The sequence below is a fragment of the Acanthochromis polyacanthus genome, chromosome 15, assembly GCF_021347895.1.
Source record: "Acanthochromis polyacanthus isolate Apoly-LR-REF ecotype Palm Island chromosome 15, KAUST_Apoly_ChrSc, whole genome shotgun sequence".
In the NCBI taxonomy this organism is placed as follows: Eukaryota; Metazoa; Chordata; class Actinopteri; family Pomacentridae; genus Acanthochromis; species Acanthochromis polyacanthus.
In genome coordinates this window covers 28,077,967-28,222,145 of record NC_067127.1, presented here as the reverse complement: position 1 = coordinate 28,222,145, position 144,179 = coordinate 28,077,967, and the positions used below count along the sequence as shown (strand labels likewise).

General features: G+C 42.2%; 2 protein-coding genes and 1 long non-coding RNA gene across 5 annotated transcripts; all 3 read right to left on the bottom strand.

The window, feature by feature from the left end:
- Positions 1-17,600: 17,600 nt before the first annotated feature.
- Positions 17,601-23,076, bottom strand: LOC110969367 (integral membrane protein GPR155-like). The gene is made up of 7 exons (XM_022219434.2): positions 22,928-23,076; positions 20,547-20,754; positions 20,088-20,235; positions 19,851-19,980; positions 19,568-19,746; positions 17,848-18,000; positions 17,601-17,742 (listed from the first exon to the last, which is right to left on the bottom strand). The coding sequence occupies exons 2-7, from the start codon at positions 20,702-20,704 to the stop codon at positions 17,671-17,673; spliced, it is 840 nt and encodes a 279-aa protein (XP_022075126.1). The 5' UTR covers positions 20,705-20,754; positions 22,928-23,076; the 3' UTR covers positions 17,601-17,670.
- A 956-nt stretch (positions 23,077-24,032) lies between these two features.
- On the bottom strand, positions 24,033-94,956 carry wipf1b (WAS/WASL interacting protein family, member 1b). Of its 3 annotated transcripts, XM_051959646.1 has the most exons (11): positions 94,824-94,949; positions 76,668-76,888; positions 72,834-72,941; positions 45,868-45,970; positions 35,961-36,090; positions 35,662-35,811; positions 32,900-33,605; positions 29,894-29,994; positions 29,506-29,730; positions 27,843-27,956; positions 24,033-25,321 (listed from the first exon to the last, which is right to left on the bottom strand). In XM_051959646.1, exons 4-11 carry the CDS (start codon positions 45,925-45,927, stop codon positions 25,269-25,271), a joined length of 1,539 nt encoding a protein of 512 aa, XP_051815606.1. In that variant the 5' UTR covers positions 45,928-45,970; positions 72,834-72,941; positions 76,668-76,888; positions 94,824-94,949; the 3' UTR covers positions 24,033-25,268. The 3 variants fall into 3 exon arrangements, with proteins under 3 accessions (XP_051815606.1, XP_051815605.1, XP_022075125.2); XM_051959645.1 differs by lacking the exon at positions 76,668-76,888 and having other exon boundaries at positions 94,824-94,956; XM_022219433.2 differs by lacking the exons at positions 72,834-72,941; positions 76,668-76,888 and having other exon boundaries at positions 94,824-94,956.
- A 34,325-nt stretch (positions 94,957-129,281) lies between these two features.
- Positions 129,282-132,777, bottom strand: LOC127537419 (uncharacterized). The gene is made up of 3 exons (XR_007947041.1): positions 132,652-132,777; positions 129,830-129,951; positions 129,282-129,686 (listed from the first exon to the last, which is right to left on the bottom strand). It is a non-coding gene; the product is annotated as an uncharacterized LOC127537419 (long non-coding RNA).
- Between the last annotated feature and the right edge of the window lie 11,402 nt (positions 132,778-144,179).

Below are 144,179 nucleotides of genomic sequence, written 5' to 3'. Positions count from 1 at the left end.
GACTTTTTTGTTTGCAATGACGTGCTACATATGCATGCCAAATTTCATAGTCATAGGTGAAAGTCTCTGTGGAGGCTATTCTTAAAAATGCTGTAGGGGGCGCTACGGAACATGCTGTGAATGTATTTTGGCCAATAAATGTGATCAGGACAGGACTGTGTTTAATCATGTGAGGTCTGAGGTAGATTGGAGCATGCAGAGGATAGTTAGGTAGCACTTGATGTTTCATGGCAAACCATCAACATTGAGGAGGTCGCCATGTCCACACCGTTTGACTCTGCAAGAATCCTTTGATAACTTTTGATCAGAACATCGTGTTGTATATCCTGGCAAAATTTCAGCTCTCTAGACCTTAACCCCGAGGAGGAGTTCGCTCTCAAAAATGAAAAAAATACAGAAATTTTATCCACTTAATTCAAAATGGCGGACTTCCTGTTGAGTTTAGGGGATGGCTCCAAGAGGCTTTTTTGTGTGTCCTGGTGTGCTCTATAGGCCTCCCAAATTTTGTGGATGTAGGTGAAACATGCTGCCGGGGCTGTTTATTAAACATACTGCAGGGGGCGCTATAGCACATGCCCTGCAGAGATGCATACAGTGTTATTCCTTGAGACGACTGTGATGTGTGTGTAAATTTTGGTGAGCTGTTGAACATTCTAAGCCTGTCAAAAAGTACTTTGTTTGTCACAAAAACAACGCGTTGCCACGGCAACAGCATTTCATCAAATATCAAAATCTTCACACTGTGGTATTGTCTGGGGGTGAAGAATCAGCTGACCAATTTTCAGAATGATATGAAAAAGTTTGGAGCAATGGTGTGTGCAAATGTAATTTCTAAACTTCTTGTTACCAATAGGTGGCGCTATGATTTTTTCCAAAATTTTCACCGTGGATGACCTCACACTGGGAATGGTGTCCAGCACATGAAGTTTGGGGCAGATACGATTAGGATTTGCTGAGATATAAACATTTTAGTCGTCATGGCGAGACATCTAAATTCGCCGCGCCGCCACAGACACACCTTTTTATGACACGTCACCATTTTCACTGTGAATAATCATCAACATGTTAAGGTTTATTTCACCACATTTGAGGTGAATCTGAGCAAGAGACAAAGAATAATACATCAAAGTGTAAAAAATGACATTTTCTGTTGCCAGCAGGTGGCGCTCTGACTGTGAATGGATTTCATCATATGGATGTGATCAGGGCAGGAATCTGATCATACATATAAAGTTTCAGGCAGATTGGAGCATGTTCAGGGCATTTACACACAACTTGAAATTTCATGGCGAAGGATCAAAATTCCACAGACCGCCACGGACACGCCCTTTGACTTTTGAAAAAGATTTTGATAACTTTTGCTCATTAAGGCCTCCTGTATGTACTGGTTGAATTTGAGGCGAATTGGAGTTTCCCCCTGGGAGGAGTTCGCTCTGGAAAAAAATGAAAAATGGGCAAAATCTCACATTCAACTTAAAATAGCTCACTTCCTGTTGGGTTTGGAATATGGCTGTCACTGACTTTTTTGTTCAGTCTGATGTGCTGCATATGTGTACCAAATTTGGTAGCTGTAGGTGAAACATGATGGCCGTGGGAAAGTGTAGGGGGCGCTATGGAGCCATTTTGCCACACACCTCTACAATTCCTTTAAAATATGAAATTTTTCACCAGTCCTGATGTGTGTACAAATTTTCATGAGTTTTTGAGCATGTTTAGGCCCTCAAAAATGCAATTGTTCTGAGAGACAAATAATAATAATAATTAAAGCTGCGAGCAGCGTTGAACGGGTCCTCGCATACTTGCTGGTCGGCGACCCCAAGCATCTCCACCAGGCAATGCTACGACTGAGAGTGTATTTAGGCCCATGAATGTCACAAAGGCTGGATTCTGAGCACACAGGTCAAATTTCAGGCAGATTGGAGCATGTATAGGTTATTTATGCAGCACTTTGTGTCCATCCACCAGGTGGCGCTATCTCTGTGACTGTATGTTGGTCTATGAAACTCATCAGGACTGGACTCTGATCAAACATGTAAAGTTTGAGGCGGATTGCAGCGTGTACAGGGGATTTACACAAGACATCCTGCTTCATGTCGTAACATTAAAGTTCAGTTGGCCGCCATGGCCACGCCCTTTGAGTTTTGTGAACAATTTTCGCAAATATGCAACCTGAAGGCGTTTCTTATATATTTTCCCAAATTCAGGTGTTTTGGAGTTATTGCTAGTGACAAATGAATTGTTGAAAATGACCAAAAACACCAAAAATCTGACATTTAATTCAAAATGGCTGACTTTCTGTTGTGTTAAGAGAATGACTCCAAGAGACTTTTTTGCTTGCACTGATGTGCTACATATGCATGCCAAATTTCATAGTCATAGGTGAAAGTCTGTGTGGAGGCTATTTTTTAAATTCTTTTAGGGGGCGCTATGACACATACTGTGGATGTATTTTGGCCTGTAAATGTGATCAGGACAGGACTGTGTTTAATCATGTGAGGTCTGAGGTAGATTGGAGCATGCAGAGGATAGTTAGGTAGCACTTGATGTTTCATGGCGAACCATCAAAATTCTGGAGGTCGCCATGTCCACACCCTTTGACTCTGCAAGAATCCTTTGATAACTTTTGATCAGAACATCGTGTTGTATATCCTGGCAAAATTTCAGCTCTCTCGACCTTAACCCCGAGGAGGAGTTTGCTCTCAAAAATGAAAAAAATACAGAAATTTTATCCACTTAATTCAAAATGGCGGACTTCCTGTTGAGTTTAGGGGATGGCTCCAAGAGGCTTTTTTGTGTGTCCTGGTGTGCTCTATAGGCCTCCCAAATTGTGTGGATGTAGGTGAAACATGCTGCGGGGGCTGTTTATTAAACATACTGCAGGGGGCGCTATAGCACATGCCCTGTGGAGATGCATACAGTGTTATTCCTTGAGACGACTGTGATGTGTGTGTAAATTTTGGTGAGCTGTTGAACATTCTAAGCCTGTCAAAAAGTACTTTGTTTGTCACAAAAACAACGCGTTGCCACGGCAACAGCATTTCATCAAATATCAAAATCTTCACACTGTGGTATTGTCTGGGGGTGAAGAATTAGCTGACCAATTTTCAGAATGATATGACAAAGTTTGGAGCAATGATGTGTGCAAATGTAATTTCTAAACTGCTTGTTACCAAGAGGTGGCGCTATGACTTTTTCTAAATTTTTCAGTGTGGATGTCCTCAAACTGGTTCTGGTGTCCAGCACATGAAGTTTGGGGCAGATAGGATCCTTTGCAGCTGAGATATGAACACTTCAATTTTCATGGCGAAACATCAAACTTTGCCGTCCCGCCACAGACACGCCTTTTCATCACACGTCACCATATTTTCTGTGCTTCATCATCAATGTGTTCAGGCTTATGTCACAACATCTGAGGTGAATCTGAGCAACAGGCTAAGAATAGTACATGAAAGTCTAAAAAATGTCAAATTCTTGATACCACAAGGTGGCGCTGTGACTGTGAATGAATCTTGCTGTATGGATGTCATCGAGGCAGGTCTGTGATCATACATGTAAAGTTTCATTCAGATCGGAGCATGTTCAGGAGAGTTACACAGCATTTCCTGTTTCATGGCGAAGGATCAAATTTCGACAGGCCGCCACGACCACACCCTTTAACTATGGAGGAAGATTTTGATAACTTTTTCTCAGGAAGGTCTGCTGTATGTACTGGCAAAATTTCAGATCGCTCAGACTTTTCCCCGAGGAGGAGTTCATCATAGATTTTGTACAGTTAACGCATGATGGCGCACTTCCTGTTGGGTGTAGAGCATGGCTGTGATTGACTTTTTTGTGTTTCCTGATGTGCTGCATATGCCTCCCAAATTTTTTAGCTCTCGGCCAAATTCCCTCCGAGTTGGCCTAATACCACTTTTTAAAATTTTGTAGGGGGCGCTATGGAGCCATTTTGCCACACACCTCCACATGCCCTAAAAATATGAAATTTTTCGCCAGTTCTGATGTGTGTGCAAATTTTCATGACTTTTCGAGCATGTTCAGGACCTGAAAAATGCAGTTGTTTTGGCAGAATAATAATAATAATAATAATAATAATAATAATAATAATAATAAAAACCCTAAGGTTCCAATAGGGTCCTTCGGCACCGTTGGTGCTCGGACCCTAATAATAAACCGTAGGGTTTCAATAGGGTCCTACGGCACCGTTGGTGCCTTGGACAGCCGGTGCCCTTGCACCGCCTGTCCTCGGCACCTCGGTGCTCGGACCCTAATAATAATAAACCGTAGGGTTTCAATAGTGTCCTACGGCACCGTTGGTGCCTTGGACAGCCGGTGCCCTTGCACCGCCTGTCCTCGGCACCTCGGTGCTCGGACCCTAATAATAATAATAATAAAAAACCCGAAGGTTCCAATAGGGTCCTTCGGCACCGTTGGTGCTCGGACCCTAATAAAAAACCCTAAGGTTCCAATAGGGTCCTTTGGCACCATTGGTGCCTTGGACAGCCGGTGTCCTTGCACCGCCTGTCCTCGGCACCTCGGTGCTCGGACCCTAATTAAAGCTGCGAGCAGCGTTGGACGGGTCCTCGCATCCTTGCTGGTCGGCGACCCCAGGCATGTCCACCAGGCAATGCTGCGACAAAGTGTATTTAGGCTCATGGATGTAACGAGGACTGGATTCTGAGCACTCAGGTCAAATATCAGACAGATTGGAGCATGTACAGACTATTTTTGCAGCACTTTGTGTCCATCCACCAGGTGGCACTATGTCTGTGACTGTATAGTGGTCTATGAAACTCATCAGGACTGGACTCTGATCAAACATGTAAAGTTTGAGGTAGATTACAGCATGTACAGGGGATTTACACAAGACGTCCTGCTTCATGGCGTAACATTAAAGTTCAGTTGGCCGCATGGCCATGGCCATGCCCTTTGAGTTATGTGAACAATTTTCACAAATACTCAACCTGAAGGCATGTTTTAAATATTGTTCCAACTTGAGGTGTTTTGGAGTTATTGCCTATGAGAAATCAATTGTTGAAAATCAGCAAAAACACCAAAAATTTGACATTTAATTCAAAATGGCCGACTTCCTGTTGGGTTTAGAGAAGGAGTCCAAGAGACTTTTTTGTTTGCACTGACGTGCTACATATGCATGCCAAATTTCATAGTTATAGGTGAAAGTCTCCATGGAGGCTATTTTTAAAAATTCTGTTGGGGGCGCTATGACACATGCTGTGGATGTATTTTGGCCTATAAATGTGATCAGGACAGGATTGTGTTCAATAATGTGAGGTCTGAGATAGATTGGAGCATGCAGAGGATAGTTAGATAGCACTTGATGTTTCATGGCGAACCATCAAAATTCTGAATATCGCCATGGCCACACCCTTTGACTCTGGAAGAATCTTTTAATAACTTTTGATCAGGAGATTGTGTTGTATATCTTGGCAAAATTTGAGGTCTGTAGGAGTTAACCCCGAGGAGGAGTTCGCTCTCAAAAATATCAAAAAAAAGAGAAAATCTGTCCACTTAATTCAAAATGGCGGACTTCCTGTTGGGTTTAGGGGATGACTCCAAGAGGCTTTTTTGTGCGTTCTGATGTGCTCTATAGGCCTCCCAAATTTTGTGGATGTCGGTGAATCGTGCTGCCGGGGCTGTTTATTAAACATACTGTAGGGGGCGCAATAGCACATGCCCTGCAGAGATGCATACATTCTTATTCCTTGAGACGACAGTGATGTGTGTGTAAATTTTGGTGAGCTGTTGAGCATTCTAAGCCTGTCAAAAACTACTTTGTTTGTCACAACAACAACACGTTGCCACGGCAACAGCATTTTATCAAATGCTAAAATCTTCACACTTTGGCATTGTCAGGGTGTGATGAATCAGCTGACCAATTTTCAAAAGGATATGAAAAAGTTTGGAGCAATGGTGTGTGCAAATGTAATTTCTAAACTTCTTGTTATCAATAGGTGGCGCAACAACTTTTCCTAAAATTTTGAGTGTGGATGTCCTCAGAGTGGGCCTGGTGTCCAGCACATGAAGTTTGGGGCAGATAGGATGAGGATTTGCTGAGATATAAGCATTTTAGAAGTCATGGCGAGACATCGAAATTCGCCGTGCCGCCACAGACACGCCTTTTGATGACACATCACCATTTTCACTGTGAATCATCATCAACATGTTAAGGTTTATATCACCACATTTGAGGTGAATCTGAACAAGAGACAAAGAATAATACATCAAAGTGTAAAAAATGGCATTTTCTGTTGCCAGCAGGTGGCGCTCTGACTGTGGATGGATTTCATCATATGGATGTGATCAGGGCAGGAATCTGATCATACATATAAAGTTTCAGGCAGATTGGAGCATATTCAGGGCATTTACACAGCACTTGAAATTTCATGGCGAAGGATCAAAATTCCACAGACCGCCACGGACACGCCCTTTGATTTTGGAAAAAGATTTTAATAACTTTTGCTCATTAAGGCCTCCTGTATGTACCGGTCGAATTTGAGGCGAATTGGAGTTTTCCCCTGGGAGGAGTTCGCTCTGGAAAAAAATGAAAAATGGGCAAAATCTGACATTCAACACAGAATAGCTCACTTCCTGTTGGGTTTGGAATATGGCTGTCACTGACTTTTTTGTTCAGTCTGACGTGCTTCATATGTGTACCAAATTTGGTAGCTGTAGGTGAAACATGATGGCCGTGGGAAAGTGTAGTGGGCGCTATGGAGCCATTTTGCGACACACCTCCACATGCTCTAAAAAATATGAAATTTTTCGCCAGTTCTGATGTGTGTGCAGATTTTCATGACTTTTCGAGCATGTTCAGGCCCTGAAAAATGCAGTTCTTTTGGCAGGATAATAATAATAATTAAAGCTGCAAGCAGCGTTGAACGGGTCCTCGCATCCTTGCTGGTCGGCAACCTCAAGCATGTCCACCAGGCAATGCTATGACTGAGAGTGTATTTAGGCCCATGAATGTCACAAAGGCTTGATTCTGAGCACACAGGTCAAATTTCAGGCAGATTGGAGCATGTACAGGCTATTAATTCAGCACTTTGTATCCATCCACCAGGTGGCGCTATCTGTATGACTATATATTGGTCTATGAAACTCATCAGGACTGGACTCTGATCAAACATGTAAAGTTTGAGGCAGATTGCAGCATGTACAGGGGATTAACACAAGACGTCCTGCTTCATGGCGTAACAAAGTTCCGTTGGCTGCCATGGCTACGCCCTTTGAGTTTTGTGAACAATTTTCACAAATATCCAACCTGAAGGCGTGTTTTATATATTGTCCCAAATTCAGGTGTTTTGGAGTTATTGCCTGTGACAAATGAATTGTTGAAAATGACCGAAACTACCAAAAATCTGACATTTAATTCAATATGGCGGACTTCCTGTTGGGTTTAGACAATGACTCCAAGAGACTTTTTTGTTTGCACTGATGTGCTACATATGCATGCCAAATTTAGTAGTCATAGGTGAAAGTCTCTGTGGAGGCTATTTTTTAAATGCTGTAGGGGACGCTATGGTACATGCTGTGAATGTATTTTAGGCTATAAATGTGATCAGGACAGGACTGTGTTTAATCATGTGAGGTATGAGGTAGATTGGAGCATGCAGAGGATAGTTAGATAACACTTGATGTTTCATGGCGAACCATCAAATTTCTGGAGGTCGCCATGTCCACACCCTTTGACTCTGCAAGAATCTTTTAATAACTTTTGATCATAACACCGTGTTGTATATCCTGGTAAAATTTGAGGTCTCGAGGAGTTAACCCCTAGGAGGAGATCGCTCTCAAAAATTAAAAAAATAGAGAAAATTTATCCACGTAATTCAAAATGGCGGACTTCCTGTTGAGTTTAGGGGATGGCTCCAAGAGGCTTTTTTGTGTGTCCTGGTGTGCTCTATAGGCCTCCCAAATTTTGTGGATGTTGGTGAAACATGCTGCGGGGGCTGTTTATTAAACATACTGCAGGGGGCGCTATAGCACATGCCCTGCAGAGATGCATACAGTGTTATTCCTTGAGACGACTGTGATGTGTGTGTAAATTTTGGTGAGCTGTTGAGCATTCTAAGCCTGTCAAAAAGTACTTTGTTTGTCACAAAAACAACGCGTTGCCACGGCAACAGCATTTCATCAAATATCAAAATCTTCAGACTGTGGCATTGTCAGGGGGTGAAGAATCAGCTGACCAATTTTCAGAATGATATGAAAAAGTTTGGAGCAATGGTGTGTGCAAATGTAATTTCTAAACTTCTTGTTACCAATAGGTGGCGCTATGATTTTTTCCAAAATTTTCACCGTGGATGACCTCACACTGGGAATGGTGTCCAGCACATGAAGTTTGGGGCAGATACGATTAGGATTTGCTGAGATATAAACATTTTAGTCGTCATGGCGAGACATCTAAATTCGCCGCGCCGCCACAGACACACCTTTTTATGACACGTCACCATTTTCACTGTGAATAATCATCAACATGTTAAGGTTTATTTCACCACATTTGAGGTGAATCTGAGCAAGAGACAAAGAATAATACATCAAAGTGTAAAAAATGACATTTTCTGTTGCCAGCAGGTGGCGCTCTGACTGTGAATGGATTTCATCATATGGATGTGATCAGGGCAGGAATCTGATCATACATATAAAGTTTCAGGCAGATTGGAGCATGTTCAGGGCATTTACACACAACTTGAAATTTCATGGCGAAGGATCAAAATTCCACAGACCGCCACGGACACGCCCTTTGACTTTTGAAAAAGATTTTGATAACTTTTGCTCATTAAGGCCTCCTGTATGTACTGGTTGAATTTGAGGCGAATTGGAGTTTCCCCCTGGGAGGAGTTCGCTCTGGAAAAAAATGAAAAATGGGCAAAATCTCACATTCAACTTAAAATAGCTCACTTCCTGTTGGGTTTGGAATATGGCTGTGACTGACTTTTTTGTTCAGTCTGATGTGCTGCATATGTGTACCAAATTTGGTAGCTGTAGGTGAAACATGATGGCCGTGGGAAAGTGTAGGGGGCGCTATGGAGCCATTTTGCCACACACCTCTACAATTCCTTTAAAATATGAAATTTTTCACCAGTCCTGTGTGTGTACAAATTTTCATGAGTTTTTGAGCATGTTTAGGCCCTCAAAAATGCAATTGTTCTGAGAGACAAATAATAATAATAATTAAAGCTGCGAGCAGCGTTGAACGGGTCCTCGCATACTTGCTGGTCGGCGACCCCAAGCATCTCCACCAGGCAATGCTACGACTGAGAGTGTATTTAGGCCCATGAATGTCACAAAGGCTGGATTCTGAGCACACAGGTCAAATTTCAGGCAGATTGGAGCATGTATAGGTTATTTATGCAGCACTTTGTGTCCATCCACCAGGTGGCGCTATCTCTGTGACTGTATGTGGTCTATGAAACTCATCAGGACTGGACTCTGATCAAACATGTAAAGTTTGAGGCGGATTGCAGCGTGTACAGGGGATTTACACAAGACATCCTGCTTCATGTCGTAACATTAAAGTTCAGTTGGCCGCCATGGCCACGCCCTTTGAGTTTTGTGAACAATTTTCGCAAATATGCAACCTGAAGGCGTTTCTTATATATTTTCCCAAATTCAGGTGTTTTGGAGTTATTGCTAGTGACAAATGAATTGTTGAAAATGACCAAAAACACCAAAAATCTGACATTTAATTCAAAATGGCTGACTTTCTGTTGTGTTAAGAGAATGACTCCAAGAGACTTTTTTGCTTGCACTGATGTGCTACATATGCATGCCAAATTTCATAGTCATAGGTGAAAGTCTGTGTGGAGGCTATTTTTTAAATTCTTTTAGGGGGCGCTATGACACATACTGTGGATGTATTTTGGCCTGTAAATGTGATGTACAGAGTATAGTTAGGCCCATGGATGTAACGAGGGCTGGATTCTGAGCACTCAGGTCAAATTTCAGGCAGATTGGAGCATGTACAGTTCATTTATGCAGCACTTTCTGTCCATCCACCAGGTGGCGCTATCTCTGTGACTGTTTATTGATCTATGAAACTCATCAGGACTGGACTCTGATCAAACATGTAAAGTTTGAGGCAGATTGCAGCATGTACAGGGGATTAACACAAGACGTCCTGCTTCATGGCGTAACATTAAAGTTCAGTTGGCCGCCATGGCTACGCCCTTTGAGTTTTGTGAACAATTTTCACAAATATCCAACCTGAAGGCGTGTTTTATATATTGTCCCAAATTCAGGTGTTTTGGAGTTATTGCCTGTGACAAATGAATTGTTGAAAATGACCGAAACTACCAAAAATCTGACATTTAATTCAATATGGCGGACTTCCTGTTGGGTTTAGACAATGACTCCAAGAGACTTTTTTGTTTGCACTGATGTGCTACATATGCATGCCAAATTTAATAGTCATAGGTGAAAGTCTCTGTGGAGGCTATTTTTTAAATGCTGTAGGGGACGCTATGGTACATGCTGTGAATGTATTTTAGGCTATAAATGTGATCAGGACAGGACTGTGTTTAATCATGTGAGGTATGAGGTAGATTGGAGCATGCAGAGGATAGTTAGATAACACTTGATGTTTCATGGCGAACCATCAAATTTCTGGAGGTCGCCATGTCCACACCCTTTGACTCTGCAAGAATCTTTTAATAACTTTTGATCATAACACCGTGTTGTATATCCTGGTAAAATTTGAGGTCTCGAGGAGTTAACCCCTAGGAGGAGATCGCTCTCAAAAATTAAAAAAATAGAGAAAATTTATCCACGTAATTCAAAATGGCGGACTTCCTGTTGAGTTTAGGGGATGGCTCCAAGAGGCTTTTTTGTGTGTCCTGGTGTGCTCTATAGGCCTCCCAAATTTTGTGGATGTTGGTGAAACATGCTGCGGGGGCTGTTTATTAAACATACTGTAGGGGGTGCTATAGCACATGCCCTGTAGAAATGCATACAGTGTTATTCCTTGAGACGACTGTGATGTGTGTGTAAATTTTGGTGAGCTGTTGAGCATTCTAAGCCTGTCAAAAAGTACTTTGTTTGTCACAAAAACAACGCGTTGCCACGGCAACAGCATTTCATCAAATATCAAAATCTTCAGACTGTGGCATTGTCAGGGGGTGAAGACTGAGCTGACCAGTTTCCAGAAGGATATGAGAAAGTTTGGAGCAATAATGCAAGCAAATGTAATTTCTAAACTACTTGTTACCAATAGGTGGCGCTATGACTTTTTCTAAATTTTTCAGTGTGGATGTCCTCAAACTGGTTCTGGTGTCCAGCACATGAAGTTTGGGGCAGACAGGATCCTTTGCAGCTGAGATATGAACACTTCAATTTTCATGGCGAAACATCAAACTTTGCCGTCCCGCCACAGACACGCCTTTTTATCACACGTCACCATTTTTTCTGTGATTCATCATCAATGTGTTCAGGCTTATGTCGCCACATCTGAGGTGAATCTGGCCAACAGGCTAAGAATAGTCCATGAAAGTGTAAAAAATGTCAAATTCTTGATACCACAAGGTGGCGCTGTGACTGTGAATGAATCTTGCTATATGGATGTCATCGAGGCAGGTCTGTGATCATACATGTAAAGTTTCATTCAGATCGGAGCATGTTCAGGAGAGTTAGACAGCATTTCCTGTTTCATGGCGAAGGATCAAATTTTGACAGGCCGCCACGACCACACCCTTTAACTATGGAGGAAGATTTTGATAACTTTTTCTCAGGAAGGCCTGCTGTATGTACTGGCAAAATTTCAGATCGCTCAGACTTTCCCCCTAGGAGGAGTTCATCATAGATTTTGTACAGTTAACGCATGATGGCGCACTTCCTGTTGGGTTTAGAGCATGGCTGTGATTGACTTTTTTGTGTTTCCTGATGTGCTGCATATGCCTCCCAAATTTTTTAGCTCTCGGCCAAATGCCCTCTGAGTTGGCCTAATACCACTTTTTAAAATTTTGTAGGGGGCGCTATGGAGTCATTTTTGCACACACCTCCACATGCCCTAAAAAATATGAAATTTTTCGCCAGTTCTGATGTGTGTGCAAATTTTCATGACTTTTCGAGCATGTTCAGGCCATGAAAAATGCAGTTCTTTTGGCAGAATAATAATAATAATAATAATAATAATAAAAAACCCTAAGGTTTCAATAGGGTCCTTCGGCACCGTTGGTGCCTTGGACAGCCGGTGCACTTGCACCGCCTGTCCTCGACACCTTGGTGCTCGGACCCTAATAAAAAACCCTAAGGTTCCAATAGGGTCCTTGGCACTGCTGGTGCCTTGGACAGTCGGTGCCCTTGCACCGCCTGTCCTCGGCACCCTCGGTGCTCGGACCCTAATAATAAGGAAGAAAAATAAAAAACCCTAAGGTTCCAATAGGGTCCTAGGCACCGAGGGTGCCGAGGACAGGCGGTGCAAGGCCACCGACTGGCCAAGGCACCAGCGGACCCTAATAATAAGGAAAAAAAAGAAAAATAAAAAACCCTAAGGTTCCAATAGGGTCCTAGGCACCGCTGGTGCCTTGGACAGTCGGTGCCCTTGCACCGCCTGTCCTCGGCACCTCGGTGCTCGGACCCTAATAATAATAATAAACCGTAGGGTTTCAATAGGGTCCTACGGCACCGTTGGTGCCTTGGACAGCCGGTGCCCTTGCACCGCCTGTCCTCGGCACCTCGGTGCTCGGACCCTAATTAAAGCTGCAAGCAGCGTTGAACGGGTCCTCACATCCTTGCTGGTCGGCGACCCCAAGCATGTCCACCAGGCAGTGCTGCGACAGAGTATAGTTAGGCCCATGGATGTAACGAGGGCTGGATTCTGAGCACTCAGGTCAAATTTCAGGCAGATTGGAGCATGTACAGTTCATTTATGCAGCACTTTCTGTCCATCCACCAGGTGGCGCTATCTCTGTGACTGTTTATTGATCTATGAAACTCATAAGGACTGGACTCTGATCAAACATGTAAAGTTTGAGGCAGATTGCAGCATGTACAGGGGATTTACACAAGATGTCCTGCTTCATGGCGTAACATTAAAGTTCAGTTGGCCGCCATGGCCACACCCTTTGAGTTTTGTGAACAATTTTCGCAAATATGCAACCTGAAGACGTGTTTTATATATGTTCCCGAATTCAGGTGTTTTGGAGTTATTTCCTGTGACAAATGAATTGTTGAAGATGAGCAAAAACACCAAAAGTCTTACATTTAATTCAAAATGGCGGACTTCCTGTTGGGTTTAGAGAATGACTCCAAGAGACTTTTTTGTTTGCACTGATGTGCTACATATGCATGCCAAATTTCATAGTCATTGGTGAAAGGCTGGAAAGGTGGAGGCTATTGTTTAAATGCTGTAGGGGGTGCTATGGTACATGCTGTGAATGTATTTTAGCCTATAAATGTGATCAGGACAGGACTGTGTTTAATCATGTGAGGTATGAGGTAGATTGGAGCATGCAGAGGATAGTTAGTTAGCACTTATGTTTCATGGCGAACCATCAAAATTCTGGAGGTTGCCATGTCCACACCCTTTGACTCTACAAGAATCTTTTAATAACTTTTGATCATAACATCGTGTTGTATATCCTGGCAAAATTTCAGCTCTCTCGACCTTAACCCCTAGGAGGAGTTTGCTCTCATAAAGTTTAAAAAATAGACAAAATTTTTCCACTTTATTAAAAATGGCGGACTTCCTGTTGGGTTTAGGGGATGGCTCCAAGAGGCTTTTTTGTGTATTCTGGTGTGGTCTATATGCCTGTCAAATTTGGTGGATGTAGGTGAAACGTGCTGCAGGGGCTGTTTATTAAAAATACTGTCGGGGGCGCTATAGCACATGCAGTGCTGAGAAGCATACAGTGTCCTCCCTTGGGTCAACAGTGATGTGTGTGTTCATTTTTGTGAGCTTCTGAGCATTGTAAACCTGTCATAAAGTACTTTGTTTATCAAATCAACAATGCATTGCCATGGCAACAGTGTTGTCTGAAATATCAAAATTTTCACACCGTTGTACGGTCATGGCATGACGACTCAGTGGACCAATTTTCAGATTGATATGACAAAGTTTTGGGCAATGGGATGTGTAAATGTAATGCCTAAATGTTCTGTTACCAATAGGTGGCGCTATGACTTTTTCCAAATGTATCAGTGTGGATGTCCTCAGAGTGGTCCTGGTGTCCAGCACATGAAGTTTGGGGCAGATAAGATCTTTTGCAGCGGAGATATGAACACTTCAATTTTCATGGCGAAACATCAAACTTTGCGTCTCGCCACAGACACGCCTTTTTATGACACGTCACCATTTTTTCTGTGATTCGTCATCAGTGTGTTCAGGCTTTTGTCACCACATCTGAGGTGAATCTGAGCAACAGGCTAAGAATAGTACATGAAAGTGTAAAAAATGTCAAATTCTTGATTCCACAAGGTGGAGCAGTGACTGTGAATGAATGTTGCTATATTTATGTCATCAGGGTAGGTCTGTGATCATACATGTAAAGTTTCATTCAGATTGGAGCATGTTCAGGAGAGTTAGACAGCATTTCCTGTTTCATGGTGAAGGATCAAATTTCTATAGGCCGCCACGACCACACCCTTTGACTATGGAGGAAGATTTTAATAACTTTTGCTCAGGAAGGCCTCCTGTATGTACTGGTCAAATTTCAGGTCTGTTAGACATACCCTCTAGGAGGAGTTCATCATAGAGTTTTTAAAGTTAACACATGACGGCGCACTTCCTGTTGGGTTTAGAGGATGGCTGTGATTGACTTTTTTGTGTTTCCTGATGTGCTGCATATGCCTCCCAAATTTTGTAGCTCTCGACAAAATGTCCTGGGAGTTGGCCTAATACCACTTTTTAAAATTTTTGTAGGGGGCACTGTGGAGCCATTTTGCCACACACCTCTGCAGGCCCTAAAAAATATGAAATTTTTCACCAGTTCTGATGTGTGTGCAAATTTTCATCACTTTTCGAGCATGTTCAGGCCCTGAAAAATGCAGTTGTTTTGGCAGAATAATAATAAAGAAAAATAAAAATAAACTCTAGCATTCCAATAGGGTCTTAGGCACCGTTGGTGTCTTGGACAGTCGGTGCCCTTGCACCGCCTGCCCTTGGCACCTTGGTGCTCAGACCCTAAAAAACCCTAAGGCTTCAATAGGGTTCTAGGCACCGCTGGTGCCTTGGACAGTCGGTGCCCTTGCACCACCTGTCTTCGGCACCCTTGGTGCTCGGACCCTAATTAAAGCTGCAAGCAGCGTTGAACGGGTCCTCGCATCCTTGCTGGTCGGTGACCCCAAGCATGTTCCTCAGGCAATGTTTCAACTGAGAGTGTATTTAGGCCCATGGATGTGATGAGGGCTGGATTCTGAGCAGTCAGTTCAAATTTCAGACAAATTGGAGCATGTACAGACTTTTTATGCAGCACTTCCTGTCCATTCACCAGGTGGCGCTATCACTGTGAATGCATATTGGTCTTTGGAATTCATCAGGGTGGGATTCCAATCACACATGTAAAGTTTGTGCCAGATTGCAGCATGTACACGGGATTTATACAAGACTTCCTGCTTCATGTGCAAATTTTTCAAATATTCAACCTGAAGGCGTGTTGTATATATTGTCCCAATTTAAGCTCTTTTGGAATTACTACATGTGAGAAATTAATTGCTAAAAATGACCAAAAACACCAGAAATCCGACATTAAATTCAAAACGGCGGACTTCCTGTTGGGTTTAGACAATGGCTTCAAGAGACTTTTTTGTTCATACTGACGTGCTTCATATGCATACCAAATTTCATCGACGTAGGTTCATCTTTCTGTCGAGACTACTTTTTAAAATGCTGCAGGGGGCGCTCTGGCATTTGCTGTGAATGTATTTAGCCATGTAGATGCGATCAGGACAGAACTGTGATTAAACATGCAAAGTCTGAGGCAGATTGGAGCATGAAGAGGATGCCTCTCAAATTTTGTGGATGTAAGTGAAACGTGCTGCGGGGGCTGTATATTAAAAATACTGTAGGGGGCGCTATAGCACATGCAGTGCCGAGATGAATACATTGTCCTTCCTTGGGTTGACAGTGATGTGTGTGGTAATTTTGGTGAGCTGCTGAGCATTGTAAACCTGTGAAAAAGTACTTTGTTTGTCACCGAAACCACGCGTTGTAAGGCAACAACATTGTATCAAATGCTAAAATCTTCACACTGTGGCATTGTCATGGGGTGAAGAATCAGCTGACCAATTTTCAGAATGATATGAAAAAGTTTGGAGCAATGGTGTGTGCAAATGAAATTTTTCAACTTATTACCAATAGGTGGCGCTAAAACTTTTCTTAAATTTTTTAGCATGGATGTCCTCAGACCAGACCTGGTGTCCAGCACATGAAGTTTGGAGAAGATAGGATCAGGATTTGCTGAGATATAAACATTTTAGTAGTCATGGCAAAACATCAAACTTTGCCGCCCCGCCACAGACACGCCTTTTGATTACACATCACCATTTTTACTGTGAATCATCATCAAAGTGTTTAGGTGTCTGTCACCGCATTTTAGGTGAATCTGAGCCAACAGGTTAAGAACAGCACATCAAAGTGTACAAAATGACATTTTCTGTTGCCAGCTTGCGGCGCTCTGACTGTGAATGGATTTCATCATTTGGATGTGATCAGGACAGGATCATTCATGTCAAGTTTCAGACAGATTGGAGAATGTTCAGGGCATTTACACAGCATTTGAAATTTCATGGCGAAGGATCAAAATTCCAGCGGCCGCCACGGACACGCCCTTTGACTTTGGAAAAAGATTTTAATAACTATGGATGATTAAGGCCTCCTGTATGTACTGGCCAAATTTGAGGTGAATTGAAGTTTTCCCCTAGGAGGAGTTCGCTCTTGAAAAAAAATGAAAAATGGACAAAATCTGACATTCAATGCAAAATAGCTAACTTCCTGTTGGGTTTGGAATGTGGCTGTCACTGACTTTTTTGTTCAGCCTGATGTGCTGCATATGTGTACCAAGTTTGGTAGATACACCCCCTGTCAAAAGTTGTAGGACAGGTTCTACTTTATTTGAATGAGAAAGTGTCCTAAAACTTTTGACAGGGGGTACACACAGACACAGACACACAGACACAGACACACACAGACACACACAGACACACACACACACACACACACACACACACACACACACACACACACACACACACACACACACACACACACACACACACACACACACACACACACACACACACACACACACACAGCTCTACTCAATCTCAGCTTCCTTCAAGCGCGTAATCTCTAACCAGATGTCATGAGGCATCACAAAAGTCTTTGTCATGGTGCCCGTTGCTACCTAAACCCCTACTGGAGCTGTACAATAAGCTTTTCAGTTGTCAAACATACACACTGGCTTGATTTTTATTTAGTACTTGAAGTGCTTAATATCATGGAATATGTATCAGATTGGGACTTAGTATTGGCAGATGCTGAATATTCAAAGACTCGGACTGAACTTGGGAAAAGAAACTTAAATGGGATGTTTACCAATGGACAAATAATTAAAAACACAGTTGAATATAATGCAGTCCAATCCAACCACTAAGCTAAGACTACAGCCCTCATCTTCTATCATACACACGTATACACACTCCATCTCACCAGTTCACTTACAGTTTGGCTGTAATGAGCAGAATCAAGGCTACTCCAGTGTCTCTGGTCAGTTTTCTAAGTTGACCAACCTACAGCAGAAACACACAGCTGATGATTCCCTTCATGGTTCACGTGCGTTAAAAACAGATGATATATCGGCTTTAAAAACATGCAAAAAATAGACATTAACTCACCATAGTGAGTCCGAGGTAAAACAACGCTGCCCCTCCAAAAGAGTTAGCCAGACCATCTATGAACTCCAACAGCACAGCAGGTATCCTCTGACCGAGAGCAAAGTGAGAGATGATTCCTACAATCACCATAAACACTATCGGGTTCTTCAACACCTGCAGGAGTGACATTCAGTGTGTTAGTAAAAAAAAAGGAATATAACAAAAACTCCAGTTCCTGAAAGTAATATCAAAATAGTCTTGCTTTGCCAAACCATTCTCTAGCTGATAAAAGTCTGTGATTCTGCTACTCTGCACAATACAAATCCTCAGCAAAAACTTGAAAATTTCAGTGTAGTAGGTTGCTGCCTAGAGGCTGTGGCAAAAGAGGATGGTAACACAAAGATAGCTGAAATCCCCTACATCCTCAGCTGAACAGATCAGGAGATTCTACCGCTGTAGTATAATGGTCTAAGTCAAGGTTCAATGTGGTGTGGTTGAGTTTTTTGTGTTGTCTGAAAAATCTGAAAAAATGACTGACCCCCAATTTCCACATAAGGCGAAAGCGCCGCGCCGCGCAGCACTGCGCTCTTGAATCGTAATGCGCAGCACTTAGAATCCATTCTCTTCTATCAGACAATTTCCATTGCACGCGCTGCGGAGCACCAGCGTAACGTCCCTGAAGCGCCGGCGCGCGCCATGGCGCTGGGGATTCACTTCTTGTCTATTTTCTGTGCCGCCGCTTCAAAACCTCGTAAATTCACTGTCATTGAGAAAGCACCAGACAGGAAGTTAAACCAGAACTTTCAAAATAAAACATAATGCACGACCTCTCGGACTATAAATCACAGAACAATGTGTCTGGGATGAGCAGAGCGACCTTGTAGAAGCGAAATGAGGTGTGGTTTATTTATTTTCTGTTTATATCATGTGTTATTATCGTGTGATATCGCTATTCACATGAGAGCCTCTCCGAGGAGCAGCCCTCCCTCTCCGGACGCGCTTCCAGTGTGCTTTGACTTTCGGAGCAAGACGGCGGTGCTTCGCTCCACGGCGCGGCGCTTTCGCGTTATGTGGAAATTGGGGGTTAGGCTTTTATTCTAAGACGGTGTCGAAATGACACTTAAAAGACATATTTGCGATGAGGATATTCTCAATTATTACATCTTTATAATCTATCATTTAAAGAGTTTAGATTGAAGCAGTTTCTGCTGGACTTGGTCACGTTTTCCCCATCAGTGGTGCCCAAACACAGTGGGAAGATCTAAAATCTCCAGAAATCCACCAACTGTTTTGAGAACACCTCAGATATAATAATACTGACAGGATGTTACAATCTAGTCTGATAATAGCCGTTATATCCTCTCATACAGACTCTCAGAAACATCCATAGGAGCCCAGAGTGTTTGTCTATGTGCAATATGAGGGGTAATGGGTCCTCAAATTTTCAGCAGTTTTCTAAATAAATAATTATTAGCATTATTAATCAATTAATCAAATTTAAAGAAATTGCCATTTAGGTCGACAGACGCGCAAAATGTACTGCAAAGGTAGTTTCCTTGCATTAACATTAACCCTGACATTCTGAAAAGCAGTTCTAGTCAATCCCAACTTTCTTCAAACACATGAGGTCTGACAGCATGTCATTAAGCGTCACAGATGTCTTTGTCATGGTGCACAATGCTAGTGATACCGAGACAATGCTCTCTGCTTGCCAACATGAAGCCACTTGTATTTACAGTACCTGTAACACTACAACTCCCAGGACGCCGGCAGTACTGTGTTGTGGATGGCTGGCCTGCTTCCATCTCTGTACCTCGCAAAGAGCAAAGCCGATGGGGTTGAGGAGCATTAGGGAGACCGGAGCAACTAGATAGATGTACTGGAGGTATTCTGGATACGTGCTGCGATACAAAGCATCAACTAAAAAAGAAGAGACAGAGAAAGAAGCATACCATTTGTGTTAAGTTACAGTATTTTTCTCCACTGGTAACTTGTATGAGCAGTTAGTGTTTGTGTCACTTTACCTATTGGGTATCCCAATGCAAAGTCATTACTCTGAGTAGCAAAGATGGCGTACAGACCAGCTTTACTGTATCTGCTCTCTGGACTGGCCACCATCAGCGTCAGGACACACACCAGCACGAATACTGTCACCTACAATTTAAAAAAAAAAAAAAAATAAAATCACATTTTACTTTTCTGGAATCATCTCAAACTGCCACGATACAAAATATAAGCTATATACATGTGCATACACCAACCTTAGTAACCAGGACACTCCAGAGAAACGCCCAAATGACGTTTCCAAAGTCCAACAGAACCATGTTTTTAAAGAGCAGAGCTGGAAGAGCAAACCTGGACACAAAGTTCCCCAAACCCTTGGCCTGGCTCTCAGGAATGATGTCAGCCCTGTGGGGAGGAATCAAAGGAAAACACACATGAAAGCTACAGTAGCTGTCAGTTAGTACTTTACTATCATTCAGCATCTACAGATTTAATGCAGAGTCAGATGACGGCACGCCTGAAGAACTGAGGAAACAAACTTGCCATCTCAATTTAACTTCGATATTTGATCTCCACAAGCACTGAAGATATTCTAGCAAACTAGGGTAAGAAAATGCCACCAGTTGAATTTCTGATTATTTTAATTAAAGAAATATGAAATTTGAATTGAAACTCTTGGAGATCAGCCATCAGCCATCTTTCCCCTACACACATACCTGCCAGCGATATAACCACACAGTATGATGCCAAAGCACTCGAGGAGAGCCGGGAACAACTTGTCGATGGACATGTGGGGTCCCACTGCAGAACCTGCCAGGGTGTTATGGGAGATGTTCTTCCCATGGATCAGCACGTAGCTGTTGGCCATCTCCATGGTGACGATGGGATGGAGGCCAGAAGAGTCAGGGGATGAATATCAGCAGTCTGGAGGCAGACAAGGAGGGGAAACAAAGCTGAAGCAAAACAGAAAAATACAGTCTGGCAATAGAGAGCAAAGAATGAGAGTAAGGGCTTACAGTTGATGTGTAATGTCCACAAAAAAGAACATTTTAACTTTCTGAACCTAAAAGTCAACAGCAAGTAAGAATAAACTTACACTTTATCAGCCAAAAACAGGATAAAATGGGGAGAATAGTAAGATGTTCACATTTCTGACTGGTTATGACATCATGTTCTGGTGGAAATTTGTCCAAATCTAAGTTTAAACTCAGGAAAATCTGGTTTATTTTGTAGCAGTCCTTTTCTCCTTAGGAGCTGGGATAACATGCCAAGCCAGAAGCTGTAAAAACAGGAAAAAAAAACATTGGATTTTCAACTTCCAACTGTTCTTGATCTACTCATCTGTGATGTACAGTTCCATCAGAAAAAAAGAGAATATTTTAATCTTCTGAACCTCAAAACCCACCAGCAGGTATTAATTTTATTTTTTTATCATTAGTTGCACAATTTATCAGTCAGAAACTGTAAAAACAGAGAGAGGAGTAAAATTTTTTAACTTTTTGACTGTTTCTGATGTGGTTCTGGTGGAAAATTATCCAAATCTCAGCTTAAAGTCATGAAAATGTGGTTATTTGTAGTTTTCTTTCCCCTCCCTTATGAGGCTGATGTGTAATGTCAAAAATATATAACTGGATCATTTTTTATCTTTCTGGTGATGATTGCACTATTCAGCTGAGCCTGGGATCTTTCTGCATGGAGTTTGCATGTTCTCCCTGTGCATGCGTGGGTTTTCACCAGGCACTCCGGCTTCCTCCCACACTCTAAAAACATGCTGAGGTTAATTGGTTACTCTAAATTGCCCGTAGGTGTGAATGTGAGTGTGATTGTCTGTCTGTATATGTAGCCCTGCGACAGACTGGCGACCTGTCCAGGGTGTCCCCTGCCTTTGCCCGAGTCAGCTGGGATAGGTTCCAGCAACACCCGCGACCCTAGTGAGGATAAAGCGGTGTATAGAGAATGGATGGATGGATGGATAATGTCACGATTTATCTGGCAAAAACTGTAAAAGCAGAGAGAAGAGTAAGATTTTCAACTTTTTGACGATTTATGATGTGCCGTTCTAAAGAAAAATTAACCAAAACTTTAGTCTGAAATTGTGGTATTTTATCGAAATCTCTTTATTCTACAGGTCTCACTTAAAAATTGGCCCAAAATAACAATAAATAGAAATAACGATACAGATTCTGTCAAAAAATTCTCTGCATATATGCCAATAGTGACTAAGCTTTGGCCAAATCTCAGTTTAAAAATAACTTTTTTTCTTCATGTGTCTTTTAAAAAAATAGCCAAAAATAGATAATTTGCACTAATAACATTATGTTAAAAAAATTCTATGCAACTGTGAAGCTATTAGGGACTCCGCTGAAATCAACAGAAACTTAAGAAAAATTCAAAGTTTCCAGCTGAACAAACAGAAAACAAACTCAGGAACCAATTTCAGTCAGTAAGTCAGTAATAAAATATTTATAGCATGTATAGTAACTGTTTTCTCCCCAGTGTTGGTAACAGCAGTGAGCACTTGGGAAATGTTATACATGCCATGTTTTATTTTCATTGTTGTTGCAAATTTAGTTATGAAAAAGTTCAACTTTCCTTTCTTTTTATGATTTATGTCATTACGATTTCGGTATATTGCACGAGACCTTTTTGCCTCTCTTTACTTCGAGTCATGGTTGTGCTGCTTCAATAGAGGTGCAGGATTTTATACTGTACTGAAAAATGGGCCCACAGTGAGCAAAAATGTGACAGGAGTAGAAACTACTAATTGGAGTTCAGAGGGTTAATGCAGAAGGCTGGTTGAGTCGGACGCCCAGAATCTCTAGTTACGCATCTGCATTGACAGTAGTTCTGTTAGCGAAGTCAGTTCAGGCTGCTACACGCACTGAAAGCAGAATTATTCAGTTTAACGACACAATAACGACATTAAATCAGTGTAATGTGCCAGTTTGAGAAGCTAACAGCAGCGTTGCCACTGCCAACTGACCGTTAGTGCTAGTATAGGTGCAGGCTAAAAACAAATCAGAGGACGCGGTGAGAAATACCTCCCACATCTGGGTTGTTTGAATAAAATTACTGTATTTAAAATTCTATTTCTTACCTGTTTGTGTTAGAATGCTATCGTTACACAGGAAAGTAGCGGATTCATCGGCGCTGTTGGGTGTTAAAGACCGTGTTTTTGTCGTTTGGTTCTTTGCTCTTGAATCTGACAGCTGCTGAGAGTGGCGACGCCTTTTAGCGTGATTGGCCGACCATCCGGCAAATCAGCACTGAGATACGCGGGTGGCGATTGGATGAAAAATGCAACGGTATGTCAGCATCAGAGGCTCTGGTCAGCATTAAATCAATGAACCTTAAAGCTCAGTTGTAGCTTGAAAAAAATAAATAAAAAGTAAAAATAAAATGAAAGAAATATCTTATATTATTTTACAAAGATTTTACCAAGATTACATTTCATTTAAATTAATTAAGTTTATCTTTTTTCGTAGTAATGTATTTAAATTATCCAGTTAAAGAAGATTAAAATAATTTAATTTGTATTGCACTATCACAAATTACTAAACTTGTGGTTTTGCTTGTTTTTTGTAATTCTAGCAGAGATTTTTTTCTACTAATCATTGAACTTTTGTGTATATTGTGTGCTAATGTACAGATTCAATATCACATTATATTTTGTGTTTAATTGGGTGAATAATAATATAAATTGTATAATTCAGCTTTCGACCATTCTTTGCAAATTCGACATCCACAAATAGTCTGTCTAAATCCTGCTTTGGTTTTGAATTCAAGCAATATGTCACGTATGAAGAACCAAAAAGCTGCAATATTTTAAAGAAAACAACAAAAAAAACATTTTATTACAAATTTGCTCATTATTGTGTTACTCTGTATTTTAACTATAATAGTTATCTCTAAAATTACCACTGAGGGTGCAAGAATAAATAATATTTTTAAAATTTATTTAATTTTATTGTAATGTTATAAAAAATTGCCAAAAAATGCAAAAATAATAATAAATACCTGTAACATTCAGATTTTTTTTTAGCTGATTTACATATGGTAAAACAGTGTCATTTTAATCTCAGTTTTAATTTTTATTTGCAAAAATACGCATTTTGATTGGGACATTATGCACAGTTTTGTCCTGTTGTTTTTTGTTGTTGTTGTTCTGACAGTACAATAATAGACAAAAAACAGCCAAAAACTGTATTTGATGACACTCTTGTATCACTTTATTGCCTGATTTTATTGCACAGATATGTAAATGGTGCATATTGTTTATCTGATAATACAAAACAAGTCCCTTCGCTCGGACGCGACTCCACATCTCACTGAAAAATCAAATCACTTCCGACATACAGTCCAATAAAAGCAGCCCGTTCTCATCCCGAATAGAGCGCATAAAGCATCTTAAAGCATTTTATTTTCTCACGTAAATAGGTTTACTTCCATATGATTGTCTTTAAGAAAAGGCATCCTCGACACATGATAATAGTAACATCACGTATACAGAAGCAGTGCCGTGTGAAGCCAAAACATAATACTGCACATTTCTGGAACATAATGTAAAATAATACCGTCCTCCATCATACAAACACAGGCCCTTCATGGTGAGTCTGGGAAGCTCTGACAGAACAGAAAAAATAAGAATCAGCTCCTTTAAAACTCTATCATAAACATCACATATCAAATAAAAAGTACCGCTCAGTGGAAACACTCAGATGTAAATCCACACTTGCGAAGGCACGCGTGGCTTTGGCACATGAAACACCCACAATTCCACTTATTCTATACAAAGATCTGACAAAATTTCCGTCAAATTTACATCATCAGAGGTGACTCAATCCAGCTGAAAACAAACACATAGTTTAAGGCACAAAAGGCATCCTTGGTTAATTCACTCTTTAGGCAGCCTTAAGTACAATCCTGAATAGAAAAGGCAAACACTGGTTTAATAACTAAGAAAAACAGCTCACACCTTCTCAACACTTGAAAGGGCGATTTTTTTCTTGCATAAGTTGCTCCATGAAAACCCAGAGATTGTAAAATGACCATGAAGATGCTAAATGAGTCACATGTTGTACCTGCCATGTTTGTCAAGTAGATTCTTATTTAACTGGCCGATAAAACAGATTTCTGGTGACCAAACCAGTAAAGACTGAGAAGGTTAAAGGAATAAAGTCACAATAGATCAATGACTAAGAGCAACTAAAGGCCTCAGACTCAAACATCCTTCAGTGTGTAAACCTGAACAGAAACAGTGTACCAGAGAATAAACAGGCTTTGGTTGCGGTGAGATTTTGGTCCTTTTACTTGGTCGACTGAACTTCAAGTTCGTTTTAAAAGCTGCAGTCCGGCAGATTGAAGTGACAGAGAAAGAAAAAGAGACGAGGAGAACAGGAGGTGGAGATCCAAGTGTTGTGGAGGCTGCTGAGGCTTCTTCACCTGGGAATCGGAGGAAGAGGAGGAGCTCCTCGTTCCTTTTTACCAGAACCTGAGAGGAAGCAGAGGACGAGTTAGAGAACATCCCAACATACAGACTATTAAAATGTAAGATTTAACAAGTCCTAAAACACAGCAGGTCAAATGTAGCATACAGTTAAAACACCAGGATCTTCTACTACGCCTGGTTGCATTTTGCATTATGCAAGCTGACATGCTTTTATGCTAACTAACAAATTAACAAACTAACAAACTAACTACATTTAAATACTGAAAAAAATTGAAATTTATATTTAGTTTTTTTTACAAATTTTTGCGCATTTTTGATATACACTATAAATATAAATAGCATTTTAAAAATGAACTGAATTTACTTTTGTGGTGGAAAATAACACTAAAAACCAGTAACTGTCAGTAACATATATCTTTTTTAAAAAGAAAAATTATTTGACAGAAAGATTTTAGTTTGACCAAAAATATATATTTTTGTAATTTCACAAGTATTTCTATAAAAATAAATTAAAAAAACTGTAAATTTATAAAAAAAAAAAATTTGTTTTTCCCTTTTTTAAAAAACACATTTACACATACACATTAATTTATCTTTGTGGTGGAAAATAAAATAATTATTTCTGACATAAAAAGATGCTTTTTGTAGTTTCACGAGGATTTACTTTATTGCTTTGTGAAGAAGAAACAATCAAATAAAAACGGTAAATATATTAAATTTTTCTTGTTTCTTTCGTTTTTAAACACATTTTTCTGTATTTTTGAAATACACTAAAATATAAATAAAATTATAAAAAATAAACTGAATTTAGCTTTGTGGTGCAAAAAAATATTAAAAACCAGTACTTTTTTTCATACATACTTTTTCCTCTTTTAAGAAAACAGTTTTTTAAAGAAAAAGATTTTTTGACAGAAAAGAGTTTTGATATAAAAATCTAAATAAATATAAGTATAAAAGACATACAAAAATATGTTTTTGTTATTTCACAAGTATTTCCTTTTTTACTTTTATGGCAGAATAGTTGAAACACTTAAATTCAAGTTCAATTCTGTAAATATATACTAAATATTTATGATATACAATTATTGACAACATTTTTTTGGAGATGGTATCTTCTGTTGTTTTCCAGTAAATTTTGGTGCCCCACCAAATGATGGGAAGGAAGCAAATGAAGAAATTTATCATTTTCTTCCTCACAGACGTCTTATTGTCTCATTTGATTAAGAAGCTGAGACACAGATAAACAAGCCAGAAGGTCAAACCTTAAGGGGTTGGATGGTTTATTATGAATTAGGAAGTCCCAGTTCTACAGTACATCTTTTGTAAAAGCAGCTGAAGCCCTTATTGCAACAGAAAGTAAGTGATAAGTGTTTTCCTGAATTTTAAAGAACACATTTTCTTCCAGCAGGTGGCAGAGTGTCACAGTAGAGCTGGACTGATGAGTCAAAAGTTTGAATTTTAACCTGAACAGGAAGAGCGCCTCATCAAAACTACTTAATTTTAGTTTCAGTGAATTCCAAGTTTAAATTCAATGAGCTTGAGATCATCGTAAATGTATTATTAGAAGGTCTTTCTGTGGGCTTCAGCAGATCTGAAATAGAATTGAAACTGACCATTAAAAATTATGCCAAGTAATCAGACAAGTGGAGAAAGAAATGAAAAACAATTAACGAAATGAGAGAATTAAATGAAAGCCGCAACCTTTAACATTAGTCAGCAGATTGATGGAGAACAAATGACTCCAGTAGATTTAAGAAACCACAAGTTGTAACTGTTGACAAAAAGAGTATTTTGGAGAAATATGGTTCTAGAGATGGAAGAAATATTGAGCTTTGGGGCAGAAAACAGATTACTTGCTTTTCATCTTAAAAAGGTAAAATTTAGAAGGATAAACATTTAGTGAAATTTTTTGAGATCATTATAGTGTTTTGCAGGAACCTCCTTCATCCATGTGACTTTGGACTTATTAAAAGGGTAAATAAAATGACTTATTTGATAATGATCTCACATTAAACAAAGAGCTTTCTACCAATATTTAGTTTATAAGTTCTATTTAAAACACACTTTTACTCAGGAGTTTGTCTTCTGAACCTTTACTGTTCTCATGTTCATTTTTGTTGTTATTTTTGCAATTTATAGCATTTTTATTGTCAGAATCATCACCATCGCTATTCCTCAGTATTGTGTTTTGTCTCCTTTCTCGTCTGTGTTGCTATAAAACTCTTTGGATCAATAGTGTTGTGAGTAAACTGTGTTATAAATAAAGTGGATTAGAGCAGTTGTTGGTTTTAGTGACTGCTGAAGGAACTAAGAGCTGCATGTAGTCGATCTAGTAATCTGCTCTGGAGTTATGATGGAATAAGGTTATAAATAAAAATACATAAGATGTGCATAACGGGGACTTCCTCTGAACTGAGGGGGAGGACACAGAGAGAGAAACAGAAATGACTATGACTTGACCAACATGTGTTTTGGTCAAAATTCTTACATTTCTTAATTGTATTACTTTTACTTGACCTCTAAAACAAGGCACGTTTCATGAATGGGAGCCTGTGCAACTCACTCTTGCCGTCGGTCTTGGCGATCTTACTGGGGTAGGTCTTCTGGAAGGGAACGTAAGGTTCAGGTGGAGGGAGGTCCAACACAGGGTGAAACGTGAAGCGACACTCCCAGTCATCTGTTAGCAGGAGAAAAATTTAGGTTTAGCCTCCATCAGAGTCTCTAAACTAAACAGGAAACACAACGGAATACAAATGACAAACTGATTTCTAAACAGCACAAATGGACACCAGTGGGTTTTCTGTCACAGCTGAGGTTAAGAGAGTTCACTCAAACTGAAAAAGGCGTTAGGTTTCGTTGCTGCAAGCAGTTTCTGGGCGTTTTATTTGCTATGATCACATTTTATCTCACTGTGGGTTCATTTTTCACTGCAGTATAAAGCCCTGCACCTCCATGGACACAGAACAACCATGACTAGAAGTAGAGAGAAATGTCTAATGTCCAAAATGACATAAATCATTAAAAAAGTCTAATTTTTTGATTCTCTATTTTAAAAACAATTGAAAAACTGTAATCAACACTTACAATAATCATCCAAGTGCCCACAGCTGTTACCTACAAAAAAAACTGACTCTACATGCTACAGATATTTTACTATTTACATTTTTATCACTAGCATGATGTAGTCACACTGTTCTCCACAATATTTCACTATACTGAATGTTGGCTAATGCCAGTTACTTTCTCCTTAGTTTATTGTACAGGATTTATTTATGTTTTGCTCTAAATATCTCCCATTCCCAATTTTAATTTAGAGTGATTTTTTAAAATTTATTTTATTATTTATTCGACCAGTTGGGTTATTTCCTCTGGTTTTGTGCCATACATTTTAACTATTTCTATGGTCTTGTTTCAGTTTTACAAAAAAATACCATATCTAAGATGCTTCATATTCATTCTTAGTAATCAGCGTCAAAGCCTTTATTTGCATCTCTAATTGGTTTCCAGAGTTGTCTCCGAAATGCTCTGTGTAAAACGAGCTGCAGTTTAAATAATATAAAACAACTGTATTTGTTAGTCACAGTCAAGTGAAAATACATGCAGTAAAGGGCCATGAGCGGGAATTGAAGCCAGGCCTGCTACGTCGGGGACTCGCCCCTGTTCATGGGTTGCCCGCTCAACCAGTTGAGCTATCTGGATGCCTAGAATTTTTTGTTTTTAACAGAATCTGGTCAGTACAAATCATTAATTTTTGGAGAATTTTTAAATGAGGCATATAGAATAAAGTGATGCTGATGAAATATGATTATATAAACACTTGAAGGAACAGCACGACATGAAAAATCTGCTAAATCTTTGTTTCTTGACTTTCAAGCTTCAATATATGATGGAATTTTGGGGATTTTTAAAAGATAAGCTGCTTTTAAACTTGTGGTTCAGGGGGTTAAACAGAATGTATTCAAGATTATCCTGAGTAATGAAATTCTTATATTGCAAGTTCCCTTTAAACAACTGAAAAAAAAACAAATGAAATGAAATAAAATAAAATAGTTTAAAAAAATAAATTCTTTGTGCAAATGTTAGCATCTTGTGCAATACTGTCATATGTAAACAATGCAATACTACACGTATGTACTTCAGTACAATTCTCCTCAGTGATTGGTTTGTTTAAGCATATTTTTCAGCTCGACAACAAGCCAACCCGGGACTTCCTGGCGATTCCTCACCTTGCATCTGGTTGTGGTGAGAGTTTTGGAAGCCGTTGCCCATTGGTGGTGGAGGAGGAGGAGCTCCTCCAATCCCTGGTCTGTCGGGAGGAAGAGGAGGTCTGCCCCCGGGTCCACTGCGAGGGGGCTCTGGGCTGGGCCTACCAATAGGTGAAGGAGCTGGCGATGACCTCACACTGCCCCCGCCCATGCTTCGACCTGACGGAGGCGGAGGAGGAAGAGGACCTGTGGGGGGAGAAATAAAACATTAGCAGACAACAAGAAGAAGTTGTTCCTTTCTGACCATTCCATCCAGCATTCCTACACAACATACAGCAGCTCCTGATGTGAAGATTTGCGACAATAATCCATATTCTCAGCTTTCAATTAATCAATTAAGTTCATCCACCTGAGCGTACTGACGACTGGTTCCTTCCCAGAGATGGTGGCCTCTCACTGGGTGGAGGAGGAAGAGGTCCAGTCCTTGGATGAGGTGGTGCTGGACCGTGGCTGCCAAAGATAGACAGTTTTAATATAAGCATCTTTTTTTTTTTAAAGTGCCCCTTTTATCAGAGCCAGAAAGTATAAAAATACAAAGAATCTGAGGATTTTCAACTTTCTGACAGCTCTTGACTATATCATGGCTGATTTAGTCAGCAAAATTAACCAAATCTTAGCTTCAAATTGTCATATTTCACTAGATCACTTTATTAATGATTTCCTTTATTTATTTATTTCTACAAATGTTTCCATATCTTTGATATACATTAAAATATAAATACAACTTTAAAAATGAACTGAATTCACCTTTGTGGTGGAAAATAAAATTAAAAACCACTAACTGATATTACCATACTTTTTTAAAGAAAATTGTTCTTTTTTGACAGAAAATGATTTTTTGTGTAATTTCACATTTCCTTTTTACTTTGTGCAAAATAAAGAAAAAATGTACCTTTTAAATTTTTTCTTATTTCTTTCTTTTTAAACATGTTTTTATAACACATTTTTCTGTATTTTTGAAATACATTAAAATATAAATACAATTTTATAAATAAACTGAATTTACCTTTGTGCTGAGAAATACAAGAATTATTTCTGACATATTTTTTTTTGTAGTTTCAGAAGTATTTTCTTTTTTACTTTGTGAAGAATAAACAAATCAATAAATAAAAACTGTAAATTTATGAAATTTTTCTATTTTTTTTCTTTTTTTTACACCTTTTGTATTTTTGAAATACACTAACATATAAATATTTTTTTAAATAAACAAAATTTACCTTAATTAGGAAAATGAACCAAATCTAAGCTTCATAGTGTCGTATTTTATTCAATAAGTCTCATTTAAAAATTCCCCAAAAATAAACCATTTGCTCTAAGCAGATTCTGCCAAAAACAAAAGATTTTGCTCTCCTCAGCACAACTGTGGTGCCATTCGTGGCTTAGCTGCAACCAACAGTCACAGAACAATAATAATATTAGAAATTCAACGACTTCTCGGTTGAACTGCAGGATGTGTTGACGCAGAACAGACAGGAGACAAACATGGAAACAAAAATGTCAGTAGTAAAATATATATATTATGTCACCCTTGTGAGAACTTGCAAAAATGTTACACGTTGAGTCCAAGCTTTTTAATTTTTTTTGAAAAATGAATAATTGAAGATATTCCAATTTTTTAAAATTTTCTATGATGTATGGTATTCTAACTGTGCAATAGTGCACAGAAAAAAATCTCTGCACCTGTAGTCATGGTTGTCCTGTTTCTGCAGATGTTCAGAACTTTGTATTGGTGTGAATAATTAGCCCACAGTTGGTAAAAATGTGACAGCAGCGACAAAAAATGCAAAAAACAAAAAACTGTTTGAGGTCCAGATGGTTATGAATGAAAGAATGAATGAATGAATGAATGAATGAAAAGTTTATTTCGAACATTGATTAAAACAAAAGAAAAAAAAGAGAAAAAAAGAAAGGAACAAATCAGCAATGTCCGAAAAGGAGTAGGAAGAAGTGTAAAACTTATAAAACTCCTACCCCTCCATTACCAATCCAACAAGATAATACGATTTACCAAAATTGTACATATATATACATACATACATACACATACACTCACACATATATATATATATATATATATATATATATATACATATATCTACACACATACACACATATATACATACATATACATACATACACCCGTACACATACGCACAGCTCACAGAAAACGCATTTCGAAATTATAATTGAAAACTGAAAACAACCTGAGGCTCACAAGGGCCATTTTAAAACAGAGACGCCTAGACAGTGGGTCAACACAGGCTCCCCTCATCCCGATATCTCCCAAATATAAGATTTTTATATATTTTCTTGAAGTGGTTCATGTCAGGACTGCACTGCACCTGTGCAGGCAAGCTGTTCCACAAATTCACTCCACAAGTCGAAATACACACGCACATAAATTTTACTTTTAGATTAAGCCCACGTCTTAGGTTATATCCCCCCTCTCTATCACTGAACATTTTTTGTAAATTACCCGGCAGTAAATTGTTTCTCACTTTAAACATAAATAATGCTGTTTTATACTCTACAAGATCCATGAACTTCATGGCGCGGGAATGTTGAAACAGTTTATTTGTGTGATCCAGATATCCTGCCTTGTTAACTATCCTGATGGCTCTTTTTTGTAATATGCATCTGGCTTTAAATTAGTTTTGTAGGTGTTACCCCAAATCTCCACGCAATAGTTGAGATACGGCAGAACAAGTGAACAATACAGGAGGTATAATGATTTGTAGTCCAAGATATGTCTTGCTTTACCTAGTACTGCAATACTGCGTGCAATCTTTGTTCTTACATGTCTTATATGGGCTTTCCAGCAGATTTTGTGGTTCAGTAATACACCTAGAAATTTGTTTTCATACACTCTTTCAATGTTAATATTGTCTATATTAATTTGTACTTGTGTATCTTCTTTACGGTTTCCAAATAACATGAATTTCGTCTTGCTCAAATTTAATGATAATTTATTTATATCAAACCAATGCTTTAGTTTTTTTATTTCTGTAGTGGTGACCTCCAAGAGCTGCTGGAGATTTTCCCCAGAACAAAAAGCATAAGCAAAAGTTATAAATAGGCAGTTCTGTAAAATCGAAGTCAGACGTAGGAATCATAGGAATCAAGTTAAACTTCCAAAACGTGACTGTTCTTGCCATCAGGAAGCGACATGAAGACGTTTGCATAATATGTGAAGCTCACCTCAGAGCAGCTACTAGATTTAAATCTATGCAAACTACGACAGATACGACTATCAGCGACATTCTCTCAGCATTTGATGTCTGACAGGAAACTGAACAGAGCTGCCAGGATTGTGTTCACCCATCAACCCTGAACCAGGACAAAACACAACTGGTACCTGTTGAGTGAGCTGTTCCTCTGGGGCAGGCGAGGGGTGCTGTGGTCGTCTCCTACAGCTGGACTTGGTGGGATTGGAGGAGGACCTGGTCGGCCCGGCGGTAGAGGAGGTGCACCTCCACCTGCCAGGGAGCGAGAGGATGAGGAGGAGATGGAGGAGGCAGGTTTGGAGTTGACAGACGGGGGAGGAGGCGGCATGTCGCGGGGCATCGACGGGCGATTACCGGGGGCCGGAGGCGTCGGACGGTCATCAGGGAGCGGCGGCCTCCCTCCTGGCGTTGGTGGTAACGGAGGCCTGCTGTTGTTTGGGGGTGGAGGCGCAGAGAAGCCCGGTCGAGGCCCCAGCGAAGAGCCTCCCGGTGGCGGAGGGAGAGGTCCGTGCCTGCTTGGGGGGAAGCTGGGTGGTGGAGGAGCACAGGCTGGGCTGGGTCTGGGTCCGGAGGGCAGCGACGGCGGAGGGGGACCCCCACGGGACTGGAAGCTCTGGGTGGGTCGAGGGGTGCTGGGTACTGGAGGAGGGGCTCCTCCTGGAGAGTCTTGTCTGGAGGAGTGATTCGGGCGGCCCTTTGGAAAATCAGGGATGATGCCGCGGCCGCCAGCTGGGGCACCTGGGAACTTAGGAGGGCCACTAGAGCCTCCGCCGAATGGGGTTGGGCCAGCGGAGCGACCGCCTGGAGGGAGGACGGGTCCTCGACTGGGTCCCGAGTCTGGGGGCAAGAAAAAGAAAAATTACCTTTGATGTCTTATTACATGTTGTAATTACATGTCTCAACCAGGGGTGAAAGTAGTTTTAAATTCTTGCTGGTACTATTATCAAAACCCTCGTCTCGCTCTAACTTCATGTATTTCAAAATAGCAAAGTTAAAACACAGACAAATAAAAACATATTAATATTTTACTGTAGGCCAATGGAATAGGTAGGAATTAATAACACTTGAAAATATGGTAAACTTTTTGCTTTAATTGAAACACTGATAAACATCCAGAATACAAGGCTCTAAGAACAGACATGAGGTCACGAGCAAACACTTCAAATGGAACTAAACATCAAAACACATCACCTAAAATATTTTACACAAAGGCCTAAAGTAGTTATAGTAATAGCAGTTAGTTTCTGATTTTCTGTGGTAACCCTTCTTCAGTGTCCCTGTTTTTTCTTTTATTCAAAAAGATTATTTCCTCTGCATTATTACTTTGACAAAAATATTTTTTTTGACTGTTTTGTAGTGCTTCTCTCCGTTTTTATTTAGAATATGCATCTGTCGATGATAACCGCTGTAAATCCAGTTTAAAGTCTTTCAGCCAATCACAAGAACGTGTGGAATTTCAAGTGTAATTTACTGCTCGCCCCGTCCCGGGGCGCAATCGGCGCTTGTTGACGTCTATTGACGAGTTGTCAAAGAAATGTCCCAGTGCAATAAATCAAGCCACCTACTTGCTATTGGCTGCTATTGGCCATAGCAGTCGCTGTGCTACGGAAAGTAGACACACATGCACACTCACGTACTGCTGAATGAACGGTCAATAGCAGGCAGCTGGGCGGCGTACCCACAGATACCGGTGGAAGAGCGGCGTTCCACCACCGGATCTTTTCCCGGTACTGCGTACTGCCACCAGATCTTTAGCCGGTACGCAGTACCGGACCGTTCCGGCTTACTTTCATCCCTGGTCCCAACCCATAAACACTGAACCTCAGTTGGGTTTATTCTTATGACAAATTCTTCTGACAAAATTTCTGGCACCTAACTCATCCCGCAGCTATGAGGAAACCCAAATAAAATAGATTTCAAAACATGGGGCTGAGTCAGTAATGGTGTGTTATGACTTTTGGTAGCAATTTGCAAATTGCAAATTTGCAAAAACAAAACAAACAACAACAAAAAAAAAACAGCATTAAAAATCCCTATTGAAATGAATGGGAAGCCGAGCAAACAACTACCAAAATTCAGCCATATTTGGAACCCTGAAGCTCTGGAATACTTTCCAGTAGAAACTTGACTTTAGGTTTAAAATGATCACAAGGCTTTACATGTTAATCCTCTATATCCTTGTTTTGATATCTTTTATGGTTTTTACATGATCACAGTTAAAGTTTTATGATTTATAAAGTTGAGTTAAATTTTGACCGTATACATTGTTTTAAATAAATGTTGCCGTTAACCTCGTCACTTTCTCACAACTTCAACTCCACATGAACAATTTATACATACAAATATTGTCATTTTCTCCTCTTTCACTCAGTGAGTCTTAGTGCTGTAGGACTTATGGTTTATTCTTAAATCACCTCGGAACACAGGGTGCACCGACCACATCTCTCCATTTAGCTCCAAAATTATGTGTGAAAATCAACAACAGTGAGTCTTTTTAACCTACCACTAAATCTATATAATAACACATACGGACATGAAAATACATTAACTTGTTCAAAACAAGATTCTACTTCACATGGTGAAAAAATTTTTTTGACATGATTTATAGTTTTTGAGCTGTGACTGTTTGTTCGAGAGTCTAGTCCTCAGCCTGCTCTGCTCACTGCAAGGAACCGGTGACTCACAGTTGATAGGTTGATTGATAGACTTTCAAAGTAAAAGCTCAAAGATGTTGAGCAGTACTGATGAGGGTTTGTGAAACATGCTGGCTTTTCTAAATGAAATTTTCGAAATAAAATGTATTTATTATATTATTATTACACCTTATCTATAATTATAGCAGGAGATATTAACCTCCATTGTCACACTCTAGTTATTATTCTAATTTATTTACCATTAGAGTCTCTGTTGGCTGCAGACCTCAGTTTTGGCATCCCTCCTGCAAACAGGCCGCCTAAACCAGCAGGAGAGCCGCCACCAAAACCTCCTCCACCACCACCTCCACCTCCTCCTCCACCTCCTCCTCCAACACCTCCTTTAGGCTCTGAGACAAAAAGCAAAACAAATCTAACATTAATCACTGGCTGGTCTTAGTTTTTCAACCAACTATCCACACATTTAGATTTTTAAACCTTATTGCTGCTCTTTATCTGAGAAATGATCCCTTTCGCCACTGTAGAGTTATCGACTTACTGTCCAACACTGGTCCACTGCGGTCATTTGTAACAGCTTTCTTTAGTCGGGCACCTTTACAAATATCGGATAACAGAGCGTTTCTTCCATGTTGTTCTGAACGGTTTAGACTTGGCTTCTCGGTGTTAGCCTGAAACACATACCAGAATTAGAATCACTTTAACAGCAAAGGAGGTTCTCTATCGTTCAAGGCTTCCCTTCACCCAGAGATATATGAAGTATATATCTATTGGAGTGCCTGAACCCTTGGGTCAGGTGACGTGGATAATTTCTTTAAGACACCCCACCTGTGGTCGTGGCTGACAGCCTATTTAAACCCCTGTCAGCCACACCCCCAGTGATTTTTCTGATTCCACTTGGAGCAGCGTGGCGTGTGATCGCAGAGTTTCTTTGAGCTGATCATAAGCATCTGATACACACAGTCTGTGCCGCTTACCTTCAGTAAGTTTGAGAGAGTGAGTGTCTCTCGTGGTGGCTGTGTGCGTTAGCGTGTGACGTCCTGCCTGTCACATTCTCTGTGTTGGCATACGGTCTCTGTGGAGGGGCTTCTGTGCCGGATAACACAAGGATCCTTTTTCCCAGTCCCGCTTGGGCGATGGGAGAAGGTTCCGTGGGTTTGTGGATAGCGCAGGATCTCTCGTAGCGCGTTATCTTTGTACATCCTGTCGGTCGCATTCTCAGTGTCGGCATAAGGTCTCTGTGGAGAGGCTTCTTTGCCGGTTAACACTAGGATCCTTTTACCCGGTCCCGATTGGGCAATGGGAGAAGGCTCCGTGAGTTTGTGGCCAAGTTAGGCTGATAGTTAGAGTGGGAAGAGCGTTCGGCGCACTTCTGCATCGTGATCTCGTGCAGGTTTCTCGCGAGATCTGGGCGCTATTCCTTCTGTGAGTCCTTTGTGTGTGTCTCTCTCTTGGCTATCTATATATATATATATATATATATATATATATATATATATATATATAATTTTTAAAAAAGAAATTAAATACACACAGGGTGTATATATATATATATATATATATATATATATATATACACATTGCTGTCATGGTGTCCTTGGACCATTGCTGTGTGGTGTGTGGGATTCAGCTGCCCATTGAGGATGGTCATGACATGTGTGTGCGGTGTCTAGGAGAGGAACATGCGGCAACAGCTGTGACCAATCCGTCATTATGTATGGATTGTTCGATTCTGCCAAAGCGATCCTTGGAGGCTCGGCTCTGTGTTTTTAGACCCAAGCGCAGCAGTATGGTTATACCACCTCCTGCTCTCCAGCAGACCAAACGCCTTAGGTTAGGGGAACTGGAAGGTGGGTCCTGTAGGGATCCCTACATAAAGTTTCCTCCTATGCTTGGTGAAAGAAGCGAGGGGGGTCTTGAAGCCAATCACCAGGAGGATTGTGAAATTGATGTGTGGGGAATATCAGATGATGGTTAGATTGAGGGAATGGCTGGGGAGGATGAACAGACCAAGGAAAATAGGTGCCAGCAATTTAGGGGTCTGGTTCATAGGGCTTCTCAGGCCCTGGGGCTTGGACCGGTGTCAGGTCAGGTTCCTCCCCCGTCCCGTTTTGACGATGAAGAGGATCTCACAGAGGTCAAGGTGCCATTTGGGGTGCCTCTCCTTCCTGATATGGAGGACCTGATGAAGAAATCATTTCAGGTTCCCACCGCTAAGCTGAGTTTTTCAGCTACTGGCCGTCGTATGTCTGCCATGCAGGACAAGGAAAAGGTGGGCTGTGGTTCCTTGCCTCAGTTGGACCAGACTTTGTCTGCTCTCCTGTTTCCGTCCAGCTCGGTGTTGGGGCCGGCTAGTCCATCAGGTGAATGCAAAATGCTGGATGCTTCACTGGCGAAACTGCATCAGACAATGGCGGTTCAGACACAGCTGGCAAATATAGCATCCATATTGGCGCTGTACCAGCGGCAGTTGGTTCGTCAGCTGAACTCTGGGGCGGATGCCCAACTTGTTTCAGAAATACAACTAGTGTCGTCTATGTTGACAGCACTGATGAAGGAACAGGCGCTGGTCGCTGGGAAGGGCATGTCATCGTTCTGGGTAACGCGGCGCCAGCTGTATCTATCTAAATCAAAACTTCAGTCGGAGGATAAAGGGCCCCTCCTGAAGTTGCCTTCAGCTATGTTCGGGCCTGGTGCCACTACTCTTTTGCAGCAGGCGCAGGAAGCCCGCCGCTGTGGTAAGGAGGTTTCTGGCGCATTGACTGCTAGGCCCAGGGCTAGATGGTCTGGTCCATCGGGCAGTAAGAGAGCGGAGGCTCCCGTGCTGCCGCAAGGGTCAGGCTGGGGCCCTGGTGACCTAAGGGCTACTCTGGAGGCACGGCGTGGGCGCGCAGGTGCTGCCAGAGGAGTAGCCAAGACTAGATCTGGCAAGGCTGGGGGCAAGTCTAAGCCCCCGTCTTCTTCCTGACGCTATATTGCTTCCGGCCGGGGTTCAGCCAGTCTCAGGTCGGGCGGCAGCCTAAAATCGCTGGGTGCGAGCCCCTGGGTGGTTTCAACCATGACCCAGGGGTATCGTATTCAGTTTGCTCAGCGTCCCCCTACATCGAGGACTCCAACAGTGGTCACGGTAGTGGATGCGGAGAGGACGGCTGTCCTTCAGACAGAGGTTGCTGGAAAAGGGAGCCATCAGGGAAGTACCGTGCGGCAACAGACAGGCTGGCTTTTACTACCGTTATTTTCTCATCCCCAAGAGGATGGGAAACTACGACCCATTCTGGATCTGAGGGGTCTGAATCGGTATCTCAGGCGCTTACCATGCAAGATGCTGACCATCCCACGGGTGAGGAAGGAGGACTGGTTTGTGAAAGTGGATTTGAAGGATGCCTACTTGGCCTACTGGCCTACTGCCTACTTACACTGGCACTTTCTCCACTTTGTATTCGAGGGCAGGGAATACGAGTTTCGGGTCCTGCCATTCGGTATCTCTCTGGCTCCACGAACCTTCACGAGGTGTATGGAGGCAGTTCTGGTGCCACTGCGGCAGAAGGGGATACGGGTGCTGAATTATCTGGATGACTGGCTCCTCTGTGCGCATTCAGAGGCCCAGTGCCAGGCGCATCTGGCTATTCTCCTCGATCATGTCCAACACCTTGGCCTGTGACTCAACATGGAGAAGGTCATGTTGGTGCCGTCTCAACAGACGCAGTTCCTGGGTCTAGTGATAGATTCCCAGGCAGGGCTGCTGACGCTGTCACAGGACAGGCAGATGTCCCTCAGGACATGCCTCTCCTGATTCAGACTAGGGGCCAGAGTCACAGGGAGGCTGTGTCTCCGTCTCTTGGGTCTGATGGCGACTTCAGTCCAGGCGGTCCCGTTAGCCCTCCTACACATGCGCCCGGTACAGAGGTGCCTCATGTGCTGGGGTTTGGGTCCCCGGAGTCATTTGAACACATTAGTCCTGGTCACCAGACGGTTGCAAGCGTCTCTACGTTGGTGGAACGACTGGGAGAATCTTGCCAAAGGCAGCATGTTGGGTCCGGTTACACATCGTCATTTGGTCATGACAGATGCTTCACTGGGGTGCAGTGTTCAGGGGAAGCGGGGTCAGCCGCCGCTGGGATGCTCCCCACACTCCCCGCGACGTCAACGGCTTAGAGCTGATGGCAGTCTATCTCGCCCTGCGACATTTTCTGCCATATCTCCAAGGCCAGCAAGTGCTGGTGAGGACGGACAGTGTGACCGCAGCCGCGTATATCAACAGGCAGGGCGGGCTGGGTTCTCCTCGCCTCTGCAGGTTAGCGCACCGCTTGTGGCTTTGGGCACACCCCAGGTTTCTGTCCCTGAGGGCGGTCCATGTGCCGGGGGTGGAAAATCATGCAGTGGATCAGCTGTCCAGGGGGGGCCCAGACCCAGGTGGGTGGAGACTGCACCCACAGGTGGCCTCGGAAATTTGGCTCCGCTACGGACGTGCAGAGGTCGACCTGTTCGCGTCGGAGGAATCGACCCACTGTGCCCTTTTCTTCTCCCTAGGGGGAGACAATCCTCCCCTTGGGGCGGATGCCCTAGCCCACCCATGGCCACAGACTCTTCTGTATGCGTTTCCCCATTTGTTCTCCTTCCATCCCTCCTGCAGAGGGTACAAAGGGAGCAAGCGAGGCTGATTCTGGTTGCTCCAAATTGGCCACACATGACCTGGTTCTCAGAAATTCCCCCATTGCTGGACGGGACTCCGTGGGAGCTCCTCCGACGGCGGGACCAGTTGTTTCAGGCGCACGGAACTCTGGTTCATCCCTTTTCCCAGGGCCTGCGGTTATGGGCATGGCCCCTGAGGGGTCTGAGTTCCTAGCTATGGGGCTGTCCCCTTCGGTGATTTGCACTATGCAGGAAGCACGTGCACCGTCGACAAGGGCTCTTTACGCCCATCGGTGGCGGGTCTTTTTGAATATGGCGTTAGAACAGTCTCATAATTCACAAATGCACACAGAAGAATTCACAAATGTAAACTGCAATCCACAAATGCACACAGAAGAATTCACACATGTGAACTGGGGTTCACAAATGTAAACTGCAATCCACAAATAAATTAAGAAAGTTCACAAATGTATTTCTGCATTCACAAACTGCTTTTGTGTGTGAATCTTTTTGAGACTGCTCTGCCGTCAGCTCGATCCACAAATGCATTTTTTTCAACATGGAAGTTTCTGTAGCCAATCAGATGTCTCCCTCCTTTCAGCCAATCACAAAAACTCACCCCACGTGGGGGTGGGTGTACTGTTCAGCCAATCATATGAACGCGTCCGCACAGCGTTATACTTGACCGTGTCATTGGGCTGAAGAGTGAAGCTGCCCGTCGGAGAGACCATGGCGTCTGATGGGGACAATAGACCCTTTATTTGTTTACAAACATTGTGACGTTTTTTGTGGCCGGGGCTTATGCTGGAGGCAAAAGCTGAGCGAGAAGTCAAGCAGGACTGGGAGTATATAGTTTGCGCTGGGAGTTTGCAGCGCAAACTCGAGCATTTTTAACCCGTTAAACTTCAGTGTACCGCCGGCGGTACACTTACTAATTTGCATAGGAATTTAAAGAATGTCCGAAGACTGCAAACGCGAATATATAAACATTATACGCCAATGGAAAGCTTAGATTCTCATGAATCCGCCGGTATAAACCACTTTCAGATGTGATTACCACAGCGGGTAATATAAACACACTTGTCCGACAAACAATGAATATCCATCCATCCTTTCTCTGTACACGGCTTCAACGTACACAGCGCGACTCACATTTCCGGGTTCATTATTACACACACAAAAAAAGATTCCACAAAAAACGGCCATAATCCAACCTTGGACATCCAGATGACACAAGCCAGTAAACTATTTTGTCCAAAACATGTCTTGAAGTCGGTATATAATCCACGAATCGGTCGTTTTCAAGGAAATACACCTCGCGATGCGCGTCCAATATGCCCTGTATTTCTCGTCATATTTTGTTTATTTACAAATAGAATATTAGCGATTTTTTGTACTGAAAATGGCTGGAATTGACTGCAGCCAATCGTCTCTGGAGAGACAACAGGTCCGATTTGTGGCACTGGCAGCGAGCAGTGACACTTTTTGTGGCACCGCTGCGGTGCCACGGTTAATGCCACTGTTTGGGCGAGATGCCACTGCCGCAGCGACATTTCCAGTGGCCTCTGGAGATGCCAGCAGAGATACCACGGTTAATGCCACTGTTTAGGGAACATGCCACGGTTAATACCAGTACTTTTACCGCTGTTTAGGCGAGATGCCACGGTTAATGTCAGTATCAATGTCACATTGAGCCTAGTCACAAAGTGATAGAGACTAGGCTCTATCAACTTTTCTAAAATGTCGTCCTGCTGTGTTTTTGGATGCCAGAATAGGAGGAATTACATTGGCGAACGCAAATTAAAGTTTTATAGGATTCCACCGAACACTCGTGCTCAGAGGGAACGAAGACAGTTGTGGTTAAATGCACTGAGGCGAAAAGACTGCACAGAGACGATCAGCTGCAGTCAATTCCAGCCATTTTCAGTACAAAAAATCGCTAATATTCTATTTGTAAATAAAAAATATTAAATTCAATTCAATTCAGTTCAGCTTTATTCCAGACACTGGGTCCAAATACACACACCATAAGGACACAACAAGACACACACAAAAAAATACAATCAAAAACAATAACCCGTTAAATATGACGAGAAATACAGGGCATATTGGACGCGCATCGCGAGGTGCATTTCCTTGAAAACGACCGATTTGTGGATTATATACCGACTTCAAGACATGTTTTGGACAAAATAGTTTACTGGCTTGTGTCGTCTGGATGTCCAAGGTTGGATTCTGGCCGTTTTTTGTGGAATATTTTCATCTGTGTGTAATAATGAACCCGGAAATGTGAGTCGCGCTGTGTACGTTGAAGCCGTGTATAGAGAACGGATGGATGAATATTTGTTGTTTGTCTGACAAATGTGTTTATATTATCCGCTGTGGTAATCACATCTGAAAGTGGTTTATACCGGCGGATTCATGAGAATCTAAGCTTTCCATCAGCGTATAATGTTTATATAATCATGTTTGCAGCCTTCGGACATTCTTTAAATTCCTATGCAAATTAGTAAGTGTACCGCCGGCGGTACACTGAAGTTTAACGGGTTAAAAATGCTCGAGTTTGCGCTGCAAACTCCCAGCGCAAACTATATACTCCCAGTCCTGCTTGACTTCTCGCTCAGCTTTTGCCTCCAGCATAAGCCCCGGCCACAAAAAACGTCACAATGTTTGTAAACAAATAAAGGGTCTATTGTCCCCATCAGACGCCATGGTCTCTCCGACGGGCAGCTTCACTCTTCAGCCCAATGACACGGTCAAGTATAACGCTGTGCGGACGCGTTCATATGATTGGCTGAACAGTACACCCACCCCCACGTGGGGTGAGTTTTTGTGATTGGCTGAAAGGAGGGAGACATCTGATTGGCTACAGAAACTTCCGTGTTGAAAAAAATGCATTTGTGGATCGAGCTGACGGCAGAGCAGTCTCAAAAAAGATTCACACACAAAAGCAGTTTGTGAATGCAGAAATACATTTGTGAACTTTCTTAATTTATTTGTGGATTGCAGTTTACATTTGTGAACCCCAGTTCACATGTGTGAATTCTTCTGTGTGCATTTGTGGATTGCAGTTTACATTTGTGAATTCTTCTGTGTGCATTTGTGAATTATGAGACTGTTCTAACTCCATATTTGAACTGGTGTGACGACCGTCATATTGACCCCCTAGCTGCCTCTGCTCCAGTGGTCCTTCAGTTCCTGCAAGGACTGCTGGATGCAGGGAAGTCGCCCTCCACTCTGAGGGGTATGGTTGCGCCAATTAAGGCAGCTCGAGTGGGGCAGTACCAATTGCCTGAGGAGGCAGAAAGACTGGTCTCCCAGTTTCTTAAGGGCGCTAGGAGGAGGGCTGGCATGCGGTCTCGGCCCTCCCTCCTGCCCTGGGACCTGGAGCTGGTGTTGCGGGCTCTTGAAGCACCCCCGTTTGAACCTTTGGAATCGGTGGACCTAAAGTGGCTGTCATTTAAGTCTGCGCTTCTTTTAGCACTGGCCACAGCGAAACGGGTGGGTGAACTCCACGCTCTCTCAGTGCATGAGAACCTGTGCAGGTTCTTGCCTGAAGGGGCAGGGGTGATCCTGCGTCCAAACCCAGTATTTCTTCCAAAGATCCTGCCTGCTTCTCTGCCCGATTCAGACATGGTGATACGGTCTCTTTACTCTGCGTCAACAGAGAGTGGGGAGCGTAGACAGTCGCTTGTGTGCCCAGTCAGGGCCCTCAAGGTGTATCTGCAGCGGACAAGGGTCCATAGACAGACAGATCAGTTGTTTGTTTGTTTTCGGCCAGATCTCCTGGGGAAGCCTCTGTCAAAGGCTCGTCTTTCCCACTGGATTGTGGAGACTATTCAGCAGGCGTATACGGGGGCAGGGGTGCACTTTCCAGCAGGGGTGCGGGCGCACTCCACTCGGGGCATGGCGACATCCTGGACATCATGGCGCGGGGCTTCTCTTAGTGAGATTTGTGCAGCGGCCACCTGGTCTGCACCGTCTACGTTTACTTGATTTTATCTGTTTAATGTGGCTGCAGGCACGTCGTTCAGTGAGCGAGTGCTTGGTGCAGCGCATCAGTAGGTCTTCCTTGTCAGGCAGCCTTGGGTGGGCTGATTGAGTGGCCTCCTCACCTCCCTGATTTGGCCCTTGCGACTTGCAGGGCCTACTAGCTCTTGGTTGCATCTGGCACCAAGGCTTTAGGCTGCAGCTTCCGGCTTCTTGCGGAGCTGACGTGCCGGGGGTGTGTATATAGTGTATATAGTTTGTTTGCACACACTGTTGTTGTAGAGCACTTTGGTGGTGGGGATGTCTCATTAGAATCTCGCGTATCCCAGTGTGGGATGTCGCTGCTCTATCCCATTGCGGTGTGTCTTACAGGTCTCCAATAGAGGTATATACTTCATATATCTCTGGGTGGAGGGGAAGCCTTGAACGATAGAGAACGGAAGGTTACATGTGTAACCAAGGTTCTCTGAGTGAAGAGGCTTCCCCTCCACCTCAAGGCCGCTCAGGGATTCGTTCCATCACATTAATATCACTGGGGGAGTGGCTGACAGGGGTTTAAATAGGCTGTCAGCCACGACCACAGGTGGGGTGTCTTAAAGAAATTATCCACGTCACCTGACCCAAGGGTTCAGGCACTCCAATAGAGATATATACTTCATATATCTCTGGGTGGAGGGGAAGCCTCGTCACTCAGAGAACCTTGGTTACACATGTAACCTTCCGTTTTCACATATGAGGAATTTGAGATGGTGAAGGCAAGTAAGAAGTGCTAAAAGTCAAATAAACAGCAGGTGCAGCAAATCCAAGGATAAAAAGCAATAGAAATAGACTTATTTACAGGTATGGAGATGCAGAAACAAAATTGAATGAGGGGACACAATATAATACAATACAATATATACAATATGGTGCAACTTTTTACATTTACAAATTTGAGGGATACAGCTATGCAATTTCTGTATTTTGAAATATATGTAAAAAAAACTAAATTATTTTTCTTTTTTTAGGTTTATTGAACTTATAAGCAATTTATTGTAGCAGTTAAGACATAAGTCAATACATAATATTAAAACTTGGGAGATAAGGGTTATATTGATGTAAAGCAAATGTAAAGAAATAAAAATACTCCAAAAAATTGCACTACAGCATATAAAAATGTAAGAATATGTCCTGGCGGATTTGCACAATGGTAGGTCTTAAAGGGTTAGACATGAAAACAGTAAAATGCACATAGTATGTCAAGACATCATTCTTTTTTTGCAGCGTTGGTGACACCTGTGGACACTTCGAAAAATTATATAGATGTTGGCTTCATTTTTTTTTAAATCATAAAAAAATAAATAGTCAAACACGTAGCTTCAATTTTGTAAAATAAATAATCTGAGAAATGTCATTTTTTATATCTGTGATTTATGGAATAACTTCATATCACAAACCTTTTAATGACTCAGTTCTAACTAATGTTCACATGACACAAATTCTGTGACTTTTTGGCCAAACTTTACGATTTATGACATTATAACTGTGCCATGACACAAAGTGCAGAGTTCTCTCTTCTTCTTCATGGTTTTGTTGTTTCCATCGAAGTTCAGAACTTTATATTGTTGTGAAAAATGAAGAAAAATGTGAGAGGAGCCAAATAAAATGCCCAAAATGTCTTGTAGTTCAGGGGGTCAAACCATAATATTGTGATGACAGAGCAGGTAGAAGATCCTCACAGACCAAGTGACAGAAACTATGTTGGTTAATCCACTAGACGTCTCTGCTGAGCAGTATCAGGAGGACGGAGCTCAGATATCAGTTAACAAACAGCCTGAATGACTTACAGCAGCAAACGTGGGAGGTGGGGGAGGCCCTGGGGGTGGTGGGGGAGGCGGGGCTGGCATCTTCCGCTCTCTTCTTCACTCTATCTGCAACGGACACCGCACCCTGGAGGAAACATCACACAGAGAATTAATAAGACAGAATGGCAACACAAAGAGGCTCAGAATGAAAGATGTTCTGATAAACTGGGGACTTAAAGCAGCTCCAGAGTTTCACTAAAAGTAGCATAATCCCAGCTTTACTTAACGATATAGTCAAAAAAAAATTTTGGCTGTAGCACAAAAAGACAAAAAAAAGCACTCAAATGGACATTTATCAACCAGTTTTGACTAGCAGGGATTCTCACGCTGTTATTTAGCAAAAGAAAAAGAAAACAGAGACATGCAGTATTTTGTATTTTTGTATAAATACACAAATTTTCCCTGCATGACTTGATAACTCTTTCAGTGAAGAATTAGAACGGAATAGAATAGAATAGAATAGAATAGAATAGAATAGAATAGAATAGAATAGGCTTTATTGTCAATATAAAGTGTATAAAAAGATTGGAGAGCTTCTCCTCTTCAGTGCAAACAGGAAGGTACAAGACAAAAACCTTCAAAATCATAAAAGTAGTGCAACCAGTCTCTACAAATATTCAATATAAATAACAGTGAATACTGAGGAAGTGTAGAGCAGCAGCAGAAGAGACATTTTACATTATATTGTTGGCTGGGTTGTTACACGTGAGAGTTCAGGGTGGTGATGGCTCTCGGAAAGAAGAATTAGAATAAGAGACTTCAAAATGATGAGCTTAGGTGATTTTGTAGAAGAAAATATCTGCACAGACACTAACATTTTATTTATGAAAGCTGTAAAATGCTGTTGTATGATATCAAACTTTTACAAAAAATTCTGCTTGATCATCTCAGATTTTCCTCATAGTTTTATAGCATAAAATGGGAATACTCATGAAGATATCTGATGTCAAATACTTTCTTAGATAAAATGCTTTTTTGAACCCCTTTCAGCATGTGAAATTTGAGGCTGTTTGAACGACAACATTTCAGGAAATATTAAAGATAAAAGCCTGAGATTTTCACTCTTATTTCTCATCATGTCATTCATTCAGAATCTGTAATATTGAAGAAGTAGATCAAATAGTCTCTGGTTACGAGTGAATTGAAATATGAAAAATTTTGACTCCATCGTGCAAAGTTCCATTTTTAGGCTCAAACTAACAAAAATAATCATAATGCTGTCAGGGCTCCCTCCTCACCCCCGTCCTCCCCACCTGGCATCCAAAATACCCTTTTCCTATCTGTCTCCCCCTTTTATTCTCCCTCTGTCTCTCCTCTCTCCCTCTGCCTCTGTTTTCCCTTCCCAGTCAGACTCAGTCTCATGGCTGCCTCCACTCAGGTAATTAGCCATCCCCACGGGACCCAGACAGCTGCACCTTGTCATCATGATTACTCCTCAGCAATAAGAACCGGCTCATCCCTCCATAGCCTGCCAGATTGTTGTACTCGACTTACGAGTCAGTCACGCTCTAGCCTCTCTGGATCTTCCTGCTTGTGAAACTCTGTTTAACGTTTTGTCTCTTCTGCCTCATTCAGATCCAGGTGTCTGGGATCCCTCCCTCCGTGTCTCCCTGACTCCCCTCCTGGACCTCTTCGGCACCAAGTTTTCCCCTCCTGGATCCCCCTACTCGGGTCGGCTCCTCTCCTGGACCCCTCTGGTGCCAAGTTCCCCCCTCCTGGATTCCCCTACTCGGCTCGGCTCCCCTCCTGGATCCCTCCGGTACCAAGTACCCCCTCCTGATCCCCACCTGGCTCCCCACCTGCGTTCACCGGATCTACCTGCCACTCCCCGGCTCCGTCCCTCCTCTGGCTCCCCACCGGTTCCTCTCCCACTTCCGGCTTCCCTCCTCTGTGTCCCTCTCGAGGCTGTGGAGTCGTCAGCTGCCTCCTGGGCCATCCTCCACCTCGGGACCCCGGATCGTCAGCGTCTACGTCCCCCACTCCTCCTGCGTCTGCCTCCCCACCGGCTCTCCGTTCCCCACCTGCCTCTGGCTGGCAGGGATCCGTCCACCACCACCCGCCGCACTCCGGTCCCTCCAGAACCGATGGCGACCACCGATCCCTGGCTCCGGAACCCCCAACCTGGACTCACTTTGCCCTCACCCTCCCTCACATACTCCGGCTCCTCTCACCCCCTCCACTACTCATTCACCAGCAATAAAACTCATTTTCCTTTCACCCCACCTTGGTAGTGTGGTTCTCTGCTCGGGTCCAACCTCCTAGAGCTGTGACAAATGCAGAAGTCGAGAAGTGATATTTTCTGAACCCAGAAGTCAACAAGTGATATTTTCTGAACTAGGTGTAGCTGAATGTCACAATAATACGATACAAAATGTATAGAATACTTTTAAATATGAAATATGTTTTTAAAAAGCTATTTTTGTTGAATTTTATTACTGATTGAGCAGTAAGTTGTGATATGGGCTTTGTTTTTTTTATGGTGACACATTCATGGAGGAAATGCTTGCTCTTTTGCCACTGACTGGTCAAACAAGTGTTTGGCACTCATGGACTTTTTCTGGGGACCAGGGAGAGAGATTGATTTGGGGAAATTGGTGTCAATTACCACTGACGGTGAACCGTCAATGGTTAGAAAAGAAAGAGGGCTTGTTGCATTAATAAAAAAAGAAGACGCATTTCCTGACTTTTTGTCTACCATTGTTCACCAAGAACAGCTCTGCTGCAAACTCAAAGCTGGTCAACTGAAAACAACGATGGGTAAGGTGGTGAAAGTTGTTAACTTCATTAGAGGCCACACTCTTAAACACAGACACTTCTGCACCTTGGTCAAAGAATATGACACAATATCAAGACCTGAGGCTGCACGCCGAAGTGCGATGGCTGAGCAGAGGTATTGCATTGGAGAAGTTTGTGGATTTACTGCCGGTAATTAGAGCCTTCATTGCACAGAGAAAGCATGTCGAACTGTATTATGTCAACCATGAGAAGTTTGCATTGGAAGCAGCTTTTCTGGCTGATACAACCAAGCACTTGAACTCCCTAAATTTGAAGTTCCAGGGAAACAACAAATTGCTACCTGACTTGGTGAATGATGTTTCTGCATTCATGGAGAAACTGTCTCTTTATCAAGACCAGCTTGGTGACAATGATTTCACACTTTTCCCAAACCTATGTTCACAGATCAGTCAGTTGCACAGCATCTCATTTGAACCTGCTATCTGTGTTCAGTATTTGGGTGAACTTGCCAGTGAGTTTTCCAGTCGTTTTAATGACCTACGGGCGATCATGCCAATGACTAAAATGGTGGAAAATCCATGTAACGCTGACGTGAGGGATATTTCACAGCACTGTGAGAGGTTTGGTGTTTCAAAGGAAAATTTTGAGGGACAGGTGATTGAATTAAGGAGCAATCATGCTTTAAAGCAGAAGCATTTGGATGAATCCATGGTCACTTTCTGGATGTAATCCGTACCCACTACTTACAGCACCATCGCCCTTGTGTGCAAAGAAGATCTTGATGTGTTTTGGATGTGTATGAAAGTGGTTTTTCGACGATGGGAGTAATCAAGTCAAAGCAGCACACCTCTCTCAGTGACAAGCACCTCTGTGACTGTCTGCGCGCAGCAACATCTACATACCAGCCAGAACTGAGGTGATTAGTGGTGAAGATGCAGAGTTAAGTCTCACATTAGGTAACTAAAACTGATTTACTTGTTTTTGTCTTTTACGATTAAGCATAATAACTGCGAAAACAAGAATAAAGGTAACTTGATTTTTATTATTCTTTTTTACTGTATTTACAGACATGCTGGAGTTCAGCCTGTCAAGCAAGCATGCACTGGAAGTCCTTTTTTCAATTTATCTCTAAGACACTTTAGAAAGTTTTTTTTTTCTTATTTTGAAACCTACGTGAATTTGACTTTGCTTTTCTATGCAAAGAAATGTGATACAATGCCCTGATTTCCTGAGTGTAATTGTTTTAGTTTTGACCTCTTCTTCTGTTTGTGCATCCAGGGCTGCCACAAATAGATCTATAAGGCCAAGTAAAATATATTTTCAACAAAATCTTATTTTACTTTTATAAAAGCCTAAAGAAATTATTTTAGTTTTGTAGTGCATTTAAAATATTTTGTTATTGAATATTACCCTGATTATTTAAAAGTCTTTTAATTCAGTCATATTAAATTAGTAATTTTAGGTTGAGGCCCACGTAAACAGAGATATTTTTCGATGTGGCCTATGAGCAAGTAGCCCTGGCCTAAACATTAACACATGGAGAGGATGATTAAATCAAATTCCACTATTCCTGATTGAGCCATTTAATTTTACATCATTTTAAGAGCTAATGACACGTTTGTAGTTTTGGAGCAAGAAAATGTTCTTCTATAAATCAGATTTGCAAATTAAATCTCTTGGAAAATCAAAACCATGAGAGTTTTCTTTTGGCATTAAGCAGCAAAAAATAAATAAAAGTTGTAAGTTATCATCCCGACCAAATATAATTATTATTAACTATCTGAAACATGCTGTAGTTTCTGGGAATCCCTGAACTTTTTACTGTTTGCTTTTAGCGCCGAAGAAGTCGTGGTTAGAATAGTTACTTTCATTTCCTTAAATGTGTTTTGGCGACAAGTTCGAAAATCTACAGAAAATATGCATACAAACAACGAGGGACCATGAAGAGGTTTAGTTTTTTAGCTGCTAATTAAAACAAACAAAAAAAGGACAATATTCTGTATTCAAACTAATAAAAATATGAAGCTAAAAAAGGTTTCAAAACATAGTTTCTCATGCAGCTATTCAATAATTTCTGTGCAGAATTTGTTGACTTCAGAAATGCAAAAGTCTCCAAACTGAAAAACTGCTGGACAATACTTATGCTAAAATATGGTTATATTTTTAGAACTACTGTTGGTTATTTCTACAGTTTTAAATAGTCTTATTACTTATGTGACGTTATGTGACGATCGGCGTACATTTGTCCGTCTGTTATTCTGTCTGTGCACAACGTTACTCAAAAACAGACTAATGGATTTGGATGAAATTTTTAGGGAAGGTCAGAAATGACACAAGGACTAAGTGATTTTATTTTGGTCGTGATGTGGTTTAGCAGGATGTAGGCTAGTCTAGATCCACGGATCTGTTAAAGATTTTTGTATCATTGCCAGATAGTAGCACGGCGTCACTGTAACTATGACATCAAGTGAACTGCCTGCGGACAATCACGTGATTACGATTCTACTACTAATCTACCGCTGTGGACTTATCAGGACTTATCCATCAGAAATTGTACAATGAACAGTTGATTAAATTGGGGGAGTGTTTCGGAGTCCTATTAATTCCCACCACCCACTACATATTTAGGTCATGCAATTTGGTATCCGTACATAACGTACACATACAAAATACACGCCTGTGCTCAGTGCACGGTCATTTTGTTTGTGGGGAGATCCATATTAAATGGACACATTCTATGTTGCCACAATTTCTGATCAATAACTAATAAAAAATGCTGGATTTCTACATAAATATGCTGCATTTCTGACAACGTCAGATGGGGGAACGAGCAGCCTTGGAGGAGTACTGCGTTCTCTGAGTGCTTTTCTCTTTTTACCAATGTAAATCAGTTAAAAATTATTTCCAATCCCTTAGAGTGCAACACACATACTGATGGTTGCATCATCAAAATAACACACAGTTATAGTTTTAATAACATTTTCAGCCCATTTAGAAGGAAATTTAATGCATTACAAAGTTACTACTGGTTTATACACCAGCCCAATGGAGGATTTTCTAAAAATGCACCACTTTAGACAATGAACAGAGACAGTTTAACAGTGATTTCAGTCTTTCTTGTTCCCCACACCTCAGCTCCTCCCTGGTTTCATCTAGCACAGCAAATCAAAACTCCAGAAACAGCAAATTGCTATCAGCAGTCAGACAGACACAACTTCAGGTTTCAGTAACTTAATAACCGAAGTCCTCGTCTTCCCATCAGTTCAGATTGTGGTTTTATTTTGGGTCTTTTTTCCTCATAAATGTGGTTCTGAATTGGAAAACTGCAGTAACTGATAAAATTGGCAACCGCTCTTCCATTTACATCATCTTTAGCGGGACATTTTCAAGTATTTGGCAAAAAAAAAAATAGAGAACCTCTCCCAAATTCCATCCAGATTATTTTATTCTTGCAAGATGTGTTTACCAGGTAGAGAACTCATGGAGGAACTGAAAGTAAAAGATTTAAATACTCAGAATATGTGAGGAATAGTGGGCGATAAAGACAAATTAGCTGATACTGAGCAATAACAGATGTGCTGTAAATGCTTCATTTAAGAGGAACTTCACTGTTTAGTTCCCTAAAATATGATGCTAAAATATGGTTTATTTCACACGGACAGAAGGTAATTTTTCACCATCACTCAATGATGGAGTGTAATATGTTGTGAAGGACAGATACTGAATTTCCATTACGTGAATAAGTCATTAAAGGGGAACTTCGGTTTTTTTCAACCTGGGGTCTGTTTTCATTTGTCATTTCATACATGTGAGTGATGGAGAAATGAATTTTCGACATAGCTCCAGTATTTAGCCAGGCAGGTAGCTTAGCAGCTCAGCTAGCGAAAAGTATGGGGCAACTTGCCCCCCCGCGTCAAAGTCTAACGTGCTTTTTTTTCCCACACTGACCGGCTCGAATAGTCTCAACGAGTGTCCCACAACATACGAGAGATGAGAAGTGAACGAAAACGTCCACATTACTTGGCGATCGCTATTTGTTGTGGTCTGTATCCAAATCTCAGGACGCTAGAAAGCAAATCTCGTTCCGAAATTGCGCGATAGCTCGTGAAATCACGCGATAGCTCGCAGCAAAACACCGGTGTTGGCGCGAGCTATTGCGCGATTTCGGAACGAGATTTGCTTTCTAGCGTCCTGAGAATGAAGTTATTCCATGTGAGTAAATGCAGTAATCTTGCTTTACAGACTCTCATATGGATCCTGATGCTGTATTTCATAAACTCAGAGGAAATACTCATAAACATCTGGAGGCAACAAACTAAGCTGTGACTCTGTATCACAGTTCAATTGTCTGTTGTGGGAAAAAAAAACCACACAGTGTGACTCGCTTTTATATCCTGTCTCCATGTTGGGGATAATTTACAATTACAAGTTATTTATGAAGTTAGCAGCACTGTTGTTCTGTTGTTGTGTAAATATATGCAGCTCTCATGTGTAGAGAAGCTCATAGATTCTTATACTGATGTCTGATGCTGCAGGTATTTAATAAACTCAGAGGAAATAGTCCTAAACACCTGGAAGCAACAAGCTAAACTGGGACTGTATAACAACTCATTTGTCTGATGCGACAAAACGTATGAAGTGTGACTTTCTGTTAGACTTTTTGTTCTGAACAGGACTAATCCTGTCTCCATGTTGGGGTAATTTATAATTACAAGTAATTAATAAAGTTAGCTGTGTTGTTGTGTGTAATGTGCACAACTTCTTCGCTTTGGAGATGCTCATGTTGATTCTGCTGCTGTCTGATACCTCAGGTATTTAATAAATGCAAAGGAAATAGTCCTAAACAGCTGGAAGCAACAAACTAAATTACAACTCTGTGTGACAGTTCATTTGTCTGATAAAAAGAAAAGTACACAGTTTGACCCACTGTTAGATCCTCATCCAAACTAATCATGTCTCCATGTCAGGGTCATTTGTAAATACAAATAATTACTAAATTTAGCCATACTATTGTGAGCAATGTGTGCAACACTTTCGCTTTGGAGACGCTCATGTTGATTCTGCTGCTGTCTGATGTTTCAGGTAATTAAGAAAACGCAGAAGAAAGACTCCTAAACAGCTTGAAGCAACAAAATGGACTGCAACTCTGTGTGACAGCTCATTTATATGATGCAAAGAAAAATTCACAGTTTGACTTTCTGTTAAATTCTGACCCAGACTGATAGTGTCTCCATGCTGAGGACAATTTGCAATTCTAAATAATTAAGGAAGTTAGCGGTGTTGTTGTGTCCAATGTGTGCAACATTCTCGCTTTGGAGATGTTGATTCTGCTTTTTGATGCTTCGGGTAATTAATAAATGCAGAGGAAATTGTCCTACACAGCTGAAAGCAACAAACTAAACAGCAACTGTGTGTCAGTTCAGTGTGACTTGATGTTAGATCATGACCTCGACTAATCCTGTATCCATATCAGGGTACTTAATGACTAAATAATTAATTAAGATACCACTACTGTTCCATATGTGGGGACATTCATGTGAATTCTGTTGCTGTCTGATATTTAATAAACTCAAAGGAAAAACTCTCTCTGTGGTGTTTTTGGATGAATATCAGTGCTGAATTGTTCGCAAATCCATCTATTAGACATGTCTGTCCGTTAATATGAAGGCGCAGGTCGGACTGGAGCAGTGTTGAAAGAGGAAGTTTCTAACCTGGCAGCACAACTTCTACATCAAAGCGACCATTCAGGCATGTAGAAGACGTGTTTAGATGCTGTTAGACTACCAGAAAAGAAGTGCAGGTCTATAATCAGGTTCACACAGAAATCAACCTGCTTCAGCTCACATAAATACTCTCTCACAGCTCGACAACTCTCTTCATTGTAAGTCAAACAGTTCGACAGTCCTCTAGAGGCCTCTCACTTCCTGCATGCTGCTGACAAACAGGAAATCACCACGCACCGCCAGGACCGCAACCATCCGGCTGCCAGGATGATCATGATACCTCCACATCGCTGCGACGTCCTGACATCCACCTCCTTCTTATTTAGCAGTAGCTCTCACATTACATTTGTTTAGTGCCTCTCCTTCCTCTTTTCTTGCCGTCTTGAGATTCTCCACCACCAGCTTTCCTCTCTGAACTCTCCTGATCATCTAATGCCCCCCTTACTATCTCACACTGTAAACTGATGTTTAGATTTTGACACTGATCTGGTATAAAGTGAAGTTCCTGCTTTGTCATAACAACTTAAAAGAGGAACTGTGAATGTATGGGTTGCAAATATTGCAAACATTAACAATGTAAACACCTAAAACTAACACAGAATGTTCAAAATGATTGTTCATATGTAGCTTGTTAGAGATAAGCAGCTTATTTTTATCTTTTGTGAGACCGTCACTAATTTCCCAATATGGACAAGGATGGAAAAAAAATTCTAAAATAAGCTTAAACGCTGACCAAGAGCCAAACATGTACAGCATGTACAGAACACATGGCTTGGTATCACAGCAGGAATCCGCAGCACTTCTAATGGAGACTAAATACATATGATGTCTAAAGCATATTATTTAAGACACAGCACTTAAGAGGAAGCTGGAGTTCATGGAAACTTCACACATTCTGTGGTCATATTTCACTCAGTGAAGAATCTAAACTAGAACAAAAGAGGTCAAGGCAAAAGAGTGTAGATTTCAAAATAGATAAAGAAATGATTGGCTATAGGGTACATCTGATTTCTGACAGTTTTGAGATCAGCATTTAATACTATTAATTAATTTAACATGCACTCACTGGTGCATTTGGATGTCATGATCCTAGGACCTGACATTTGAGCTGTAGCTTCATGTATGTGGAACAATCAGTGTTACAAACCAGTCGTACTGATCTTAAAATACAGGAGAGAACAGCCACAATCTATTTTTTAACCTCTACCTGGTTACAAAATACCACATTTAAAGTTACTGTTCAAGTAAAGAGACACAAAAGACTGAGTTTGAAGGGCAAAAATTAAAAACTAAAATGATTGCCATTTTCACCAAATCAAATTCAGCAGTCGACATTAATTATATCAAATTACCTTAATCCTCTGAACTCAAGCAGTTTCTGTGCATTTTTACTCACTGTGGGCTAATTTTTTAACAGCAATATAATGTCCTGCATCTCTATAGAAACAGAATAACCATGACTGGAAGCAGAGAGAAAACTGAAATGCCTATTGCATTGCATGACACAGTTATAAAGCCATAAATTACACAAGAAGGAAAAACGGCAGACTTCAGAGGTGCTGTCATATACAAAATATTTTCCACTGACATAGCACAAGCACAGCTAGAAGTCCTAAATTCTCCAAAAATCCTGTGCTACATCCGACTAATGTGCTCGACACACTTCAGAAATATTCACTGACGCCATGAATAGATCAGTGTTCTGATTCAGTCTGTAAGCAGCTTGCTGTGTCCTGTAAAAAATGCTGGTGTGTTTTTCTGTGTTCCATAAGAAGGAAGACCAAAACGACATCTGTGCAGCAGATTAAAGCAGCGAGAACAGAACCACGTGCACATCTGCTTTCCAAGTCAATCTGCACATTAGGACGTGGAAACATGAATATACAAGTTTCCAGTCTGGACTCTGGTTCATACATGCACACAAGTTTGATATCTATACATACTACCAGTCAAAAATTTTGGGTTACCAAGGCAAGTTCATGTTTTCCATGAAAACTCACATTTTTATTCATCTGCTAACATAATTGCACAAGGGTTTCCTAATCATCAATTAGCCTATCCGATTAGCTTACACAATGCACCATTAGAACACAAGAGTGATGGTTGCTGGAAATGAGCATCTGTACTTCTATGTAGATATTTCATGAAATATTTCCAACTAGAATAGTCATTTACCACATTAGCAATGTCTAGGCTATATTTCTGATTCATTTAATGTTATCTTCACTAAAAAAAATTTTTTTTCAAAAATAAGGACATTTCTAAGTGTTCCCACATTTTTGAACTGTAGTTCAAAAATTGTACAAATGGAAACTACATTACTTGTCCCTACAAAGCTCTTTGTACAAACTCTGCTTTTTCCCCAGCCATCATACTGCAAAACAACCTGGTCACAAATTGGCATCAAACCTGTTGATCCACTTCATTTGCAGTGTTTTAAAGCAGCATCAAGGTTTAGCTGAAGCCTCCAAAAAATATTCACCACCAATTATCATCTTCCTTTTAATTTACAGATTTAATTTAGTATCTCACACTGATGGATGTTTAAGGTTTGTATTGTTTTATGTTCTGTAGCTGTTTTCTGTTTCTGTACCTGCCCAGGGACAACAAATGCAGATTAGCTGCTAGCTTGCTAGCTAACTGCTATCTCTTTTATTTCTGTAATTTTTATTTAACCAGGTAAGTTAGTTGAGAACTGATTCTGAGGCATCATACAAACAAGACGAACAACAACAACAGACTACAGCAAATCACACAATATTACAAAACAAATTAGGCAATGACTTGTAAAATAGAAAGGCTAAAAGCAGGCTCAGTGGCCCTAAAGTGTTTCTTTAACTGATTTTACAAACAAGTAATAAACAAACTCTGGTGCATTAATTTTTAATTGTGCAGTGTCCCTGCAAAAAACTAAACAAATAAATGAAATTAAGTAAAGCTACTGCAGAGCATGTGCACCTACGGTATGTTTAATGTAGGTGCCTTGCAGGTCCAAATTTTGGAGTAAACGAAGACGTCAACGAAGCGCCCTTTCAGATTCTTGTGGGCTTGGGTAGATGAAATTTATATCATGAAGACCGTAGCAATCCATTGCACACCCATAACAAATATAACACTGGCCCTAATCATATTAAAATGTGTGTCAAGGACTGTAGATTACATTAAAAAAATCTCTTTGCAGTAATGAAAACAGCAGCAAGAAAATTATAGCGGTGATAGATTGGAGCAACTTCCAGGAATTGGACTGGGCCATGAAGTATTGTAGTTGAGTAAATGTTTATTTTTATAACTAAAGATCTTCGTTTAAATGTCACTTGTAACTGTAATGTTACTTGTAAAGTGCTTTTGTTACAGGGGTAAAAATCACACTATTTTCCTTAAACTTTTGTGTTCCCCACACTTTTTGAGACCCTGAACTCACCAGGTCATGTGACACACCCACATGACCATGGGAGCCAATCTTGTGCCACCAGAGCATATTGAAGCTCCCCTTGCTCCTCTCATCCTCGGTTGTTGGGAGAGAAGCAAGGAGGAAGCAGCTGCAGGTCCATCCTTCAAACAAATTGTTTGGCAAAATACTAATCATGTCTTGGTGACGAAGTTTAATATTTTTATAACTTTAGAACCAGACCATATGCTCGTTGGGGACCTCTGTTGTTTTGTGTGCACTCTTGCTATCTGAACTGGTGAGTTTGAATTTGTCTTGAGTTTTGTCATTGCTCATGTTAGCATTAGCCATCAGCCTCAATGCTAATGCTAACATGTGGCTGATTGAACATTTTTATATATGAATTTTTCATTTTCCTTAGTTTTAGTTCATATGCTATCATGCTAACTTTAGCATGCTATGGTTAAGATGCTAACTATGGTTGATAATAATGGTGATCATCTTATGAATTCATTTTTTGGGAAATTTGGATAGATTATGGCATGCTAATGTCAGCTTAGCTTTAGCTTCACTTAGCTTTGTTTGATTTTGTGGTTTGGTCCGTACTAGAGTCCCTATAGACCCTTTATTTGTTTACAAACATTGTGACATTTTTTGTGGGCGGGGCTTATGCTGGAGGCAAAAGCGGAGCGAGAAGTCAAGCAGGACTGGGAGTATATAGTTTGTGCTGCAAACTCGACCATTTTTAACCCGTTAAACTTAAGTGTACCACCGGCGGTACACTTACTAATTTGCATAGGAATTTAAAGAATGTCCGAAGGCTGCAAACACGATTATACAAACACTATACGCCAATGGAAAGCTTAGATTCTCATGAATCCGCCTGTATAAACCACTTTCAGATGTGATTACCACAGCGGGTAATATAAACACATTTGTCCGACAAACAACGAATATCCATCCATCCTTTCTCTGTACACGGCTTTAACGTACACAGCGCGACTCACATTTCCGGGTTCATTACTACACACAGATGAAAATATTCCACAAAAACGGCCATAATCTAACCTTGGTCATCCAGACAACACAAGCCAGTAAACTATTTTGTCCAAAACATGTCTTGAAGTCAGTATATAATCCACGAATCGGTCGTTTTCAAGGAAATGCACCTTGCGATGCGCGTCCAATATTACCTGTATTTCTCGTCATATTTAACGGGTTATTGTTTTTGATTGTATTTTTTTCTGTGTCTTGTTGTGTCCTTGTTCTTATGGTGTGTGTATTTGGACCCAGTGTCTGGAATAAAGCTGAATTGAATTGAATTGAATATTTTTTATTTACAAATAGAATATTAGCAATTTTTTTGTACTGAAAATGGCTGGAATTGACTGCAGCTGATCGTCTCTGTCCATTCTTTTCACCTCGGTGCATTTAACCACAACTGTCTTCGTTCCCTCTGAGCACGAGTGTTCGGTGGAATCCTATAAAACTTTAATTTGCGTTCGCCAATGTCATTCCTCCTATTCTGGCATCCAAAAACACAGCAGGACGACATTTTAGAAAAGTTGATAGAGCCTTGTCCCTCAGTCTTTCGCCTTTCTGTCAAGCCGCGGGCTTCCTCTTTTGCCTCCAGGTAAAGCTGTGACGTCATTCGTGACGTGGGTCATTTAAGGGTCTATATTAACCACAGTAGCGACAACTGGGGATTTGACGCCATTTTGTTTCCATTCACTGTGCCACGCACTAATGCACCTGTGACTGTGTGTGTACTCGCTTAGCTATTTGTGGATTGCTTACTGATTTCAAGACATGTTTTGGACAAAATATTTTACTGGCTTGTTTTGTCTGGATGTCCAAGGTTGGATTATGGCCGTTTTTTGTGGAATATCTGTGACTAGTTATGAGACTTCAAAGGCGAGTTGCGCTGTTTACGTTATTTGCTGTTTGTTGGACAAATGTGTTTATATTACCCGCTGTGGTAATCACATCTGAAAGTTGTTTATACCAGCGGATTCATGAGAATCTAAACTTTCCATGGGTGTAAAATATTTCTATCATCAAGTTTACAGCTTCGGACAGTTTAGCAAAATACGTTTGCACCCTGTTAGACTTCAGCGGCCCGTATTTCATGCATCTCCATGCATGAAAATGGTCAAAGTCAAAATAACCACAACTGTCGAAAATCACATCAAACTTTTCTGTCATTCACCCATACATCATAACATGAAAGTACATACATGGGACTAACCTGGCACAAAAACGATGATGAAGTCGGTTTCCATCCCACTCTCTGGACTTTATTTTCCCACAGATTCCTTCTTTCACTATGACTGGGAAATCTCAACATGTGGAATCCCTTCTCCGATCGATTTGTGCACCCAAAGGCACAACAGCCCGTCATTTTTCAGGTATTTAGGAAGCGAAAAAAGGCCTAGAATTACTCTCTGCGGTGTAAACAACGTTAACAGGAAACCCCGGCGTTCATGAATAGGAAACAAAATGGCGCCCATAGATCACGTGATCAAAATTTTTTGGACCCGTCATGTCGCTACTCTGGTTAATATAGGGACTCTAGTCCGTACAGGCCAGGTGCCCCTGCTTTGCCTTACGCTGCCATGTGGTCCAACCACAGATGGCGAGCTTGAACAAGGCCAGGAGCCTACGGAAGCCCGAAGCAACTCGACCCAATTCCACCATTAATGGTCTGGTAGGAGGCTTCTGCAGCCTTCCTCAAACCATAGATATAAATAGAAACTAGATGCCTCGCTGGCCAATGAGCGATGCGTCAGTGCGCTGCCATCTTGGAACGGGAGCGAGCAGGAGTAAACAAACCAGCAATAAGCGTGTTTATCACACACCGATTGACAACAAATCTCAAAATGCCACAGTCTTGTGCAGCCTGGGGCTGTACAATACAACGCAACCCGAACACAAGGGCACAAGGAATCACATTCCACAAGTGAGTATGTCCTTTCCATTGAATTTTTCACAGATTTCACCAGATATTGTAGCAGAAACCCATGGTATGATACCAAGACGTTGTCAGTCTGTCACTTCCTGATGTGGCTATATCTTTGGAGAAGTGCACACAGAGAATTGAAGAATTTAGGCATGGTTCCAACTTTTGTGCCAGCTATGTGCTGTTATTGTTGTTCCCTTTTTTCTCAGAGTGAGGAAAATATATGCCTGTGAATACTGAATGACTTACCGTTTGTGTTATTGAATTGAGCAAGTACGATGCTGTTGAGTTTGATCTTGTACTATTTTCCGCGACCGCAATGCTAACCGTTAGCATGCCAATGTGTTTTCCCATCGAAATTAGCATCAAGCTAGCGGACTTTGTTTATATGCGTATTTTCGTCTATGTCGTTACTTATTGTATTTTTCTTGTCTTTTCAGTTTTACAGTAATTCGTGTGGAGATAATAAAGCGTGGCCTGAACCCACAAAGCGTTGTCTTTGTATGAAGACTGTTAACTACCTGCCAACTTGACAAGACGTTAGGGAGGGCAGAATATCTAGATTTTTTTCATGCACGCATGGAACACAAGTAAATTGAAGAATTTAGGCATGGTTCCAACTTTGTGCCAGCTTTGAAAATTCTTTAGTCATAAAGCACTGAAAATGAGAAAAGAGAAAAACCCTCAAAATTTTTATTAACTTAATATTAAACTTCAACATAATTTCAAGATAATTGTTCAAAGATGTTAATCCCATATGGAAACGCGGCACAAAAAAGGAATAACCAGTTGACTAAATAAATAAAACTTAGAAGCTGCTTATCATGGTGATCAGAGAAACCTGACATCACAACAGGTCAATACAACAAACAGTTACAGGAAAAGGGTCCCTAAAACTTGTTGTGCTGATTGACACCATCTATTGGGGAGTGTAATCAAAAGACGACCTCGTAAGCTTTCAAATGAGCCATACCATGTCGAAATCTATGCATTACAAGGAAAGTTATGACCGGAAAACTGTGGCTGTGTAATGGTCTCGCATGTACCAGACGTTGTTTGTTTACAACTGCGCTCCCGTTCCAAGATGGCGGGCGGTGACGCATCGCCAGCCTATGCTGGACAGTGGCGCGAGGCTTCTATGATTTCTATGTCTCAAACTCTCTCACCTCCTCAATCGAGCCATATTCCCCCACTCACTCAACTCTTCCTGGACATTCAGCGCTTTATCTCCAACTACACTCTTCTTAATAACTACTCCGCTCGTATGGGACAGGTGTACCGGACCTTGGTTTTTATTTAAAACCTGGAACTGGAATGAACCGTTTCTCATTGTGCAGATATGATTTTGCCGGTTTGAAATTTGTATGCTTTGTAAATATTTTTTTTTTTGTCAAATCACCTTAATAAAATTTCACGCAACTTAATTTTCTTGGTTGTCTTTATTTACTGCACTGCTCTCCAGTAGCCGAACTAAGATCTTCTGATTGACTCCACCAGCCAATACATTAGTAGTAACACAGCACTTACAAAGTAACAGCAAAAACATGCTACATTTCATAAATAAAATGTATTATTATTATTAGAATTAAGATAAATCACACTTCAGCAGAGCCTAATGTGTCCAATTTACTTCCTCAATGCCCTCAAAGAACACAATATACAAAGAAAAGTAAGCAGGGAATACTTGGTTGTTTAACTTGAACTACAGGCTGTTTGAAGTCATGTTTAGGCAAACTAAACAACCTGGCTGAGAGAAAAAATATGACAAATTACAGAACAGAACATCTCTGCAAAAGGTAGAGACACATTTAGAAGATTTAGATCCAAATTTACTGCACATAAAACCCGCATTTTAACACAAATGTTGCTGGTTCACGGTGAACTTTAAAGGGTGGCTGGTCATCATACTGAGAGTCGCACATTAATCTGCGGTAAAGTTTGTTAGAATATGACCTGGCTGCTTTCACGCATCTGCTCAGGATGCAGCGGGCCAACATGTCAACTCATTTCCTGACGAAATGACTGAATGCAAAGCAGCAGATGGGAGTTTTTTAAGGGAGGCGGGAGGAGACTTTGGAGACTGTGGCAGAAAAACCCCTCCCTGCATTTTAACCACCTTGAAATAGACCAGAAATGCTGCAAAAAATTGACCCAACTGCAGTTAAAGTCGAGGTTCATTTGGTGCAAGATTCAAAGCAGCTCTGAGCAAGAAAAGACTTCCGGAAACAAGTCCGAGTGTCAAAATTTAAAATGCACTGCACAACTTCTGCCTCCATCCCTGACTCACAGACTAATATTAGCAGAGTTCACAAAGGCTTCTGTGATGGACGGAGGTAGTAGGAGGGATGGAGATATGAGGGTTTAAAGGCCATGCATCCTTTGAAGAAACACACAAACACTGAATATGGTTCACATATGTTTCAGTTTACAAATGCCCTTGAAAACAACCAAAAAAAAACCAACCTCCTAAACTCCACGACCTCATCAGACTTGCTGCTCACCTTGTGTGTGATTGGAATTTGTCAGTTAAAAGTTGAGATATTTCTTAAAAAGGTGTTTGCTTATGCATCAGAAACACCTTCATGCTCTTATTTCTAATCTGCTGAGGGCCAAAAACAGGATCGAACCGGCAACCCTTCGGGTGCAAGACGGCCACTCTACCCACTGAGCCATGCCGCCCCACAAAAAAAAAAAGAACTCCTGCAAAGTTGAAAAACCAAAGTTTGTTTTTGTTTTCAGAGTTGCGATGAAATCGTCTTTTTTGCTTAGAAAGGTTCCTAAGTGAAATGACCTGGAAATATCATTTACAATATTGTCACTAAATAATCTGGACATTTTACTATTTAGGGCCCGAGCACCAAATGGTACGAAGACCCTATTGAAACCCTTGGGGTTTCTCTTATTATACTTTCTTCGTCCACCATAAGGAACGCATTTTTGAGGTCCTAAACATACTCGAACACGTCAAAATTTGCACACACATCTGGACTGGCAAAAAATTTGATATTTTATAGGAATTTTGCAGGTGTGTGGCAAAATAGCTCTAGCACCCCCTGCACCTCCCCACGGGCAGCACGTTTCACCTAATGCTACCAAATTTGGTACACACATGCAGCACATCAGGCTGAACAAAAAAGTCTGTGACAGCCATATTCTAAACCCAACAGAAAGTGAGCTATTTTGCACTGAACATCAGATTTTGTCCATTTTTTATTTTTTTCTAGAGTGAACTCCTCCTAGGAGGAAACCCCAGTTCATCTCAAATTCTGCCAGTACATTCAGCAGGCCTTAGTGAGCAAAAGTTATCAAAATGTTTCGCAGAAGCCAAAAGGCATGGCTGTGGTGGCCTCTGGAATTTTGATCCTTCGCCATGAAACATCAAGTGCTGTGTAAATGCCCTGAACATGCTCCAATCTGCCTGAAACTTTACATGTATTATCAGAGTTCTGCCCTGATCATATCCATATGATGAAATACATTCACAGACGCAGCACCACCTGCTGGCAACAGAAAATGTAATTTTTTTACACTTTGATATACTGCTCTTATCCTGTTGGCCAGATTCACATCAAACATGGTGACATCAACTTAAAGATGTCGATGATGATTCACAGTGAAAATGGTCACTCCTCATCAAATTAAGTAATCAAAATGTTTCGCAGAAGCCAAATGTCATGGCAGCCTTCAGAATTTTGATGCTTTGCCATGAAACATCAACTGCTGTGTAACTATCCTTTGCATGCTCCAATCTGCCTCAGACTTTACATGTATGATCAGAGTCCAATCCTGATCACATCCATCGGCCAAAATACACTCTCGGTCGCAGCACCACCTGGTGGAGGGACAAGAAATGCTGTATAACTATACTGTACATCCTCCAATCTCCCTGAAACTTGACAGATGTGATCAGAGTCCAGCCCTCATCACAACCATATGCTGAAATACAGTCACAATCATAGCGCCACCTGGTCGATGGACAGGACGTGCTGCAAAACTAGCCTGTACATGTTCCAATCTGGCTGAAACTTTAAATGTTTGATCAAAATCTGGCCCTCGCCATATCCATAGGCCAACATACACCCTCGGTCGCAGCGGCACCTGGTGGACATGCTGGGACTCATTGACCAGCAAGGATGCGAGGACCTGTTCAGTGCTGCTTGTTACTTTTTTAATTTCCTCTCTGCTCTGTGTAAACACTACCTGCAGTTCAACCGAGAACTCCCTGAGTATTTGTCAAGTGGCTGTTGGTCACAGCTGAGTTATCAGTGGCTTCATGATTGTGCAGAGAAATGCAAAATTTTAATTTTTTAACAGACTCCGTTTACTGCAGTTTAATTTTGAAGAATTTTTAAACGAGACATGTAGAATGACGCGATTTTAATGTAATTTTGGTTAATCGTTCTAGAAAAAAACAAAACCACTGAAGTTAAAAATCAAAGGTTTTTGATGAAATTATCTTTTTTGCTGAGAAAGGTTCCTAACTAAATGAAAGGACTTAGAAATATCATGAACAATATTGTCCCACAGGTGTTACCAATACTACAAAAATTGTGACACTAAATAATGAAATGACCTGAAAGTATCTTAGTGTCAGAGGGAGCTGCTTGACGTACCCAACTGCAAATAAAAAGCTGCTTCAGTGTTTCCCTTCTTATCTCCTTTATTGTAGGATGCAGTGGAATATCCTTTATGAAAAGAACTAACGATAATATCGTCCAATCCTTCCAAGCACTACATTCACAGTTGCGTCATTATATAGTTTAGTTGGATTCTGCTTCACATCTTTGTCGCTCATGACGTTCTCCATCAAGGTCAGAAAAAAGCTTTCAAAAAAAGATGTAATTTTTGGGACAAGCCTACCACAACTGAGGTAGCAGTTTGGAAAAATACGCAAATATCGAGTCCAAGAGCAAAGTTATACAGATCGATAAAGTAGAAAGTACTGGCGCTGGAGGCTCGGTCACATCGCTCCAATGTACGGCTTGTTAATTTACCTGAGGGCGCCGAGGGTGAAGACACCTGTAGATTCCTGGAGAGCTGGATACCAGAGGTGCTTGGAGCTAGCTCCACTCCGGGGGAAAATTACGGTGGAAAGAGCACACAGGGTTGGTCCAAAAAGACAACAGAAAACTCACCCCGCAACTAGACCCCTTATAAAGAAGTTCCTGAACTACAGAGACAGAGAAGCTGTGATGAGAGCGGCGAGAGCGAAACGACAGATCCTCTACAAGAACCAGCCAGTGAGATTTTACCGAGACATGACAGCAGAGATGCACAAGAAGGTGAAAGAGTTTGAGGAGGCAAGGCGACAACTCCAATCTCTGGGTCTACGGTATGGCATCATCCCTCCAGCCCGGATCATAGTGACCTACAAGGAACAATCACACATCTTCAACACCACCGATGAAGCCGAAAAATTCATTAAAAATATCCAGTCGGATAATCAGATGACACCGCGGGAAAGGTGATCTAAAACTGCTGTTGGATCACTAGTCTGATATCCTGAGGCTTTAGAGACAGGAGTACAGTACAGAGTGAAAGTTAATCTGTTGCACAGTTCTGATTTCTCTCACTCCTGTTTATGGAGAAGGAACAATCCATTGATTTAATATGCACTGTTCAATTAAGAAAATATGGATGAGCTTTTCGTTTGTTGAGCTGTTTTAAAAGATTTATCTGTATTACAGTAGCAGAGTAGTTAGACTTATTTTGTATTTTATTTTTCCATCAGCATAGTTATACTGTTCCTCACACTGTGTGAACCAGCTCTTTGCTTTCTGGAAGTCTAGTCGATAAGGGGGGGGGATTCCAAATCATTTATCCATATGTCTGTTGACCTAAAGGTTAAAATTACATCCTGGAACTGCAGAGGGATACAAAAAACAAACAAACAAAAAAAATCAAACAAGTTATGAACACGATTAAAACATTACAGTCTAATATAGTATTCCTTCAGGAAACCCATCTAACACAAGAAAATGAGCCTAACGTGATGAGGAGGTGGAAAGGTAAAGTTCTATCAGCCCCCTTTACCTCTCAGGCAAGGGGGGTCATGATTTTGTTTCATGATTCTATTCCAGGGTTGCACAGTGGTATAGTGGTTAGCACTTTCGCCTTGCAGCAAGAAGATCCCCGGTTCAAATCCCGGGGTGGGCCTGGGATCTTTCTGCATGGAGTTTGCATGTTCTCCCTGTGCATGCGTGGGTTTTCTCTGGGCACTCCGGCTTCCTCCCACAGTCCAAAAATATGCTGAGGTTAATTGATCACTCTAAATTGTCCGTAGGTCTGAGTGTGAGTGTGATTGATTGTCTGTGTGTGTGGCCCTGCGACGGACTGGCGACCTGTCCAGGGTGTCCCCTGCCTTCGCCCGAGTCAGCTGGGATAGGCCCCGGGGCCCTAGTGAGGATAGAGCGGTGTATAGAGAATGGATGGATGATGGATTCTATTCCACTACAGATTCACAATGTTATCAAGGACAAGGCAGGACGATACTTGATTATCCAGGAAAGAATTCCTAGGGAACAATTAATTCTGATAAATATTTATGCTCCAAATACAGATTAGCCCAAATTTTTCCAGAACTTATTTCTTACTATTGCGTCTTTACCCGGTGCTTGTATTACGGCAGGTGACATTAATTGCACTTTAGATCCACGTAAAGACAAAAGTACAGGAATGAACCAATCACATTTGAGAAGTAGAGAAGTAATTTATAATTTCATGAAAGAAATGAATTTAGTTGATGTTTGGCGAGCCGATAATCCCAATGGGAAAAAATACTCATGTTACTCCAGCACACACCAGTCATATTCCCGCATAGATTTCTTTCTGGTTTCAGCACTACTAAGATGTAAAATAAAGAATGTTTCCTATGATGCCATTCTCCTGTCAGACCACGCTCCAACCTCTTCAGTCTATTATGATCCCAGGTTGACTAATAATCTTCCCAAATGGAGATTTAAAACTAAATAGATGGCAGAGACTGGCTTTGTTACTTTCCTGGATGAACAAATTACACACGTGGACAAAATTGTTGGTACCCCTCAGTTAAAGAAGGAAAAACCCACAATTCTCACTGAAATCACTTGAAACTCACAAAAGTAACAATAAATAAAAATTTATTGAAAATTAAATAATCAAAATCAGCCATCACTTTTGAATTGTTGATTAACATAATTATTTAAAAAAACAAACTAATGAAATAGGGCCGGACAAAAATGATGGTACCCATAACTTAATATTTTGTTGCACAACCTTTTGAGGCAATCACTGCAATTAAACGATTTCTGTATTTGTCAATGAGCGTTCTGCAGCTGTCAACAGGTATTTTGGCCCACTCCTCATGAGCAAACAGCTCCAGTTGTCTCAGGTTTGATGGGTGTCTTCTCCAAATGGCATGTTTCAGCTCCTTCCACATATGTTCAATGGGATTCAGATCTGGGCTCATAGAAGGCCACTTTAGAATAGTCCAACGCTTTTCTCTCAGCCATTCTTGGGTGTTTTTGGCTGTATGTTTTGGATCGTTGTCCTGTTGGAAGACCCATGACCTGCGACTGAGACCAAGCTTTCTGACACTAGGCAGCACATTTCTCTCCAGAATGCCTTGATAGTCTTCAGATTTCATCGTACCTTGCACACTTTCAAGACACCCTGTGCCAGATGCAGCAAAGCAGCCCCAAAACATTACTGAGCCTCCTCCATGTTTCACCGTAGGGACAGTGTTCTTTTCTTCGTATGCTTGGTTTTTGAGTCTATGAACATAGAGTTGATGTGCCTTACCAAAAAGCTCCAGTTTGGTCTCATCTGTCCAAAGGACATTCTCCCAGAAGCTTTGTGGCTTGTCAACATGCATTTTTGCAAATTCCAGTCTGGCTTTTTTAGGAGTTTTTTTCAGCAGTGGTGTCCTCCTTGGTCGTCTCCCATGAAGTCCACTTTGGCTCAAACAACGACGAATGGTGCGATCTGACACTGATGTACCTTGGCCTTGGAGTTCACCTTTAATTTCTTTGGAGGTTGCTCTGGGCTCTTTGGATACAATTCCAACGATCCGTCTCTTCAATTTGTCATCAATTTTCCTCTTGCGGCCACGTCCAGGGAGGTTGGCTACTGTCCCATGGGTCTTGAACTTCTGAATAATATGAGCCACTGTTGTCACAGGAACTTCAAGCTGTTTAGAGATGGTCTTATAGCCTTTACCTTTAAGATGTTTGTCTATAATTTTTTTTCGGATGTTCTGGGACAATTCTCTCCTTCGCTTTCTGTTGTCCATGTTCAGTGTGGTACACACCTTTTCACCAAACAGCAGGGTGACTACTTGTCTCCCTTTAAATAGGGAGACTGACTGATTATGAGTTTGGAAACACCTGTGATGTCAATTAAATGACACACCTGAGTTAATCATGTCACTCTGGTCAAATAGTTTTCAATCTTTTATAGAGGTACCATCATTTTTGTCCAGGCCTGTTTCATTAGTTTGTTTTTTTAAATAATTATGTTAATCAACAATTCAAAAGTAATGGCTGTTTTTGATTATTTAATTTTCAATACATTTTTATTTATTGTTACTTTTGTGAGTTTCAAGTGATTTCAGTGAGAATTGTGGGTTTTTCCTTCTTTAACTGAGGGGTACCAACAATTTTGTCCACGTGTGTAAATACTATTTTGAAACAAATACAATAGAAACCTCAGGAAGTATTAGATGGGAAGCATTTAAGGCTTTTATTCGGGGACAAATAATTAACTTTCCGAGTTCTAAAGCCAAAGAAACCTATCGGAAAACAAATCATTAGAAACAAAAATTAGGAAATTCGAAGAAGAATATTATCAGTTATGTTCTAAAGATACTCACCAAGCATTACTTCAAATTAAAACACAATATAATGAAATATCTGCTACAAAAGCTTCGTCAAGTTTATTACGACTTAAGCAGCTCTACCCCCGGAGGGGCCCCCGGCTCCAGCTCTGCCCCCGGAGGGGCCCCCGGCTCCATCTCCGCCCCCGGAGGGGCCCCCGGCTCCATCTCCGCCCCCGGAGGGGCCCCCGGCTCCAGCTCCGCTCCCGGAGGGGCCCCCGGCTCCAGCTCTGCTCCCGGAGGGGCCCCCTCTCCAGTCCCGGCTCCGGCATCACCGCCGGAGGGGTGTCCGACTCCGGCTTCAGTTCTGCCCCCAGAGGGGTCCCCAGCTCCCGTGTCGCCCCCGGAGGGGTCCCACCGCTGCCGGTTCCCAGTCCGGCCTCCGGAGGTCCTCCGTCGGATCAGCTGCCGGTTCCCAGTCCGGCTTCCGGAGGTCCTCCGTCGGATCAGCTGCCGGTTCCCAGTCCGGCTTCCGGAGATCCTCCGTCGGATCAGCCGCTGGTTCCCAGTCCGGCCCCCGGAGGATTCTCGCCGGATCAACTGCTGGTTCCCAGTCAGGCCCCTGGAAGATTCTCGTCGGATCAGCTGCCGGTTCCCAGCCCGGCCTCCAGAGGGTCCCCGTCGGTCCAGCTGCCGGATCCCAGCCCAGCTTCTGGAGGATCCCCGTCGGTCCAGCTGCCGGTTCCCAGCCCGGCCTCCAGAAGGTCCCCGTCGGCTCAGCTGCCGGTTCCCAGTCCGGCCTCCTTAAGATCTCCGTCGGCCCGGCCATCAGTTCCCTGTCCAGCCTCAGCCTGTCCAGCCCCTGGGCCATCCTCCGGAGCAGTCCCTCCCGCCTGTTCGGCCCCGGCCTGTCCAGCCCCCAGGCCGTCCTCCAGAGCAGTCCCTTCAACCTGCCCGACCTCAGCCCACCCATCCCTTGGGCCACCTCCCGGAGCGGTCCCTCCTGCCGGATCCCTGCCTTTTCTTACGACGCCCCACCGGTACCCCGACCAGCCTTGTGTGCGACTGGAGGCGCAACTTGAGGGAGGGGTGCTGTCATGGCCCCACCCTCTCCTGCGCTGCACTGGCAATTAGCACAGCTGCTCTCGATCTGTAATCAGCCACAGTTAAAAGCCTGGCTCTGTTCACAGCTCACTGCTGGATCATTACACGCTGCACACCGCCACATGCAAGCCGCTCTCAGTCATACACACACAGCTCCCTGAACTATCTGGATTTCCTCGCCTGCTCATCACCCCTGCTCTGCTCTACACCCCTCCTCCGTCTGCTCTTGGACTGTCTGCTCCTCGGTCATCGCCTCGTCCACACCACCAGCTCACTCAGCTCTGCCCCCCACCTTGTCTCCAGATTCCCCGGACACTCAGTGAGTCACCTTTCTCCCTGTTTAGTTTAGCCCCCGTCGCTGCCAAGAACCATCGCCTTTAGTTTCAGTTTTAGTTTTCCCCGTTCTGTTTGTTTTCCTGTGTCTCCCATATGGAGTGTTTTCTGTTTATTTAGTAGATACATGAATTAAATCCCTTATTAATTCACCTGCTTGCCTGATTGCCTGCTTTTTGGGTTCAAACACCACCCTGTGCATGACACGTTTAATATTAGTAAATGCTTCTTTGTTATCATTGGATGTCATTTCAGCAACTCTAAATACAGATTGACTGATGAGGGTTTAAAAGGGCCGATTCCAATGAGAAATTAGACCAATGGGACCAACATACATTACATTTAATGTTTTACCAGCATGTGAGAGAGAGAACCTGTCATTCATAACTAGTCTTTTCCATTAGGGTGACAATAACTGGATATGTAAAATAGAAATAGGAGAGATTAAATTTGGACGTTCTCCTCTGTTTATGTGGAATCGACTGAGATTCATCAGTTTTTCTTCTCTATTTTCTTAATATTTCAGTGTTCTATCACTATTGTTGTCCACTAAGCTCTATATCTTACAGCTTTATTAATTAATGTTTTCCCGACTCCATTTCAAGTTAATCTGTGGCTGCCTTCTAACTTAGCCACTAGCCATTGGCGTAGGCTTGGCCACTGTGAGAGAAGCTAATTTCCTGGTTTGTGTTTTAGGTTCAGTTTCTGCTGCATGAGAGACATCTCTGAGACTTCAGAGTGACGACAGACAGAGAGAAGAGAGAGGCTGCATCAGACCTGACGTACAGCATTTCATTTATCAATAATCTGAAAAAATGTCAAACATTGATCACGACAATCTGTCTATCCCTACGATCCCCTACAGGATTTTAGCATAAAGAAGATTAAGAGAGTAAAGAATTAAAGAGTAAATAACCTGGTCTTAATATTATTTAATTAAAAATCTCTTGGTAAAAAGCAAATTAAGCAAATTAAAAGCAGCACAACTCCCCAAACAGCAACGTGGCTGCAGATAATGAGTGAGGAAGCATCACCAAGTACCATGAATGTCACTGACTGCAAAGGATTTTCTGCAAAATATTAAAAGTCAGGTTTTTTTTGACTCCATATGTATCTGTCCAACAACTTTTGAAGCTCTAAAACTTAAGTAATATGAGTTGAAAGTGATGTAACGCCCATATTATTAATCTTTCTATTCTGACGTAAACCTGCTCAAATGTAAGCCGAGATTTGACAATTTAATGTAAAATCTGTCATTTTACTGAAATCTGATGTATTTAAGCACAGAACCTGCAAATAAATAACGTATAACTGTCCAGATTTCTACAGTCTGTACTGTGTTTGCTTGGTAAAGAGGTAAAGTAGTAACACGGTTGGTTCTTGACTATATGTTAAGCTATATTTGCTGAAAAATTTAAAGCTCGTTTTTTTCCTCTATAATTGCTGCTCTTTCTCACTGTATTTTATTGTATTAACGTATTTTATTCTATTTTTATTTATTTCTTTATTGTAATGTATATATTTTTCCAAGCACTAAATGGAGCAGCGCTCCCAGTTTCGTTGTACACCCGTGTACAATGACAATAAAGGATTTCTATTCTATTCTAATAAATATTGCTAATCATGCATAAGGTATGTTTTTTCCAAATTCTGCCTGTCATTTACAGGTAAATAATCGCAAACGTGCAGGAAACTGATTCTAACACACACTTAGTCTTGTTATCAGTCTTGTTTAAAGCCAGATAACAGATGATTTGCTTTTAATCACAACTAAAACTCTGCAAAACAGGAGTCAAGCCTTTTTAAACGTCTTTTTTCTTTTGAGTTCTGTCCCCAAACTGTTTTTTGCTTCTACAAAATGATGGACATCTGACAGTAGAAAATATGAATATGTATATAACTGCGTGAACTTACTCAATCTGTGTTTGTAGAAGAACCAGCAGTACGTTGAGAAGGCAGTAGAAGAAGCACCTTAGCTCATTCCTCATAAAAACACAAAACGTGAACAGCAGCCACATGCAGCTGAAAACGGAGAAAAGCAGAAGATTAGCAGCATCTAGCAATCTTTGGCAAACACTTGGCCCAACTTCTCGATTCCTCTTCCTCCAAACTCGCATCACACACTCAGAGAACTTCAGCGCACACACAAACCTTATATATACGCAACACACATACACCACTTCCTCTTTTCACTTCCCCACCTGAGGCAGGGGGAGGGGAGGCCAAAAAACACATCTGAAACAAGGTTAGAGAAACTGCAGAGACATGAATCCACCAAATATCTGATATCTGTGGAGATTATTTTAGGTGTCCAAGTGGAAGTTCAACACGACTGGTACAACACTAATAAATTAATTCATTGAGACTGCAAAATCCTCTACATTTACTTATTAAAGGCAACCGTTCATATGTTGCGATCTGTTTAACAAAAATCTAATACAACAGTGTCAAACTGGTGTCAAACTTCATTGGTTCTTCAAAATAGTTCAATAAAAAGTACATTATTAAATATTAACCTACTGAATCCCCAAAAATCCACCAGTGGGTACAGACTCTATAAAAAATGAATTCTGCACTCATCTGACTGAGCAGGCATGGCACTTCTCTGGCACTTCTCGGCTGAATTGCAGGCTGTTTTGAAGCAGTCAGATACAGTGGGTACGGAAAGTATTCAGACTCTTTGAAATTTTTCACTCTCTGTGTCATTGCAACCATTTGCCAAAATCAAAGAAGTTCATTTTATTTCTCATTAATGTACACTCAGCACCCCATCTTGACAGAAAAAAACTAAAATGTAGAAATTTTTACAAATTTATTAAAAAAGAAAAACTGAAATATCACATGGTCATAAGTATTCAGACTCTGTGCTCAGTATTGAGTAGAAGCACCCTTTTCAGCTAGTACAGCCATGAGTCTTCTTGGGAATAACGCAACAAGTTTTTCACACCTGGATTTGGGGATCCTCTGCCATTCTTCCTTTCAGATCCTCTCCAGTTCTGTCAGGTTGGATGGTGAACGTTGGTGGACAGCCATTTTGAGGTCTCTCCAGAGATGCTCAATTGGGTTTAGGTCAGGGCTCTGGCTGGGCCAGTCAAGAATGCTCACAAAGTTGTTCTGAAGCCACTCCTTTGTTATTTTAGCTGTGTGCTTAGGGTCATTGTCCTGTTGAAAGGTGAACCTTTGGCCCAGTCTGAGGTCCTGAGCACTCTGGAAGAGGTTTTCCTCCAGGATATCTCTGTACTTGGCCGCATTCATCCTTCCTTCGATTGCAACCAGTCGTCCTGTCCCTGCAGCTGAAAAACACCCCCACAACATGATGCTCCCACCACCATGTTTCACTGTAGGGATTGTATTGGGCAGGTGATGAGCAGTGCCTGGTTTTCTCCACACATACCGCTTAGAATTAACACCAAAAAGTTCAATCTTGGTCTCATCAGACCAGAGAATCTTATTTCTCATAGTCTGGGAGTCCTTCATGTGTTTTTTGGCAAACTCTATGCGGGCTTTCATGTGTCTTGCACTGAGGAGAGGCTTCCGTAGGGCCACTCTGCCATAAAGCCCCGACTGGTGCAGTGCTGCAGTGATAGTTGACTTTGTGGAACTTTCTCCTATCTCCCGACTGCATCTCTGGAGCTCAGCCACAGTGATCTTTGGGTTCTTCTTTACCTCTCTCACCAAGGCTCTTCTCCCATGATTGCTCAGTTTGACTGGACGGCCAGGTCTAGGAAGAGTTGTGGTCGTCTCAAGCTTCTTCCATTTGAGGATTATGGAGGCCACTGTGCCCTTAAGAACCTTGAGTGCTCCAGAAATTCTTTTGTAACCTTGGCCAGATCTGTGCCTTGCCACAATTCTGTCTCTGAGCTCCTTGGGCAGTTCCTTCAACCTCATGATTCTCATCTGCTCTGACATGCACTGAGCTGTAAGGTCTTATATAGACAGGTGTGTGCCTTTCCTAATCAAGTCGAATCAGTTTAATTCAACACAGCTGGACTCCAATAAAGAAGCAGAACCATCTCGAGAAGGATCAGAAGAAATGGATAGCATGTGAGTTAAATATGAATGTCGCTGCAAAGGGTCTGAATACTTATGACCATGTGATATTTCAGTTTTTCTTTTTTAATAAATTTGCAAAAATTTCTACATTTCTGTTTTTTTCTGTCAAGATGGGGTACTGAGTGTACATTAATGAGAAATAAAATGAACTTTTTTGATTTTGGCAAATGGCTGCAATGACACAGAGAGTGAAAAATTTCAAGGGGTCTGAATACTTTCCGTACCCACTGTAGGTAAGCATGGAAATAAATTAAAAGTATAAGTGGTAAAATATATGTAGTATGTAGAATGACCATTGAAATCCTTTCATTTTGTATTTTTTTAATGATTTCTGGTATTATAACTGTCATACTACACAGAAGTAATTTTTGAATTTTCTCTATTTCTAGTCATGGTTATGCTGTTTCCATCGAGGGGCAGGTCTTTATATTGCAGTGAAAAATGAGCCCACAGTGGGAAAAAAAACACCCAGAACCTGCCTGAAGTTGGGTATTATAGTACCGTAACTTATCTTCTTCTCGTTTTAATTGCTTAAAACTGGGCCAAATAGCAACAAGAGTCAAAGACAACATCTTTGTCATTTCACGCTGTCAGAAAACATCCTCTAATCAAATGTCCGAGATCTTATCTGACACACAATGACATATAATTGACTGCACGCTGTACTTCCTGCATGTGTACTGGTATTACAAGATTTTTTTAAAAAGCTCGTAATATAACAAAGAGCGACCTGTTTGGATGCAATTTTAACATTGGCACACCAAAGACTGCAACTGAAATGTTAAAAATGATTGTACGAGACTATAAATGAATTAGAAAGAATTCAGGCACATAAGATAAAACAGTGGATGCTTCTGTTTTAGTTTAAATTAATTTCTTCATTTTGGTTGTTACTGCATCCTGAATGATAAATCTCAGAAAAAGGAAGTCAAAGCCAGTTTCAACATAAAAATATTGAGTTTGGGAGAATAAGCGGATGAATCAGAGGGAATTCAGGCACAGAAGACAAATTGGTATGTGGTGCTGTTGTAGTTTTAATGAATTTCTTCGTCTATTTTGTGTTTTTGTTGTTACTACATCCTGATAAATCTCAGAAACATGAAGCAAGGGCCAGCTTTGATGTCTAAATATTTAGTTCGATATGAATTGGGAATTCAGGCACAGAAGACAAACTGATGTATGCTGCTGTTGTAGTTTTAATTAATTTCTTCACCTATTTAGCATTTTTGTTGCTACTACATCCTGATACATCTCAGAAAAATGAAGCCAAAGTCAGTTTTGACATTTACATATTGAGTTTGGGACAGTTTTCCATCTTCAGCTGCTGCAAGTTTAACAGCCTGTCTACTTGGAATCGATTGAATAGCATCTATTTACAGAATAAGTAAGTAAGGTCAGGACTTTTTAAAAATATTATATTGCAGAGAAAAATCCATCAGTTCCCTCTGAGTAAGCACTTAGTGACAGAGGGGAACAAAACTCCCTCAGAATTAGATTTTTTCCAAAAATGCACCAGAAATCTCCCACGCATTACATTCCAATGAAAAATAAACATCACAGAAAGTCATTTCCTCCTGTGCGACAGATAGAAAATGAAGTGCAGCTTGTATTTAACTGAAAATGAGCTTATCCCAGCGCAGACATAAAGGGGTATCGTAGCTCCGCAGCGGCAGCTTCCTGCTCTCAGTGACTTACTTCCTGCCTCGCGGCTCGCTCGGCGGTGCTCTGCCAACTTCACAACGTTGCCTCTCCTCTCGTCTTTCCAGCAGGCTCAAAAAGACACCTCTGCTCTCTAACGTGTACTCAGCTGTTTTTCTTTACTGGACGGCAGCGGGAGGGAAAACATATCTGAGCTGCTGCTGCTGCTGCTTCAGTTCTCCTCATAAAAAGCCCAGTTAATCCTGCAGAGGCCACAGCTGAATGCATCAAGAAAAGAAAGAAAAACATGCAGCAGGAACTTTAGTTACTCCACATCAGTCACTGCAGGAACCGATAAAATGACTGAGAATGAAACAAACACAAAACAACCCTCCACATCCTCAGAAACAGGTTAAAGAGTAAATGTCTATCTGTCTGATTAACCACTTAGTGCTCAGAATAAAGGAACAAGAGGATAGAAATGTCAAAATCCTCTGACGTTTTTCTGACTCTGCAGCATCTTTACATTATAAAATGTCTTTGACGTCCAGTTCTGTATTTGGAGACAGAACTGAAAGATGTGAAGTAATTCTGGGGCAAAGTGTCCCCGAGTGTCTGTCACTATTTTTTCTTTTTGCTGAAATGCAGTTTTCCTCCTGATGTCTGAGATGTTTTCCCATTACATCAGTCTCTGGTGCCTGCAGCATCAGCAGTTCAGGAGCAGAAACACTGAAGCCCAAGAACAATTTAAGGACATTTAAAGCTGCTGTCCGGAGTTTCCGTTTGTTTTCAATTTATGTATCATTTTTTAACAAAGCTTAAATGTGTTAGTCTAGTTTGATACTATAAAATAAAGTTAGTATAACGCAATATGAAAATTTATTCCTGAGCTCCGCCTTCCTCTCATAGACCCCCATGTTATTCCAAAAAGCGCCGGTCGCTGCCAACCAATCAAGTTCGAGCTTCAGCTTTGTCATGCTGTCAACCAACGGTTACGCGCACAGCAAGCAAGCCCATGCAGAGGTGGGCGAGCTACGCACTACGCAACCACGCGCACATTTGTTTTGCTTGTGGAGGAGAGAGCATCAGGGCTCAGCAACTTCCAGAAAAGTTACCAATCCCACGGCTTGTCAGGCCAAGAGACTGCAGGACGTTCTTTCGCTCGGGGTGCTCGCGTCGCTCCCCAACCATGGCCTCCATAGCCCGCCTGACGGCTTCGTTTAGATGCCCGACCTCTGGAGGAAGATGTTGGGGCGTCTGAGACATACTCTTCGTCAGAGGAGTCATGCAATTCTGAACTCTAGATAGAAATAAATAAACAATGTAACACATATACACGCGTAAATGCACTAAGTTTGATAAACAACGTCATCGAGAGGGATACACGAGTGTAATCACATATTGAAACTTTACTCGTTCGTCCTAGCAGATACATGTTATTTTGGTATTAGGACAAGTTAGACTCAATACAGCATTCTAACGTAATTCCTTTATTATTTACTAAATGTACTAAATGTAGAAGAGTGGAAAACAGCAAAACAGGCAAGATGCTGCAGCACTCCGGGCACTCCTGTCAGGTACTGCACGCGTGCACAAATAAAGGGGCGAAATCAGAGGGAGGGTGGGACCAACAGTGTTTTGGGAGACGCTGCGATTCAAACTCCAGACAGCAGCTTTAATGCTTCTGAGTCACAATTATTACATTATCGTCTGACAGCTATTATTAGACTTGACTGTGATCATTTTGCATTTTAATTGTGATAATCGTTTCTATTCAAATGAGCAAAAACAGCTGGATGAAACCAATTGATGTTTTAATCATTATTTCCACATTGGCTTCCATCTTTTGCTCCTTTTTCTGTTGAGGTTTAAAGGAACAAACTGTTTATCTTGAGATAATATGTGACCCGCTGTATTTTTATGGGTATCAATTAATGTTAACATTGCAAAGTCCAACACTTCGACATCACTGCGGACATATTTTGGTTTTGATATATAAAAATGGAGAGCCCAGTAACTTGGAGGAAGGCAATTTTTCTGATTTGAATCAAAAAGGTGGGGTTCAAGGCCTCTAACACTATACCATCCCTTATCTAAAACTAATAAAAGAATAAAATCCTGCTCAATTATATTTGTTTATATTTGATTACTGTGTAGTATTTAATAACGTGGAATATAACTTTACTACCTCAGATTTATTGCCAGTCTGACTTTTTATTCTTCTATTGTCGTCTTATTTTAGCTGACATTATTTTTACACTATTGTTAAGAATGTATTGTATTCATAGCTTATTGCTGTTCTACTAGATGCTGCAATTATTATGCAATTATTTTCTGAGCAACGTCTGACAAGATTTTCCTTCTGCCTTTAATAAAGTTCGATCTTTTTATCTTAAAATGAACAGAAAAAGACAATTAACGCTCTTAATGCTAAAATCTGTCATCCTGTTTGAGAGATGTATTTTAAAAATCGGCAAAATTGCACCAATTATTAGAGCTAGAAACTTTAAGAACAGAAAGAACAAGAGAAGCACTCAGAGAACGGGGGCACTCTCTGGGCACTCTTTTTTTTCCACAGATTCACCTGCAGCAACGCAAAGCAAAGCTACAGCTTGTCGCAGCCAGACTGTGTCTCGATATATTTCATATTTCCTCTCTGTTACGTTACAGGCACTGTGAAGAAACGTCACCAAGTTCAAGTGATGTTTTCTCATGACAGAAGCTGGAATGTAGATTTAATGTAGATCCAGCTCTTCAATTCATTATCCTACATGACTAATAAAGAGAAACAATCCTCCCTCCATCCTCTACTTTACATCACAGTCACATTAACCTGTTGGATATAGCTAAAATAGAAACCTATGGAAGGTTTAATGAAGGTTTTATTTCATTATTTTACACATTTTTGGATTACCAACCATATATTCTCTAAACTAGCCCTGTTTTAGTGCAATACTTGTTAGTTATGTAGGGCTGATGCTGTATGTTGGTCATAATATTTGGGTGTACTATACATCATCATCATCCAATTCCCTCCAGTGTGATATTTTTGTTATGTGTATTTTTGGCTGTGTTTGACAGTTCTTGTTTCTTTTTAATATGACTTGGAATTTTAAAATGTGCATCTGGACAGTTATAGGCATTTTCCCTTCATAAATGAACACATTTATTATCTGCTTTTTTTTAAAAAAAATTTGGGGATGTTTGCCATCTTACATTGTATTTAAAATGACCAATTCAGTCACAGTCACATTAACCTGCTGGATTTAACTAAAATGAAAACCTATGAAAGGTTGAATGAAGGTTTTATTATATTATTTTATATGTTTTTTTAATTACTAGCCATATTTTCTCAAGAATATTCTCTTAACTAGGCCTGTTTTAGCATGTTAATTGCTAGTTATGTTGGTCCTGATGCTGTAAGCTTGTGCCAACATGACATTTTTTTTGTTTTGTAATATTTCTGACAAGTTAAAGCTGTTTTTATCTGATTTTAAATTCAAAAATGTTTATCTGGACAGTTATAGATGCATATTCCTTCATAAATGTAAGATTTTAACATTTCTTGTATTTGGGCTGATTAATTGTCGGCTATTATTTTGGGATGTTTGCCATGTTATGTTGTTTTGAAAACAACAAACTCCCTTCGTTCATTGTGAACTTTATGGTGTTGTAAGTTGGCCCTAACATAACTTTATGTTTGTTTGTTTTGTCATACTTTCAATCAATTGAAGCTGTTTTTTTTAAATTACTAGCAGTATTTCAAGTATATCCTTTTAGCTAGCCTTGCTTTAGTATTTAATTGCTATTCATGTTGGTCCTGATGCTGTAAGTTTGTCCTAACATAACTTATTTGGTTGTTTTGTAATGTTTTTGATCAACTGAAGCTGTTTTAAATGTTTGCTTTTATAAGTTCAAGTATATTCTTTTTGCTAGCCTTGCTTGCATGCTATTGCTAGTTATGTGGGTTGTAGTGCTAGTCATAAGGCTGTAAGTTGAACATTTTTGTTTCGATTATCACATCAGTATCATTCTCTAACTAAGTCCAATGTTGTACTTCTTTGCTTTGCAATATTTTTTAGCAGTTAAAGAATGTGCATCTGAACAGTTATAGATGTTTTTCCTTCATAAATTTATGATTTTGACATTTCTTTTATCTGAGTTGATAGGCTCTATTTTTGGATTTTTTTTATGTTTGCCATCTTTCATGTAACATGAGATCCCTCCTCCTTCCTACATCCTGAACTGTAAGTCACAGTCACATGAACATTAGTACTTCTCGCCTGCAGGTTGCTCACTCATCTTTGTAATCAAAACCACAAATGACTCACAAACTGCAGGCTGACAAAAAATGTCACTTCGTGTGAAATTAATAGAAAATGCACATGAAAGTTATTGTGTTTTCACAAGATAACATAAACGTACATGCACACAGTTGGCTAAAATGTAAAGTCCAACTACAGGACTAAAACAATCAGACAGAAAACTTTTTAGTTCACAGGAGAAATGCTTATCAAGCACAGCGTTTCCTCACCACATAAATCATCATTGGGGGTATGACTGTTGATGAGTTTGACTGCTTAAAGCGACAACACATGAGGCCCTTGATTATGAGTTCCAGTGTTGAACGTATGGAGTGATGCCACGATCACATGCTCCAAACAGGAAAACCAAGGCCAGCATGACAAAGTGCATTATATTTCTACAAATACCCACACAAACGTTTACAAAGTTTAAACACTGTAGGTCTAAACATATACTACCATTTGTGCAAATCAATCCTTTGAACACCAAAATCCAGGGGTGAGTTGGTAAGGAATTGTAGTATTATAAAAAATGTAAAAATTACACCATTTATCAGAGACAAAAGTTACATATAGAAAAAAATAGAATTTTCAGGGTTTTAATTGCTCCTTAAACTTGTCGTGTGTGATTTGCTGTTAGGTCAGAAAATGTTTATCAAATCCCAGCTTAAAATCAGGACATTTCATTGAAATCACTTTACATGTCTTTCTATTTTTCTAGCAAAAATATGTAAAAATAAATGTAAAAAATAAACAATTATCTACTAGGCTGCGACCAGCTGTCACAGATCACAATCTTGCTGTGTTTACACGAAGCAGAGCCACAATACATAAATAAAAGAAAATATAAGGAGTAAAATATTTATAAAACAGAGAGAATATCTCCCGACATATGCACGCTACTGTTCAAAAGTTTGGGGTCACTTAGAAATGTCTTTATTGTTGAAAGAAAAACAGTTTTTTAAATAAAGATAACATTACATTAATCAGAAATATAGTCTTGACATTGTTAATGTGGTAAATGACTATACTAGCTGGAAACGGCTGATTTTTAATGGAATATCTACATAAAGGTACAGAGGAACATTTCCAGCAACCATCACTCTTGTGTTCTAATGCTACATTGTGTTAGCTAATCATGCTGAAAGGCTAAATGATAATTAGAAAACCTTTGTGCAATTATGTTAGCACATGAATAAAAGTGTGAGTTTTCATGGACAACACGATATTGACTGGGCGACCCCAAACTTTTGAACGGTAGTGTATGTTAGTTAAGTAAAATGTGAGTCAATGTTTTGTTTACATCAAATTATTTGAAGCACTATGAGTTGGAAAACCAGGACTTCCCCTTTAGCCCGGTGAATATATTATAGAACACTTCCAGTTGGCACCACTTTCTGAGAGGTTTTACCATCATACCTTCTCAATTATCGTCCTAATATTGGTCAGCAATGCAAAAAGATGTAATTTCCATCATTTTTCTCTCACAAAATATTCTACTACACTCTACATTTTTAACGCCACTGCTCTTCATTTTATTTATAAACAATCTACTAAGTTGTTGTTCACCAAATGTGGTCTGTCAAATGTATACCGATAATGCGGTTTTGTATGTTCAAGCAAAAGACAAAAAGTAAGTTGTCCAAGAGCTGACAGCTGCTATGAGTAATGTCTTTAGAAGGCTTGATAGCTCTCAACTACATCATGACCATGTGTATGTACTTTTCCAAAAAGACAAATGGAGAAATCAATCCTAATATCTCTGTACAAGGCCAAACAATTACGGTTGTACAAGAATTTAAATACTTAGGAATTACTTTAGACTCACAACTTCATTTCAAACAACAGGTGAGGAAGATTACTACAGGATGAAATTTCCATCCATCCATCCATTCTCTATACACCGCTTTATCCTCACTAGGGTCGCGGGGGGGGGGGCTGGAGCCTATCTCAGCTGACTCGGGCAAAGGCAGGGGACACCCTGAACAGGTCGCCAGTCTGTCGCAGGGCTACATATATAGACAAACAATCACACTCACATTCACACCTACAGGCAATTTAGAGTGATCAGCATATTTTTAGACTGTGGGAGAAAACCCTCGCATGCACAGGGAGAACATGCAAACTCCATGCAGAAAGATCCCAGGCCCAGGGCGGGATTTGCTGCAAGGCGAAAGTGCTAACCACTACTCCACTGTGCAGCCCAGGATGAAATTTAACCTGTCCAATTTTAAATTTATTCAAAATAATTTATCTCTGGAACCAGCTAAACTATAATTCGATGTGATGATTATGCCTAGGGCTGGGCGATAAATCGATTATACCGATTAATTCAACTTTGTACTTAATGTCAATTTGTTTTAATGAAAATCGATTTTCTTATCAACATCCGCCACCAACGCCAGCCTGCTGGGCTCCCGTAGTTCAGAGTGCGTGCCCCGCTCCCCAACATGGCGGCGAGCATTGCAGATCTTACTCTAAAGAAAGGAAACGTATCTTCAGTCATTATTACTCCGCCAAGGAACGGCGGAGTTATGTGACGATCAGCGTACATTTGTCTGTGAATCTGTCTGTCTGTCTGTCTGTCTGTGTGACACATTAATCAAAAACGGACCAACAAATTTGGATGAAATTTCAGGGATGGTCAGAAATGACACAAGGACCAAGTGATTAGATTTTGGCAGTGATGCAGTTTATAATCTGGATCCACGGCTTTGTTCAGAATTTCCCATTGGGAGATATGGCTGCAGACACGGCGTCGCTGTAACCATGAAGTGAACACTGTCAGTTACCCGCTGACGATCACGATCACGATCCTACTACAAACGGACCATTATTTATCAGTTGTAAATCATACAAGGAACAAATGATTAAACTGGGGGGTGTTTCTGAGTCCCATCAATTCCTGCCGCCCACTACATATTTAGGTCACGATGTAGCAAACCCCAGCCAGACATGTTGAGTTCAGCCATTAGCCTTATTGTGAACGCAAATTCACCTTCCTGCCCTTCACTCATTTCTTCACCGTGAGACCTTGTCCTCATTCCAGCTGCTTCTAAGTTTAGACACATCCTTTGCTAGACAGCAACAGCATGGAACCGTTTTCTTTCATGTTTATGTGAATTTTAGGACTTTTCGGCAGCATCTTTGTCATGTCAAGAAATCTCTTCTTAGAGAATCACTTCCTGTGCTGCTGGAATGGTTACAAAATAAAAGCCCGTAGCATTCAAAATGCGCCTTCAAAATAAAAGCCTGGAGGGAACGCTTATTTTAACACTAGCAAAACGAAGGCTTGCCCAAAATCGTTGAACTGATCAGTAGACCTTTAAAAGAGTAATTTACATGTGATTTGGTATAAATACATAACATGCACATGCATAACACATGCCTGTGGTTAGCACAGGGTAATTGTTAATTGAAGATTTTATCCATCAGAAATAGGGGTGTAAGAAAATATTGTTTCGGTGATACATCGCGATATTTCATATCACGATACTGTATCAATATTAAAAAGTATGATATCGATATTTTTAGGTATTTACTCAACTGCAGACACGGCAGAGGTTCATTTCCAATTGAAATTTTAACCTCCAACCGTTAGGTGGCAGCACTTAGGTAGTCAATTGAAGCAAGGACGTGGAACGAGATTCATGAGAGAAACGGCCTCACACATAAACAAACACAGTTCAACATGGCAGAATGCGAGCACATAACACCGGCCCCTGCGGCTGAAGTGTGGACACATTTTGGATTTCTACACAAAGTAGGGTGTGCAGAAATTGAGAAAACCCATGCTGTTTGTAAAATGTGCCGTGCCCGAATAAAGTATTCGGGAAACATGACAAATCTGCGAGCCCACTTAGCGAGACACCATGAGGACCTGCTGCTAGCAAACAATGCTAAGCAAATGAATCCTTCCCAACTAACTCTTGACAAAATGCAGTCGCCAAAGCTTCCACCGACTTCGAGTCTCGCAACGAAGATAACACAGTCATATATTTCACCTGCAAAGACATGCACTCTCTTAGTGTCGTGGAGAATGACGGGTTTCGTCATATGCTAACAACTTTGGAGCCCCGCTACACAATACCTTCTCGACAACACATCACGGACGCCGCTTTGCCGAACTTATATAAACAAGTTAAAGCTACAGTGTTGGATGCTGTCAGTTCAGCGGGGAGAGTCGCTTTGACATGCGACACTTGGACTTCGAGGGCTACTGAATCGTATGTAACCATTACAGCTCATCACGTAACAGACGAGTGGAAACTAGCATCCCATATACTGCAAATACGAGCCATGCATGAGAGTCATACTGGGGAAAACATAGCCACGTTACTCCTTGAGGCTGTGAATGAATGGGGACTGGTAGAAAAAAATCCCATAGTTGTTACAGATAATGCCGCTAACATGGCTGTGGTTGCTAGACTGGCAGAAATGAGTCACATACAATGCTTTGCACATAGTTTGAATCTCGCCTCGCAGAAAGCACTGAAATTGCCAACTGTGGCACGACTACTAGGCAGGATCAGGCGTGTTGTAGCTTTCTTCAGACGCAGCACCATAGTTAGCTACCAACTGAAGATCAAATAGGAACAGTTCCAGCTACCAAAACACAAACTGATCATACGTAGATGTTGTCACAAGGTGGAACAGCTCTTATGACATGACTGAGAGGTTCTTAGAACAGTAACCAGCCATCTGTGCAGCACTACTTTCTACAGAGGTGAGAAAGTCTGAAAAAGAAATATTTACACTGACTGAGGCTGATATAACGTGAGCAGAGGAAGTGCTAAAAGCACTTAAGCCCATGAAGGATGCCACCTTGGTGATGTCAGAGGAAAGCATGCCAACACTGTCCAAGCTTATCATGGGCACAGAGGAAAGCCCACATGACAAGACAGTGAAAGACATTAAAACTGCTATAGCAGAAGATATAGCAAAGAGATATTCCAGTGACAGGGAGATGCTGTCCATGGCATCAGCTGTCGATCCCAGATTCAAGTAGCTACCCTTTCTCTCTCAAGCACAGAGCAGTGAAACCTACTTCAGACTGACCGATGCTGTGGCGGCTGCAATAAAAAAGCAGCAGAATGTAAGTAGATATTTAACTAAATATAATGATGTCATTTAGTTTTAATAATTGTACTTGGATATGCATGCTGAATGCAGATGTACAATAGGATGAAGTTTTGACTGCTGAAAAATTAATTGTAGTTTGATGTTTTTCAGCAGAAAGAGGAGGAGAAACTAGATGAAGTTGATCACCTACCTAACAACGAGAAGGATGACCATGCTCCCACCCTCCAGCCCCCACCCACTAAGAGGCCAAAGTGCTCGTCTGCTCTGGCTGACTTGCTTGGAGATGCATTTAGCTGTACCAAAGACACCACTTCCTCAAAATCTGCACATCTTGATGCAGCTGAGGTTAAGAGATATAGAGATGAAACCCCTTTGCCTCTGTCAGGGGATCCTCTCAGCTGGTGGAGGGACAATGAACAAGAGTACCCTCAATTATCCAAACTGGCCAGGTGTTACCTGTGCATCCCTGGCACAAGCGTCTCTGCAGAGAGAGTTTTCTCCAGTGCAGGAGACATTGTTACTTCACAAAGAAGTAAGAAAGCTGGCCATGTGGATCAGCTTGTGTTCCTCCACAAAAACCTCAATATTACAAAATGAGGAATATCATATAGAAATGTTTGAGGTTGTGCCTTTCTTGAATCTGGAATTCTCTTTTTTCTTTTTTTTTTAGATATTTTGGGGGAATCCTGCAAGCTCTTTTATTTATATATGGGTATTTTGCTCTTTTCATTAATGTATGTTTTTTTTTCCCCCTGTTGTTTGTATACTACAAAAGTAGTACTGTGATATTGCAGGGGTTTTTTTCAACTTGATAACACTATTTTGTTAAATAATGGTTATTTCAAGCATCCCAAAAGCACTTAACAGCGTTACTGCGAAGGGATAAAACTAATTAATGTGAGAAAAAAATCAGAACATGGTGAGTTCACGACATTTTTCGAAGTTTTTGACAAAGTTTTAAATATGACAAACATTTGTTTTGCTATTTGTTAGTTCAACTGAGCAATAAAAACAAGGTAGGTATTTGAAGTGAAAGCGTGTACAATATTTGGGTTGTGTTTAATTGTAACTTCAGTGTGTTTTTGCATTATATTCCAGTGTATTGGGAGATGGCTTTAAAGTGGCACCTTAGCTAACCTTGTGAAGTTGCCAACACTGACACAGAATTCTTTATGTGTGTCACTGCAGGTTTCTGTGTGTGTTCTGTAGAGTCTTATTAAGGTGAGGCAGTACTGTAGCATCTGATTATTCTTCTGTCACTGACATGAAAAGATTTGGTATAGCCTTACTTTTGCTGATGTTAGTTACTTTGTTCCACAAAAATACTGTTCTGATGTTGGATAAGTCAGGGACTGTATACTCTGCATTTTTTCACAGTTAATGGAATGTGAACATTTGAGCAGGATCTTAAACTGTAATGTCTGTAAGACATAATTTTATTTATTTATTTGTTTTTTTATGTTTTATGTTAAAACATTAATCATCCAAATGCTGCACTTTAAGTTTTTACAGAGGAAAGTTTTGTGATACAGCATTAGATACTGTTCTAATCAAATAAAAATGTGTTTAGTAATTGCATATTGCTGCTGTAATTCAGTTTTTCCAGGAAATAATCTTTAACTACAAGAAAAATATCGCCTTGTTAACAGTATTGTGATATATCGTATCGTGAGCTTAATATCGTGATATGTATCGTATCGCCAGATTCTTGCCAATACACACCCCTAATCAGAAATGATACATCAACTAAGCATCCTTGGCGGAGTACTGCGCTCTCTGAGTGCTTTTCTTGTTTGGAATTGGTTCAGATTACGTGGCATCACTTGTTTTGAACAATTTCTTTGTCATCTGCAAATTGATTTTAGGTAGGGGGTTAAAAAACTGAACAAATCGTGAATCAGGATTTTTTTTGTGAAAATAATCAGAGATCTTTTTATAGGCCATAATCGCCCAGCCCTAATTATGCCCCACATGTTGTACTGTATTACAAGTTGGGCAATGGCCTGTAAAACAACCATAAAACCTATTGTAACAGTTTACAAACAAGCCTAAAGGTTCTACATAAAAAAACATAAATATATCATTATTGTTGTATTCTTAAGAATTCAAGTGATTAAACCTGGATAACATTGTAAAATACAATGATTCTTTTTTGCTTTACAAAACTTTTCATGGTCAAGCTCCCCCTCCTTTACAACAATTTGTAAAGAAAAATTCCAGATCAACCAGAGCAGGGTCTAGAGATAATTGCATTGTACCTTTTAGGAAAAGTGCTCTTGGGCAGTCAATTTTCTCTTTTCGTGCATCACAAACCTGGAATACTATACCAAGTGCCATTCCTGAACACCGACATCCTAACTTATTTACTAAACATATCAAAGCATTGCTATTAGAAAATCAAATCTGCGATCATAACACTGTGTAAATTTGTCCCCCCGATGGGGCTTGCTCATGAGGACTCTGTGTAATTTGTTTTAAATGTGTAGACCTGGCTTTTGTGCAATATAGTCATGTGTAATAGTGTTTAAGGATCATGAGAAATAGTGATAATGGGATAGGTGCAATAGTGTTAGAAGGTACATGTATATGTAATGTAGACAGGGATATGTGCAATAGTGATTAAGAGAAACGTGCAATATTATCATGTACAATAGTGACAATAGGAAATGTGCAATACAATTGTATGTAATGTGTCAGATGGATGTATGTAGTGGACTCTTACGTTATAGTGACAGAGGGATAAGTGTAGTATAGCTATGTGCAATAATGATAGAGGGATATAATAATAATAATGGATTAGATTTATATAGCGCTTTTTTGGGCAATCAAAGCGCTTCATAATGGATCCATTATTCATTCACTCACACATTCTCACTCTGGTGGTGGTAAGCTACATTTGTAGCCACAGCTGCCCTGGGGCAGACTGACGGAAGCGTGGCTGCCAATCCGTGGGTACGGCCCCTCCGACCACCAACATTCACATACATACATACACCAGTGTGAGAGCAGCACTGGAGGCAAGGCGAGTAAAGTGTCTTGCCCAAGGACACAACAGCACATGACTAGGCGAGAGCGGGAATCGAACCAACGACCCTTCGATCATTGGACGACCTACTCTCCCACCTCATCCATAGCCAACCCAATAACAACTGTGCAATAACAACAAAGAGATATTTGCAATATAATCATGTGTAAATGTTAATTAATTACTGCTTGGTAGCTGCCTTGGTCCACCAGTTTTTGTCTGCTATGTGCACTACATGTTATCGCTTGTTGTTTGTTTTTCTTTTTTGCATGTCTTTGATTCCTTTATCTTTGATCTGTCAATGGGACTCAAGATGGAAATTAGCCGTAAGGCTACAATCTCTGGTATTTATGTGGAAATGCACATTAATCCGAACTGTCCCATTTTAAAAACTAAATAAACAAACAGCGCTCCTATTGGTGCCTATCAGAAACATTGGGGCTAACTGATTATGAGAAAATTCTTGTGCAATTATGTTAGCCATGAATAAAAGTGTGAGCTTTCATGGAAAACATGAAATTGTCTGGGTGTCCCCAAATTTTTGAACAATAGTGTAAATTCATTATTTCTGCAATACTGTGGGGAAACATGCAGCCAAAAGGTTTTAAAAAATACTCTTTCTTTAGCTGTAAGGTCCTCTCACACTACATTTCTCATTCATCACCATGACAGTGATTTTTCCAACATTCTTTGGGAAAAATGGAACTTTATGTATTTTTAACCCTCCAAATTCCAAGAAGTTTCAGTTCCTTTTTTGCTTCCGTCACTTTTTTACTCACTGTAATTTCAATGTTCACTGTAAAATAAAGTCCTGTACCACTATGGAAACAGAATAACCATGACTAGAAGTAGAGAAAAACAAAAAATGTCTTGTGTGCTGTATGACACAGCTACAATGCGATAAGTCACAAAAAAAAGACAAAACGAAAATTAAATCACTTACATTTTTTTGTTCACAAAAATTTAAAAAAAACTGAAATCAACATCAACAAAATTTTGCTAAGTTCCAACAGGTGTTATTAATACTGAAAAATAAAATGGTGGGTCCACATAGTATATATATATATATATACACACGTGGACAAAATTGTTGGTACCCCTCAGTTAAAGAAGGAAAAACCCACAATTCTCACTGAAATCACTTGAAACTCACAAAAGTAACAATAAATAAAAATTTATTGAAAATTAAATAATCAAAATCAGCCATCACTTTTGAATTGTTGATTAACATAATTATTTAAAAAAACAAACTAATGAAATAGGGCTGGACAAAAATGATGGTACCCATAACTTAATATTTTGTTGCACAACCTTTTGAGGCAATCACTGCAATTAAACGATTTCTGTATTTGTCAATGAGCGTTCTGCAGCTGTCAACAGGTATTTTGGCCCACTCCTCATGAGCAAACAGCTCCAGTTGTCTCAGGTTTGATGGGTGTCTTCTCCAAATGGCATGTTTCAGCTCCTTCCACATATGTTCAATGGGATTCAGATCTGGGCTCATAGAAGGCCACTTTAGAATAGTCCAACGCTTTTCTCTCAGCCATTCTTGGGTGTTTTTGGCTGTGTGTTTTGGATCGTTGTCCTGTTGGAAGACCCATGACCTGCGACTGAGACCAAGCTTTCTGACACTAGGCAGCACATTTCTCTCCAGAATGCCTTGATAGTCTTCAGATTTCATCGTACCTTGCACACTTTCAAGACACCCTGTGCCAGATGCAGCAAAGCAGCCCCAAAACATTACGGAGCCTCCTCCATGTTTCACCGTAGGGACAGTGTTCTTTTCTTCGTATGCTTGGTTTTTGAGTCTATGAACATAGAGTTGATGTGCCTTACCAAAAAGCTCCAGTTTGGTCTCATCTGTCCAAAGGACATTCTCCCAGAAGCTTTGTGGCTTGTCAACATGCATTTTTGCAAATTCCAGTCTGGCTTTTTTAGGAGTTTTTTTCAGCAGTGGTGTCCTCCTTGGTCGTCTCCCATGAAGTCCACTTTGGCTCAAACAACGACGAATGGTGCGATCTGACACTGATGTACCTTGGCCTTGGAGTTCACCTTTAATTTCTTTGGAGGTTGCTCTGGGCTCTTTGGATACAATTCCAACGATCCGTCTCTTCAATTTGTCATCAATTTTCCTCTTGCGGCCACGTCCAGGGAGGTTGGCTACTGTCCCATGGGTCTTGAACTTCTGAATAATATGAGCCACTGTTGTCACAGGAACTTCAAGCTGTTTAGAGATGGTCTTATAGCCTTTACCTTTAAGATGTTTGTCTATAATTTTTTTTCGGATGTTCTGGGACAATTCTCTCCTTCGCTTTCTGTTGTCCATGTTCAGTGTGGTACACACCTTTTCACCAAACAGCAGGGTGACTACTTGTCTCCCTTTAAATAGGCAGACTGACTGATTATGAGTTTGGAAACACCTGTGATGTCAATTAAATGACACACCTGAGTTAATCATGTCACTCTGGTCAAATAGTTTTCAATCTTTTATAGAGGTACCATCATTTTTGTCCAGGCCTGTTTCATTAGTTTGTTTTTTTAAATAATTATGTTAATCAACAATTCAAAAGTAATGGCTGTTTTTGATTATTTAATTTTCAATAAATTTTTATTTATTGTTACTTTTGTGAGTTTCAAGTGATTTCAGTGAGAATTGTGGGTTTTTCCTTCTTTAACTGAGGGGTACCAACAATTTTGTCCACGTGTGTATATATATATATATATATATATATATATATATATATATAGCTAATTATCATTTTATTTGTCTTCATGTGTGCCTCCTATCTGTTTTGTTTTCTAAACACTGCCTGCGGTTCAAGCAAAAACTCTCAGAATTTTGGTCATGCGACTATTTATCACATCTGAGTCACTAATGGCTTCAGTGTTTTTTACAGAATCTGGTGACAGCAAATGTTTATTTTTTTCACAAATTCTACAACAAAACATGTAGAATAAAATGTTTTTTTATCTTAAATAAAGTACGACAAACTTGATATTACAGGCACAGACAAAACAATGTCACGTCACGTAGTGCAGCTTTTCCTAAGCTTAGAAGAAAACCACTTTTTTCTACATGTTTCATACATGCTTGCAAGGACCAGACTCTGTAAAAAATTTATTATAGAATGCAGAATATGTAAAAAAAAAATCTGCATTATGTGATGTGAAACTATGTTGTCTGCTAACCCTCTCCAGCCCCAAAACCACCTAATGGGTTTAAAAGTCAGATTATATTTTAAAAATTGTGAAAAATACACAATTTACCAGAGCCCAAAACTACAAAAGCAAAAAAAAAATCATCAAAGTTTCAACTTTCTGATGGAACTGAAACCAATAATGTGCGATGTGGATTTCTGTTGGGAAAATGTCCATAACTATGATTAGTTAGGCATAATTTTCCCAACAGAAATCCACATGATTAGATTCAGGACAGTAAGAAAGTTGAAAATTCAATGATTGTCTCTGTTTTTGCAGTTTCTTTCTCTGATAAAAAGGCTTTTATTTTTGCAATTTTTGAAAGATAATGCAAATCACTGGAACCAAAACACCAAAGAGTACACCGGTTTTACAAGTCTGGGAGAATTTCAACGGTGATTTTTTTAAACTGTGCAGATTTTTTGTCTCCATGATAGCACAGCAGCACAAACACCTCAAGACAAAACATATAGGAGGCTGTTTACATCTGTTTACTTCTCTCTTGCTCTCTGTGCTCACATGTACTGTATTTTAATAGAATTGAATTCCTAATAAGGCTGTTTCTAGTCACATATTTTTCTGTTTATGTTGTCAGACAACATAACCAATATGAAATAGTGACTGAAATGTGTCTCATTAAGACTACATTTTACCCTTCCAAGCTGCAGCTCTGCGATAATGTCCAACAAACTCACCAAAAACATCATTTAAAAACGATGACAGTGCTGTAAATCGGCACAGCTACAACCAAATTCAGAGAATAATTACATATTAAAGAGAAAATTAGGTACTTTAGCTGCTCTGTGTTTGTGAAAAATCCACCATAAGGCAAGGCAAGTTGCATAACAGCTGCAATAAACAATTAATACACAGGTTTTTATCTCTGTAAAAGGTTTAATAGGAACTTTTTTTTCTTATGGAGTTGGTCTCTTGACTTAAATAATGAGCCATCTTTATCCTGTATATTTATCATGTTTCATGAAGAGCTTTCTACTACTTTCTTATAGTTTTCTACAATTTCGCACTTTAACTTACATTTTTGTGGACATTTCATGTGGTGCTGCATTATACAATGACATACAGTGTGTTAAATGGCTATTTTGCTTTTTTGGAGGTAAAATTAATCATTCAGATTAATTGACCAATTGGTAGTCAATAGATTAATCAAAAGAAATATAGTAGTTACTGGTAGCTCCAATTCAGCTGCAATGACATTGGCAGGGAGATGCTTCTTCAGATAAACTGGATTCAAGTTGGATTGTCGCTTTTCAAAATAAAATGCTTGTTTCCTGCTGCTGAGAGTGCAAGAAGTGGGTTCATTTATCCTTAATGTCACATGTAAAAGATGCACTACCATTTTTATTTTGGCCTATTTACTGTGTTTTATTTGTATCTAACTGCTGTAACGTGAATTTCTCCAATGACAGATCAATGAAGTTTATCTTCTCTTATCATAAACATCAAGGCTGCACATCTAATTAGCGACTACTAATTTTAGTTTTACATAATGAGAATTTGCATGTGTGATATTTATTTCCCTGCAGCCCCCTAAATTAGAGCGAGCTACGTGACTTTCGATCTCCCACATCACATCACACCACCAAAAGCAGAACCACAGAAAACAAGTGAAACGGGCAGTTACACAATGATAATAATAAGAAAGCCCCTGCAGCTGCAAAGAGAGGGAACGATTAAATCGATTTTAAACTGCTGAAGTAAATCAGAACAGAAAGAAACATGAGTTAAAACATCTGCTGGACTTTTTATTCTTCTCTGTTCTCCATCAGATTAATGTCACAGCAACACTCTGGATTCCGGCATTCAAAGCAAGCAGCGCCATAAACTAAATGTTTACTAAACAGTCAGTGTGTGTCTGTATGAGTCTATGCAGAGTGACTGTTTACAGCCAAATGGTATTCAGTCAAATTGTGCACAAACACAAACATACACACACTGCACATACATTCCTCTATACCACCTCAATATTCACTCTATGTTATTTATATTGTATTCTTGTAAAAAGAGACTGTTTGCACGACCTTTAAGATTTTTGAGACGTTTATCTTGCACCTTCTTGTTTGCACTGAAAAGAAGCTCCCCAATCTCGTTGTACACTGTATAATGACAATAAAGCACATTCTATTCTTTTCTTCCTCCTGCATTTCTTCTTCATGCACAAAGCAACTGCACAAAAAATTAAATATATGAAAACACTACTCTCTATTTCTGCAGCTTTTCCTCAGTAACACAACTGTTATGTTCATCCACTGTACGTGAGTCGAAAACACAGCAGCTCTAAATAGCAAGCCTCACACTGACCATTATTAGTGGTGGGAGGAGGACTAACTCTGGCCGGCTGTCACATCTACAGCCACACAACATTTTTAACCGACTAAAACATTCTTTACATGCTCAAAATACGCATTTTATCCCATTCCCTTGCTGGGTTCGGTCCCAGCTGCTTTCTGGAAGATGACAGCTTCTTTTTGCTTGTAAACCAAACCCGGGTCTCTCGGTTTCCGCTTGAGTTCAGCTGCTTTTCACTCACACAAAAACGGTAAATAAACTTAAACCGGACTTCACTAACTTGTTTGCTTCACTTACCTGTCGAAGTGTGAACGGCTGTACACAGATAATAATCTCCCATCGACCGTCGGTTCACTGCGGTTGGTGTTGAGCAGCGATGTGCAGCCAATCCTGAAGTGAGCAGACTGCAGGCGGCTAACAAGCAGCTAAACTGGCCTCACCCAGAGCTGTGCAGAGGACGGGTCGAGTCAAGTCTCTGCTATAACGCACTGTATGACCAGGAAGGTTGATGCTAGTTTCAGGGAGAAAAGTGTTCACTACTAAGCACACTGACTCCAAAGAAAACTTGATTTAGCTTAATCAGAGCATAAACCTCACTGAAAAGCATTATTTAATATAAAATAAGGATGGCTTAAAAATAGTTTAGTTTGTTAGCTACTGTGAGAATAGAATAGAAAATCCTTGATTAGTCCCACATATTGCAGTAAATGCTAACAATCAAAAAGCTAACCTGCCTTGTTTCATAAGTGTCTAGGTAACTCTAGCTGTCTAGATCTAACAGATTAAAATCTACCTTAACTATAGACCTTTTCGCAGTGACGTCAGAGTCTGGGACACGTGACCATACTTTCCTTAGCAACGCACGCCGCCATTTTAAGAGAGGGCAACAAAGTCATTAGCAACCGTGATTTGACCGCCGAAACCACGCGGTTTTGACCCGAAGAAAAACGTCTGATGATTATTTCGGAAATCATGAGCCAAAAGCCAAGCTACGGTATAAAGAAAAAATAGAACTGGTTGGTTTGCAGTCATGTCCGTACCAAATTGCACTGGGATCATGGGAAAACGACCCTACTACGTGTCCAGATCTTCATTGGCACTCCATTTATGAGTGCCTTATCAACAGCCCAGGCATCCACACAATGGAGAAGATGAAGACTTATAAAAGCCTGGACTCATACGTTTTCTTTGAGGTATGCTTATATTTATACGTTTTTGTGCATACAGGTCAATGTCAGAATGATAAATGCCTTGTAAGATACGGCTACACCAGCTCCGCTATGCTAAGCTAATGTTAAGCTAACGGGGTGAGCCATTACACCTTTTAATTTCAAGTGGAAGTAGTGTATGTATATTAGTTAGATGTGCATTATCAAAACTAAGAGTCAGATACCTGTAAATGAGCTCTACCCACCCTAGGTCCAAGGGTATGAGGTGCTAACAATAATGAGGACAATGCTGCTGATTACAGCATAGTAGTTAGCAGAACAAAAGGGAGGAGAGAAGGTTTAAAAATAGCAGTGTGGGAAGCACAGCTAGCACTAGCCTAAGCTAAGTAGCTAGCCCTCAACATTTCAGATAATTATAGACATCATAAGCTGCAGTCAATTCCAGCCACTTTCAGTACAAAAAAATCGCTAATATTCTATTTGTAAATAAAAATATGACGAGAAATACAGGGAATATTGGACGCGCATCGCGAGGTGCATTTCCTTGAAAACGTGGATTATATACCGACTTCAAGATATGTTTTGGACAAAATATGTTACTGGCTTGTTTCGTCTGGATGTCCAAGGTTGGATTATGGCCGTTTTTTGTGCAATATTTTCATCTGTGTGTAATAATGAACCCGGAAATGTGAGTCGCGCTGTGTATGTTGAAGCCGGGTATAGAGAATGGATGGATGGATATTCGTTGTTTGTCGGACAAATGTGGTTATATTACCCGCTGTGGTAATCACATCTGAAAGTGGTTTATACCGGCGGATTCATGAGAATCTAAGCTTTCCATCGGCGTATAGTGTTTGTATAATCGCGTTTGCAGTTTCAGACATTTAGCAAATTGCTTATGCAGATTTCAAAGTGTACCGCGGGCGGAACACTGAAGCGCAAGTGGTTGCTTATTAATTAATAATTTCAGAAAATCAGTTAAGGGGTAATAATTTCATGAAACACAACATACCATTGACGAAATGCTGACTCCAAACATAGGACCATTTTGACTGTGGGCTCCATGTGGTCCCATTATTGTTAATCCGCCTCAATGCTGTGAGCCATAAAGTCCTTTTCTGGCCCTTTTCAGTCGGAATCCTGTAAAAGGAAATGTTCTTGTTGCTCCATGACTGAGAACTACAGCCAAAAACAGCGCAGGTTTTGGGCATATCTGCTTTTGGTCGTTCAAATCGGGAGGGAAACGTGGGAAAGTAATGGTTGTCAAGGCAAAGCATACCCCTCTTAAAATGGCGGAATCGCGTTGCTAGGGCCGGTGACCGGCGGTGACGTTCGATGATGACGTTTCGGAAAAAGGTCTATTCACCTTATTCAGGAAGTGAGGCAGGGCGGTGCCATTTTTGAGATTGACTTCCGGTTGACCGTCTTCGCACTACAACAACATCGAGTCCTCTCGCTACTGTAGCTACTTTTAACTGTTCTTTTAAGCGATTTTAACATGTTTGGCATCAATTGCGCTGTCCGTGGGTGCCACAACAACTGGGGAAAGATGAAGCTTTCTCTCTCTCAGAATTGTTTAGAGCACGGAAAGGTTAGATCTGAATGCTGCGGACCAGCTCATGGCTATGTAAACACACAGCTTGCATCGGTCACTGTCAGCGCAGCTACAGCGATTCTACCAAAGTTCAGTTTCCACTAAAGACCTACCTATGCCATCAGTGAGGTATAAAGATACTCTCTGCCATTTTGAAACGTTGTTATGACTGCGGTTTGGTCAGAATCAGTTTTTTGTTGCTCCAGGGAATTAGCATTAGCTTGTGACAGGGCTAATAACACAGTAAACCGCAGGAGCTGTTTCACAAATGACAATAACAACCTCCGTTTGCACAACCACATCATATATATATGAATCAAATAAAGTTTTATTCAAATCAACATACCTTCCATAATATCGCAGCAGTGTGACTGCAGGACCGTCCCAACCCAGCGATACAGGAGCATCCCGTGGTCTCCACCACTCCATCAGCTGTCACCAACACCCACGCCATGTGTGAGGAGGTATTAGCCTGACTCGGACTGACATTAGCTTTAAGAAACGTATATTTCCGTTCTTGATGTAACCGAACAGCGTCGACTTTACCACTGTGCAAATATTGATACGGTTCAATGCTCTTATAATTCCTCATAGCCGAGCGATCAACGCCAAGAGACAATACGAAATAGTTAAAAATATCGCCATACATGACTTGTGGCCACTTTTTCATGTCATCCTCTCACTCTGTAATAAGTCGCGGATGAGGCAGACTTGATCCATTTCTGTTTTTTAAAGAGGTTTTCGTTTCTTCCCACATCACTCTCTCAGTTGTAAACACCGGCATGATCGAGTTACCGGAAGTGCTACTCAAAACAGGAAGTCCCGCCCGTTGGAAAATGGGCGGAGCTGAATAAGGTGAATACCATACATAACAGAAAATTCACTAACACATTATTATCAGACAGGTGGTTAAAAAGCAGCATAATTTGGTTGCTACTGTTGTTGTTGACGCTAATCCTTTCAAAAAGCATTTTAAAAAGTTGCTGTTCTGCTAACAAGCTAACTCAACCATAGACATATATACTTAGACGCCTCAGTTAGTAAGTACGTCAAGAGACGTGCTTACAGCGCCGCCATCTTGGAACAGGACCAGCGGAGGCAGCGGTGCATAGACATCTACGGAGGCAAGAGGTACTGCTGAATCTCAAAGTGGAATTATGCGCTGAATTTTGAACCGATTGCCAAACTGTTTGATTCTTAGAAACGTCACACGTGTAGCTACTACAAGGTGCTCGGATTTTTTTTTGCGATGCTGTTTTTGCCACTCAACACTTAAGCTACACACTATCGCCCTCTGACTCCAGCATAGTTATTTAAAGATGCCGGACTTCTGTTCAGCCTATGGATGCTCTAATGAGCGCTGTAAGGAGACAAGAGCTTGTGGGATTACTTTTCACATGTAAGATGTATGTAAGGAATAATATATTGTTAGCAGGTTGTCATAGCTAGAGTGAAATGAAAGCCGACAAGACGGATAGAACCCCATCAGCTCCGTGTCTGGCTTCTACCCATGATCTAACCAGCTCTCTACATCATCCTGTGTATTACACAGCTGCTTATCGGTGAAATAACTAATCTGAGACAATTTTTTTTGTTTAAAATTCGATGTTATGAATCTAGCGTTCCTAGCAACAGCCTGTTACAAAGAAAAAAACAGACTTACTGCAGTAATTGGTGGGTTAGAATACAGCATCTCATAGATCTAATAATAGCCCTGATTTATGATGGAATTATTTTTGTTGTAGACAATTCTTTATCTCTGGCTACTTTTCTCACATGTTTAAGCTTTCCCAAAGAACGTGATTTATACACGTGATATAATAGTAATAATAATAATAACAATAAAATAATAGTAATAATAGCAGTAATAATAGTAATAATAATAATAATTGATATAATATTAATAGTAGTGATAATAAAAATAATAATAATAATAATTATTATTATTATTCACAGTAGAAATAATAGCAGTATCTATCTATCTATCTATCTATCTATCTATCTATCTATCTAGCATATCTGGCGTTTGTTACAAGCAAACCCCGTCAAAATTGCTTGAGAATTGAGCGATTTATGACAACTTTAATTGTATAAGCACATCATTCCTCTGTGGAAGTAATGCATTGTAGGAGCGAGTGGTCCCGTTCCAAGATGGCGGCGCTGCAGGCACATCGCTCGAGTGGGCAGCCGCAGTCAATGAGGCGTCTACATACTGTATATATGTCTATGAACTCAACAACCACACAACTGTTCATGTGACAAAGTAAAAATGTTTGCACTTTTGTACATGCTACTAAGCAACAGTGAAAACTACTACAATATATTCAGCTTAGCTTTACTAGAGCATAAATAAAACCTAAATGAAAAACATTATTTGATATAAGAGAAGGGTGTTTAACAAGTAGTTTAGTTTGTAGCTACTGTTGGAGTAAATGCTAACAATCAAAAAGCTAATCTTCTTCTTCTTCAGGGGGGCGCTAGCGTGCCAAGATGGCGTAAGGTTGTGTGTCTCAGTGATCCTGCAGACTTTTGCACATTTTGGCTATATTAATGACATATTTTTGCTGATGTACTTCAAAAATTAATCTCTCAACACCCTTGGACACTGAAAGACTGGGTTGCTGACTCATTTCTACAACATGGCGGATAAACTTCAAAAGTTTAAGTACGATGGTATTGATCTTTTTATTACACCCAAAACTGAGCTGCATAGAGTTGAATGGTAAATGGTCTGTATTTATATAGCGCTTTACTATACCTGCAAGGTACCCAAAGCGCTTTACATGATACATCACATTCACCCATTCACACACACATTCACACACTGATGGCGGAAGCTGCCATGCAAGGCGCTAACCACGACCCCATCAGGAGCAATTTGGGGTTAGGTGTCTTGCTCAGGGACACCTCGAGCACGACAGGGCGAGGATCGAACCGGCAACCCTTCGGTTGCAAGACGGCCACTCTGCCCACTGAGCCATGCCGCCCCCAAGTTGAGGATATAACTATTATACCCATTACAATTTCAGATCATGCTCCAGTTTTGCTCCAGTGGGCTATATGCCAGACACCATCCTCGAAGCAATGGCGACTAAATGCCTCGCTTCTCAACGATAAAGACTTTATTGCACTTATCAAAACGGAGCTTAAAAATTATCTGGACACGAATAATACACCTGATATATCTCCCATAGTGCTGTGGGATTGTGCAAAAGCATATTTGAGAGGAAGCATAATTTCTTATGCCTTGGCAAAAAAGAAACAAAAGATTGCGAAACAAATAGAATTGGAGGAAAAAATTTGCGAATTGGAACATAGGCACAAACAAGGTTCATCACCTAACCTTTTTGCTGATCTAAATGTAGCTCGTAAAGAACTACAGGAGTTGCTAGCGGAAAAGATAGAAGGAAAATTGCGATTTGCCAAGCATAAGTATTACGAACATGGAAATAGAGCGAGTAGGCTTTTGGCTTTCAAATTACGGAAGCAGCAATCCTCCAATACTGTACATACATTAAAGCTGGGAGGCAGATCCATTGTTAAGCCTAAGGAAATAGCTGAAACTTTTGCAAAGTTTTATGAATACCTTTATCAAGATTCTGATACATGTCCTGATGAACCTAAAATAGCACACTTTTTACAGAATATAAATGTAACTGGACTATCTGATACGGTGGCAGCAGACCTAGATGAACCAATTCAAGCCTGGGAAATTCAACAGGTTACTTCATCTCTCAAAAACAATAAATGCCCTGGTCCAGACGGATTCATAAATGAATTTTATAAATGTTTCCAGGAGGAGCTTATTCCACTTCTCTTAAGTGCCTATCACTATTCATTAGAAACAAAAACTATGGCTCCATCATGGTCAGAAGCCACAATAGTATTATATAGAGCCCGATCTCACGAGGATTCGTGAAACTGTCACGTAAGTTTTAGTTTCGGTTTCGTGCGCACCAACACGATTTCGTCATGTTTTTCGTGCCGCTCACCACGAAATGCGCACCAATGTATTTTAAACGGCGGACTTTTCGTGCCACTCAGAACGTATTTCAAAAGAATGTGTATATTATATTTTTAATGTAAAACCGTGGCGAATCCAACGCTATATTTTGCATGACATCGTCCCTAAACATAACCCTAACCATAACCTAACCATAAGCCGGTGGTACACTTACCAATTTGCAGAGGAATTTCAAGAATGTCCGGCGGCCGGCGGCCGCAAACGCAATCACACAAGCAGTATACGCCGATGGACAGCTTAGATCGTCATGAATCCGCCGGTATAAACCACTTTTAGATGTGATTACCACAGCGAAAAACATTTCGTGGTGAGCGGCACGAAAAACATGACGAAATCGTGTTGGTGCGCACGAAACCGAAACTAAAACTTACGTGACAGTTTCACGAATCCCCGTGAGACCGGGTTGTTATATAAGAGGGCAAGGATCCCATGGCTTGTGGCTCTTACAGACCTTTATCTATGCTGAATGGAGATGTTCATATCCTGACAGCTGTGCTGGCACGTCGATTAAACAACATAATAACAGAAATCATTCATCCAGATCAGACTGGATTTATTGCCGGCAGACACTATGGGAATAATTTGCGTCGGGTACTTAATATTATAGCTCATCAACAGCACAATAAAATTATGACAACTGTGTTATCTTTGGACGCTCAAAAAGCATTCGATCGAGTGTCATGGAAATACTTAATTCAGACGTTAATAAGATTTAATTTTGGACCTAAATTTAGAGATTGGATTGAAACGATATATTCTTCACCCCAAGCAGCAGTCAGAGTCAATGGAGTTCTATCTACGAGGTTTAATTTGGAGCGTGGATGCCGACAAGGGTGTCCACTGTCTCCCTTGTTCTTTGCTATCAGCATTGAGCCCTTAGCTCAACTTATCAGAGATGACAACGACATAAAAGGAGTCACAGTAGGCGAAGAAGTACATAAAATATCTCTGTATGGGGTCATTCCAGGTGAAATGACCACATATTCCTGGAGGGTGTTCCCGCACCATTTTCAAATTAGTCCTAAATTTGTATGCCATTACATAGTCACAAATGTACTTTCTATGCAAAATTGTAGGCCTATAGCTCAAATAGTTTCTGAGTTGTGGGGTCTGAAATTTTCAGAATTTGGGCTATAAAAAGCCTCACCAGCGTTTTTTTGCATCTTCAAGTGGTTATTTCTCAGCCTCTAGACATACCAGAGAGCTGTGAGTTGGTAAACAAGGCCTCTGCATGTAGCTAGTGCCCCACAAACATCCCCAGGTGTTTCCCTACACTCTGCAGGCCATGGGGGCTTGCTAAAAATGCTAAAAATTAAGAAAAACCTACTCGCGAGTGGGGTTTGGGACCTTCAAAGTTCCAGTAATACTGCACAGAAGTGTTCTAACACCCCTGGGTTCCATTCTACACAGACTTGTGTGATAACTTAGCAAACTGGAGCTTTCTAGGTACCTCAGTTTGGAAAATATGAGCTCCCAAAGTTGGATGAGATTTTTAATTGGCTATTTTTGGTGGCAAAATTCTCTGTGTGGGAGAGGTACCAGAGACCCCAAATTTTTCTACAAGACAGTTCCATCTGTCTTCTATCACTGTACAAAAAAGCAGCAGGGTTATATTTGTAGTTACTGAGATATTCTTACTCAAAATGGCATGGGTAATGTCAAAATCGTTTTTTTGCTTTTCAGTACTTTAAATTGGGATACAAGTATTAGTAGTCATTCCAATGGTAGTATTATGTATGTTTTGTTCTTTTTGAAATGTTACTTGTTAAAGGTGATTACCTTCAAAAAGTGTAATGGTATACCTTAGGTATACCTAAGTTATAACTTAGGTATAGGTTCTTTTGCTTGTAACATGGCATTGTACAATCAAATTTAACATGTTTAATCCCACTGCACTGATACTGTAAAATTCAACATTATTGTTGTATTTTCAAATCAGTCAACCATGAACTACTACAGAGCTCCCTGAATTCAAGTTAGTACATGTAATTTGTATTTGTATGTTATAATTATATGTATGCATTGCAAATGGGTGTCAACATGTCATGATGCCTACAGGTATGGCTCTAAACTAGACCTTGTGACACAAAAAGGACTTTTTTGCTTTTCAGTACTTTAAATTGGGATATAAGTATTAGTAGTCATTCCAATGGTAGTATTATGTATGTTTTGTTCTTTTTGAAATGTTAGTTGTTTAAGGTGACTACCTTCAAAAACTGTAATGACATGTTGACACTCATTTGCAATGCATACATGTAATTATAACATACACATACAAATTACATGTGCTAACTTGAATTCAGGGAGCTCTGTAGTAGTTTATGGTTGATTAATTTAAAATAACAACAATAATGTTGAATTTTACAGTATCAGTGCAGTGGGATTTAACATGTTAAATTTAATTGTACAATGCCATGTTTCAATCAAAAGAACCTACACCTAAGTTATACCATTACACATTTTGAAGGTAGTCACCTTTAACAAGTAACATTTCAAACAGAACAAAACATACATAATACTACCATTGGAATGACTACTAATACTTGTATCCCAATTTAAAGTACTGAAAAGCAAAAAAACATTTTGACATTACCCATGCCATTTTGAGTAAGAATATCTCAGTAACTACAAATATAGCCCTGCTGCTTTTTTGTACAGTGATAGAAGACAGATGGAACTGTCTTGTAGAAAATTTTGGGGTCTCTGGTACCTCTCCCACAGTGAGATTTTTGCCACCAAAAATAGCCAATTAAAAATCTCGTCCAATTTTGGGAGCTCATATTTTCCAAACTGAGGTACCTAGAAAGCTCCAGTTTGCTAAGTTATCCCACAAGTTTCTGTGGAATGGAACCCAGGGGTGTTAGAACACTTCTGTGCAGTATTTCCAGTACTTTTAAGGTCCCAAACCCCACTTGCGAGTAGGTATCTCTTAATTTTTTAGCATTTGTAGCAAGCCCCCATGGCCTGCAGAGTGTAGGGAAACACCTGGGGATGTTTGTGGGGCACTAGCTACATGCAGAGGCCTTGTTTACCAACTCACAGCTCTCTGGTATGTCTAGAGGCTGAGAAATAACCACTTAAAGATGCAAAAAACGCTGGTGAGGCTTTTATAGCCCAAATTCTGAAAATTTCAGACCCCCACAACTCAGAAACTATTTGAGCGACAGGCCTACAATTTTGCATAGAAAGTACATTTGTGACTATGTAATGGCATGCAAATTTAGGACTAATTTGAAAATGATGCGGCAACCACCATCTGGTGAAACCACACGGAATGACCCTATGCAGACGACGTCCTCTTATATTTGACTGAACCGTCTAACACGGTTCTTTGTTTACTAAAACAGATATCTTACGGATATTTCTCGGGGTATAAAATTAATGTAGACAAAACTGAGGCAATGGATGTCTTGGGCAATATACCACTGGAGTTAAAACGACAAAGTGGCTTTCATTGGGCTAAAGATAACATTAAATATTTGGGTATCTATATTCCTCTCTCACTGGACAATTTATTTGAGGCAAATTATGGTAAAATGATTAAAGCTACGTATGAATATACTTCCAAGGTTATTATATTTATTCCAAATGTTACCCATAGCGATTCCAAAGGCAACATTTGAAGAGATGGACAAAATCATTTCAAAAGTCATTTGGCAAGGCAAGCACCCACGAAAAAATATAAAACACTCCAAGGACTCAAGGAAGAAGGAGGTCTTAACCTCCCTAATCTAAAACATTATTTCTGGGCAGCACAATTAAAACCATTGATTTCGTGAATACAAAATGATGTCCATACAAGATGGTTGGGCATCGAAAAGCAATGTGCTCTGAATCACTACAAGCGTTGCCATTTGTTGATACTCCAGTTAAGAGTACTTCAAGGTGGACTAAAAACACGCTTGACATTTGGAAGAAAGTCAGAGTTGCTTTCAAATTTCCAACTAAATTATCTGCTCTGTCTAATATTGGACATATTAAATCCTTCAAACCAAACAGATTAGATTCAGGGTTTATAAAATGGGTTAATCATGGTCTTGTTTATATCCATCAGTTGATTGATAGGGATGGTATTTTGTCATTTGAACAGTTAAAAGGACTCTTCCAACTTCAAAAAAATGATTTCTTTAGGTATCTCCAAATACGGTCTTTCTTGTTATCTCACAAAGAATGGGGACAAGTGATGGACCCATGACCAATTGAAAATTTCTTGATTCAAATTCAAAAGCGGGAAGAGGATAAAAGAATAATTAAAGTTATACAAAATATTTGCGACAATGGCTCAAAATAAGCCCGTTGTGACAAAACAAAGATGGGAGGCAGAAACGGCCCAAAGTATATCTGATGAAATGTGGAAAGAGGGTTGCACACCAGACCACAAATTCAAATACATGGAGAGAATTTAAATGGAAAATAATTGGTAGTGTCTACAGATATGGACCCGTACCACGGGTAGCCTGTGGGCTACGGATACAGCACTTTCCATTTGCCAGACAGATACGGACTCGTACGTGAGTCTCGCGAGTCAAGAAGCTGCTAACCACTGCAAACTGTTGAAAGGTAAGCAAAGGTTAAGGTTAGGGTTAGTGTTAGGGTCAGGTTTAGGGTCCGTACCTGTAGTACCGATGCTACAGGTACGGACCTCCAGCGTCTACCGGGAGTCACGTGACCAGATCTCACGTATCTGATTGGCAAATGGAAAGTACGGGTCCGTACCTCTAGCAACTACCAAAATAATTAGTCAATATTTTAGAACCCCAGATATTGTTGCTAAAATGACCCCTAATGTCCCCAGCTTGTGTTGGAGAAATTGCGGTACTGAGGTGCCTAACCATACACATATCTTCTGGACATGCCCCAAAATACAGACATTCTGGGATGACGTCTATAAATCAATAATCCAAATTTTTCAAGTTGTAATACCGAGGGACCTAAAGGTAGCTATACTAGGTATCACCCCACCAGGGTTACAAGGTCGAGCAGAGATGTACCTTCTGAATATACTTTTTGCAGCAGCTCTGAAATGCATCACAACTTTCTGGTTGAGAACAGAGCCAACCTCTCTTCAAACCTGGATTCATAAAGTGAAAGAGCTCTGCCATATGGAAAAGATAACTTATTTACCGAGACTCCAAATACACATTTTTAGATCGTGATGGCGTCCAGTAGAGGCCTTTCTAACTTAGACATTTTTTACACCTTCCTTCTGGCTGTACCACTGAACCTGAACTTCTTTAATGTTGTGCAATCACAGGATCTGTCACAAGACTGGCGTGTGAACCCAAGTAGCAGGCAAGCAGGCAGGTGGATAGATCAAAAAGGATTTAATGAATGCTTTAAAGAAACAACAGCGCTCAATGAGGGAGGCTAAGGGAAATCAACAGAAAGATAAAATAAACTAACTGAAGGTGAACCAGATGGCCAAGAAAAAAACTATACATAAGATAGAACTAATATTAAGACGGCTTACTGAGTGTCCGATGGGGGAAGACGGAAGTGGGGCAGAGCTGACAGAGTCAGTGAAGGGAGTATGGCGATGGCTGAAAAGCAGGAAGGATATTCCATTGGGGAAACAGAGTCTGTGGAGCGACGTGGAGAGTAGAATATAGCAGGGTGCGTAGGAGCAGGGTGGATGAGTCAATGAACCGGCATTGGAGTGGTGGCAAGAACCCGGCTTTATGCGGTGCTGATTAATGATCTCTCCCGGCTGCGCTCTCTGCACCGCCGTTTGTCATTCTGCTGATGAGTCGGGTCACAGGAGCGGGAGGGCGTGACAGGATCCCATTGTATTTGTTTTAAAACGAACAAAAGAAAAAAAACAAGTCTCTTGTCTTATTTCTTTTTATCTCTGTATTGTCTGATTAGTTATCTTTGTATGAAATGCTCTGTTGTCATAAAAGCTTCAATAAAATGCAAGTTCTAAAAAAAAAAAAAAAAAATCTTGTTAAGGTTTGCAGGAGAGCTCAGGTGCAGAAAACAAAAACACAACCACCAAATGCTTTTAAAGATTTATTACACAAGGTTCTCAGAAAAAACTACAAATTCGGACCGGGAACTACAACTGGAACTCTGCACTAAACACTATTTACACTGCTGTCATTGATCGAACGTATAACTGATGCTCGAAACACAGAAAGCTGAGTTTAACGCAGGCGATACTGAAAAACAGCACTTCCTATAAGCTACGATTCTTTAACATTAACTACCGAACAGCAAACGCTCAAAGTGAAAGTTAAAGTGTCTCAATACGGCTTAGGGCTGAACTACTGTAACGCCAACTAACTCACAACAAACTCTACCACAAGATACTCAATTGGATGCTCGGACTGGGTTCTGGCACGGCCGGCAGGGAAGTCCGGAGGGTTGTCGACTGTAGGTCGGTGAAAGGTGGAAACAGATGACAGTGTCCAGGCAGGTAGTGTCACGATCCGGCACAGAACAGCGTGTGGCGTCTCCTTAAATACCCAACAGACACGAGTGATTCACACGCGCCTCCACCTGCTCCTGACGAGGGACACCTGCCGCAGCAATCAGTCCACAGGAGTCTGAAACAAAAGAGAAGAGAGAGGAAGAGAGAGAGCACTAACCAGAGCTGGCAACTGTCAGCCTAACAAATCTTCCTTGTTTCATGAGTGTAGCTAGCTAATTCTAAACATTGTTAAAGATTAAAAACTAAAGACTAAAGTCTACATCTAACAAATAAAATCTATCTTAATTAGATCAGACATAATAGAACTGCACAGTGGAGTAATGGTTAGCACTTTCACCTTGCAGCAAGAAGATCCCCGGTTCATGTCCCGGCCTGGGGCCTGGGATCTTTCTGCATGGAGTTTACATGTTCTCCCTATGCATGCGTCGGTTTTCTCTGGGCACTCCGGCTTCCTCCTACAGTCCAAAAATATGCTGAGGTTAACTGATTATTCTAAATTGCCCGTAGGTGTGAATGTGAGTGTGATTGTTTGTCTATATACACACGTGGACAAAATTGTTGGTACCCCTCAGTTAAAGAAGGAAAACCCACAATTCTCACTGAAATCACTTGAAACTCACAAAAGTAACAATAAATAAAAATGTATTGAAAATTAAATAATCAAAATCAGCCATTACTTTTGAATTGTTGATTAACATAATTATTTAAAAAACAAACTAATGAAACAGGCCTGGACAAAAATGATGGTACCTCTATAAAAGATTGAAAACTATTTGACCAGAGTGACATGATTAACTCAGGTGTGTCATTTAATTGACATCACAGGTGTTTCCAAACTCATAATCAGTCAGTCTGCCCTATTTAAAGGGAGACAAGTAGTCACCCTGCTGTTTGGTGAAAAGGTGTGTACCACACTGAACATGGACAACAGAAAGCGAAGGAGAGAATTGTCCCAGGACATCCGAAAAAAAATTATAGACAAACATCTTAAAGGTAAAGGCTATAAGACCATCTCTAAACAGCTTGAAGTTCCTGTGACAACAGTGGCTCATATTATTCAGAAGTTCAAGACCCACGGGACAGTAGCCAACCTCCCTGGACGTGGCCGCAAGAGGAAAATTGATGACAAATTGAAGAGACGGATCGTTCGAATTGTATCCAAAGAGCCCAGAGCAACCTCCAAAGAAATTAAAGGTGAACTCCAGGCCAAGGTACATCAGTGTCAGATCGCACCATTCGTCGTTGTTTGAGCCAAAGTGGACTTCATGGGAGACGACCAAGGAGGACACCACTGCTGAAAAAAACTCATAAAAAGCCAGACTGGAATTTGCAAAAATGCATGTTGACAAGCCACAAGCTTCTGGGAGAATGTCCTTTGGACAGATGAGACCAAACTGGAGCTTTTTGGTAAGGCACATCAACTCTATGTTCATAGACTCAAAAACCAAGCATACGAAGAAAAAACACTGTCCCCTACGGTGAAACATGGAGGAGGCTCAGTAATGTTTTGGGGCTGCTTTGCTGCATCTGGCACAGGGTGTCTTGAAAGTGTGCAAGGTACGATGAAATCTGAAGACTATCAAGGCATTCTGGAGAGAAATGTGCTGCCTAGTGTCAGAAAGCTTGGTCTCAGTCGGCAGGTCATGGGTCTTCCAACAGGACAACGATCCAAAAACACCCAAGAATGGCTGAGAGAAAAGCGTTGGACTATTCTAAAGTGGCCTTCTATGAGCCCAGATCTGAATCCCATTGAACATATGTGGAAGGAGCTGAAACATGCCATTTGGAGAAGACACCCATCAAACCTGAGACAACTGGAGCTGTTTGCTCATGAGGAGTGGGCCAAAATACCTGTTGACAGCTGCAGACGCTCATTGACAAATACAGAAATCGTTTAATTGCAGTGATTGCCTCAAAAGGTTGTGCAACAAAATATTAAGTTATGGGTACCATCATTTTTGTCCAGCCCTATTTCATTAGTTTGTTTTTTTAAATAATTATGTTAATCAACAATTCAAAAGTGATGGCTGATTTTGATTATTTAATTTTCAATAAATTTTTATTTATTGTTACTTTTGTGAGTTTTCAAGTGATTTCAGTGAGAATTGTGGGTTTTTCCTTCTTTAACTGAGGGGTACCAACAATTTTGTCCACGTGTGTATGTAGCCCTGCGACAAAACTGGCGATCTGTCCTGGGTGTCCCCTGCCTCGCCGAGTCAGCTGAGATAGGCCCCAGCCCTCCTGTGACCTTAGTGAGGATAAAGCAGTGTATAGAGAATGGATGGATAATAGAAAACTCATTAACAACATCATTTGATAAAGCAGCTGGTTGGTTAATAAGCAGCATAATTTGGTAGCTACTGTGGTAGTGTTATGCTAATCCTTAGCTACCATTTCAATGAGTGGCTACTCTGCTAGGTTTCATAGGTGTACCTAGCTAACTCTAAATATTTTTTTAAATGTCTTCATGTTACAAAATATAATCTAATTAAACTAACTTTTATTACACTGTGTAACAAACAATTTCAGACTGTTTTTACAAAACTGATGCTACATTTCACAAACACAACTGTTAATTTAAAAATGTTTGCACTTTTGTACATGCTATTTAGCACTAGCGAAAATTACTACAAAATATTGAATTGAGCTTTGCTATACAAACCTCACTGAAAAGCATTATTTAACATAAAAGAAGGGTGGTTAACAAATAGTTTAGGTTGGTGCCCGGATGGCTCAATGGGTTAAACAGGCAACCTATGTACAGTAGCTGGTCCCCGACACAGCGGACAGGGTTTGATTCCCACTCATGGACCTTTACTGCATGTCTTCCTCCCACTCTCCTACCTCTTTTCCTGTCTGTCTACACTGTACCTATCTAATAATGGCAAAAAAGGCCAAGAAAAATAATTTTTAAAAAAGTTATAGTTTGGCAGCTACTTTTGAAGCAAATGCTAATAATCAAAAAGCTAACCTGCCTCCTGACTAAAAACTAAATGTCTATTTGTAACACATTAAAATCTATCTTAATTAGACCAAACATAATAGAAAATCCTCTAAAAACATGAATAAATGCAACAGACAGGTGGTTAGACAGCAGCATAGTTTGGTAGCTACAGTTGTACAGTTGATGCTAATTCTTAGTTAGCTTTTCAAAAGTTGCTAATCTGCTAGGATTTGTAAGTTTAACACGCTAACTCTCTACATATTGTGTTTTGTTTTTTGTTTGTTATTGTTTTTTTGTTATTTTTAATAAAAGATCTACATGTTAGAAATAAAAAGTTTATTTCACTGACATTTTATCAAACTACAACAAACTATTTTGGAACACTTTTGCATGGTTGATAATGCATTTTATGAACACAATTTATCTGAGCAAAACAAAACACTTTTGTAGATGTTATCAAACTACAGAATATTTAATTTAACTTAACTAGAGTGTCGACAATTCAAACAACACTGAAAACACAATACAGCGGACAGGTGGTTTAAAAGCAACTTCATTTGGTACCTGTTGAAGCTAATGCTAACAGTGAGCTTGTTAGTCAGAAGCTAACCTGCTAGATTTCATAAGTTAAGTTAGTTAACTGTAATATAATTGAAAATGTCTGCAGATTACAAATTACAATTTAACTTAAGAAATATTCAGGTGCTGGCTCTCAGCAAGCAGAAGAAATTAGTTTTCGAAGGAGCTACGATTACCATTCGCCAAGATCTTCCACAATAGGTGCTCCAACAGCGAAGGAAGTTCAACACGGTGTGCCAGCAGCTGATCGCCAAAGGGATCAGGTTTAGAATGCAGTCCCCAGCAACCCTGCGTTTTCTTACAATAGTAAGAATTTTTCCTTTGACTTTGTTGAAGATGCTACAACTGTTGTTGAAGCAATGGATGGCCCAGACAAGTAAATAAGGGGTAAGATTCGGATGTCAACGTAACGTTTTGTTCCGTTTTACTCCAGCTAAGTTTGAGTAAAAATACATCGGTGACTCTTGGTTTGGTTTACGTTCTAAGCTAAAAACATGCTGTAACTTCTACTTACAGACTGAAAGTTTTGTCGGGAGGGTGTGGATGCCGTTATGTGGACGGAAAATGGGAGTTTGCCCTGGGGCATGCGCTCACAACATACTCTTCTCCGTCCAGTGCTTCAGCGACTTTCTTCACCACACACTGGTCAATCTTCTGGAAATCCCCTCTTGGGACCCCCATCAGGTCTGATGGCGTAGGAAGCTTCTGCACGTACACACGTGGACAAAATTGTTGGTACCCCTCAGTTAAAGAAGGAAAAACCCACAATTCTCACTGAAATCACTTGAAACTCACAAAAGTAACAATACATAAAGATTTATTGAAAATTAAATAATCAAAAACAGCCATTACTTTTGAATTGTTGATTAACATAATTATTTTAAAAAACAAACTAATGAAACAGGCCTGGACAAAAATGATGGTACCTCTATTAAAGATTGAAAACTATTTGACCAGAGTGACATGATTAACTCAGGTGTGTCATTTAATTGACATCACAGGTGTTTCCAAACTCATAATCAGTCAGTCTGCCTATTTAAAGGGAGACAAGTAGTCACCCTGCTGTTTGGTGAAAAGGTGTGTACCACACTGAACATGGACAACAGAAAGCGAAGGAGAGAATTGTCCCAGGACATCCGAAAAAAAATTATAGACAAACATCTTAAAGGTAAAGGCTATAAGACCATCTCTAAACAGCTTGAAGTTCCTGTGACAACAGTGGCTCATATTATTCAGAAGTTCAAGACCCACGGGACAGTAGCCAACCTCCCTGGACGTGGCCGCAAGAGGAAAATTGATGACAAATTGAAGAGACGGATCGTTCGAATTGTATCCAAAGAGCCCAGAGCAACCTCCAAAGAAATTAAAGGTGAACTCCAAGGCCAAGGTACATCAGTGTCAGATCGCACCATTCGTCGTTGTTTGAGCCAAAGTGGACTTCATGGGAGACGACCAAGGAGGACACCACTGCTGAAAAAAACTCATAAAAAAGCCAGACTGGAATTTGCAAAAATGCATGTTGACAAGCCACAAAGCTTCTGGGAGAATGTCCTTTGGACAGATGAGACCAAACTGGAGCTTTTTGGTAAGGCACATCAACTCTATGTTCATAGACTCAAAAACCAAGCATACGAAGAAAAGAACACTGTCCCTACGGTGAAACATGGAGGAGGCTCAGTAATGTTTTGGGGCTGCTTTGCTGCATCTGGCACAGGGTGTCTTGAAAGTGTGCAAGGTACGATGAAATCTGAAGACTATCAAGGCATTCTGGAGAGAAATGTGCTGCCTAGTGTCAGAAAGCTTGGTCTCAGTCGCAGGTCATGGGTCTTCCAACAGGACAACGATCCAAAACACACAGCCAAAAACACCCAAGAATGGCTGAGAGAAAAGCGTTGGACTATTCTAAAGTGGCCTTCTATGAGCCCAGATCTGAATCCCATTGAACATATGTGGAAGGAGCTGAAACATGCCATTTGGAGAAGACACCCATCAAACCTGAGACAACTGGAGCTGTTTGCTCATGAGGAGTGGGCCAAAATACCTGTTGACAGCTGCAGAACGCTCATTGACAAATACAGAAATCGTTTAATTGCAGTGATTGCCTCAAAAGGTTGTGCAACAAAATATTAAGTTATGGGTACCATCATTTTTGTCCAGCCCTATTTCATTAGTTTGTTTTTTTAAATAATTATGTTAATCAACAATTCAAAAGTAATGGCTGATTTTGATTATTTAATTTTCAATAAATTTTTATTTATTGTTACTTTTGTGAGTTTCAAGTGATTTCAGTGAGAATTGTGGGTTTTCCTTCTTTAACTGAGGGGTACCAACAATTTTGTCCACGTGTGTACATGTTGGTTTCTGTCGGTCCCGCCAGGCCCTGGCCAGTTCTTGCATAACCCCTCTGGAATGCTCCTCTAAAGTGCTTTACCGGAACTATCCATAACCAGGGCAAGGTGTTATTGAGCCAATCCTCATGATGGGTCCGTGGTTCAGGTCCATACATACCTTTCGTGACGTAGAACATCAGGTGTGTAGCTGGAGTTATTACCAGATAGTTCTGAGTTTTACAGTCTGCGAGCATGTTCCACTAACAAGGGTTTAAGGCTAGGAACTTATTCGTTACACAAGCCTTAATTATGTCCCATTGGTGCCTGCGACGGTGGTTACTTCTTGGCTTGAAGTTTGGATCTACTAACTGTATAGTAGCTTTCTGGGTAGTTGTACTCACCCCAGGTGCTGGTGTTTGGGTGGCTGAAACTGAACCTGTTTCAGCAATGATGGTAGTTGGAGCTTGGGTTACATTTCTTGTGCTTTCAGTCACTGTTGGAGGTTGTGAGATATCACACGTAAAGTTGTAATATCCCCAAACATCCCATCTGATGGGAGAATTCTAGTGCACGTCTCATTTTTGTGATGTGCTGCATACACAACTTCAGATTTCCAGTAGCCTTTGGTCGTCTGTCCCAGCCATAGGGCACATGCCTTCGTACAGTACCATCTTGGGGTTTCCAAATTTGGATGTACCCAGTTACACTGACCTGTCTTGATCCTGGTTCCATTCCTGATCCAGTACCGGATACCTATTTCTTCAGGGTAGGTTTGCCAGTTTTCCACCATCGTGGTCGCGTTGATCAGGTCTTCTGCCTCAAGCATCTCTCTCCAGGTCTGCAAAGTGGTCTGGTTGTCGGTGGCGTTCGCTCCAATTTCTCCAACCCAGGTTAGGATGTCTGTGGTGAGGTTTTTGCTGTCCTCTTTACCTTGAGTGGGGCCCAGCAGCTTCATCACTTCTGGTAGGGCCGTCTGGTTTGTATCATTCCCCCATACTTGTAGCTTTGGTCGGAATAGGTTTCTGGGCTGCGCTTCTCTGCAGGTCTGGTTAAACCTCTTCGTTGAGGTATAACTAATCTCTGTATAGGCTTCTGCCCATGGTTCTTCTCCAAGAACATACAGTATAGTTAGGACTGATGCACATCCTATCAATACTGCTAAAACTCTAATCGCTAGACATATCCAAGTCCATTTACCGTTCCGTGGTCGTTGTTGTGGTTGTGAATGCCGTTCATCCTTGTCAAATTCTTCATCTGGGCCCATAAACCTTTTGCTTTTTGGGGACATATTGCATCCCCGGGTCTTCTCCTGGTGCGTCTGTAGATTCTTCTTCTGGTGGTTTGGGGAAGATAGCCTTCAGTGCTTCGTACCGCTCCTTCTCCTCATCTCCGCAAACTCTTCCTTCGAGTAACCTTGTGTAGATGGGAAGACGGTATTTATCAAGCTGTGGGTCCAGCCCTCGCCACACCCATCTCCATGACGTTATGATCAGCCTATCCGGCTTCGGTAGGGGCCCTTGAGCGATTCTTGTGTAGTGATCAAATGGTCTCAGCTTCAATCCTCTCCAGGCCGCTTCGTAGGGGAAACTGATGAATAGTGGTACCAATGTTGATACCATGCTCCGGCGTAGCGCGGTCCTGATTCTCGGCTTTGCAGCAACTCGGCATACAGTGGGTGGCCCTCTGGAGTCACAAGTTCCACCAACTTCGCCTTTCGTTCATGGTAGTACCACTCTCCTCTTCCCTCACACACTATAGGCCTCTCTGCTGTCCTGGGAAACATTTGTCTCCCATCCAGATTTGTAGGGACTTTTTTCTCTTGGACGATCGTTCGTAGTGGAAGATTCCAGTTTTCTAGGACATACCTATTAGGGTCATCCATGCGTTTTCTCAGCTTCCTGTACATGTCGGGGTTGGAGGCCCAGACCACCAATCCTCCCACACTGATCTCAACATATTCCCTCTGCCATGGGTCGGCATAGTTAGGTCCCCAAGTCAGCTTGATCCCCATCCGTCCCCAAGAAAAGTAGGCCACATTCAGGATCCAAGGGCCCGCAATAGGACAGGTTGGCACTGGTTGGCTCTTCCAACCACCCCTCGACTCTTCGTACCTTTTCTGCCTTTGTTGGAGGTCTTTCCCTTCTACTATGCACCGAGTACACACATCTATTGACCCGGTTTGTTTAATATCTGGATCTCTGGAATACTCGTAGTTGGTACAAAAATAATTAATTGTTCCACACCTTTTGTTGGTGTATTCAAAATCTCTTTCAGGGCGATCCAGATATATTTTTCCATTGCATTCTTGTATACATGGTCTTCCTGTATACCTATCATCACACAGATATGGTCGAAGCGGCATTTTTTACAAGGAGAGGCCTGTCTTACTGTCGTCTAGGTCCAGACTCCTTTCTCTTTTTGTCGTCCCATCGTCTCGAGTTTTCCTTGATCCATCTGCGGGCCGCCTCTTGGTGCAAGGTCTCAGGATCTGGACTGGTTTGTCCTCAGGTTCTTCATCTGGTGCGACAGTGAAGAGGGGCTTCAGTGCTCGTGCCAGCTCCGCTTCTTCATCCCGAGTGACCCTTCCTCTGAGTAACTTTGTGTAGATAGGAGCTGGGTACCTGTCTATCTCTGGGTCCAGCCCTCTCCACACCCATTTCCATGACGTCACGATCAATCGATCTGGCTTTGGCAATGGCCCTTCAGCAATTTGTGCGAATAAACCTGCATTCATCTGCACTCCTCTTCGTGCTTCTTCGAAAGGGGTGTCTTCTGGGTAGTCTTCTGCCTTTTCGTCATCCCTTCGGGCATTTCTTCTGCCAGATTCTCGGAGCTGCAATAGTTCAGCATATAGTGGCTGACCTTCTGGTGTCACCAGCTCCATCGCCTTTGCCTTTCGGTCATGGTAAAACCAGTTTCCTCTTCCAGGGTATATGAGAGGGTTCTCTACCGTTCTTGGAAGCAGGTATCCTCCATTGTGCTTTGGGTGGATCTCTATTTCTCGGGTGATTGTTCGCAGAGGAAGACTGTGGTTCTCAAGGAGATACCACCCAGGATTCACCATCCAATATCTCATCTTCCTATACATATAAGGGCTGGAAGTTCAGATCACCCTCCTTCCTACACTGATCTCGACGTACTCACCCTGCCATGGGTCAGCGTAGTTAGGCCCCCACGTTAGTTTGAATTCCATCGACCCCCATAAGAAGCAGGCCACATTTAGGATCCAAGGAGACGACCTTGGACAGGGGGGCACTGCTTTCCATACCCAGTGCCTCCTTTGGTGTGCATCTTCGAACCTTCTCTGTCTCATTTGAAGATCGGTTCCCCTCACTATACATGGCTCACGTATGGGAAATGGTCCATATTTCCGCATGTCCGGGTCTCTGGTGTACTCAAAATTAGTGCAAAAATAGTTCATTGTCCCACATCTTCTATTGGTGTACTTGAAATCCCTCTCAGGGGAGTCGAAGTATATTTTACCATTACTTTCATTTATATATGGCCTCCCAGTGTACAATTCTACATCTGTGTATGGTTTATACACTGGTTGATACGGCATTTTCACAACGACAGGTTGACCTTACTGTTGGCTGGGTTCAGGATTCTTCTTTCCTTTCCCAACTCTCTTGGTGAGGCCTTTGATTCTTGACCAAACACTCTCCTTTTCTTTCTCCCCCTTCTTGGCAGAATCTTCCTCAGGCTTCACTTCTCTCTGTACCTCAGACACGTCTGCTCCCAGCGGGTACACTCCCACGAATGGCACAATGACCATGCGCACTCGCATCTTCACCGTCGCCGTCTGATGCGGTCTTGTAGGCGTGGCCGCTCTTGACACCCAGGAGTTCACCAATTGGACACTTCCTTCTCGGCACCAGTCTTCTGGTGTCACGGTGTACTCTGCAGTCTTCTCTTTGGCTTTCATGCCCGAGTGGCCCCATGCATCGAGGCTTGTAACGCTGTAGTAGAGGTTGGTGCCCCTAGCACCTTCTTCTCTTGGCACTGGTCCAGCGTCTACCAGGGGGATCATTGAGTCAGTGTACACTTCTTCCACCAACCTATCCACGTAGTTAGCTCCCATGGTCCTTCCCAACCATGTGCTTGTGCCATCTCTCGTTGTGGGCCTGGAATCATTTCCATACCTGATGTATACTTAGGCCCATCTGGGTCACGATAAACCCTGAACACCAGAGGGACTTGTGTTATAGCCAGTGGTGGAGACATCATTTCTGCTGAAGCCAGGCTGTAAGGCCAGGCCCTCTGGATTGTCTTCTTCCAGAGCGGTTGCTCCTGGACCTCACCCCTGGTGGCTCCTTTCTCTTCATCCTGTATCGGTGGATATAGCGGCGGTGCTGACAGCGCTCCTTCACCTTCGTCTTTCCAGGCTGAGGTCGATGCTTCTCTTTCGTCGCCCTCAATCGCTTCTGGCTCCAACGCTTGTAGAGGATCAACCATCTTCCTCACCTGCCATCCTTCGGCTTCACCGGTCTGCACCAGCTGCCCACACTTTCTCTGGAGGCTACAGCTGCTGCAATAGTAGAGCCTGTCTCCGTCCCACTGACAAGCACACTCCGTAGTCTCTGGCCTTACCCCGCGCAGATCCCATTGGGTGATGAAGATCAGCCTGGGTAACTTATCCATCCTGCATAATCCACAAACATAGGCATCTGTTACCTTTACCGGTTTGTGGTGCAGACTTCTCATTTCTCTTCGTTTTGGCTTAATCCTCGTAGGTTTCTCTTGCCCAGGTCCTTCCCATTGGACCGTAAGGGTGGTTGGCTTCCAGCAAACCACACAATTGTTGTTCATCTTCTTCCATTCTAACATCTCTTTCTCATCTGACAGGAGTCCTTTTTTAGCGTAGTCCAGTTTCTTCAGTGCTCCGCCTGCCCAGAGTCCCGTAGTGCTTCTCCGCATAGTAACCACCCCTTTAACGTTGGCTACTCCGATGAAGGGTGGTAAGCCTTGTGTGCTCGTAGCCATGGTTTTTGGTTCCTGGTTCTCTCTAGTCTGGAACTGGCTTTAGCTGCTCCACTCCTTGGATTCCTCCTTTCTTGAGCAAAACTGTGTTGCTATCCAAAACTTGTTTTATTATGTCAGGCTTCTCGGATTTGGCTTTCACCGCTGTGCCTGTGGGTGCATCTCTGGCCTTCACCCACACTCGCTGTCCAACTTGGAATGGCACTTTAGAGCTCGGTGCTGCCATCTTATCCTCAGAGCCCCGCCCTATTTCCTCTGACACAAAGGGGCGTTGATTCAGCTCCTCGGAAGGGGAAGGCCTATCAGCTCGATGTCTGTTGTTCAGGGCCTTTCCGATTTCTAGGGTTTTGGTGCTCCATTCTTTGGAATTTGCATTCTTGCCTGTCCAGTTCTTTACCAGCCCAATGGCTCGCTCGACCACTCCATTTGCTTGTGGCGTGTACGGGGGTGAATAAATCCTCATCACCCCATACTGTTGGCACCATGCATCCACCTTTGCATTCTTGAAGTGTGTCCCATTGTCTGTTCTCAATTCTTTTGGCACCCCAAGTATGCCACACGTCTGTTCCAACATGCTAACTACACTGTTGCCATTAGCTTTCTTCACTGGTTTGGTAACCACATAGCCTGACATTGAATCCGCCAGCACTAAAAGGTATTTCTCACCTCTTTTCCCTGTAACCCCCATTGGGCCTGCCACGTCCATGCAGACAGAACCCCAGGGAATAGTGCTCTTGATGGTGAGCCTGTCTACTCTTTGCCCTCGGCGTCCTGAGTTGTATCAACCACTTACTTCGCAGGCCCTCAGTACTTGTCGCACACGGCGCTCTGGAATCCAGAGTTGCAGCCTCTCCAGCTCCCTACGCGTAGGAAGTGTGCTCACATGGCCTAGCGCCTCATGTACGGCCCGCACCACTTCTTCCACGTACTTCTCTGGGACAATTTTTCCTTTAGGGGTTTGGTCCCATTCCTCGATCCCGACAAAGACGAGTTTTCTCATTTGGACAAAACGATCCACTTCGTCGTTTCCCTTCCAGTGGGCCCCCTGTTTTGTATGGGCCCTTTGGTGCCTCACTTCGAGGTCCATGTTCATTCTTAACTCGGCAATCTTTTGCCACAAATCACAGTGTGACACCGTCTTGCCTTTAGCAGTCTCAAAACCATTTTCTTCCCAAATGGCGAGGTCTTCATTTAGAGCCTGTGCACAGTAAGAACTGTCTGTTATTACCCTAGCTCTTTTAATCTTTCTTTTTCCATTTCCAGCAGTCCTTCTAGGACTGCTGTAACTTCGCCTGTTTGTGCACTGCCGTCTGCTTTACCTTTCTGTCGGTGACGTTCCTTTTCTCCTTGCTTAAGGATGAAGCCCCAATAGGCAGTGCTGTCTGGACTTTTCCTTGATCCGTCGGTGTACAGAGTCCATTCATACGGCTCCTCTGTTGGTTCTTCAGGCTTTGGTGCTTTCTTACTTGCAGGTTGAGTTGACCCAATCTCGAGGTCCGGGTCTAGTAGGATGTCCTCCCATCTTCCCCATCTCGCATTGGTCGCCTTTGTGCTCTCTACAGTGGCCTTTCTCAGGAATCGGTGTACTTGGCTCTGGGTGTTGACTTTGATGCCCTGACCCTGTGCCAGGTCTTTCAGGGCACTCCAGTATCTTGCCAGGACTGCCAATTCCTTTTCTTCTGGGGGGTACTTCTTCTCCACGGATGTCAGTGTGTAGCTCCATAGAGCCACAATTCCTGCTCCTTCGTTGCTGACTCTGGTTTTAGCTGCGTCGTCGTCGTCGCAGCTCGTCTCAGCTACCAGTCTGGTCGTTAGGCTCCTGGGCTCTAACCGTAGGGCCCCCTGGATCGCCTTCTTCAGTTCTTCCAGATGGTGCTGATCTGTTGCTGTCCATGTCCAAGTCTTGTCGTGGTCCTCCTCAGGCTGGTCTTCAGCTTTCTTCAATCTTGCATACAGCGATCTGGCATACTTCTGGTATCCAGGAACATGGTCTCTCACGTAGTTGCACAATCCCAGGATCCTGGAGGTCTAATTCCCAGCTGCGGACTTTAAAGCAGGCATCCCGAAAGCTGGAAAGAAAGTGGTATTCCACTAATTCAGAGGAAGTGTATGTGGCTTGGAAAAATAGTCTAGTAATCTATAAAAAAGCTCTTCGTAATGCCAGGACAACTTATTATTCATCTTTAATAGATGAGAACAAGAACAACCCTAGGTTTCTCTTTAGCACTGTAGCCAGGCTGACAAAGAGTCAGAGCTCTGTTGAACCTTGTATTCCTTTAGCTTTAACCAGTAACGACTTCATGAGCTTCTTTACACATAAAATAGTTATGATTAGAGATAAAATTAATCTGGCCCTTCCTACAAATGTCACAGATGCTTTTGAATTGGCTGTTAGACCTGATGAATCTTTAGAATTCTTCACTCCTATATGTCTCTCTGAACTAATTTCAACAGTTTCTACATCCAAACCATCAACATGTCTTTTAGATCCTATCCCAACTAGACTCTTCAAGGAGATTTTACCTTTAATTAATTCTTCAATGTTAGATCTGATTAATCTCTCTCTAGTAACAGGCTATGTACCACAGGCTTTTAAGGTTGCTGTCATCAAACCTTTGCTTAAAAAGCCCACTTTAGATCCAGATGTGTTACCTAACTATAGACCGATATCCAACCTACCATTTCTCTCTAAAATTCTGGAAAGAACAGTTGCAAATCAATTATGTGAACACTTACAAAGGAATAATTTGTTTGAAATGTTTCAGTCAGGCTTCAGAGTGCATCATAGCACAGAAACAGCTCTAGTGAAAGTTACTAATGACCTTCTCATAGCATCAGATAATGGACTAGTCTCTATACTTGTTTTGTTAGATCTTAGTGCAGCGTTTGACACAATCGACCACAACATTTTATTACAGCGTCTAGAACATTCAATTGGCATTAAAGGGACAGCACTGGACTGGTTTAAATCCTACTTATCAGATAGGTTCCAGTTTGTGCATGTCAACAATAACTCTTCTGAGCATACTAAAGTTAATCATGGAGTTCCTCAGGGTTCTGTCTTAGGACCGATACTTTTCACATTATACATGCTTCCTTTAGGCAATATTATTAGGAAGCATTGTATTAACTTCCATTGTTATGCAGATGACACACAATTGTATTTATCTATGAAGCCAGATGAAACTGATCAGTTAGCTAGACTGCAAGATTGTCTTAAGGACATTAAAACCTGGATGACTTTTAACTTCCTACTGCTAAATTCAGACAAAACTGAAGTCATTGTATTTGGCCCCAAACATCTTAGAAACTCGCTTTCAAAGCAAATAGTTATGGCATCACATTGGCCTCCAGTACTACTGTGAGGAATCTTGGAGTTATTTTTGACCAGGACATGTCCTTTAACTCACACATAAAGCAAGTCTGTGTCACGCGCTGAGCTGGTGGACCTGAGCAGAAAACCACACTACCAGGGCTGGCTGAATGCAAGGGGTTTATTATTTGGGGGGTGAGAATGGTGGCTAGGTGGGGGGAAAACCAGGGTGTAGGAGCGGGGAGTTCCGGGCAGGAGTGGGGGTCCAGGCAGGAGTGGGGGTTCCAGGCAGGAGTGGGGGTTCCAGGCAGGAGTGGGGGTTCCCGGGCAGCCGAACTGAACAAAAGCGGGAGAAAACAAGTCAAGAAACACGGCAGAACTTAAAACAGAAAATGCTGAAGGCTAGAGCGCAAACCGAACTGCATGGTTCTTTGTTCAATACTCTGGCAGGGAGTGGAAGGCTGAGCCAGTCTTTATTGCAGTGGTGAGTCGTTAGTGGGATGGTTGTCAGCTGCCCGGGAGACGTGGAGAGAGTTGATTGCCTGAGTGGAGTCAGCTGGAGAAGCTAGACTCCACTCAGGCACCGAGCTGTAGGGGAAGGACAGGACAGAGGAGCGGATGGAAAATAGACAGGCCAGGCAGGGCAGAGGAACAGATGAGACAGGTGGGGCAGAGGAGTGGATGAGGGACAGGCAGGGCAGAGGAGTGGATGAGGGACAGGCAGGGCAGAGGAGTGGATGAGGGACAGGCAGGGCAGAGGAAACAGGAGAGGGGGGAGAAAAGCAGATGGGAAAAGGGATATTTGGGGATGTCAGGTGGGAAGGATGGGGGTGAGGAGGGAGCCCTGACAGCACCCCCCCCTCAATGGGCGCCTCCTGGCGCCCTACGGAGCCAGCCGGGGCGAGAACCCACGGCTACCACGGGCAGCCAGGGGGCCCACAGGGGAAACTGGAAGGGCCCACAGGGGAAACTGGAAGGGCCCACAGGGGAAACTGGAAGGGCCCACAGGGGAAACTGGAAGGGCCCACAGGGGAAACTGGAAGGGCCCACAGGGGAAACTGGAAGGGGCAGGATTGGGAAAGGGCCGGACTGGACTGAGTGAACTGACAACAGGAAAGGGCCGGACTGGACTGAGTGAAGGAAAGGGCCGGACTGGACTGAGTGAAGGAAAGGGCCGGACTGGACTGAGTGAAGGAAAGGGCCGGACTGGACTGAGTGAAGGAAAGGGCCGGACTGGACTAGCAGGGCAGTAGCTCTGGGGGTCGGCCCGAAGGCTCAACTGGCCGAGGATGGATAGGGCGGAGGGTCCGCTCCGGAGGACGGACCGTGGGCCGGACTGGCTGGGGATGAGTGGGCCGGAGGGTCCGTTCCGGTGGGCGGGCCGGAGGGTCCGCTTCGGGGGACGGCCCGAAGGCGGGACAGGTCGAGGCAGGACAAGCCGGAGGGGCCGCTCCGGCGGACGGCCCGGGGGCCGGACAGACAGGCGGGGCCGCTCCGGCGGACGGCCCGGGGGCCGGACAGACAGGCCGGGCCGCTCCGGCGGACGGCCCGGGGGCCGGGCAGAGCCGGGTCCGGTGGGTCCTCCGGGGGCAGAGCCGGGTCCGGTGGGTCCTCCGGGGGCAGAGCCGGGTCCGGTGGGTCCTCCGGGGGCAGAGCCGGGTCCGGTGGGTCCTCCGGGGGCAGGACCGAACACTGGGCCAGGGGCCCCTCCGGGGGCGGCGCAGGATCCAGGGGCCCCTCCGGGGGCGGCGCAGGATCCAGGGGCCCCTCCGGGGGCGGCGCAGGATCCAGGGGCCCCTCCGGGGGCGGCGCAGGATGGGAGGCGCAAAACCTCTTCCTGGACTCGGGGAGGACCTTAATCCCTTTTAAGGTTGCCGAGGTTGCAGGGAGCGGAGGCGGGGCGTCGACGGCCTCCTCGGGGAGCGGAGGCGGAGCGTCGTCGACCTCCTCGGGAACTGGGGGCGGAGCCGGGAGCCCCTCCGGGGGCGGAGCCGGGAGCCCCTCCGGGGGCGGAGCCGGGAGCCCCTCCGGGGGCGGAGCAGGGTCCAGGGGCGGGTCTGGAGGGGAGGCCTTAAGCCTTTCGACGGCAGCCGAAATCCTGGGGGCCGGAGGCGGTGCGTCGACCACCGCGGGAACTGGAGGCGGTGCGTCGACCACCGCGGGAACTGGAGGCGGTGCGTCGACCACCGCGGGAACTGGAGGCGGTGCGTCGACCACCGCGGGAACTGGAGGCGGGTGGCTGCCATGGGGGAGTGTGATGGAGCTGTCCAGGAAGTCCAGTATTTCCTGGGGTAGGCGGCAGGTTAGCTCGGGCCTCTGGGCAGCTAACCTGCGCGCCAAGACTACTGTGCTCTCCTTCCCAGACTCCTTCCACTCCCGCCAGAGGTCGCTTACAGCATAAAAGAAAACACTGTTCTCTTTGCATGAAAAGAAGAAAACATAGGACGCACCTACATCCTGGGTCGGCACCTGGCTCGGGGGTACCGAGGACTGGGTCGGGGTCCGGTTCTGGGGAGCTGAGGTCGGGGTCCGGTTCTGGGGAGCTGAGGTCGGGGTCCGGTTCTGGGGAGCTGAGGTCGGGGTCCGGTTCAAAAAGATGGCTCCCGTGTGGACTGGAGACGGAGGGCCGGAGTGCGGTCTCGCTGAGGCAGAACCCAGGGAACCATGGTGCCTCTTGGACGGCAGCTTTACTGCCCAACGGGTTCCCCAGAAGGGAGAGGAGGAGTCATTCACTGACATGATGGTTGGGAACTAAACAGGGGGCTCCAACAAAATTAACCGGGGGGTGTACTGGCTTGACTGGATTTAACAAAAGAAGAGTTACTCACAGGACTGACGGTGACCAGACGAGGAGCAGAGCAGAGGGATTCCAATTACGGGGATGGCGAGGGCTGTGGAGGGGAGAGGATGGGTCCAACCCCGGTAGTGGGCTCTCTGGGTCCGTTTGTGGCCAGAGTATTCTGTCACGCGCTGAGCTGGTGGACCTGAGCAGAAAACCACACTACCAGGGCTGGCTGAATGCAAGGGGTTTATTATTTGGGGGGTGAGAATGGTGGCTAGGTGGGGGGAAAACTAGGGTGTAGGAGCGGGGAGTTCCGGGCAGGAGTGGGGGTCCAGGCAGGAGTGGGGGTCCAGGCAGGAGTGGGGGGTCCAGGCAGGAGTGGGGGGTCCAGGCAGGAGTGGGGGGTCCAGGCAGGAGTGGGGGTTCCAGGCAGGAGTGGGGGTTCCAGGCAGGAGTGGGGGTTCCAGGCAGGAGTGGGGGTTCCCGGGCAGCCGAACTGAACAAAAGCGGGAGAAAACAAGTCAAGAAACACGGCAGAACTTAAAACAGAAAATGCTGAAGGCTAGAGCGCAAACCGAACTGCATGGTTCTTTGTTCAATACTCTGGCAGGGAGTGGAAGGCTGAGCCAGTCTTTATTGCAGTGGTGAGTCGTTAGTGGGATGGTTGTCAGCTGCCCGGGAGACGTGGAGAGAGTTGATTGCCTGAGTGGAGTCAGCTGGAGAAGCTAGACTCCACTCAGGCACCGAGCTGTAGGGGAAGGACAGGACAGAGGAGCGGATGGAAAATAGACAGGCCAGGCAGGGCAGAGGAACAGATGAGACAGGTGGGGCAGAGGAGTGGATGAGGGACAGGCAGGGCAGAGGAAACAGGAGAGGGGGGAGAAAAGCAGATGGGAAAAGGGATATTTGGGGATGTCAGGTGGGAAGGATGGGGGTGAGGAGGGAGCCCTGACAGTCTGTAGGACTTCCTTTTTTCACCTGCGTAATATTGTAAAAATCAGGAACATTCTGTCTCAGAGTGATGCAGAAAAATTAGTTCATGCTTTTGTTACTTCCAGGCTTGACTATTGCAATTCCTTATTATCGGGTTGTCCAAATAGTTCTCTCAAACATCTACAGTTGATCCAAAACGCTGCTGCGAGAGTACTGACAGGAGTTAGCAAAAGAGATCATATTTCCCCTATACTTGCTTCTCTTCACTGGCTTCCTGTTAAATCCAGAATAGAATTTAAAATCCTTCTTCTGACATATAAAGCTCTTAATAACCAATCTCCATCATATGTTAAAGATCTGATAGTACCTTATTATCCTAGTAGAACTCTTCACTCTCAAGCTGCAGGCTTACTTGCTGTTCCTAGAATTTCTAAAAGTAGAATGGGAGGCAGATCCTTCAGTTATCAGGCGCCTCTCCTGTGGAACCTGCTCCCAGTTTGGGTTCGGGAGGCAGACACCCTCTCTATTTTTAAGACCAGGCTTAAAACATTCCTTTTTTGACAAATCTTATAGTTGGGGCTGACTGGGTGACCCACAGGGGTTCGGCTTGTGTCTTCATTTGCACAGCTGACTCCTTCTTGGACGTCCCTTCGTTCTGCCTCTAGTCATGCTGCTATAGGCCTAGGCTGCTGGGGGACTTTTCTTGACGCACTGAGCCCTTCTCTATCTACCTTTACATTTAATATGTATACCGTTATTGCAGTACATTCACTCTGTTTCCCCCTGTGCTATTTCTCCGAGTGTCACTAGTTCCAGAGCTGGATGCTTCAGATCTGCGGTTGATGTTCCACCAGCTGGTCCAGTCTCCACCATGTCCACTGTGGGATGCTGCTGCTGACCTTCCTCCAGCCCTCTGCTTCCAACTCCCTTTTTCCACCAGTCAACTCTGCATTGCCTTCACTATACTGTTATGCTAACTTACATACTGTTTGAATTTTACTGCTAGCTATATATGGAGTATGTTTAATGTCAGAGCCGTACATCATAAGAGTAAATTATGAGTCAGTTTTCAATGTTAGCTTATACTTTGTCTGTGTCACATATCCTGTCATGCATGTATCCAAATGTGTGTTGTGTTTTCCTTGCTTTCCCACCCCTCCCTCTTCTCCCATCCCTCCCCCTTGCCCTCTTCTGTCCTTCTCAACCCGCCCGGCCAGCAGGCAGATGGGTCCCCCCTATATAGAGCCGGGTTCTGCTCGAGGTTTCTTCCCTGTTAAAAGGGTGTTTTTCCTTGCCACTGTCGCCTTTGGGCTTGCTCTGGGGGTCAGGCATTTGGGTTCTGTAAAGCGTCTTGAGACGAGTTGACTGTAATTGACGCTCTATAAATAAAATTGAATTGAATTGAATTGAATTAATTTGTTCCAGCTTCTCTCGGTATCCCTCAGAGATCCCCAGGTCGGTTGAGACCTGGAATCCTAGGTAGTTTACCTCAAACTGGCCAAATTGACACTTTTTCAGATTTAGCTTTAATCCTGCATCCGTCAGCTTCTCAACAATTTTTTGCAGCTTTTCCAGGTGTTCCTCCTCAAAGTCGTCTGCGATGAACACGTCGTCAATGTAGATCGTCGTTCCAAGTACTTGTAGAATATCCATTACAGTATGGAATGAATTCCCTATCATAATTCAAGAGCATTTTAAATTGATTTGAGGGCAGCATTTATCGATTTCATTCTCAGATTATGTGATATTGTCTCTCAGAACTCTGCTCTCGCGCTCAAATTTGCTCTGTGCGTGCTCAAACTGTGTCCTCGCACTCGGTTAAGATGGTGCTCGCGCAGATTTCCTGCGCTCAAACTCAAACTCTTCCTCTTGCTCTCACGGAGCTTCTGCTCACGGATCTCTGCTCTGCTCTCAGATTTTTTGTGTATCAACGCTGTCAACCAATAGAAGGCCGGCGAGCTTTGACCAATCACATTATCCCTGTTTGTATACGGGTGCGTTTGCTGTTTTCCGAGGAGCGTCGCATACGGGCGGGCACTCTTTCAACAGGTTTTATCCACTCCCTACCTCCGGGACTGTAAAAAATGTGATTTCTTTTATTTTTTTGACCACCGTTGGAATAAAATATCATTCAATGCATACAACAGCGTCCGAGCTTCTCATTAAAATGGCTATATTGTATAATAATAGCGGCATCGAACACTGCTCTTTGAGGTGTGCTGGTGGAGAAAACAATGTCACCATCCTTCAGCGGGACAGCAGATGGCTTGCTAAAATGGACCGGCAAAGTTGAAGCGCTCAGGCAAGTTATTTTTATATTCATTTTAATGAAATCTATATAATATTTATTTGATCATATATCTGGTTTTAAATATACATGAACACCATACAAAATGTATTTATATATCCCTGTATTTTCTTTGTTTTGTTTTGAAAATGATTTATATCATTAATAATTGGATCCTATCCTCATCAGGAAGTGGTACTGAAAATGTTAAATATAAGCATTCTTGTTTCAGGTTATGTTTAATGTGCAAATGAGGTCAGTACACTCAGATAAGACAATGCGCCAATATGCACTGCTTTCTTTTCCAACAGAACCTGCTCAGACGTCATATCTTTGAAAGACTGCAAACCAAGTTTCAGTATGTCATCAGTCATCCTTACTTGGACCTTCACTATCTAAACTTCATGTGCACCCATGAATTGATACTTGCTGACGCATTAGCAGACCAGATAGAGTTGCCATTGGATATAGTACATGACTTAATAGAACTGTGCTGTCTGGTTAGACAGAACATAGAAAATGAGCAAGTAATTCCATCAGTTCAATCATCAATTCATGGGTGCACATGAAGTTTAGATAGTCAAGGTCCAAGTCAGGATGACTGATAAAACTAATTAAACATAACCTGAAACAAGAATGCTTATATTTAACATTTTCAGTACCACTTCCTGATGAGGATAGGATCCAATTATTAATGATATAAATCGTTCTCAAAACAAAACAAAGAAAATACAGGGATATATAAATACATTTTGTATGGTGTTCATGTATGCTTAAAATCAGGTATATGATCAAATAAATATTTTATAGTTTTCATTAAAATGAATTTAAAAATAACTTGCCTGAGCGCTTCGACTTTGCCGGTCCATTTTAGCAAGCCATCTACTGCATAGACATATTTATATATGAGTAGACGCCACATGACGAGTGGTGGGGCTGCCATCTTGGTCTGGTCACCCGCTCCACTCAGCACTGTTTGACAGCGCATTTAATCCATCTTAACTCTGAATATTAAACTGATTTTCACACTTTTTTTATTTGTTGCAAACGTCATACATGTATCTATGATACAGGACAAATGGTTCAGCGTATTTTAATATTCATAGCGGGATTAACAGTAATAGAATATTCTGATATTAAGCTCGACTGTAGACAAGTATTTTGCAAACACTGTAAGCAGATAATAGCAGTAAATTATTTTAATAATTTGAAGAGACAATATATGATTACGCCATATTTACATATACTGACTAATGAACACATATTTCTATATAAAACAGTAGATATAAGTTATATATCAGAGAAAAGGAATATATATATAAATCAACATTCACATATATATGTAAAAGTTATATATCAGAGAAAATCATACTACATATATAAATCACGTATGTAGAGAGAATAAAATGTAATGTAAATGTAAATTCTCAAGTTAACACAAGAACATGACATCCCTGCCCTAAACCACATTTACACATGTACAAACGTTTTACAGCTAAAACCAATGAAAGAGGACTGTTTTGCAGAGCTTCTTTGTCGTGCTCCCTTTCTGCAGGTCAAGACAGGTAAGTTTGGCAATATGGTGCAGCCTTATCTTGAGAAACACGGACACAACCAATGACAACAAGCTGGAATGATGGTTGTCGATACCAAACTGTCTTTCTTCAATGTGTTCCCCAAGCAGAAAAACCACCTCCATTCCAATCTCCTCCCGAACGTTGTGTGTGACTGTTGACACCTTTGGAGCTTGTTTTGCTGAAGCCTGGCGAATCACCCTCTCTGCAACTCTCAGCACCTTATAATGATAAAAAAAAAAATTATATTTATATAGCGCTTTACACAGTGCTAAAAGACACTTTACAGTACAGAGAAAATAAAGAACAAAGCAACTTTAACATGCAAATATTAAAAAAAATATACAAGATTATAAAGTCAAACCTTCACTGTGCCTTGTGATGGAATCAGTAGGCCTCCATTGTTTTTCAGAGCTAGAAGGTGGGAGCTCTCATCAAATGATGATGGTACAGCATCTCTGACCAAGCTTGCACGGCACACATCACCTTCAAAATGAAAATGGAAGATTTGGGAGAGTCTATACAAAAACATCTTACAAAAGAGGTCAAGAGGTTTTCTTCAAGTTTCTTACAACCTTTCTTCAACAAAACTCCTATTTTGATGCATATCTGTTGATAATGAACCAAAACTGCTTAAACTGTCAGGAAGCCGTCCGGCTCCTGACTTGGTTTTGTTTCTGGTTTCTGTCAGGATGCTGTTGCAGCTCCTGCCTGGTTTTTGTTTCCCTTTCTCCCTCTCTCGCTCACAGCTGATTGCTTGCTGCAGGACTAATTATTGTCATTAGACTCAGCTGAGGAGCAATCAGCTCAACTTTATTCACCTGCCTTCCCCTTTTAGTTTAAATATCCCCTGCTCCCCTCTTTGTGTGTGGGAGCGTCACAGCACGAACCGTTTCTTACACCTTCTGATTTTCCCCTTACTCTGGATTTTTGAGGATTTTCCCTTTGGACTACTTAGGTTTTTCTTTTATGGACTCACCCCTTTGTGGACTTAGTACTTTTGGACTTGCCTAAGCTGGTTCCTCCCGGTAAAGGATTTGCTCTGTTTGTGAGTACGTGTCCCTTGTGTTGTTTTGCTGCCTTTTGGATGTTTTATTTTGGTTCAATAAACCCTATTTTCACCACTACACCTGTTGGTATCTGCGCCTGGGTTCTACCACCACCATTCGTGACATAAACTGTGAATAACCTTGTTTGCAAACTATTCTACAGTCAGATGTTCAGTTGTCTGTATTTTTAAGTAAGTGGGTGGGTATGACACATTAGAGCTAGCTTACTGTTCTTAAGGTGAATTACATGTGAACAATACAGTCTGTGCCACCTGTGTAAAATTCGCTGGTCAATGTTATACCAGTAATATATATTTTAGCTTTCCTGTGTCAGTTGTAATCTAAGTCAGTGGAATATGACTTACACACGTGGACAAAATTGTTGGTACCCCTCAGTTAAAGAAGAAAAAACCCACAATTCTCACTGAAATCACTTGAAACTCACAAAAGTAACAATAAATAAAAATTTATTGAAAATTAAATAATCAAAATCAGCCATCACTTTTGAATTGTTGATTAACATAATTATTTAAAAAACAAACTAATGAAATAGGGCTGGACAAAAATGATGGTACCCATAACTTAATATTTTGTTGCACAACCTTTTGAGGCAATCACTGCAATTAAACGATTTCTGTATTTGTCAATGAGCGTTCTGCAGCTGTCAACAGGTATTTTGGCCCACTCCTCATGAGCAAACAGCTCCAGTTGTCTCAGGTTTGATGGGTGTCTTCTCCAAATGGCATGTTTCAGCTCCTTCCACATATGTTCAATGGGATTCAGATCTAGGCTCATAGAAGGCCACTTTAGAATAGTCCAACGCTTTTCTCTCAGCCATTCTTGGGTGTTTTTGGCTGTGTGTTTTGGATCGTTGTCCTGTTGGAAGACCCATGACCTGCGACTGAGACCAAGCTTTCTGACACTAGGCAGCACATTTCTCTCCAGAATGCCTTGATAGTCGTCAGATTTCATCGTACCTTGCACACTTTCAAGACACCCTGTGCCAGATGCAGCAAAGCAGCCCCAAAACATTACGGAGCCTCCTCCATGTTTCACCGTAGGGACAGTGTTCTTTTCTTCGTATGCTTGGTTTTTGAGTCTATGAACATAGAGTTGATGTGCCTTACCAAAAAGCTCCAGTTTGGTCTCATCTGTCCAAAGGACATTCTCCCAGAAGCTTTGTGGCTTGTCAACATGCATTTTTGCAAATTCCAGTCTCGCTTTTTTATGAGTTTTTTTCAGCAGTGGTGTCCTCCTTGGTCGTCTCCCATGAAGTCCACTTTGGCTCAAACAACGACGAATGGTGCGATCTGACACTGATGTACCTTGGCCTTGGAGTTCACCTTTAATTTCTTTGAAGGTTGCTCTGGGCTCTTTGGATACAATTCGAACGATCCGTCTCTTCAATTTGTCATCAATTTTCCTCTTGCGGCCACGTCCAGGGAGGTTGGCTACTGTCCCATGGGTCTTGAACTTCTGAATAATATGAGCCACTGTTGTCACAGGAACTTCAAGCTGTTTAGAGATGGTCTTATAGCCTTTACCTTTAAGATGTTTGTCTATAATTTTTTTTCGGATGTTCTGGGACAATTCTCTCCTTCGCTTTCTGTTCATGTTCAGTGTGGTACACACCTTTTCACCAAACAGCAGGGTGACTACTTGTCTCCCTTTAAATAGGCAGACTGACTGATTATGAGTTTGGAAACACCTGTGATGTCAATTAAATGACACACCTGAGTTAATCATGTCACTCTGGTCAAATAGTTTTCAATCTTTTATAGAGGTACCATCATTTTTGTCCAGGCCTGTTTCATTAGTTTGTTTTTTTAAATAATTATGTTAATCAACAATTCAAAAGTAATGGCTGTTTTTGATTATTTAATTTTCAATACATTTTTATTTATTGTTACTTTTGTGAGTTTCAAGTGATTTCAGTGAGAATTGTGGGTTTTTCCTTCTTTAACTGAGGGGTACCAACAATTTTGTCCACGTGTGTATAAAGTCTCAGTTCACAGACGGGTCAACACCGGCAGTAAACATAGCCTAGCTAGCTGGCCATGATTTCGCTGGTGGGCATAAATACAGCACAGTAATATTCGATTCACAGAATACAACCAATAGCAATGTTCAATCTTACTTGTGAAAAGTAATCCCTCGTGCCCTGTTTTCGACAATCCGGCGATTTGAACACGAATATGCGGCACAGTGCTCTGGCATCTGGTTCTTTCTGCTGCTGAACTGTAAGTACAATGACCGGACCAAGATGGCAGCCGTCCCCGAGCGGCGTCATGGTGACATTGTTTTCTCCACCAGCACACCTCAAAGAGCAGTGTTCGATGCCGCTATTATTATACAATATAGCCGTTTTAATGAGAAGCTCGGACGCTGTTGTATGCATTGAATGATATTTTATTCCAACGGTGGTCAAAAAAAATAAAAGAAATCACATTTATTACAGTCCCGGAGGTAGGGAGTGGATAAAACCTGTTGAAAGAGTGCCCACCCGTATGCGATGCTCCTCGGAAAACAGCAAACGCACCCGTATACAAACAGGGATAATGTGATTGGTCAAAACTCGCCGGCCTTCTATTGGTTGACAGCGTTGATACACAAAAAATCTGAGAGCAGAGCAGAGATCCGTGAGCAGAAGCTCCGTGAGAGCAAGAGGAAGAGTTTGAGCGCAGGAAATCTGCGCGAGCACCATCTTAACCGAGTGCGAGGACTCAGTTTGAGCACGCGCAGAGCAAATTTGAGCGTGAGAGCAGAGTTCTGAGAGACAACATCACAAAATCTGAGAATGAAATCGATAAATGCTGCCCTCAAATCAATTTAAAATGCTCTTGAATTATGATAGGAAATTTATTCCATATTACAGCAGCTTGGAACACATTTGGCGAGTTCTTGAAGCCTTGGGGCAGTCAGGTCCACACATAAGCTTTTCCCTTATGCGTGAATGCTGTTTTGCCTTGTGAAGCTTTGGCTAGGCGCAGAGAGAAGAATCCATTTGCCAGGTCAATACAGGACTTGTATTTCTTGACCTGTAGGGTCTTCAAGGTACCTTGGGGATTGATCAAACTTGCCTTGTTCGCGGTCGTCCGTCGGTTAAGGGCTTTAAAGTTGATCACTGGCCTCCATCCTCCTCCCGCCGACTCAGGTTTCTTCACTGCCTGGATCGGGCTGTTGGTTATTGGATTCAGCTCTTCTCGGATTATCCCCAGGGCGCTCAGTTCTTTAACGATCAAGTCCATTTCTTCTACTGCACCTGGATTGAGGGGATATTGGCGGACTGCTGGATGCACTCCTCCAATGATGGTATGGGTGTACTTCTCCCCAAGATCCCCACAATCATTCTTGAACCGTGCCACCTTGGCTTTTGAGATGATTTCTTTCAGCCGTTCTTTTCCTGCAGCTGAAAGATCACTTTCTTCAACCTTCTGTACTGCGACTTCTTCCACATCGACTGGCTTGTACCACTGTCTAAGCTGGAACTCTTCTTGCTGAGGTGTAAAGTGAATCAGGCGTGCGTGCAACTTCTTCAGTCTCTCGACTGGCATGTTCTTCTTGGGTTGATGTAACCGCTTTAGGTCTTTTGTCGTTACCAGATTGAAAGGCCCCAGAACCCATACAACTCCTTTCCAACTTGCATATGGGAACTCTCTAACTGTTCCATCAGCTAGTTGGGCCTGTAGGTGTCCTGCTACGTCAAGGCTCTTGCGGGTCATCGACACCTCTGCCCCGGAGTCTATTTGGTAAGGGACTCCATCCACATCAGTGTAGATTTCATCCCCCTTCCAGTAGGCATGTTCTAGGGTGACCCGCGCCTCTTGGATCATCATTTCTCCGGCCCTTGAGGGCTCGCTGCTTGGCGAGCTGCGCAGAGGGCATCTCTCTGCTCTGGGGTCAGCTTTCTGTATTCTTCTGGAGGCAGGTAATCACCCTTCCTTTCACCAGCCAGCTTCTGGGTCTGTCGAGGTTGGAATGGTTGCTTGTTCTGGGCTGGTCTTGCCTGGTCTCTGGGGGCTGGTCGGTTAGGCCAGGAACGAGAACACGATGGTAGGTTTGGTTCTCTTGTTCGTTGAGGGGTCTCTTGTGGTGGCTTAGCCTTTGGTGGTTGCTGTTGTGACTCTTTTTCCTTCTTCGTCTGGTAGAACCTCTTCTTCAGGTCCCACCCTTTTACTGCTGCATTGAGCTGAGTTACTGTAGTATCAGATGGCATGGCGGCGAAGTCCACCTCATCCCTCTGACCTCTAGTCAGGATCCTCAGGGCTCTTACATGCCTGGAGGGTGGGACTTTGTCTTTGGTCTCATGCCAAATGAGGGTTAGGGTCTGTCCCTTCTCCAGCCTTGCTTTGGCCCTGAGTAACCAGCTCTCTTCATCATCTGAGTCTTCAAGCACTAACCGGTCATAATGGCTCTGAGACATTTCTCCCTCTTTCACTGTGTTACCTGTTGCATAGGTCAACCACAGCTTTCTTGCTTTTTCGCACGTAGTGGTGTTCTTCACCAGCGACCAGTTGTCCCTGAGGTAATTTACCATGCTTTGCCCAGGCTCTTTATCCTTCACCAGCATCTTGACCTTTTTGAACTCTGTGAAGCCTTGGGTTGGCGTCAGCAGGCTCATCACATTACCAGCTGCTCCTGCTGGCGCCACTGCCGGAACCTCCCATGGCTGTGGCTGCTGTTGGGGTCTTTCTCCTGTTTCTTCATCCTCAGAAAAGTCTTCCAACATAGCCCTTTCTACTTCTTTAGCATATGTGTATGCTGCCTTCTTCATTCTTCAAAGCATCACATCATGAGTTATAGCGATGAATGCCGTTCTGAAGCCAGCTGTCAGCTGCGTGCAGGCTGCCAGAGTTCCATAACTAGGCATCATCAATATGTTAGCCCATTCCCCAAAAGTAGCACTCACCGGCAGGATTTTCTTCTCATCTGGATTTTCAGCCCAGTTGACTGGTACGTCATAGCTGGTCTGACTGACTTCTGGCATGTATGCTTGCCTCTCATCTCTGGTCTTTATGGGACCAAAGCTCAGGTCTCTCGCCAACCTTTCTGAGGTTCTTTTTACTGACACCATTTCCACTGGTTTCTTCTCACCTTTTCTTGTGCCTATTCTGAGGTCTTTTGGAGGATTGGGTTCCCGATGGGGGACCGATTCCAATGACTGGTCGTCTTCATGGCCTTCTGCTTCATCAGATGACTCATCACTGCTTACCACGACATCTGGTTCTGGTGCTGGGTTGACATTGGCTCGTCTTGGCTCCAAGCTGGTGCGTCTTCAAGGGACTGGAGGTGTTGGTCCCAGAGTGATGGGTGAAACAACTGGGCCTGTAGTTACAGGGGTCCTTGGTGTTCTCTGTTCCCTAGGCTCCTGCCCAATGGTCTGCATGTTGGTATAATCACCTTCTGGGTTTACTTCTCCCATGGCTCCTTCTTGGTCCCGCAGGTTCAGCCTCTGTACCACATCTCCTGGTGGGGTCTCTTGCTCCCACACTACCAGGGACTTGCGTTGAGGCTGGCTCTGGATGTAGCTGTGCTCACCCTCAGGGTAAGCTCTGGGTGGGGCCGCTTCACCAGGTGTAGACGACTTTCTCTCCCGTCCAGCGCTGGGCACCTCTGGCATCTCCGTCTCATCCTCTGCCGGTCGATCAGTTTTCCCTTTTGCTTTAAGGCCTCTCGCCTTCTCTGCATCCTTGCAGGGCTTCAGTATGCGATTTCTCCGCTCTTTGTTTTGAGCTGGGGAGGTCATGACCACCAGTTGTTTTAACAAATTACAGACCTGATGCTCCATCAGCTGCCATTTCGCTGCTCTTGTGGCTGCTTCTTCTGCCACTTCCCATGGCAACGTGTTGGATCTCAGCCCGTCAGCACAAATGACCACTCTCCGGTATCCCAGGTCATTTGCCCTTGCCAGTCCCTTGATGAGGGCGCTGTATAGCCTTTTTCTGTACGGCTCAATGCCATCCCCATCACGATATTCATCTTCTATCACATGGATTATTCAGTAGTATGTTGATTCTCCCCCGCTTGTTACTACCACAGGTCTGCATCCATCTGGACGGTTCCTATTCTTCTTGCTGGCTTCTTCTTTCTCCTTCCTGTACTCTTCGCCACCTCTGCGTGCGAGAGCCTTCCTGAAAGCTGTATTTCTGACTTTCAGGCTCGAGGAGGACACCACCAGCAGGGCGTCTGCGTGGTACTGCCAAGGGTCTCCTTCAATATAGTAGGCTGTTGCCCCCATCTGGTTGCTGAATTTCTTACCATCTGTGGGTAACGGTGGCAAGGTAGGAAGGGCCCTCTCGGACTTGTCGCTCGTCGACTCGTCTTCAGTGAGGTCCTCATCAGCTGGGTATTTTGTAGCCTTGTGGGCTGCAGTATATGCCTTCAGGGACTGAAGGACCTTTTTGCTGGATTCGATGAGCCCATCGGTAGCGTGAATTTTTCTTTGAGTCGTGGGGGACAGTGCCACGTAGTCTCCTGTGAGGCTTGTTCGGGGCGCCGGGTACGGACGGCTCGGTCCACCAAATTCTGCCTGCAGAGCCTCCCAATTGGCGAACCCGGTTGGCCTTGGCAGCCCAGTGTACTCAGGTCCCTCTGTACCTGCGTCTTCTTCATCTGACTCTTTCGCAGACCCAGGATACGTCTGTTCACTCTGTCTGTCCTCATCGACCGTCATCTCACTTCTTGAGCCTTTGTACTCATGTATGGGCCTCAATACATCTCGCTGGTCTCTCGGGATTGCCGTTACCCGCACTTTGCTGGAGATCAGGACTGGAACCACTTCCATCTCTTTGGCAAGCATCTTCACCACGGGGTCATATTCTGCTGAGGGGCTCAATATCATGGCTACCTTTGACATGGGCAGACTCTTCATCGAATCCGTCAAGTAGTCTCCCACCATGTTATCCACTCTCTCACTTCTTGCTTTGTCTTGGGTGGCTTGGACTTGCCCTCTAGTACTGTCAGCCAGTACTTTCCAATCTTCTCGGGGGAAACATAGCACCCATCCTTCATGAGGCTCTCCTGTATTTGCTCTTTCAGTTGCGCTCTTGTCAACCTTTGGTTAAAGTTGTGCACATGCTTCCTTATTTCTTCCTCCCAGGTATCCCACTCATTACCTGCCAGAACGATCTGGTACTGGAGGACTGGAGTGAGGTCTGGGCGAAGCTTCCGCGAAGTGGAATCCTTTACCACTTCGTTGATTGTTGTTTCCCCTTGCACTGGGGCCTTGGAGGAAGAAGATTCTTCCTCCGGTCCACCGGAGCCTCCGGCTTTCACGACGTCTTGTGGGGCAATCTCTTCTTCATTGTCAAGGATGAGTACATCATTCTCTGGTTGGCCGTCGGCCATTGTCTTTGTCGTCTCGAGTTGTCTGCTCCCTCAAAACCTCTTGTAGTACCGTTGAGCAGGGATGAGTGCAGACCTCGTCTGGCTGCTCCGCGGTGCCTCTTTTTCTGGGATGCGCTGGCCCAAGGTCACTGCGGCTTCTTCTAGCCTGCGGTTCTCACTGTACCTCCCGTCAGGCGTGATGATCCCGAGTCTCTTGTCGGCTGATCACCCGTGCTGCGGATCCTCGGTCAGAAGGTCTCGTCCTTCTCCTTCCCCGACCTCTGCAGCTGTGGAACCTCGGTCAGAAGAGATTAGCCCTCTCTTCCCCAGTTTCCACTGAAAGGTTCTGGCGGTTGATTCTAGGTGTCGGCGCCGGACCCTCAGAATCTTCTTTTGGACACTTCTCTCTTAGTCGTGCCCACCCAGGGACGCCATGTCCGCAAGTCTAGCCTTCTTTAACCCTTGCCTCAGGTTAAATCTGGTCCAGCTCTCCGTTTAAAGGGTTAGATTCTATCTGCCTATTAAGATTTACCTAACAGGATTCAGCAGAATAATTAAGCTGGAGTCGAGGGGTACTCGCCCAGGTTCTAACTGCCTTACATCCAAACGTCTCACCCCTCTTATCTGATAAATACTATCCCACTAAGCAGCCCTTCTAAGTAGTAGTTATTGATTTACCAATCACGTTCGTTAATGGCAGCTCCCCTCTAAGGACTGCATGCACTTGGTGCTATTCCTAGGTTCGTTTTAGAGATTTGGAAAAAACTAACCTCAGGGGTAATGTTTAAACACTCTCAAGTTGGACTAAGTAACCTTTAAGAACCATTAGATTGAATGCACACAATCAACTTAACTTTTTACCACTATGCAGAATCGGTGGTTTATAATAATTTCATTAGGCTTCTCTTTAAATGCAATACAGCGTTTTATTAAGCAATTATTAGCAGGGGCACAGCATCAATTCATGATTAAACAATTAATTATTCCTGATTAAAAATTATTAAACTAAAGTAACTAAATTGAGCGTACCTGACAGTCTTCTCTAATTAGTAAATTTAGGAGAGAGAGCGGACAGCATGGCCACTACTGAACTACCCAATCTTGACTTGCATCTGGGAGGGGTCCCCAGTTGTCCAAAGGACTCAGTACGATGTCTTCTTGGCGGACAAAAGGATTTCTTCCCTCAGCAGGGGGAGCGGAGGAGTCCCGTAAGCCAATCGTGGTCTGACAGTTATCTCTGGAATAGGCTGGAACGTTAGTGCTTACGCCCCAGCTGTCTTCTCTGTTGGATGGGGGTGATGGAGAACCCTCGTCTGCTCAGGCTGTAGTGGGTCACTGGATCTCCCAGCCCCGGGGAGGGGAACAGCCCAATGCTGTTGCCTCCTTTGCCTCTCTGGATGTGGTCGGTTCTTACCTCTGTTGGTCTCTTCTGGATAACTGCAGAACCTCTTAGAACTCTCCGTTTGGCAGAGTGTAGTCCTCGCTTGTTGAACAAAGTCAGAAAAGGACTTTGCTTCCAACGATGTCCTCAGTGATCTCTGGAGCCTAAGTCCTGCGTTGTCTTCCCGTCTCTAGGGCAATAGATGCGATGAAGATTCTTCAGAACTCCGGCCAAGTTCCCTTTGCAGCTCTCTTGCAGCTCCGGCGAACGTCTCCCGTTCAGTGCTTGTAACATTGCTCTTATATACTCTCTCCCCTACACACATATCTGGCTAGGTACGCCCCCGACACCGTCTAACACATGCAATCAACTTGTAATCACATACAGCAGTAATACGAAAGTCATGGTTTTACAGCAAATACACAGTGTCCTCCTGGGTTTTCCCAAACTTCCCTTTTTTCTGAGGAGGTTGCTGTGTCACTGTGACTGCTGTGTCATGGTGATTCTGCACTTCTGCTTTCTTAAGGCCTGCACACACACACAGAGCTTTTAACAAGGATTACTTTTACACAGAATCACTCCTTAAATCATTCTTTGTAGTTTAAACACAAATCTTCTAAATCATCACTTTAATCAAATCAACACTCTAAGAATATATATATATTTCAGCAAGCATAATCATGCGGTTAACTTATAGTGTTTCTTCTTTAGATCTTTATTTGTCTGCTTCAAAACCTTTGTTACCTTTAAGGCTTAAGTGGGCCTGTGTGCTCTCTGAGACCTCAACATCTGCATCTTACTTGACAGAACACATAATATACTTATTGACAACACTATAAAGGTTTGGCGAGATATGAACAAATACACTTCTGATATTCCTAATCTTTATTATCTAACACCTTTAATTAATAATCCTGATTTCACTCCTGGGGTTAAAAGTGCTATATTTAAAAGGTGGTATAGTACAGGGATAAAAATAATTGGTGATTTATTTGACAGCAATGTTATGTCCTTTTCACAAGTTCAGATCAAGTATGGAATTCCACAGAAGGACTTCTTTGCCTATTTACAAGTTCGGCATTTTATCCAGACAAGTTTGGGAAGACCTCAAGATACAGTGTCACCGGGGGCCTATTTTACGAAGCAGGTTTCACAAACTCTGAGTTTAATCCTCAACTCTGAGTTGATCTACTCTGAGACAGGAAACTCTGAGTTTTCGGTTTCACAACGGCTGATTTGAGTTGGTTTAATCAACTCGGAGTAGTTTCACTCGGAGTTAAGCGCGTGCACCGCAACTCTGAAAAGACAGCATCAATGGAGCCCCGATTCGACGAATCACCATGGAAACGGGGAAGCGAAAGGCTGCGTTTTTGAACTGGAAGTTTTTAACGCGCTCATATGGCGAGTTTGAACACGTTTTTAGAAAGAAGTGCAACACCGCTGCAGCTGCAAAAGAGAGGGAGACAGCATGGAGAACACTGCTGTCCGGATCAGTACGTAAGTTTAAATGTAGTCCTTTGTAATTGTAATAATATTACAGGGAATAACTGTCTGAATCGTAGAATATTGAGTTATTTCATTTAGGGGAAATCTCGCGGGGGAGAAGTGATCGTGGCAGCAGCTTAAGATGAAATATAAAAACACTGTTCAAACTGGTAAGACCTCGGCACTATCTCATGGAGGAACTTCATGTTGATCATGTTTTACATTGTAAAGTAGCCTAAATATTAAGTGTGATATCTGATTATTCTATCAACTGGTCCAAGACTACAGCCATGCCTATTAATTGTGACATACCAAGAATATCTAACATCACAATACAGTCTGGAAACCTCAGATATTTAGGCATAAATATCTCTCCCAGGATATCAGAACTTACAAAACGAAATTATGTTCAGTTATTGAAAACAATAGAGGATGATCTTATACGGTGGAAGCACTTACCCATATCACTCATGGGGAGAGTAGCCACTATTAAAATGATGGTTTTACCTAAAGTTAACTATGTATTCTCAATGATACCATCCAAACCATCCTCCTGTTGGTTTAAATCACTGGACTCATATATATCCAAATTTCTTTGGAAAAACAAACCATCACGTATCAGTTTAAAGACTCTACAACAGACTAAAGATAGAGGTGGACTGGATTTACCTAACTTCAGTCACTACTTCCTAGCTAGTAAGTTGCAGTATATTTCCAAATGGCTAAAACCTAGTAATGTAGATGAGTTATGGTTAGATGTAGAGCAAGCAATATGTGAGGACATAGCCGTTTCTGACTTGCCATTTATCAGCACAACTATTAAATCTCATCAGTGTTTCAAAAGCATTAAAATCAGCTCCTCTTTAATGGCTTGGTGGGAATTTCTAAAATTAAGTAAGTCTTCAGTCATTCCATGTAAATTTACTCCAATCTGGAATAACCCTGACATTCTACAAAATAAAAAGATGATGCATTTTTCTCACTGGAGAAACCAAGGGATAAAACAGTTAGAACATATCATAGAAGATGGTAACTTTCTGTCATTTCACACACTCACTTCACAATATGGAATTAGCAACACAAAATTTTTAGAATACCACCAACTTAAATCGATTATTGGAAAAAAATACACTCTCAACCAATTACACTGACAGCTTCCTCTTAGAGTAGAAGAATTCTTAAATTTTCATCCCCCAAAGCTATTATCAAAACTATATAGAATATTATCAAAGTCAGAAGATACAATCTTTCTTCCTACAACAAAACGGGAAGCTGACCTATCCAGTAATCTTAATCAAAATGCATGGTCACAAATATGTTTAAATACCTTTAAAATGTCAAAGAACTCAAATATGCAACTTATACAATTTAAAATTCTGCACAGAGTTCATTATACAGGACAAAGGATGTTCAGGATGGGTCTGTCCCATTCGGATATTTGCTCACACTGCAGTGATAACATGACTGACAGTTACCTCCATGCCATGTGGTCCTGCGCACCTGTGTAAAGGTTCTGGCTTGAGGTATGTGAAGACCTGTCATTATGGTTTAAATGCAACATTACTGCAAGTCCCACATTGTGCCTATTAGGTGACCTAGGTGAAATCAACATAGGATCTAACTCTGTATGTATGGTTCTCACCAGCTTATGCATCGCAAAGAAAACTATCCTTATAAATTGAAAAGCCAAAGGTTGTTGCTAGAGGTACGGACCCGTACCCGTAGCCTGTGGACTACGGATACGGCATTTGCCAATCAGATACGCGAGATCTGGTCACGTGACTCCAGGTAGACGCTAGCTGTACGGACCGTAGCATCGGTACGACAGGTACGGACCCTAAACCTGGCCCTAACCCTAACCTTAACCTTTGCTTACCTTTCAACAGTTTGCAGTGGTTAGCAGCTTCTTGACTCGCGAGACTCGCGTACGGGTCCGTATCTGTCTGGCAAATGGAAAGTGCCGTACCCGTAGCCTGTGGGCTACGGATACGGACCCGTATCCGTAGACACTACCAAAGCCAAAAACAATCTGAACAATAAGCAGTTTAGGAATCTCTTATTAGACTACATCAGCTTCGAGACAATGTCTGCAGGTTCAAAGGATCAGTTAGCTGATTTTCGTTCCCTCTGATCCCCTGTGATCAGCTCCATCACCTAATGTAAGGGGTGGGGGGTTGTGGGGGGGTGGGGTAGGGGGGGGGCTTGGGTGTATGTGTGTGTGTGTGTGTGTGTAAGGGGTCTTGTGCCCTTGGGGGGCGGCCGCGGTGGGCCTGGGGATGGTGGGCCCTGGGTTGGGCTCTTCTGCTGCCCTCTGTCCTCCCTCGCCTTTCCGCCCTTTGATGTGTGGCGGCTGCGTGCCTCTTTGGTCGGCGGGTCTCTGGCTGCGGTTGCTGTGGGCCCCGGTCTTGGTGGCGGCTGCTCCTGGCTTGTCCTGCGCTGGAGGGCGCCTGGGAAACGGGGGTGCCTATTGCCCTTAGTGGCTCGCCCTCTGAGGGGAAGTTTTCTTCCCTACAGACCTCATCCCCGGACCCCTCACTTCCTGTGCTCACATTCACACACATGTAGGGCTATGGGAGGTGTGCTCATTGTGCTGGGTGTGGTGGTGGGGGACATCTAAGTGGCCCCATCCACTGCACCCTCTGATGGCTCACCTCTCAAGTTTTAATTGCACTTAGTCACTAAAGACCGCATAATACTGATAACACACACTGCATCTGGGGGACACAGGGGGTGGGGGGTGGGGTGCCCTGGATCTTGGGCTGCGGCGGGGGCGCCGGCCCATGCCGGGTGGCCGTCTGGGGTGGCTGGTTCCCCTGGCGATGTTGACCCTCTGCCTGGGGGGGCGGGGGTTGCCTCTTTGGCGCCTGGGGCCCGGGGTCCTGTGCTGGGTCCGCCCTGGGCCTCCGGCCCCTGGCGGGGTTGGCGGCCGCCGATCTTGGTTGCGTGGGGCCCGGCCCTGATGGGCGCTGGAGGTCCTGGCCGGGTTCTCCCTCTGCCCCCTTCCGGGCCGGTCCGTGGTCGTCCTCGTGGTTTGGTGGCTCGGATCTCTGCTCTGGGATTGCTGCCGGCTCGCCTGGGTCTTGTGGGCTCTCGGGCCCACTTCTGGCCTTCACGGAGGTCAGAGGTCATAGTTGCATGATCACAGTCACAATTGCACCGTACTCTGCATGTGAACACAGCAACCATGTTGTCTTGGGGGGTGTTAAGTTTGTCCTGGTGCCAAAATATCAAAAGACATGTTTCCTCAGTTTGTGTGTTTCACATAGATGATTTGAATAATTACTAGCTGTGTTTCGTAACAAAACCCGTAGGATGCGTTCCGGTGTGTCTTTGTTAAGGTGTACTAGCTTGTTATCTGTTGTGTCAGTTTCAATTGAAAGATAATTGTATTCTTGCACTTTTCCTTTTCTCTTTACTATCCCCTCTTGTTTTTTTTTTTCTCCTTTTCTCGTTTCTTTCTTCCTGCCTTTCCC

What these genes read in the sequence shown, in the direction of transcription:
- LOC110969367 (XM_022219434.2), bottom strand. Translation starts at nt 20,704, where the DNA reads ATGGAGATGGCCAACAGCTACGTGCTGATCCATGGGAAGAACATCTCC. An exon ending in TGGGAGTTGTAGTGTTACAG is followed by an intron (nt 18,001 to 19,567) that starts GTACTGTAAATA and finishes TCACTCCTGCAG; the next exon opens with GTGTTGAAGAACCCGATAGT. An exon ending in TTTACCTCGGACTCACTATG is followed by an intron (nt 17,743 to 17,847) that starts GTGAGTTAATGT and finishes TTTCTGCTGTAG; the next exon opens with GTTGGTCAACTTAGAAAACT.
- wipf1b (XM_051959645.1), bottom strand. Translation starts at nt 45,927, where the DNA reads ATGCCAGCCCCGCCTCCCCCACCACCCCCAGGGCCTCCCCCACCTCCC. An exon ending in CACCTCCCACGTTTGCTGCT is followed by an intron (nt 36,091 to 45,867) that starts GTAAGTCATTCA and finishes TATGTGTTTCAG; the next exon opens with GCTAACACCGAGAAGCCAAG. An exon ending in AGCCAACAGAGACTCTAATG is followed by an intron (nt 33,606 to 35,661) that starts GTAAATAAATTA and finishes TCTTGCCCCCAG; the next exon opens with ACTCGGGACCCAGTCGAGGA.